A 144,179-nucleotide genomic window follows, 5' to 3' on the forward strand; every position below is an offset into this window, starting at 1 on the left:
TCGTTCGTAACAGCCGTAATGATGATGTCACGCTTTCAAGACAAGTCATGGCTTCTGCTTAGATTTTGCACAATGCTACAGAGATGAAAAATTCATATTAAATAAAAATAGGTGCATTATACATTTGCAAATGCATGAAGTGTGCCATGTTCATAATTAAGGTCATGTGCCCGAGTAAGGCACAGACCTTTCCTCAGGTTCCAACCTCAGACCAGAACAAAATTCATGTACACGCACATGCGCCATGCGCACCATGCGTGATATGACCACGTGACCTGAATTCATTTCTAGGAAATGACGTCATTGTAAAAGTAGATGCTAGATCACTGATAATTACCTCACGCCTAATCATGCACGAAAGTCAAACGATTGCTTATTGATTACGCCACGTATATACACGTATAAGCGCGTTGTTGACACACGACTGCTTCGAGTGTACGTGTGCCTCACCGGGTTCAATATTGTTCGTCTCAGGAAAGAATGAAAAGAAAGCCGCCATTGTCTTTCCCTGATCATCATCATCATCACATGCATTGTGCCCTTTGTCTGCTTTGTCCTTGAACTTGACCAACGTTGACTTGACCATATGATGCGATTACGAGGTTGATGACGTTTCGCGCACGAATGGGACGTTAGGACAGGTAGCTAGGCCTATGGATAGACCACTTCGATAGCTTGAAAAGTATAGTACGGCTTCCAATGAGCGATGGCGGCTGCAACCACGAAAGGTGTGCGTAAGCTTGAGAGGCCGCGGCCTTTGCGTTCATTACTGTCTCCAGTAGGCGACCCGAACAGCTGTGGGACGCCCTTGTTCACTCCTTCCGGAGGCGTCGGTGTTGTGCGTGCTTCGACAGACATGCTCGTTCCAGTGGAGACGCTTTGTGCTTCTCTCGGCGATGGGAACCGCGATGCTCAGACACTGTCCCAAATTGCCGGCGTCTGTAAGCTCTTGAAGGTCAAGGGCGCCGACATGGACCGCGATTTCGAGGGAATGCTGGATCGTTGCTTCTCAATCTTTCGCAACGCGTCTCGGGACGACGAACTGAGTGCCCTCGATCGGTTGAGACTCCTCGAAGTGATAGAACTGCGCGCCATGGCCTGGAAGGGCGACGAAGAGCTTGTCGAGTACTACACTCGCAAATACACAGAGTTCAACGCCGAGTGCGACGCGCTCGACGACGCTTCGTCGATGGAACAGGCGCGCGCGTTCCAACAGGTGCAGTCGAGTGAGCAGCGTCCACAAATGGAAACTGGCAAGCCGGGGACAACCACATGCCTAGGTGGTGGACAACCCAAGGCGCCTTCGACTGCGGCTGATGACGAGACCGGGAAATGGGAAAGGAGCCTCCCCGTTGGCACGCAGTCGCTTCACATCAGCGGAATGAACGAGGCCATCGTGAATGTGGCCACATCGGTATTGCAGACCTTCTTTTCCAACGTGAATGCAGACGCGTTTTGCCACACGAACCAAACGCCGTCTTGCGTGCCCTCTAAGCCAGCTGAGGCACTCGCGGGACAAGCGGTGGCTAAGCCAGTAAATGGCACATCTGGCATCGCCAATGGATCTGAGAATAAGCGATTTGTTCGACTTGAAAGCCGAACAGAATGCACCAGCACTGGCAAACAAGTGCCCCCAAAGGACCTCAAGTCAGCTTGGGCCAGTAATGAAAGACATAGCCAAGACAGGTGCTCTGACGGACTCGGAAGCTCGGCGCAGATACCAGGACGTGTTGACAAGGAGCATGCGCCTTCGACTGGCTTCAAGACATTGGACACTGCCAGCAAACTTGGCCCGCTCGAGCACTTAAAGGGTCTTGGGAATCCTGCACAGTTTTCAAGCGGTGATGACGGCCGACAATTCTCAGCTGGCTTCGTTGCATTGGGTAGTACCGGGACACACACTCAATTGGGACAGTGTGGTAGACTTACAGGTTCGGCGCAGTTTTCAAGCGACACAGAAAACCAGAAGTTGGATCCCTCGGGAGACTTCAAGGGATTGGCCAGTGGCGATGCAACTGACAAAAGCAAGCAACTCTCTAATCTGTGGGGTCCAGCAGAGCATTTCAGCACTTCTGATAAGCGAATGCTTCCAACCAAGGCTTTGGGAAACACCGATGTACCTGACCAGTCTAAGCAGTTAAAGGGCCTCGGAGGACCGGCTCAGTTTTCAAGCAAGGCTGACGACAAGTGGCAGCCACTTTCGAATACCTTCACTGCCACATCGAGTGGTGCCAGTGGACAGAACCAGACCATGAAGTACGAGCGACTTGGAGCCTCGGTGCAGTCCCCAAGCAGCACCGAATACCAGACTGTGCCTTTCAGTAACAAGTCATTGGGCGGTGCAGAAGGGGCCAGCAAAGCTCAGAAGCACTCGACACCGCTTTCAAGCAATGCTGTTGAGCATGGAAGACAAGCTGGTGTCAAGGCACTGAGCGTCAATGGCCTGCCAGCAGAGAAGGAGCAGCCCAAAGTGCTTGAAAGTTCGGCTAAGTCGGGAAACAGCGCTTCTGACGACCAAGTGCCTAAGCGTACTTTGTCACCAAACCACAAGGTATACAGTCGAGAATTTCTCATGCAGTGTTCGCGCTCGTCGTTGGCCACTCAGATGCCACCGGACTTTCCGCTTCTGGATCCAGAGGTTGCAAGTGCGATGGTCAGGAAGGATCGCAAGTAATACACGCTGTAAGCAGAAACTACTCGGAGTGCTGTTTTCTTTGCTGGTATTCTCAGCTGGTCACCTTCGACGATATTTTCACTTTCACTCGATACGAGACTAGCACCAGACCTGTTCATTGGCTACGGGCTGTCTGGCATGCTGCCAGGTGTGCTAAAACAATGTGCTAGAAATGTCGCTTGTAGACACTGAAAAACCAGGTGCTGATCTTGTGGTATCTTGCAAAAGTGAAAGTATCACCAGAAAAACACCAGGCCTGCGCTGAAACCACAGCACAGCCACAGCGAAAGCTGGAAGAGCGGCGTTTCTAGAGCCCGTTGTAAGCTCTCTTGGGGCTATAATACAAGTAGTACACTAGAAAGGTACCCACTATGCCATAAATCACAATTTTTGCGAAGTTGGGAAGCACCTTCTAAGCCATTATTTGTCATTCTGTGGAGAAGCGAGGTCTGTAAGGCATTATGTGAACTTTTTTGACGCAACGACTAATGACGAAGAATTATAGCTCAGCTCTTTGTAATGGGTTGGAAGCTTTAAACGGCCCACCAGTTATGTAATTTGCATTTGGTGACGCCCAGTCGCTATTTCCCTCTCCCGTCATGCTGTATAACATACGTTGATGTGGGAGAGAGAGACGGAGGGGGGGGGGAGTGATGAACTTTACTGAGACCCCGAGGAAATGGATCATGCGCTTATGGGCTTCCTTGGCAACCAATACAAGTGCACTTGTGAGGAACCCACTACGCTATAAATCATTGTAATTTTTGAGAAGTAGGGCAGCAGGCACTGTGCCATTTTTCGTCATTCTACGGCGTTGGTACCTGCTTCGGCGTTGGTTCGAGCGTTGGTACCTGCTAAACGCATGTAAGGCATTATGCACACTTTATTGATGCTGTGCCTGATGACGATGAAGAATTATGGCAGAGCCCTTTGTAATGGGTTGGAAGCATTCAACAACCTACTCGTTGCGCAATTCGCGTTGTGTGATGCCTGGTTACAGAATTCGCGTTGTACGACGCTTGGTGCTTATTTTACTCTTCTACCACGCTATATTGCATTTGCTAATGTGGTTCCTTCCTGACATGAAGCCTGTATAGGACCTTTTTGCAAAGCAGTTTCAAGTACCGGCATGGCTCAGTGGTTGAACACTGGGCTCCCACGCAGAGGGCCCAGGTTCGAGCCTCGTTCCATCCTGGAATTTTTTTCTTATTTCGAGCGATACTGCTTACGGACACCGGCGGCGGCAGACAACTACGGCGCCAAAAACGGCCGGTGAAATGATCTCATAACAGCTTTCGCTGTAAAATGACTGCCCATGAATATCACCCTGGTTTGTTACATCTCGGTCGGCCTCAAAACATGCGGCCTGCATAGTGATTTTGTTTAGTTCGTAAGTCTTAAATTCCTGCAATATGAGTGATTTTCTGAATTAATTTGGATGCATTAGCTTGCACGGTTGTATTATTGCCTAAAAGCTGGCTTCTATATGTGATATTGTACAGTTCTGACAGGTTTCAGCAGTTTGTCGCAGCCCCAAATCTTGCAAATTTACTCCAAACTTGCTCATTTTGTCATGGTAAGGGGACAGTGACGTGGATTAGTCCTTGCATTTCAGGCACATTTCTCTTCAGTACTTTTGCAGAGCCACCTGTCAAATATATCAGCTCTCTGTCAGATTTTCGCAGTGTTATTGACAATTTTCGAGGCATTTCTTTGACAGAAAAGGTAATGTGACATAGATTCATGCGTGCCAATTTGTCATGTAGGCAAAAGTAACAAAAAAAAAAAACTTAGGGCACAAGGTTGTCTTTAGAAGGCGGAAGATCAACCCAGCACTGTGTAATGAAAGCCAAGCATGCCAGCTCTACAATTAAGTTTGGACCATTTTTATTACACATGCTTGACAATCAAGTCTTTTGCCAGGATATGTGACGTATATGGTCTGAATAAAAAAAAATGTTGGGGCTTAAAGGGGTACTGACACGAATATTTTCAGTTGTCGTTTTTTTGCGTCAAATGAAAGGTCAGGCCCTCAAGAGCCTAGAAAAGGTAGTGCTAAGCGCGAGTGCGACCTGAAAACGTAATTACAGTATGTTTTTAAAAGCTAGTTTCGGTTCCTACTGTACCCTGACGTCACAACACGGTAAGAGCTTCTCGTCACGTGCTCGCACAATATACAGTGACATTTCCACGGCCGCTCCGCACTTACCTTACAAAAATATATTTAGACAGTCTATAGACTGCCTAAAAATGGGTTTAGACAGGCTATAGACTGTCTAAACACATTTTTATAAGAGACCGTGGCTCCGTTGGTGACGCACAAGCGGCCATTTTGGAAGTTTTGATGGCGCACAAGCAGCCATCTTGGAAGTTTTGGTACCTAACGTCATCACAACTAGCCAGACTGCTGCGTGAAGTCACCAGAATTTGTACTGTAGCCTGACGTCAAGCTAGTGTCGATGTCAGTAGCTGCGCCATGAAAAAATTGGCTTTAATATCAAAATAAAATATCTTATCAGCATTTGCTGAGCTTCCCACTTGCTCAGAGCCGTCTCTGCATACTGCAGATCTGTGTGGCAGAGTAAACTCGCCTTCTAAAAAAGGTGTCAGTACCCCTTTAACGTCCCAAACCACAATATGATTGCAAGAGATGCCATAGTGGAGGGCTCCAGAAATTTCGACGATCTGGCGTTCTTTAATGTGCACCTAAATCAAAGCACATAGGCCTCAAGGATTTTTGTCTCCATTGAAAATGTGGCTGGGATTTGCTCCCGAGACCTGCGGGTTAGCAGTCGAGTGCCATGACCACTAGACCACCGTGATATGGTCTGAATGAGCTGAATTTTAAACTAATTGCATTTAAAGAGAAGTTTGGGTCTGTTTTAAAAGAATTCACTCCTTAGCGTGCTATTCTTCTTCGATTTCATATTAGCCCTTGTGGCCATTTTGAACATTGCTGTTTCAAGAAATTGCAAGCACAAAATCGCTATCTTGCAATTTTGTGTTGTGGCATCTCATGCATGGAAATAACTAGACAAGCAATGCTGAGCTGCATATCAGTGAAATGGAGAGGTCTGTAAGCCTTGCGCCAAGCACTGCTAGACGAGTGCCACGACATCTGAAAAGGTTTATAATACGTCGTTTGATTCGCTCTAGGCCAGCACCATCTCTTCAATAAATCTGAGTTGCCAACACAGCCAGAAAATGAGCCTAACGTAGCTCACTGCCAACCAATCGTGCCATGCACAGTAACGCTGCAGAGAAGTTGCTAGCGGTGTGATACATTACTGCTCGGACAGACTGTGGTCACTTAGAAACCGTTGAGTCATTTATCCGTGCAATTATGTAAATCTAGTGGTTGTCAAACTCTGCACAGGTGGCTAAAATGTGCTCTTAAAAGTCACAAAAGCTAGGTTCCTTGCAAGAAGGCATTCTGCACGATAGGAAACTGGTCCAAAACGTTCTAAAAAAAAATTTCATTTCAACCTGTTCGGCTGTAATGAATATTAAAACGCCACAAATGGGGACCAAAGTCTGTGCACCTTGGTGTCCTTTTTTTTTTTTCATGCATATCTGGTGCCCCCACCCAACTTTTTATATGTGCATACACTGAGATTCTTAAAAAAAAAAAAAAGAGATTGCTAGTCTGTCATCTGTTATGTTGTTTCTCCATAAATTATGCACATCAAATAGCACACGCCTGTATGCTTTCACCCTTTCCTTTACAGTCGTCATGGTATAATGCCATTCACAGGCATCTTTAATTTACCTGTTTGGCAACGCAACAGCAACATTTCCCAAGTTGCAAGCTAACTTAAAGGCCAACTGGCGATTTTTCGAGGTCGATGGATCTCAGTGAAATTCGCTGGGTACGTTCCTTTGCACGTTTCCGTCATTTATGTCAAATTACAGGCTTGAGACATGCGCAGATTGTTTGCAAATGAATTTTAAAGATTGTCTGCAAACGCCCTCCTGGCTTCCCACAATTATTGGCAACATTGCGTCTGTGACGTCAGTATTGGGAAGGCGGCGGAAGTGACGCAGCCGAGGGCACCGCTAACTCTCGCTTCGGCTGCTACAGCGAGCGTCTGCTGTGCACAAGGCGACAGACAGCGTTGGTTTGGCCGGCGCTTCGCTGGTCGTGCCGGCTGTCACAGTTTTCATACTCCGCGCAGGCGTGCCTTGCACGACTTCCGGTTCGTTCGTAACAACGTCTACGTCATACGTAGACAGTACACTCGGTTGGGTTTCGATGTTGTGCTTTTTTGCTTATTTAAAATGATTCTCCAATTTGCCGAGTATTTCTGCTATCGGGCCCGTAACAGGAGCGTCTCAGGAACATAAAAGCACCTTTACTTTGACATGGCCAAAAAATCGCCGGAGTTGGCCTTTAACTTAGATCAGTAGCTATAGCTTTAGCATGCAATTTTCAGTGGCTAAATCGACTTTGAGGTGCATGCCACTAATCTAATTGATGCTTGGAAATATGTGTAGTGCCTTCCTTTGTGTCAACAGTTATGATTTTCTATAAACCATTAGGAGGTAAAAATTAAGAGGCTAGAATAAACATTGCTGTGCAAGAAACTTGCAGTAAATATAAACAGGCTTCAATATTTTTCAACACGAAGAACAGCTGGCATGTTTGAACACAGTGCAGTGTTTGAACAAAGAGCAACCAGTTGTGTTTTAAACTTCACTGCCCTGAACAGCAGTTCTTGCAAAGTAACCTTTGCAAATTTACCTACTCAGATTATGTGCACTAGACAATGTGTTGTTTCTTGCTCTTTTTTTTGCCAGCGCTAAGTGCGATGCAGTACCACAAGTTTGAGATGTCACACTTGCTTGTTTTGTCTAGAGGAACTCTGAAAGTAATTCACACGTGCACATCAGGCTGCAGCATGCTGCACTTTTGTGGATGAAATCTCTTTATTTTCTTTAGCTTATTGGTTTTCAACAATTCCGGGTAAAAAGAAGGATTAAGCGATACGGAACAAGAGAGATTAGGAAGAACCAACCCTGCAATTGAACTGGTCCAAGGCCAAGGAAAAACAGCCTTAAAAAAAAGAAAAGAAAAAAATGAGCACCTCTTCCCAGAACAGTTTGGGGATGTCTAAATTTTTCTTTGGTAACAGACTTATTCACCCGTTTTCACCGGTGGCTGAAAAGGAGACTTTTTCCATGCGTATTGGAAGTATTTTGCAAAGGCTAACACTACCAGTAGACACGTGGTAATGCACCCAAATAACGACTCCTGTATTAAACACAGACATGGAAACAGAGCCCGTAAAGGGTTTAGGACATGAAAAAAGTTTCTGCTTTGGCATGCACAAAAATGAGAACGTAAACCACCGAGGTAAACTGAGGCATGTTGTGACCGAGAATTCACACATGCCCTAGAGGTAGGCTAGTTGTGGAAGTAATCGAGGTTACGTAAACAAGCATCTCACATCCCTAGGTATACATGATGAACTAGAACTCGAGCCATGTTGTGTGCGTTGTGGAAACCAGTCAAAACGTGCAAAGTCTTTATACAACTTGAAGCTAGAACTGCAAGTCTAGTTTGAGTTGTATGAACACTTGGCTGCTTTGTCTGAAAATTGCTTTTTTAACTTGTTCCCTTTTGTACAAAAAATGTGGCCATACAGCACCATCTCAAAGCCCTTGATATTTACAAGTTGTACCCCACAAAAAAGGTAAATGAACAATTAATAGTTAACCCAGTTAGCAGATGCAACACTCAGACTAGGTCATGCGAAATTAAAGCACTGGCTGAGTGCAGTAGAAAGAAATACAAAGAGAAAAAAAAAAGAACAAAGATGACAATCTACCTTTTTTTTTTCCAACGAAAGTTACTGTGTTGCATTTCCTAGGCACTGACAAACAGTACAGTGCAATAATTTGTGTGTCTTAAAGGGACCGTCGTCGTTACTGACAAGCTGAGATGCAGGCAACGTCGAACTTGTCATGCAGTGTGTGTAATGTCATCTTTGAAGCCTTGAACGAAATGTTCCAAAGAAGCTTTGAAACTCCCTAATCATTAACTTCGTGGGAATGAGTTCGAAATTTTTGAACAGTGAGCATAGTGCAATTTTCAAGATTTGATACTTAACATTGGGCAACAGCTAATGATCATGACTAGTTACAGTGTACAAATTATGCTGTCATGTGTAAAACCTTGCCTTTAACATTCTATGCACATTCTGTGCAGTGAAATACAAAATAAACGCCCACTTTACACTCTTGTGAACAGAAAACAGAGAAGCATCAATTACTCAACAAGCATGCACATCTGTCTAGTTTGTAAAAAAGAAAACTCCTTTTAAAGCTTTCTATCAAATCCACAAGGAACACTTTACAAATCCACGGGAAAGTGTTTCACCCTTTCACATGGGAGATATTAGTGACCGTCACAAGAACCAAAGTATTAGCATCAGAGACACAAATATTGTTACGACCTTCTCAGTGTCAACCACCCATTTTAGATACCAACACTATCTACCCTTGTTTGTAGGTGGCCATAGTTGATACAAATTGCCACGAGTCTCCTAGTGCTATTTACCCACTCTGCGAAGGTACACAGGGAAGCGTTGCCCAGTAAGTGACGATTTCCAACCACCAAGAGTTGCTGCCCGTCACAAGTCACATAGTGTCACAACTGCGTCACCATCGGAATTCCAACGTGCCACAACTGTCTCGGTGTCAATCCCTCTACTTGCAAATCCACTCCGAGGAGCTCTACTGTTCACTGTGCGTCACTGTTGCCTGACTACAAGTTACCGTCCGTCACAAAACCCTAAATGTGTTACAAGTGAATCACCGTCACAGTCCCCAAAAGGTCACAGTTAAGCTTCCCCAAATGTCACAGAATGTTCCTAACGTCACGAAGTCGTTCCAACCGTCATCCATTCCCAGCCGTCACGAGTTAGCTTCCCTTCTTGCTGCCTTCGCGGTTTGCTGCGCAGCGTGCGACGAGCCTGTAGAAGTGCCACACGTACAGGCATCCGATGACACGCAGGATGCCCATGGTGAGTGCCTGCACTACCGCCTCGAGTAGTGAGCTGGGTGGCATCATGCCCGCGCACAGTGCCACCGTTATGTGACCGTCCAGTCCCAGGGCCGAAGTCGTGTTGCCCTCGAGGATGTCCTGCAGCAGGGAGGTGGCCACCACGTCGGCCGAATACAGGCCGGCCATAGCCGAGATGAGCTTCGTCTCGGTCGGCTTGGTGCGTTCCTCCTCCGCGAAGCCCGGCGTGTCTGTGTCTGGCGGGAAGGCCACCGTCACCTGGATGCCACGATGCTTAACCTGCGCCAGAATGAAAAGTGTACATAAGTAGACCTGTAAAAGCTGTCACGACAGTTCACATTCTGAAAGCTTACCACTCGGCCAGCGGTGCTTCTACCGTTACAAAAAAAAAAAAAAAAAAGGCGTGGTTGAACGCGGTTAAACCAAGCTGGTCGAGCAATAGCAGCAACTACCACGGAAAGCACGCCGCGGTGGTGTCCTGTGCAGCAAGCAGTGGCACGCTGTCCACATATCCCTGCATGTTCCCAGTGCGGGAGTCATGCGACTGGAGTTCAGGTCTTGAGGCACGTGCACTTGCAGCTATCGCAAACTGACAGACAGAGGTGCGCGGGAGAGGAGAACAAACTGGCACTGCGCGTGTTCGTTGCTATTACGATGCACGTGCAAGGGGTAAGAGAAAGAAATCGACTTTGGCTGAACTTCAAGGTCAAATTCATGCACAGCCATTTTCTGGATTTGTGCTGGAAGGAACGGAGCTATCACTCTAAAAAGAACTTGCAAAAAAGACTCTGCCCGCCATCATTGTGCAAAGCACTCCTTGTCTATATGTTTGAGTTGAAACTTATGATGCTCCAATTTGCCTAGCTCGCAGTCTTATTTATCTCATTTCTAAAAGTACATAATGCATGCACTAGGTACACTCAGAAAAAAAAAAAATCAGTTTTGGCCAATATGCAGAGAAGTCAGAATGACAGCTCCCATGTTTCTGTCGACACATCACTAGTGAATATTCCATTCTTTTCCTTGGTAAGATATTGCATTTCGACAGTTCTTGCTATTCTTAACGTCCTGTCCAGTTTTATATAAAATTTTAAACATTTTCTAGAGTACCTCTAGGCACCATATTTGCTGCACAGTTTTGCAGTAGCCGACCACTGTCGCAAAGCTTGTGAACCAGTAAGATGCGCAGGAACGGGATGCCTGCTTGTTTTACGAGATGACGGAGGTGAGAGCTGACATCAACAGAACAAATTGCAATGCATTCCAGTGTGCCGACAGTTGGTGACACCACACTGGAATGCAACAGTCGGTGTGAATGCTTTCTGGTCACCGGTAACGTGACCTCTGTTGACCTTCGGTGCAAACGAGGCCTGACAGAATGAGGCTCGCACTCACCTCCATGCGGAGCGACTGTGCCAGACCCACGAGAGCGAACTTGGATGGGCTGTAGGCCGTGTAGCCGTACAGGCCCATCAGGCCAGCAATGGACGACACGAAAGTGATGCTGCCCGAGCCTCGCTGCTTCATGCCTGGCAGCACTGCCATGGTCGTGTGCACCGCACTCAGGTAGTTGACCTGCAAGATGAACGGCAAGGATGCTCACCGCAGTGAAACACATCACAGCTTGATGTTTGCAACTACTATCTACAGTATCAATAAAACTTGTAATTGGCCAAGTTGGTTCATACTTGAAGGTAAAACTGGTAAGCGCAAATAAACAAGACAGGGACACAGGAAGAATGAACATGGACAGGTGCTAACTTTCAACTATCTTTTATTTATCATCAAACTTCAATATATACTCATGATACAGAGATGTGCATGGGCACGTTGTCACATGGTCACAATCTAACCGGTTGACAAGAAAGTACGAAAAAAAAGCGCGTTCATTATCAAATAATGATACAGACATGTCGCTAACACAAGCACTCCCTCTAACCGATACGTAGAACGCCTCCATCATTTCACGGGCGGTAGTATCTTTGCTCCTGCATAATACCTTAATGTTCACGAAGATCGGTGCACACGTGCAAGCCTACAGTGTAACCTTGTTCATACGTAAAAAAAAGAAATGCTTAAAAAAAAATGTTCTATTTGGAAAAATATACAATCCAAATTCACTAAAACATCACGTAGTTTTGCTTGATAACGATATCAGAAACGTAGGCACCGGGGAACTGGAACATATCAACAAGGTTGTACTTTATTTTGCAGGATTGCTTATTGCCTTCTGCTTATCTGTTTATCTGCTTCCAGCATTGCAGATTTTATGTGTCTGAATGTACAGCCAAACATAGATGTGGAGAACACGGGCATAAAGTTCCATGTAATGTTCTAGCGGTGGCAAGAACGACTACATAATAATAATTCTTGGAGTTTAACGTCCCAAAATCGGGATATGATTATGGCGGATGCCATAGTGGAGGGCTCCGGAAATTTTGACCGCCTGGGGTTCTTTAACGTGCACCTAAATCTAAGTACACGAGCCTCAAGCGTTTTCGCCTCCATCGAAAATGTGGCCGCCGCAGCCGGGATTCGATCCTGCGGCCTCTGGTTCAGCGGTCGAGCACCTTAGCCACTAGACCACCCATGGCGGGTGAGAACAACTACGCTCAAACCTCGTCAGAACGAACACGGATATAACGAATTATCGGTTATAACGAAGTAAATGAAGAATAGTCTTGTCATAGCTACAGTGTTACAAATAAACGTTTTTAACGAATTTTTGGATATAACGAAGTTATTTTCTTGGCAGATGCAACTTTGTTATAACGAGGTACGTCACGTTTTGCTTCGCAGAAAATTGATACCTAGCTGCAATTCTTTACCTGGTATCACTATATCACCAATGAATTGGCTAACATTTACTTGGCTAACAGCCACGGGTACTCAGCTGCTGCACTTACAAGTATCAACGTAGTAGCGCGTTAGTAAGGATAATCATCACGTTGTCATGCTAACAGTTACTAAACCAAATAACAAAAAACTGGAGCAGAATCTCAACGGAAATCTCAAACGGAGTTGCTGCTTTTCCATCTGGACGCTGTACGCACCTAACATCTCACTTAACAAACGAAACGCCTGCCAAAAGGACAAACTTCCCGTCTTTCTGGGTTCTATCTAAAGAGATTCTACTGTGCATGGTGAAATTCAGCAGCTTGCACAACGAACAGAAAAGCAACAAGATGCCTAGAGACCGCTATCGTTGGGACCTGTGTGCATCGCGTTAGCGGCTGGGTTTATCCACTTGACATGCCAACTGCAGCAAGATTTGAAACTGCATGAAAAGTATCGTTTCTGTAGATATAAAGCATTGTTTAAATCCGTGCAGGTCGCCCAGTTGAACACTGCCCCATACGTCTATTAGGGCCTTCAAGCAAAACTTGACATTTGAAACACGAGTGGAAGCATCACGAAAAGCTTGCAAAAGTAGCCAATGTCGATATCGAGCCTTTAAAAAAAAGAAAGAAAAAAAAAAACGCCACCATTGCCGTTTGTTAGAAGTGATGCATGACAAGGGCACGACCTAGAATATGTATCCCCTTTCTGTGACCTCAGAGATAAGAGGGCGGGGAATCATTTCCGAGGCGGCGTACCTGGATCTACAGCATAGCGACGGTCGTTAGGGGTACACATTATTCGCTTGGGTGCAGTTTGCTCTGTGGCCTTGCCAGAATTTTTTCAGTGGTACATTAGCCACTCCTTCATAATGAATTCAGTAAAAGCAGAATTTCATACAGCAGGCCTGTAACAACCCACTGGCTGGCCTGGCCGTTGGATCCGTCAACGTAAGGGTCAATGGCAGGCTGAAGAGAAGACAACCCGTGGGGCACTCACCTCCATCATGTGCTGGAACTCAACCAGAGGAGTCTCGTCGAAACGCAGGCTGATCGCGGAGCCTGCGCAGTTCACCAGGTAGTCCACCGGTCCGCAGACCTGCTCCGCCTCCTCGATGCCCCTGGCGAGCACTGCTTCGCCAGCCTCGCCCTTCGTCAGGTCGGCCGACAGCGTGTGGACGGCCTGCTCGGGCGAGCTTGTTTTTTCCAGAAGCTCAATCTTTGCCTCCTCAAGGCGGTCCAGGTTTCGTGCAATCTACACAAACCCACCATTCAAGACTGTACAGTCCTGCAGGTCCACAATCTGGACGGCAACACTCCTGAAACATCTATAACATGCAATACGGTTGAACCCTTTTATAGTTGCATCCATATAAGAGACAAATGGATATAAGCGACACCAGCGTGTTTGCATCAAAATAAGGGTTGATCAATAAATGAGAACATGGTACCCTGCTTATAAGAGACACCTCATACAAGAGTCAAGAACTGCTCCCCAGTGTGTGTCTTATAAAGGGTGAGTAGAGAAAATTGGGCGAGTTGCATTACGATCATGGCTAACAGCACAAAAGAACACGGACAAAAAGAGACCACATGACACGAGCGCTGGAGGGCTTCAACTCAACTAAGCACAAGTACCACACACTGCCTCACTTGTAGCATGCGACACTGTACAAGATATACCAATGTTTTACACTACTACATACTATATGAGCCAGCTAAAAATACAATAAATAGTACCATGCTAGATAATTAGATGCAAGGTTGACTATATATTTTGGTTGGCCTACACTTGCATGACTACAGTTAGTACTGCTCTGCTTTCACAAGGCAGTACTCATTTATATGTAAAACATGGTCCATTACATACTATAATCTCAAGGCATCTGAGGATAATATGTGATTTAATGTAAGGTTTGTAAATTATGGTCCTAATTTAGTGTGTAAAAGCCACTGTAGATGAAATGACAGTTTTGCATACATTTATGTGGCTGCTCTATACCTACGTAGCTTCTGCAGTGTTGCCTACTTAATTCAAAAAAGGCAGTACAGTATTGCCAGCAAAAACACAGTTTGGTGCCTTGACAGAGCGTGTGAGGCCACTCATGTAAAGCTATTCATACAGTCATGCAGAGGCTGCAAGTTCATTCTTATTAAATTTAGATACTCCTCAGGCAGAGTCAGTACTCCCTATGTAGGATTCAGCACTTCCAGACTAAGCTGAGAAAGGTAGAAAAAAATTTACAGCAAAGCTGCTAAAGGTGGTTTGGCAAGAGCACACATAATGCAACAATTGATCACAATAGCTGACTCAAATTTAGGTTACAGTAACTGTACTCATGACAATAAATTAATGCACGTTATACATACCCTCAAAACAGCAAAAGGCAATAATAACAATAATGAAATGTTCTGAACAACGGTTTTTAAGAAGTCGTTTGTTTTTTTGCCATTTCTAAGCAATGTGATGCCAGCATTTGCAAGCCTTTAGCGTGCCTTCGAGACGAGTATGTGAGAGCAACTTACTAATGTCACATTTGCGCCTCGTTGTACAGCAGCCCGTGCGAGCGCACGTCCGATACCGCTGGAGCCGCCGGTGATGATGAAGTGCCGGTGCCGCAGACACGCGTTCCGAGCCTGGTACCGGCGCCACAGCTTTGACACCACGAGCAGCGCCACGGGAGATGCGAGCAGCAAGGGCACGTAATACTGCCATGGTGTGGAGAGCAACGATGAAGGCTGTGCCATCGTCCAGCCTTCCAAGAGAGACTCTAAACTGGGGAAAAAAAAAAAATTTTTAGGCGCTCACTATGTGGTCGCCTAACGAGATGTGAAGACAAAAGCCACGGGCAGCTTATATGCTGGTACTCCAATGAACTTCATCCACTACTGAGGCATTCCCATGCAGCTGGTAACAGTGCGATCTCGCTGAAACGAAGTGGGGGACATTGCAGGAGTTTTTCCAAAGAGAACCGTGGTGGTGGCACCTGTCCACCGGTTTTCCGTGCCACGTGGGTCAAGTGATATTTTTGGTACCATACATCCTGTTGCCCACAGCGACAAAACATATGGTACCAAAAAATGTCCAAAAATAGCATATGGTACCAAAAACGCAGCAAAACGGTCACATTGCACGTCTCGCGAGCCACTTAAGGCTTTCGCCTTAAAAAAAGAATGGGAAATTAAAAGAAAAACACAGACGCGAGAAAAGCAAAGCTCGCGGCAAACTGTTGGAACACGTGAAAGTTCCATCAGTGCCAAGAGCCTACCAAACACTGCTCTTACAGCTGGGCTGGCTCATGATAAAACATTGCACAGACGCAGCAGCGAGTACAGTTATAACTTATGGGGGTGTTGCTACTTGACGTTAAAGTTTAAAATATATTGTACATCTAAACACTGTAGCTGGAAACACGGATTCGCTGGGTTATCGGTTAGCTCAGACCAGTGCCCAAATGTCATAATTTGTATATTTCAATAAACTTCACCTCTAATGCACTTGGATTCACAATGGATATATCCTCCCGAGATCTGAAGAGAGCACAGAGAGACAATGATAGACTTGAAGCAGCACACACAGGATGAAGAATAAACACACAATGGGAATGCTGACTCACAACTGAATTTCTATTCGGAAAGCATCCAATATATATAGAAGAACAATAAAGCACCTACCGGGCAATGCGAAGAACAAGTAAATAAACCGCAGATATTAATTATCTGGCAAGGTACAAAAGCTCAGCATCATGCAACATGATTGACAACCCACTTGTACACCTCTCTGCATTCCTTTTTATATTGGGCAGCCGCCGGGCATTGAGGCATACCAGATAAAAAAGAATTCAGACACAGGTAAGTAGAAAGCAAACCATTTTGTACGACGTTGAGGCTTCGTATCTTGATGGATAATTAATAGACTGTGTTTTGCTGACTCACTTTTTAACATTGGCTGACAGGTTTCCATGTATAATTTTTTATTTTTATATTAGAGGATGCTTTGTCAATATAAATCTACTTGCGAGCCAATGCTCTTGTGTTTTTATTGTCCTTTAGAGCACAGTTTTTAGCTTTTTTTTTTTTCGACCATGCACCAATGCGCAATCCCACCTATAGATTTTTACTCAGGGACATAATCGCATTTCAAGTTTGTCCTTATTGCTGACTTGTGTGTTTTAGGAACGTGAAGAACCCGCTTTCATCTAAATACGGGACCTGGATGCTGGAAACTCAGTCTCTAAGTATGTAGATCAAATTACAATTTCATCACGTTTTTTACGCTAAAAACAGTTTTTCTTTGCCCAAACGTGGAGATGAACATGTAATATTAGCGTTATAGTGACAAGCAGCAATGGGCTTGTATACATCTTGGTGAGATATGCATGTTTCAATGAACCTGGTCATTCTTGTCAAATGAAGGGCTCTAGGTGGCACAAGTGTAACCTGGCCTTAAATATAAAATAGGCTTCCTGGCACTCGCGAAGAATAAATCAGTTGGTAGTCCATGCTCTTTCCTATCGTCTCCTTTTCACTGCACCTTTCTAAATATTGACCGTGTCACGCAGCACATTTAAAAAGTCTCAGGAGGATAGAATTCCTCCCAATCAAACGCTGCAGACTTCACTTGCAGCAATGCACGACTAAGAGGGGCCTAGCACAATAGTTGTGCAAACAAATACCTACCTATATGGATTCACAACAGAGTTGCCAGATGCAACCGAGCCAACAAGCAAATAATCAACACGAAAGAAGCCCAAAAAGAAGCGGCGCTACTATCGCGAAGAAGCCAAAAGAAGTGGAACTTTAGTGATTTTTCCCGTTCTTGAAATTATTTTTAATTATAATAATAAATTGTCACTCAAATACGAAGCGGCCTTGAAGAAATCACTTGAATTATTTTGTATGGCGAAAATATGGGCAACTATGAACGAAAGAAGATGTTTACTTTTTAACACTGTGTCCAGGGTAGTCTCCGTTCGGTTGAAGGCACGTTTGCCAGTGCATGATCAACCTTACTTGTCGATTCCCTCAACGTATCTTTGACTTCAGCACTCAACTACTCAAGGTCATCGACAAACACACTACTGGTGAATGCAATGATTACTAATATAACTGTATTTGCTGGAAAAATACAAATAGGGCCAGAGATTGCGACAAGCGACTGTAAAATTCAACAAGCGACTCGGCGAAAAAAGAAGCCCAAATCGGCTTATTATAAGCGGAACTGGTGACTCTGATTCACAAGGATGCACGCTCGTGACACACGAGTGCCGCCTAGATGCAAGGACACAAGGGAGCCTTGTGGCCGATTGTCCTTTCCAAGTCAAAGTTGCATGGAAGTTACCCAGAACTGAGAAGGGGGTGGTTTCCAGAAATTTTTAAGGCTTTCTCTCGGACCCCTTGCAGCTTAGTTCACGTGCCATGAAATGGGCAGCGGACATCAGAAACTTTTATCTACCGAGTAAACATCAAAGGTTGACTTGGCGGACCATTTCAGAGTTGTGGTTACGTACAGACAAGTCGTTGGCGACTCCCAACGATACCACGAGTGTATGATTGCAAGTGAGACTTCTTTGATACGAGGTCTGCGAGCTCCTCCAGACAGTTTCCTGTGGCCTCAAAGATACCATCTTGTACACGGCTGGCCTCGTTTTCTTTTACCTTGCACTTTGGCTAACGTTTAATTCTACTCCATCAAACTGGTGGTTCACATAACCTGACCAAAACAAGAAAGCTTTAGTTTCATTATCATTGCTTTGAAAGAACATTCAGGATTCATTTCTTTTATGAAATCAGTTTGTTTGGCAGTCTGTGGGATTCTCAAAACTGTACACCAGAAGTATAGCTCAAAATAACCTTGCTTCTTTTTCTTACATATTTCTACAAGGTCTGCGACTTACACCCATACATTACCACAGGAAAGACCAGGGAATTTACCAGACGAATTCTGGTTCTGAGGATGACATCTTTGCCTTTCATAATCTCTAAATGTCCCTTCCATTGAATTCTTCCCTAATACCATTATTTGCTGCATTTTCTTTTGTAGTGTTCTACAACACCTATTACTTTGTTATTTATCGGATCGTTCTGACCTTCACCTGTTCTCATAACATTACTCTTCTTTTTGTGTTTAGAAAATCACAGCCTTCTCCTTCTACCTTCAAAATGAGAGTCTTCAAGTCTTGTATGCTATCTGCTACTAACGTAATGTCGTCCACATATCGTAAGTCCCCCTTCCAATGTTCACTCCCATATCCCGGTTATCCATGTCACAGTATCGGATTACACATTCCGTTCACAAGTTAAATAAGTATGGTGAAGGAATGCAACCTTGCCCCAAATCTTTCTCAACCTAAAACCAACCTGTTGCCAACATATGCACTTCTTGTGCTGTGCATAGTTTCCTTAGCAGAATTACTATAGGAAGTTCGGGAAGACCAATTTTTGTAATATATGTCCAGAGCTTGAGTAGGCTTTTCCTGACCCTTACATGTTTCCACCAACCATTTCATATTTGATATGTGGTATCTCATACTGCACCCCTTTCTGAAACCTGCTTGCTATACTGGAATTTCTATCTTTGCATGCAATGTCCAAGACTCTTTTGCAGTACTCTGAGTTGTAGTACACTGATATGAGTCAATAAGGTGATGGTTCGACTGTTTGAGAAGGCGCTACGTACAACCGACTGGTGGGCTAGTTGTTATGGCATATCTTATGTTTCAGGGCAAACGAAGACACGAGGACACAGCACTGTGTTTTCGTGTCTTCTTTTGCGTCCTCGTGTTTTCTTACGCTAAAACATAAAATATGCGTTACATACACAGAGGTTGTTGGCAGAAAAAAAGTTCATCATGTCGTGACTGCCTCATTAATATGTTGACACCCAATCTAAATTTTACACGCAGCCAACAAAGAATGTATAAAAAAGCACAGGGGTCATTTAATTGACTGTTATGAAATTAATGAAATAATAATAATATCTGGGGTTTAACATTCCAAAACCACGACATGATTATGAGAGACGCTGCAGTGGAGGGCTCCGGAAACTTCGACCACCTGGGGTTCTTTAACGTGCACCTAAATCTAAGTACACGGGCCTCAAACATTTTCGCCTCCATAGAAAATGCAGCCACCGCAGCCGGGACTCAATCCCGCAACATTCAGGAAATTAATGAAAGAACAGTAATGGATTGTGAAGCCCACTTTCTGTTAGAGACACGTCTGTTTGTTAAGTTAGAAAACTTCATAACCAGTATTCGGGAACACTTGACCCTGCGTCTTCCGGTGCAGTAGACTCTCGGCGCTCAACTTATGGCATTTCAAGCTGTTAGCTTTCTTTTATACAGCTAGTTTTACAATTATTTATTCACAGTTGTGTGTCAATAAAGTGTATAAAATAAACCTTCACTCAAAAGACAAAACACACTATAATAAGTGCGGTATACACACACTTCCAGAAATATTGCATGAAGGAGCTGGCCTCATTGCTCACTCTGGACAGCTCCAGGGCCTTTATTGTTTTGTAGATATGGCCGCTGTTATGCACGTTTGACTTCGACCTACCTATACATACATGCACACAAATACATCATTCTCAAATGTTCACTGTCTACCATCGAGCGGGCAGCACTGGGGAATTACAACCACGAGTAAGCACGGTAACTTTGAACTCTCTACACCTTAACATTACGTCCTCTAACGGTCGGTAGGCATGGAGTTCGATTTTCGACGCACGCTCCATTGTGCTTTGTGACAGCTATCTTATTCATTCGTCGTGCAGCGATCTAAATCACACAGTACAAAAGCGATCGACTCCAACGAGGGCAGCAACTGTCGCACGGCTCAATCAGACATGTTGCATTGACTTCCGTGTACTACGGCGGGGGCGTAGCTACATATTTTTTTTTTTATTTCGAGGGGTGTCCTACACCGCCTCGTGCACGTTCGCGCGTGTATTTGTACAAAGTGCAAGTGTAAACACTTTGCGGCGAACTCGAACAACCTTGTTTTGACACCGTCCGTAGCTACGCGTCAGTCAAATAACGAAACCGGTTAGATAAGCCGGTGAAATGAATACGACGAGCGATACGGTAACACAACGCCGTCATCGACAGCGCAAGTAATGCGTCCACTTAATCATTACACGGATCGAACTAAGGACCCGCACATACGCTTAATCGCGGGGGCCGAAACTGTTGCTTCCCTGAAATCACGCCACCCGAAACACGTCGTGTGCGGTCAGTCGTCTCGAAATGGTCTCCAATACACAGCCTTTGTTGGACTTACCCTGATAGCAGCGTTAACGGATCAGTCGAGTGGCAACGCAGCGGAAACAAAATAAAAAGTTCCCGCCTTTTAACGAGGACGCAGGAGAACGCGGACTTCGACGTTTCGCCGACGTCGCGAAACCACGCGAAACTACTGATGGCGATGTAGATAGCACTGGCTAGGCACGACTCTGACGAGTCAGCTCACGTAGCAGCTGTCGTTTCAACAAAGTTCCAAAGACAAAGTGTAGCGGGCGGTCCAATGTTTTATCGCGCCCGTCAACGTTCATCATACGATGAGTTCACCGAAGCACGTGAACGAAGTTCGAAGGAATTTGTCGCTTTTTTGCCCTTCGAAACTGAGGCGAACGGTTCGCAACGCTAACATCTACACGCGGGTTCTTCTTCTGTTTTTTTTTTCCTTCATATTTTTTGCCGTTTCTCCTCTCATTTATTACATGACTGGCGTAAAGCGTAAAGTTTGCCACTCGCTGTAGGCGCAGTTGCTGCAGCTTGCGAGGGTCGTCGTCGTAGTAGCGCCGATAGCATCGTACAATTTCTTTTTTTTTTTCCGGGAACCGCAGCGTTCGTTTTCCCGCCGCCCGCTGTGTGATTGCAGCGAGGCGTCTACGTATACAAGAACTGACCAGTGAAAAAACCCGCACTACCTTGAGTGGAAACAAAACAAATCTGGCTCGCAGCCAGTTGCATCGGTCTCCGTTGGCGTTTGTTTACCGCAGGAACTCAGTGTCCGCTTGTCGTCTCGTAGAACTGTGCGTCGTTTTAGAGCAACATGACATCGATCTGGAAATCGGTGTGGTCTTCACCCATGGGACTGCTGGGTCGTCTTCGGCATAAAAGTGAGTCGCGACATCGTTCCTGCCTTGTTGAACCTGCCGCGAGCGTCTCTCGAAACAGCATGCTTCCTACGCGCACTTCCTTTCCTCAGAGCGAGCCGGAAAACCGGCAACTCTGTTCTTTTTTATACGGAGAAAACTCCGCACGTTTCCGCCGCGTGTTTCCCTTCGTCGAAAACCTCCGCCTTTAATTCGATTGAATGGGCGGGACCCTGTTGTCACTTGCGCCGAAAAGAAGCTCGTTCCATTTGTATGTGTCGATCGAGCCTGAGCGATCAGTCAACGATCGTTTTATCGTGAAAACAGAGGGTAAAACAAAACAAAGAAAACGCTATCTTTTGCGTTTGCGGTAAACCGCAGTCAACCGCGCGGCGCAGGTGCAGCGACCGGTGCTCCTCTAGCGCGTGACTAATCTTCGGTTGCGCTTTGCAAACCGCCGTGGCGCACTGCGGGTGTCACGCGAGCATTTATGCAAATACATCGCCCTATTGTCGTTGCAGTTTCCGCTGCCAGGAATAGCGTTTTCGTGGAGCGGTCTCTCCCGTCTCGCATTCCTTCGTGGGGCGTGACAGCGCAACATGCGCGTGCAAATTGCGTCATGCTCGCCTGTTCATTCCGTCTCCTAGTACACGGTTAATTTGTGCGTTTTCGATGAGCGGAGATCACAAACCATTGGATTTGCGCTCCTAGGAAATGAAGAACAAAAAAAAAAAAATTCTGCGGTTAATGTCGCGCTAGTGTAGTTCTAAATCCTGCGCTAATGTCGTCCTTGTGTAGGCTCTAAGTTCTAAATTCTGCGCTTAGTGCAGCTCCACTACCATGAAACCTGAGGAAGTGCGTAGCACGGGCAACCCAGTGCTTGCCACCGTCTTGACAATGAATAGATCAAGAAAAGTAAGTTCTACAAGTCAGCGCGGCAGCAGCCGCGCTTGCGCCCGCTGAGAACGCGACGTTTGTCGCAGGCACCCCGCCGTCAAAGGCCCCTTTGAAGAGCTGTTTTGTATCCACTGTGTCTTGTGTGTGTCGCGTCGTGTGTACGAGGCGCGCGTTGCCTCGCGAACGGGACGAGGTCACCGTTAGCCCGCACAGCTTAGGAGACCGTCCAAGCGCGCGGGGGACGAAGCGAAAAAAGAAACTAAATTTCGCTAAGGCCGTCGGTGAGGAACTGGCTGCAGTAGTACACAGTGACGCAACGCTGCAAGGGAGGCTGGTTGCGCAGCAGCCGCGAGCGGGTTCCTCAATGTACGGGCCGCACGCGAAAAAGAGCTTAGTGGACGCGCTTCTAGGACGCACCATCTCGCGAAGGACGGCTGCGCAACGAGCCAGCCCAAAAATTCCGAAACACGACGAAAAATAAAGGCCAAAATATGAGCGCCCTGCGAAGCGGGGAAAGTTGGCAGAGGGGCCTGTATAATATCTGGTTGGGTGCCATATACATATTATACGATCGAGTGTCTGCATCGGTACGACGGGATGCGTGTAGAGGTACTACTGGCAAATATGGGTGTTTGAGCTGCTTCTGATGACGACATCTTGCTAACCCGTTTGCGGTCGTGACTGTACGTCGGGAACACCTGTGAAACATTCCCGTCTTTGGATGTCAACACGTACGCGTACATTTGTAGGACACCACAGTAGCGATATGTGTCCTTCTTAGTCTTTTCACTTGGAAGACTGATTTGATCGTACTAAAAGTACAGTTAATCGAGAAACATTTCACAGTGTACTAGTTTTTTACGTGCCATATCATACACAGTCTTCCACAGTGACGCAGTTGTGTGCCATGTCAAAAATACATTCGCAACTTGTATCTAGCTAGATCACAAAATTGTGCACATAGCACTGTCTGATTTATTAGTAAATGGGTTCAGCATCCAAAGAAATACGGCATACAGCAGTTGTGACAGTGGAGGACACTGGTTTAATTTAATGTTGCCCCGAAAGTACAGCATGCGAGTCTTTTTTTCGTGCTTGGAACGTGATGGCCAGAACGGTTCCACATACCGGGCTCAGAGCTGTGGCAAGAAACTCAGTAATGAAGAAATGCAGACAATATAAGGAATTCCGCTAATTGGGGCATGTGCATTTGTGTACATCATTTGTCCTCTGTGTACAGCATACCTGTCATATTGCACAGTGGAGCAGTGCACAATACCAACATCTGCGAGCAAAGTCAACGTGACAGCTTCCGTTTCTTGTTGGTTGGCAAGCGTAGTTTTTGTTGGCAGCAGCCTGAAAAGTTTCTTTGACCTTTTGCTGCATTGCTTATCTCGTATGTCAACGCAACTTCCAGGCACGGCTCTGCATTATACTTCCACATAGGGGAGGGTCTGTCCTTAATGCGAGCAACACTTGCAAGGAACTTTGAAATTCTTTATTTTTCTGTTATTTATGTTGCGAATGTCTGCTTCTCAAATTGTTTTTAGAGGTTTTGTATAAAGACGGTCGGTCGGACGCTTGGGTTTCTTTCGGCATTAGGGATTGTGCATAAATGCGTTGAACTTCAGAAATTTGCTGGGGACAGTAGGAAGGACGTGTTTTGTTTGCAGTCTAAACAGACAGCCTGTGTTGTTTTCAATTTGCTTTAGTTTAATTTCATTCTACCCCAAAAGCATGTGGTTCAGAGGGACTGTTTCGTATTAAGACGATTATCCAGATGCTTGGTTTCTTTCGGCGTTTGGGAAAGTGCAAAGATACACTGATCTTCACAAATTTAGAAGGAGGTGGTAGGAGGGGCTTATTTTTCATTGCAGTCTAATCGAACTACCTGCATTGTTGTTAATTTGCTTTAGCTTGATTTCATTGTACCCTAAAGGCATCTGCTCTAGAGGGACTGCATATAAGAAAGTTATAAAGCATAAAATGAACAACAATTAAAACAGCTTCTCTTGTTAGGGTGATCAACCTGTCCTATAACAACATGGAAGGGGAAGTGTATTGTGCCTGACGCTGAGCGGCCATGGTGAGGCTTTGCCACAAAGTGACCTCGTTTACAGTTTCAGCTTTTGCCTTCATAAAGAAAAAAAAACACACACACACGTCTGATGGAAATCGATTTTAAGAGGACGAGAAAAGGCAGATGCCGACTATGATCTTTCATATAGTGTTGTAGGCTTAAACCCAGAGGTATTATTGAGCACCGACTTTGCCATGCTACATATGGTATGAACCTCCAACTCCCCCTACAAAATTTTTTTTTTGTGAGCACAATGCCACAGTGTACAGTACTGGTGTACATTGCAGTGAATGTTTTTCAGGTGTACTGATCTTGTTTCGTGAGCATGTACAGTCACGCTCAATATGACTTGCAATACGGGAGCACATGTGGCCTCATGAGTTCAAAGATTATGCATGGCTTCAACTTGTTCTCATTTCAGCAACTACAGGATATCTTCTTATTTGGGATGATCTCTAAGTGGCAGAACAGCGTTTAGTTATGGTAATAAGGGCCAGCAGAAGCTCCAATGCTGCAAGTCATATTGAGTGTGACTGTGCTAAGTTGGCCCTTGTATTCGCTTATTCTGCGTGTGCGTGCACTGTCCAGAGCTGTCTGAGGAATGGGTGAACATCCAGCAGCCTGTGGTAGAGGGCATCACCTTCTATGCCAAGTACCTGGGCAGCACCTTGGTCGAGGAGCCCAGCGGGGATAAGGCTACCGCAGATGCTATCAAGGCCATCATTGCCATGGTGAGCAGTTCAGTGCCTTTTCTCAACCAATTCGGTGCACTGCCATGCTTTCCTTACCATTTGCCTTTGTGCGAGGCTTGCGTTACATTGACTATGAAAGTCTGTTAGTTACACCATGCACAGGCTGTTTCATGCTGAGGGGAAAACTTGGAGCGCATTGCAATGTGCTCAGAGTTTGTACTAAAAGCCTGCCATGAAATCAAAGGGACTTGTATAATGGGAGAACATCTGGGGATGACTCACATTCTTTGGCACATTGTTTTCATTGAATGGCTCGGGCGGGTCCTGTAAGCGTGTTTCATGAAACACAGGCCAAGCCGAGGTCGACGTAGTTGAGCTGCAGTGCGAGAGATGGCACCAGTATTCCACGAGTGTGAGAGACCCCACAAAGCAAGACTAAAAATTAAATTTAGACACCAGCCATTACTTTTATTGTATGCATATGTATATATATATATATTTCATTTTCTTCTGTCCTCCTCCTTCTTTCGGCATTTCTTGCCTCTAATCTCCACCTTCCTTGCAGAGTGGCATGTAGGTGAATCCTACACTGTCAAACCTCTCTGTGTTCATATAGAGAGTCCCTTCCTCTTGCGCAGGCTTGTACAAAGGTGATAGAGAATAAGATGGCTCAGGATATAGAGAAAGGAAATGACTTGACCGAAATTCCACTACTGGCATTGCCCTCTTCTGCCTGATTTCCAACTTTGTTCTAGAATGTGGGGTTCAGGAAATCGGCAGCACATGCACGAGCAGCACATCTGGTAGGACACCAATGTGTCATTACCTTTTCAGCTGCCAGATGATATTATGCAGTGAGCTCCAATTTAATCGTGTCCTGTTTGATGTTATACCAGCGTCACACGGTGCACTGCTGATCACAGTCGAGTCCAATCAAGATCAAATTTCTCAACAGTGATTGGCTCCCTTCTGCAGCTTGCATAAGAGAGCCAACCGCAATGGTGAAATTCGATCGGGATCAGGCACGATCATGATCAAGAGTGGCCGTGTGACACCGGTATTAGTGTGATTGCTCTTCGTATCGGAATGTTTCTTCCTTAACCGTGCACTGCATTCCTGATAGGACATGGTTCATTCTAATTACTGTATAGTATACTGAGTGACTGCTCACTCCTGAACAGGTCCTGGAGACTTTATCTACTAATGTCGTGCTACAACTGAACTATGCACATTACAGGTGCCTTTCATTGGTTATGGGTGGAATGCTGTTGTTTACAGGGCATTCTTTTCCCAAATTCACTACTGCATTCTGTGTTTGCCCACAAGCTCACGGACTTTAAGGGGCCCTGCAACACTTCAGCACGGTCAGAAAACACTGCCAATCGGTAGTTGAGGCTCCTGAGAACACGCGAGACGGGACATTACAGCGCTGCCCGAGGCCTGGAATTTAAAATTAATTCTCAAAGTCAGCTAGAAGTCGTTCCCTCTTCTCTCGACAAATGACTCCATAAACCCAAATGACCGCACCATAAACCCAAAGTTCACGGTCATTGGCTGATTTGAGCATTGTGAGCTGCATAGTTTCTGTGGCCGCCGCTGGATGCCGCCACAAGCCCTCGCGCACGCTCGCAATCACACGGAAAGTAAGCCATGCGTTATTAAAAAAAAAAAGCAAAAAAAGTGCTCGAGGTCAGGAAGCACGCTGACGAAGGGACACATCTTTTCGCCCCCTTTGTCAACCCCCTCCCTGCATAGCTTTCAGCGTGTTTGCTAGCACGAAAGGAGAGAGAACGCACTTGAAGTGTGAGACAAATCACTGTAATTTCGCTCGTACTTGACAGATCCTAAAAAATTTTCTGGCAGTGGATTCGTGAGACAATAAGCTGTTTTAATGAATCCATTCAACGATCACTTGGAAAAAAATGTTGCAGGGCCTCTTCAATGAAAAAGATTCACAATTTCAGTACTGTAACGATACCACAGTGCTGGAGCCGTATCCTTCTGGTATGAAAAACAAATGTTAAGCAAAGCTTGTCATCTTAATTTCAGTAAAGTGGCTTCTCTTTCAATAGGGACATTGACTGTGTACAGCCTATCTTCTGTGACGTAGTTGGCAAGTATCCGCAGGAAACGCTTTGTGGTCACTTGTGGCAGTCATTCTTTTTTGCGTGGCAAATTTTGCTTGTACTCCAAGTCCACATTGTCTGCTCACATTGTTTGGCAGTCGTATTGGACAGACAGCACCAGATTTTCATCCACCCCAAGGTGAGAAGGCGAAGGTAAGGGGTGACTTAGCATGTAATGATACCGCCAGTCACATTATCGTGATCACTGTAAAGTTTTATGCAGTTTTATGACTGCATCAGTTTATTATTACATTCTTTTCCTGTTCCCCTTCTTCTAGGACCGCTAGCGATGTGGCTCAGCACAATCATGAAAGGTGCAAGTGCGCATAAATTAAGGGGACACTGTGTTGTTTGTGCATGTGCAGGCCAAGGCTAGTGGCAAGAAGCTGCCCAAGGTGGCCATCACAGTGTCGCCCAAAGGCATCTCCACCCGCGACCTAGCCACGGGGGAGTTGCAACTGGACGTCTCCATCTACAGGTCAGTGCAGGAAACTCGCCCCTTACTCCTTGACAGCGACATAATGCCCGTGTTGTGTTGGGATGGCTAAGAAGGCAGGCCTGCATGGCTGCACACAGAGTTCGACCACAGGAACATACACGGAGACAGTTGGCGGAGAAGAGTGCACGCCTGTTTTATCCTACTTTGTTTTGTAGAATGGTCGGCCAATAAGAGTTCTAGCAGGCGATGGCATGCCATAATGCGCAACACTTGTATGTGTGTGAAGTGTGTTGCATCATTTTCACATCTCCAAAAATCTGTGTTGGTATTCTCTACGCAGCTACATGATCTGCTACATGAATGGGTTCTCCAAGTCTTTTTTTTAATAACTTGCCACACACTGCGTTTATTCAGAAGACCAACGTCAATTACATGTCACTTGAGCAACTACTGCACAGAACTGTTATCATTCTCTCAGCAATGTTTAGGTTAGGTAAGCTCGATATCTACTGCAGGGAGTGTTTTGATGATATGTGACAGGTGAGGCCATTGCTTACATATATTGCAAGGTTAGGCCTTCTTCTCTCCTTTTGATGTGATAGCCCTTAAGGAGACATTAGATATTGCTGAAGTGTGGCTGCAGCTGTGCTTCGTAGCCAACAGTCTCCCATAGGTGTGAGAATACGTTTAGTTTGCAACGGTTTTAAGATCAACAAGGAGAAATCGGAAGTACTACTATAAGACAGGCCTACGTAATGGGCCGTTGCTCAAAGCATCACTGTTTTTTTAGGAGGCTGGCTGTTCAGCTGGCAGCTGGGATTGTGCAGTACTTGTGTGCAGTTATAGCAAACGTAGCTATTCCGATTGGATGATTGCAAATTCTCATGTGTAGGCAACGTTAAGCAGCAAATGCTGGCTAATGGTTTTCGGGACTCGCACATTGCCGGGCATAGATTACTTATCGTGTTGCACAGATTGTTCGTTGGATGTTATAACCAAGGGTTTTCTTTGCATTCGGAAAGCATATTCCTTGTAGACTCACATTTTAAGCGTTGTCTCGGTGGTGTCAGGCGAAGCCACGGAGCAAGAATTCTTGAGGAGGCAAAACGGCGCTCGCTTGGGCATCCTAATAAAGTCACGAAATCGGGCACAGCGCTCACATGCCCTCTGTCGTGAGAGTCCGCTAGCAGAGAAGGAAAAATGCGCGTCCCTCTCACCGCGCTCTCCGACGAAGCTCATCGGTTCAAGGCCATTGGTCGCCGTTCGCGCTTCACGCCTGAATGGATGTGTTTTGTGTGTCCTCGCCGGCTCCATATTTTAACGTGATAGCGTTAAAGAGCCCATTTCGCAGAAATACCGGTGTCGGTGTCCGTGTCGGTGAGGCTAGCAACTGAGAAGGCGATGCGCACGGGGCCCGATTACGCTGTCGCGTTCTGCTCTTAAAGGCGAAGCTCAAGCGCACTCCAAGTTTTTTCGGTAAATTAACGAGAAAAATGGCGTCACATACAGGAAAATTACCAGCGTGATATATTTTGTACAACGTGAAATCTATAATTTTTGATAACGTCAACTCAATGAGTTAGGTATAATTTATTTCAACAAATGATGGGACTTATCCTATATAATATGCCATCAATTCAGATTTAGGTTGTTGCGGCGGCCGCATTTAGATAGAAGCGAAATGCTAAAGGCCCGTGTGCTTACATTTAGGTGCACGTTACAAAACCTCAGGTGGTTGAAATTTCACATTGTCTTTTTTTGAGAACAGCAGACAAGTATCTGGGACAGCGCGCGGAAAGATTGAAGGCCACCAAGTTCGCCACCAAGTTCGCCATAATAGCGCTGCCTGTCTATGTCACTATCCGAGAAGTGCTTCTCGCAAACGTAGTCACGAGGCGTCAGCTCTCGGTCTTTTCTTGGTATGGCGTGAGCCCACGATTCCAACCTCACTGGGTCACTAGGAACTTTGAAGGTCCTTGCAGGAGGCGTACCCACTGCTGCAGTTTGGCACGACACATTTTCGCCCCACGCTGAAGAAGCACTGGTCGAAATCTGCAAAGCACTCTCCTTTGTCACGGCGTGAAAAGCGCATGCAAACATCGAGCAGTCGGCGCCGCCTGCGCAATGCGCGGAAGCCACTGAGAGCGCTAAAGAGAAAGAAACCAGTGAATTGCGAAGGGAACTTTCCCTCCCAAGGCCACCTACACATGGGCGCGCACAACATGCGAGCGAGGGGCGCGTGCATGCGGCAGCAGACGTCGTCTGCTCAGGGGCCACTACTAGCAGTTCGTTCAAGCGCTTGTACGGCCTATAATTCTGGCAGTGTCGATTAGGAACTGCAACTAAAATATCTGCCATATCTACCGATTGATGTTACAGACAGAAATCTATTGGTAACCAAACGAGCTTTGAAAAGATTTTTGAGGCATTACATAAACTCAAGCAAGTGTAGTGAGCCATTTCAAGCTTCCGTTTGGCTTTCGCAAGCCTTGCTATGTGAATTGTTTCTGTGACAAAAAATATTGCGGTATTATTATTATTTATATGATTATTAAGATGTTTAATGAGATCAGATAATTATGGCGTTAAGCGAAATTTCCAGTTGCTTTCTCACAAAGGAACAGTTTTCCAACAGCCGCGACATACTGATGGAAGATAACAATCATGTGTTCTCAAAATGTCGTGGCTGCTAATTAGAAATATTAAGTGTGGAGGAAATGGACAAATGTACACTGGATGATGTGCACAAGGCTGGCAGTGGTGGTGGACTTCACGCAATGCCGTGAGAGGAATACTATTAGTGTCGTGTTCCAAATCTCTTCCTTTAAGAAAAGGATGCAAAGTTCTTGTCATGGTCATGTTGCTGCCATGTTTAATTTAGTGATTCGATGCTGAAAGTTGGGCTAATTTGTACTGCGTTAGGAATATTATGAGGGTGAAGGATTCTTTTTTGCTGGGAGTCCTTGTAATATTCCCAATGAATATAGCCAACCATCCTCTCTGCTGCTCACATCTGCAGCTGCCAATGCCCTGGTGTAGCGCTTCAGCGCTGGTAAGCCTCTGCTGTTCGCACTGTGCAGTTAAACCTTGGTGTAACGGTAAAATCTGCAATTTACTTTTGTTATATGAAAACATTGTTGCGTTGAAATTTGACCTTTTATGCAGAACAAGGGGAATTTTTTCGAGGGGCTCTTTTCGTTGTCAGGCACAACCGAATGAATTCGACGGACAATTAGGCGAAGGAAGGCATAGGGGACATTAATTGTTGTCTTTAACTGTAGTTTAATTTTTAAATTGTTTCGTGCACTTTACCATAATTTGCCGTAATTTGTTTCCATTTACAGCATAATCACTACACTACAGTTAAAAACAACAATCAATGCCCCCTATGCATTTCTTGGCCTAATTGTCCATTGAATTCATTCGGTTGTGCCATAATTGTTGAGTGATTCTTTTTTTACGCTGGTAATGGCGTCCGCAAAAATGTTCGAATAATAGAGCATTACAAAAAAAAAGTAGGAGTAATTTCAGTAATGTAAAAACAATATTTTGTTGAAACTGATAAGCAGCAACCACAACTTGATGCTGCAGCTTTGCGCATTGCATAAAGCCGGAAGGGACGCAGGTTCAGCGACTGTGGGCGCCGCAAAGGTAGAGTGACCTACATGGCTTGTTCGTGCTGCCAGGAACTGGACGATTTTGAAACGGAAAAAGACACACACAGGGTGAAGTGCGCTTCACCCTGTGCGTGTCTTTTTCCGTTTCAAAATCGTCCAGTTCCGGGCAGCGCGAACAAGCCATGTATTCACACGAAATAGCCCCCACAGCAGCTTTACTTAGAGTGACCTGGCAAAGCGCTGAAATCTTTTCTGTAAAGCTTTTCGGAAATCTTTTCTGTGCAATGTGTGAAGTGTGTGCTTCACATCCCGTGCATTCTGGGACGCCGTGCAGGATCTCGTTCTGCTCGGCCGATGCCAGCTTCGACCGAGTCGTGGCCTTCATTGGGACGCACAGCAACGAGGTGATGGAATGTCACGCGTTCCTCTGTGCCAAGCGAAGAGTCGCCCAGGCGGCCGCTCTCACCATCTCACAGGCCTTTCAGGTGGGTGCTCTATCGCGAATGAAAGAATGTCTTCGCGCATGTGTGCTAATCTTAGAACCTCTTAAATTGGAGGCTCTCGGGTCGTACAGAGGAGTTCTCAGTCCTTTCGGAACTGTTGTGGGTCTGTTTCGCCATAGTTTCCTAAAATTAACTAGAGGGGACTCTGGTGCTGCGATCGTTCAGCTACCATGGGAATGATGGGTAGTACACAAATTTGCCTAGTCTTCGTGCTTGCGGCTTCAAACGTACTTGTGGCTTTGTTTATTGCTGTGTTTTGGCGTTCATTTCGGATAAAAAAAATAGACCGTTGTCAACTTCGTGACCAGGTGAGCCTAAAAAAGTTAAAGTGGTCAAGTGGAACAGCTGACTTTTGCTGAACTTCGTTTTGCGTCAAAGCGGATGTAGGCGACGCGCAGCCAAACGGAGCCGAAAGAATGAAGACAAATTTATGTACTACCCATCATTCCCATGTTGGCTGAAGCGTCACGCATTGCAGCTCCCATAGACACTAGCGCCAGAGTTCCCTCTAGTAAGTATTGCAGGAAACTCATGTGTTTTGCCACTGCGTAAAGCAGGGGTCTCAAACACGCGGCCCAGCCTGCGCGTGACTGTCTTCATCCTACATATTTCTTTTTAAAGGGAGACGCAGGTCTTCTTTTTTATTTCTTTTACTATTTGGGTGAACTGAATGAAATTTAACAAACTTGTTCAATTTTTTCTGCACATTCCAAATCTTTTTGGTAGCTGGATTAGAACAAAAGATGTGCAATTTCTAAAAGCATATTTCTTACGGGGATGTCAAACACAAAAACAGAGTATGTCGCAAGACTGCCAGACAGCTGGTCTAGCCGGTGATGCTAATCTGGTTGTTTTCCACGAGCTTTGAATGCAAAATAAATAGACAAAAATATTAGTGAAATTTTTTTTTGCTGCATGCTATTTCTGATTATCGAGAATTATAATTTGGAGAACAACATTACACGAAAATAAATAGCATCACTGGTTGGACCACCTTCCTGGCAATCTTGCCACATACTTTGTTTCTGTGTTTGACAAAGCAAAGTTGCCAAAAATCCTCGTAAGAAATGTGCCTAAATATGTGTTAGAAATTGCATATCTTTTGTTCTAAAGCAGCTATTAAAAATCTACTTATAGAGATTTTGAATCTGCGGAAAAAACTGAATAAGTGTACTGTTCAATTTCATGCTTTTCACCCAATTTAAAAAAAAAAACATTTTTAAGAGCCACGTCTCCCCTGAATAAACATGTTCACGAGCTACACAGACGTGACTGGTTCCAAGCATTCTTTTTTCGTGAGGTGCCTCCATGCCGTTGCAGTCACCATGTGTTAAAACGTAACGATGGAGCAAAAACTATTATTTCAAGATCAGCGTCCAGATTTGGAGATTTCAATCATTCTAGAGAACAGTATTGATGTGGTTCTCGAAACCTGACGTCAAATACCCTTCAGAAATGGCCCGTATACGATGTCATTCTGTTCAAACTTGCTCCCCCACCTCTCTAACCCCGTCTATCTCCCCCTACTCTAGCCCAACGGGAGACTAAATTTTGTGACTGCGGCCCGCTAGCTTAGGCGATTTTGAAACCCCTGGTGTAGAGCCTGTGAGACATTGTCAATGTTTCACTGCACCTGGTGTAGTTCCTTCTCTATACCTGAATGTTTTGAAGTGTAATGTTGTTGCCGCATAGTCTTAGTCGCTTCTTCACTGTAACACCTTATTTAAGTAACTAACATTTCAGATGCCTCACTATGTTTGAGCTTATGGATTTTCACTCCCTATTATATTTGGCGCATTTTCCTGTAGGCTGGCCCAGTTATGTCAACACTTGTCTCTGCCTATTGGTGCCAGTGCGTCACTGAAGTCATTATCCGGTCACGTGTTTTTGTCGACACCCTGGACATATGGCCACTTTGGGGTGTCGGCACTATCTTCCTTGCTATAGGTGTAGTCTTTCTGTGTCGACCTGCCACCACTGCACCAGAATTATATTGAAACAATAATTACCAGGTTCACTGTAAAAGAAAATCAAGGCCAATTTCTATCGTTGTGCAGTTAGGGTAAAGGCTCACTACAACTAGGTTGAATGGGGAGCTGAAATTACTTTGTTATAACTGCTGCTTTGGTTCAACTACCGTCTACTTTCGTGGCCATCGTGGTTTGCCGGGGGTAGGTGGGAGGGTCAAGGGGCCTCCACTTTGTAGTCGATTCAGACACAACAAAGTTCCATCATCTATTGATGGTGTGACTGGAGAAGCCTGTCGCATGCATCAATTCGCTTACCACAGAAAACTTGTGATATTCATTGTTCACACAAGTGCATTTTCTACACAATGCTTTGGAAGCACTTGCTGTGATCACTTAATGGCAGTGACATTCTGCACCTGAGCTAGAGTTTGTGGGTTGGATTCCCCGCTTCCACGGCTGCATTACAGTGCAAGACAATATGCAAATGAGCTTGTGTGTCTTGATCAGATGCAGAAGATGGAAAACTCTCGGTTGTTCTCAGTTATTCTGGAGCCCTCCACAGTTGTCCTTGATAGCCTACTACGCTGTTTTGGGTTGGCTAAGCTCACAGTTTTCAATTTTCATGTGTATCTGTCCTTACGGCATTACGCATGTATTAAATTCGCTCTATTGTATAACAAGGTTCGACAGCATTACATATGAAAGCTTTTGCTTGTCTTTGTCATGTTTTCTCTTTGTGTACGTCTTATTGCTGTAGGACATTTGACATGATTAGTCTTTTTTTCCCCCCCCACAAATTAGGTGGCCTACCAAGCCTGGCAAGGTTCGCGACAAGCTGCGGCAGCCTCACAGGTACTGTGTAACGTTGCGGAGACAGACATTTGCATTTTCCATAAGTCTGCAAGATGCTTTCTGTTACGTAACAAAACAGTGCGAACTAATTTGATGCAAGGAGCAAGAAGTGAAAATGGGCGCATGCTGTGCCATGTTATTTCTTGCTCCCTTGTGTCCCACCAGTTTGTGCTGTTTCTTAGTTCATCGGCTCGCCCAAATTTTTATCCTGCTGCAGTTTGTATCTTTTGGTGGGCATTTATGAATGTCTCATCATTATTTTACTACATTTAAACCTACCTCTAACGAACCTCCATACAATGAATTTCTCAATATTACGAAGTTTTTCTATTCTCCATCATTACTCTATAGAAGCACATGTATTTGCAACCTCTATGTAACAAAGTGGCAACGGGAAACACCCTTGATATAATGAATTTTCGCTGCCGACAACCTAGGGATTTTGACCCGAATTTTGTCATTTTGGCACGAGCAGGAGCCGCATGCATCTTCTGCGGCTGCCCCATCAATGACGGAGCGCGAAGCGGCGGTGTCACGCGTGGCGCACTCAAAGCCCCGGCAAGTGAGAGTGCTCATTTGTGTGTGTGGGTGTGCGCGAGAGGGGCAAGCTTTAGGGCTTTAGGGCAGGCGGGCCTGCGCCCCTCGAGTCGGCGGTCTTGCTGCCGCGGGCACCTGCGCGGGCATTCCCTTCCCCCCTCCCTTCAAACCTCACCCAGCTCAACATCCAGCTGCTCACGGGTGCCACCACATTAACTGCGCCGACATTCTTAAAAAAAAAAAAACAACTTTTGGATTGGCAGCGCCACTCTTTGGTTGTTGCAGAAGTCCCTGAACTGCACTTCGTTAACGTGACACGAGGTGACGCCACTAAAATAAAAAGGAAAAAGAAAAAATCTTTGCTTCGCTTCTATTTCGTGCCGCATATGGAGAACGCTTTTCCCAATATTCCATGGTATTCGTGTCGTTCACTCTTCGTTTTTGATGCCATGCGTGCGTGGTTTCACTGAGCACGCATGGAGCAGCCCCTGACAACGTGCAGCTCTGCGTTTTTTTTCTTTTATGCATACAACTGTGTCGTCACTACCGAGGAGATGTCATGTTAGGCGCTGGTGGAAACTGTCTGACACTGCGATGACGACAGATCTTCGGATGTCGACTTGTCACGCGCTTTGCCATCTTGCGCTGCGCCGCGGGTTCACCGGACTGCGGCTTCCGCGATTAGCACCGGCATGGCGTCGGCTCGTTGCCAGACCCAATCTCGGAGGTCCCCGGCTGGACGATGACGGAGCAGCGTTGTATTGATGTCCTACAAACATTTGTTATTGAAAAATAATGCAGTTTTTTGCCGCGAAATAAATGTTTTGGGTGAGCACTGCCTTCAGTTTCCCTTTTGTTTAATTTGTGTGTTTCATTTCCGAGTTTTCGTCTGAAACTGCATGTTACGAAAACCTGTTTCTAATGAATTTTTCCGTGCATTTGTCAATTTCGTTATATTCAGGTTTAACTGGTACATCATTAGCGCAACTGTAAGTCAGACTTACAGGATTTGGATAGATGGAAAGTAGTGGGTGTAATGTACTACTCACCTAATTCTTGAATGTCCCTTCTCCTATAAGTACTTCAAGGGGCCCTCTAACACTTTCAAACCTTTATTTTTTTATTTGTGCATTGCGTCGACTGAAGGATCGAGAGATAGATAAAGCAATAATGGCACTCACAGGGACGCACAGTTCAGTTATTGGGTGTTCCTTATGTCAATAAAAGCTGGTGGTTCTAGACATGCTCCCGCTCATTTCATGAACATCTGTAGCCTTTTGTTTATCGCCTTCATTGCCTTGAATTTCATGTAGTACCGTATTTACTCGAATCTAAGCCGATGTAATTTTTTTTTCGAAGGAACGATGTGCGAAAGTGGGGGGGGGGGGGGGGTCGGCTTAGATTCGAGTACAATGATTAAGTTTTTTTTTCTGGCCTTGCTAATTTCGGGGGTCGGCTTAGAATCGGGGCCGACCTAGGTTCGAGTAAATATGGTAATTCAAGCTCGACGGGCATTCCTTTAAATTCAGTATAATGAGCTTGTACACTGCATCAGACTATTTTATGATGTGGTGATTCAGTACACTCATGTTCAACCACGTAGACAGCGGGACAACCGGGTTAAAGGAGCACTGACACAAAAATTTTGCACCTTGTTTTTTTTGTTGCAATAGATAGCTTATGATCCACTTATCACGGCTGCAAACCTCGTTTGCGCGAGTGCGCGACGGTTATTTATTTAGAGACGTTTTTAGAGCGCCCAGTCGCAGTTTCGGTTTCAAAGCACCGAGCTGGGCAGCACTACTTCCGGAGGACGGGTAGCCACAGCTGGCCACGTGAACACGCAAAATTGTGACGTAGGCGACGCGCGAGCGTGAGTGCGGTGGGCACCGAACCAGGTGAAGTGGCGCCAGCTATGGAGGATTAGAAACAACTAACAAACGCGTAATCTATGTCCTCCGAGCATTCGGAAGCGCCCATCTCGACTCGCTAAGCTTACAGCATCGATTATTTGACTATGGCTCTCAAAAACGGCGCCGAATCGGGACGAATACATTGCTGTCGAAGCTTAAGGACATGAATCTAAAGCAAATGGAAGCATCAGTTCGGAACTTACACGTTACAGAGCGCACGGCGGCCACTTGATAGATTCGAAGTGGACGACAACCGCTTTTGGCAGTGCTGCCATGTTTTTTTGGAGACGCGAATGCCTCGCTGGCAAAGCTTGCCGTGCAAGTTGGACAGCTCTCGCGCGTGCGGCACCGCGCCGTTGCGGCAGGCTTGCCGCTAGCGTGAGCGGGCCATAATATCTGCCAACGGGCACGACGAGCGAACAGCGGAAGAGAACACAACTAGAACACGCCAAGCCGCAGGCACGGAGGAAGAAATGGCAGGTAGCACGGCACAAGCGCAAGGGCACAACCAGCCACCAGCCAACACAAACTCGTGACGTAGGTTTGTTTACACAACCCCCGCGTTGATGTCGGCGTCGCGAAGCGCTCGCATGTCGCTCAGTCGCGCGGCATGCACTTTAAAATTGATTTTAAATATGTTCTAGGCTATATTGGCCCTTGATATTTCGTAGACGTTGTGTACGGCTCCGCATACATCTATTTAACTCATTATCTCGCCTTCGAAATTTTGTGTCAGTGCTCCTTTAAGAAATGAGCAAGTCACCAGAAAACTGAAAAACAGGTTCAGTATCTTTATCATAAAACAGTGCACACACATGAAGATTAAAAAGGAAGAAACTGACGACACGAGTGCTCGTGTCACTGCTCATGTCATCGGTTTCTTTCTTTTTCATCTTCGTGTGTGTGTGCGCTGTTTTATGATGTTCTACGAACTCGTCCAAATCGCAACTTTGCTCAGGTTCAGGGTCACAGTAGAGACCTTGATACAGCCAGTGTTGCCTACATATGTTCTGTGTGGCTATCTAACTTTGCTTAAACAGCTAGGACACCGCACTTTCATCCTTGCAGGATGCGGACAGCCAGCAGGACAACCAGCTGGAGGCCAATGGCAACAAGGAGGCCGAAAGGAAGGAGGAAGGGCGCGTGACACCGCTCATCGACCTCTCCTCAGACACGGTGCGTAGATCGTGTTGCTATGCCCTTTCCACCCACCTTCTGTCTACAAGAGAAAGGGATTGGCCTGCCCTGCATGGCATGTTGCCAACCATCGTAATTAACCGACAGTGCAACATGCGTGCAGTAACGGAGATGGGACGTAATCACGTGTTTGTCCTTCTTTGGTGTTTGCATTGCTTGTAACGCGTGCATACTCAAACGCAAAAGAAATGTTGGAGCATGCTTTGCATGTTGAAATAAATAAATAAATGTTAAATTTAATTTCTCATTTTCACTGCTTACTCGGTTATTGGCCACATGCATTAGCATGTTGCGTTTTCATAATTTTGTGGGACATTGCAATGTGCAATAACTGCATCTTAAGCAAAATGATGGAAAAGTCTGTTTTTTTTCTTCAATGATGCATCTTAATTTGATCTAAGTAAGATGAATGTTCAGGGGCAGATGAAACCTCGAAGTGATGAGAAATATTTCAACAGGCAACATCACTGGAGCAAGTATTTTGATGAGAGTACTTCTCTTTGATGAAGACATGTCCTCTTGTCAAAAACATTGCCTCCAGTGACATTTCCTGCTCTACGATTTTTCATCATTGTAAGTTAATGTGTCTTAGGATGTGAGTTTTACACTGTGTGCCTGCGGGAAATGTACTGAATGCGTGTTTCACGTTGCGCACCAATACTAGGTGTAATGCAGCTGCGAAAGGCTTTTGGGTCATACACATTCTCCACATCATGAAATGCTGATAACAAAAACTTCTTGCATGTTGTGTACGGAGGTAATAAGCTGTCTCTGGCATCTTTTTCATCTGGAAGGCTCATAACTTGCTCAAAAAAAAAAAATTGCAGATGATCCAACGTGCCTTGCATACAGCGAAACTTTGTTTCGCACCAAATCAAAGTCGTTCTTGCTCGACATGATACTTCTCTTGCTCCACTTATTATTTGTTCCTCTCTCAGGTTTTGTTGACGGCCCATCTTTGCGATGCCCGTAATGCACATTTAAACGAAACTAGCTTTATAGGGAATTCAAAGAGACAAGCTTGCTTTCTGCATCATTGCTTGGGAGTACCCTGCTGCCCCATAGAGGTGCACATGAGAAACAACACAGTTGGTATGCCAAGACAGACAGCAAAATGCATGCGCAGTGTGACGCCGCCTCCTCTAGTGATAGAGGTGGTGTGTAAGAAGCATGCGTGCAGTGCTGGTTAGTGCATCGGGCTGCTGTGTGCGTTGAAAGTTTGATTCCTCGATCAGTCTGCGACCTTTTTGGCAAAGAAGCAGCAACGGCCACTGTTGGGAAAACCTTGGGATGTCTGCAAGAAAGGCTTCACTTCAAAGTCAAAAGTTTTTTTCTGTATTGTGTTAAACACCAGCCTTCTCAAGTCAGCTGCCCGACTAAGCCACATTGACAACCTCGCAAAGCTGTTTTGTATTCGGAATGTTTCGTGCTTTTTTTTATAGTTGATGGGAGTAGGTGCTCACCCATTCCCTCTTAACAGTATGCACAGTCAAACACTTGTTGGCACTATGCATATGTAAGAGGAGCACGATGTCTAGCAGTGCTTGACACTTTGGTGGTCACGTGCTTCAAGGTTAAGGTTAAAACATGCACAATTTGACTACATTCACAATTTTAGGTGCAGCATTGCAGCTTAATGTTTCAGTGATCACAGAATAGCTAGGAGCAGCGCGCACCGGTGATGCCATTGCACGGCCAGTGTGGAAAACCATAAAAGGGGAATGATGTTGGGCTAGTTGGTGTTGCATGGTCTGAAGTGAACGACAGCGCCTACAACACGGACGAAGAGAGCACGGCAGCACGTTAGTCAACGACAAGAGGTTAGTCAGCGCTCGTGTTGTCATTCTCTCTTTGTCCGTGTCGTACGCGCTGTCGTTCACTTCAGACTATTGAAAACCACCTTGTAAACAACAGCTGGTAGGGTTGCATGGCTGCTCTTGGCCAGATTGCGTGAATGCTAGTGCCTCAAGGAAGGAGCAATTGGAGGCTAGTGTTCAACTTCAACCATCCGGCATGTCAGGTATACGTCAACTGCCGATTTTTCGGACTCCCTAGGGACCGCGAAATCGTCCGAAAAATCGGGCAGTCCGAAAAAACAAATTCATGCTTTTTTATTCCGTTTAAGTGGTCAAATCGCCACAGCCACGTCCGAAATAGCTTTAATGCCTCCCAGTACAATTATCAGGCATTTCAGTGCGCGCCCAGGCTCTCGCAAATACATTCGGTACCTGCCGCGAACCCCGCTTAACTACGTACAGTCAACCACAAAAGTTTACGGACCACGCGAGCGCGTGCCAAACTGCCTGTCAGCGCCACCTAGCGGTGCGCCATCTACCGTCGACCGCAGCGCTGGGCCGGAAATGGGTCTTATTGTTATTCACTGGCCTTACAATCTTCTAGTGCCTCGCGTCGCATTGTTAGTTCGCAGTTTTCACGCAAAGCGCTTATGTGCAGTATGACCGTCACACTTTGATAGCAGGGTCAAAGCTATCACGGCGTGCCTCGAACGGCGTGCCGTTGGGTAGGTATCACTGTGAGAGATTGCGACTGATAACAGTTATGCGGATAGACCGCGGCCGCCAAAGAGCGCGTCTCGTGAAAAAGTGAAAGGCGAAGAATATTTCTGCCCAGTCGGAAAACAGACAGGCCATCGATTAAGGAAGGGATGCGTCTCGGGCGCTGCGCTGCTGTCGATCGCCGCTGACGTAGCGGAAGTGTCGCGAAGAGGCTCTTGGCCACACGCTCGCGTGGTCCGCAAACTTTTGTGGTTGACTGTACGTGCCAACCGCCACTTTTACATCTCGTGATGAGCGCCGCTGATAACAGCAAAGCGCGGAATAGATTACGGCTATCTCGCATGAAGCGTTTCTAAACGATGACGCGGAACACAAAGACTGTGGCGGAGGAGCGGACGACTCGTCCGGCATTCCCCGATGCGTGTGCGCATATGCGCACACACATCGCCGCTGATACGCAGCATTTGCTGCCGTATCAAGCCGATCGTTTCTAGTTGTGTGCAGTACATCGCCAACTAAACTGACACCGTCACTTTACTGTTGCTGTATCGTACGCACGCATTTATCATGAAAGGGTTCGTGATGCGCACTTAGTTCTTGACCGCACACGGGCGCGGCAATGGCGAGCTGGTTTCGTCCGCGAAGGCAACGCGTCTATGCGGCGCACTTAGCGGTCTCGCACAAAGAGGCAGCAGGAATGGCGGCGCGGCGCATTTGGGCTCTCGCCTATTAAATGCGTGCAGTACGCATGCAACTGCGCTAGGCCACGTGCACTACCGAGCAGTTAACTGAAGATGCTTATCGTAAGGGTTGTCAGCGATTAAGTCGTACCGGCGCGTTTGCCAGCTGCCGCCATCACGCCTCCGTGCATTTCCGCTGCTTATCCGTAACATCGCCGCACGGCGCCGCGATAGCGGCCCCTTTGAATTTCTGGTCTGCTTCACCCCATAACGCTCCGGCATTGCGGCAAAGCTGACTTTCGGACTCTGCTACTGTCTCAAACAGATCGACTCGCAATAGCGCTGATTCGAACCTACGAGATGATAGACGCGGCAGAGGTGGGGGCTTCAAATAATGCCTTGCGGACCTGCAATTCGGGCAGAAAGTCCGAAAAATCGGACACCGAAGAGTTTCAGCGGCCGAAATTTAGGACGTTCTTATACATTGACGTCTATGGGGCTGGTGACGGTGCCGCGATAGTGTCCGAATTTTCGAGCATGTCCGGAAAATCGGGCGTCCGAAAAATCGGCAGTTGACTGTACTTAACGTGAAAGAGGTGGTTGCTTTTTGCTTAGAAGGAAAAACGATTTTTGTATGTCAGTTGTCATGATGCTCACATTTGTGAAGTTAAGAAAGTGTTCATATTTCAGTTTGGCCATGAAAGGAAGCCTTACTTTGTTCTTTATTTTCCATTTTATTAAATATATTGAGGTTCAGTTATGCATTCTGAAAAAATCGAAATTCGTGCAGTTCTGATTAGAATTGCAAAGTCAGGCTACCTTCTGTCTGCGATATTAAACGCAGTCTTGTAGTTGGGCTTCAGAATCTTAACTCTCTTGTTGCGATAGCAATTACCATATGGACAACCTCGGCAGGTTTTTCCCATCGCTTTCGCCATCAGCACCGCCATAATGTTCCATATAAAGTCCAAATCAATAACATCACTTCACACATTGTATGTTCTATGTGCAAAAGCATGCGAAGGCTTCCGTCGACCGCTACTCCAGCAGAAAGGAAATACCCCACCCATCCTTTTACTAAAGGTGCACGGAGAGGGAGAAGCCAGAGGAAGGGTCACATACCTCCGGGACGAAATGCGTACTTTGACATACAGGGCATGGTCGTGTGCATCTGTAACGAGGATCAGCAGATGACTCGTAGCTTTGTACATGTTGTGCTCTTATCGCAGAATTTACATTGAAGGCCGTGGATAGCACGAAGGTCACTTTGCTCACTGCAGCGGCCGCATTTCCTAAAGGAGGAAGCTGCTAGTCTTTTTTTCGTATATATAACATTACAATTTGTTGCTATCGAATTGATTACTTGACCTTTGCAGCGAAACTCTGACGTTTTTTCTTTTGCTCTTGCAGGAAATGGAGGCTGCCTTTGGACGCCTAGGTGCCAGCCCGCCCCTCTTCTCGAGTGGCCTGAAGCCTCAGGAGGAGGAAGAGCTGAGGCAGTTTGTGGCTTCAGGCGCTTGCAGTCGCGAAGCAGGTCTGCTCGACCGCGAGGACGACCTCTTGTCACTCTGAACGAGAGCCACGCAACGGCGGTGCGACCCCTGTGCAACTCTGGTGCAACACTAGCATGCAGCGGGTTTACCACGTGCATTTGCAAATGCCTGCCACGGTGGATTTGGTGTCTGGATCAATCGACAGCGAGTGGCAGAATCTTCGATAGGGACTGCAGTGTTGTGAAATGTTGCGTGTATAAGTTGTGAAGTGTGTCGGCCTTATTCTGGTCTGTGACAAGGTGGTACAAGGCTGAAAAAAAGAAGTGCAGCGTCCTGCTAGAGGGCGCTAGTGTGCGTGTGAACACCACGCCATTGTGCGTAGTGAGAAATGTGCCACAGCTGACCAGTTCACTGGAGCTCTATTTCTGTGAGTACAACCCTACATTAATGGCTGCCAAGCTTCTGGCCATCATAATTGCCTTGACATGTTCTCAAGTCTCTTTGGCGACCGTAATGAAGACCAGCAGTAACCTTGCAGAGTGAAGGATTGCGCAAACGAAATGCAACAGCCACGTAGATGTGCTGTCGACGTCTACTGTTTCTCCTGTTGTGCCATTTACAATGTAGGCTATTGATAACATCACTGAACCTTGTATGAACCAATGGAATTACTGATTGTTCATTTGGCACTAGGATAGAAGTTTAAGCACTAAGGCGGTGGGAACAATGGCTCTTGTTTTGCGAACGAAACGTTCGTGCTGCTTCAAGTGCAGAGCGTTGAGGGGCAGGGTATTCACACTGACAAAGACAACGTCGTAGCCTTTGCTTGCCGTGTCGCCAATCTCTACCAGCGGTGCTCAAATTGGCAGCAGCGATTCAAGTGATGCAGAGCAAGCAAAACTGATGTTGTGATTGGACTTTGCAATGTGGAAAACAGACGGGAGTAGGAAAGGAGACGGGGACAGTGATTGTAATATCACTCTGCTCCAACATGGGATGAAAAAAAAAGGATTGCTTGTTGCACACTCTGGTTGAGGCAGTCTCTCTACAGCATTTTTTCTAAGACTGTCTGCTGTGTGAAGCGTAGGTAACTTCCTTGCACACCATTTGCTTTCAACATTTCAACAAGACTGTTTGTTGGCCGAGTTGGTACTTGCTTAGTGACATATTTTAGCCGCGAGAGAGCACATACACAAAGCAAAGAAACACACGACGGACGCCCGTCCTGTCGTTGTGTGTTTCTTTGCTTTGTGTATGTGCTCTTTCGCGGCTAAAATATGTCATTCAACATTTCAGTTCCTTCTATCCCTGCCATTTCTCAACCATTAAAAAAAAATAAAATCTCTCAGAATGTTCTCAGGACAGTACTTTATAAATTTCAGTGCAGAACGAATGTTTCTTTTCTAGCTTTGTTTGTGTATAATGTTTCTGCAAATAGCCAATTTTTTAAAGAGATGTGCAAATTCCTTTTCTCGAGGTCAAATATTTACGGAATAGTGCCAGAAGCAGTTCAAACGGTGTCGTATATCAAATACTTTGTAAATAGACTTTGAATAATGAAAGGCCATTTTTACAATGAATAAAAAGTGTTCACGCCATAGTATTAATAATCTTAACGTTAACACCATGAATGGAGCATCAGGAACTTATTCGAATAAGTAGGTATTTTGCCATACAAAACCATTCAAAGCACACATTGCTGTTTATTTTCGTGCACTTGTCATTCTGAGATATTCTTAGAACTACGAGAAAAATATTCATACTTGCGTGTAGCGGATATTCAAAATTATTCACACCCTCCCACACTTTTTTTGTTTTCATAACTCAAGTTTCTCACTTGTCCCATAGCTAATGGCACCTAAGCTTGATTGCTGTAAAACACTGTAACCCCTCTGTAGAGAACAATTGGTTTGAGCTTGCCGACGAGCATCAGAGGTAAATTCGGGCGGCTGGTCAGTTTGGCACATTTCAGGCATGTGTGCGTTGCTGTTTGGTGTTTAAGCCAAGATTTGGTGTTTAAGCCAAGGATGTGGTACTACCGCTAGTTGGCCTTTTCTACAGGCCGTGCCACCATTGCCACGTGTGCACAGTGAACGGTGTCTCAAAGTGCCTCATTTTTTTCTGACGGCTCGGCGTAGCAGGCCCTGGGCTTCACGTGCATTGTACATAGCACTTGCATTTGAAAAAGTCTGAAGGTGTTTCCATGTTTGCTACTTTAGGTAGCAGTCATCCAACACGTGAGTTAGTGTCGAGTGCAAGTGATGCTGTTGTTGAAGAAAGACGGAGGATTCAATCCTCCTTTGTTGTTAAGCATCGGAAATGCTGAGGTATCGTACTTTCTCTTTTTTTCTTAACTCTGCGAAATCTCTTTGTATACTTCACATGCACCAATCTTTTTGCCCTCTAGAAGACGGTTGTTCTCACTGACAGCAGAGGCCGTACAGGAAGGCCCGATCTTAAAGGGAACACCTGCTGATTGTTCGGCGATCGGTTAAAGCTAAAAGATAAGACGTGAATGGCTGTGAACAATTGTTTTATACAGAAATACCAGCCTCGTGGATCATGTCAGCTATTTTATTTATAAGGTCAAAAAGGTGTTGTGGTTATCCTGGCATCATTGCCCGCTAGTGTTCTTTGTAAGAGCGGGCTATGCTGTGCATGCATTCACACATTATGGCAGAGCCTTGTTAGTGCTAACAGTTTGGCAGTGTGAGCACTAGCTTCACTACGTCTCCTCTATTGTGCATATCACTGTTGGTGACGATTGATGCGAGGCTTACCGAGTGTTCCTTGTCGCTTCGGTAAGGTGCCTCGGGTTTCCTGGGACAAATTTCGACGCTCAACTGAACGAGGGCCGTGCAAAGAGTGAAGGTAGTAGTTGATCCAGCCAAGTCTGTAGTATCTAATAGAGGCCATACATGGTGCCCAAGTAGTACTTAATGTGGATAGGCCTCGTAGTGGTACCAGTGGTATCAGTACTGCCAAACTGTAGCTTCTCTCGGCACAGCCTAGCCTGCTAAGCCCTTACTGTAAGCAGCACACTGGCTGTTGTGAAAGCACTCTAAGATCCTGGAAGCATTGTCACCATGGATGGCATCGGTTGGCATCTGTCGTACATTCCGTCTTGTCAGGCTAAAGCCCAATGTCCGCCAAAGGGCGACAGTCAAAACATTATCCTAAACAAAGTGTCTTTTGCTTTACCGCACGTTTGTGCTCGTGCGTGCCTAAGAGGCAGTTTTTGTTTTTCTCCCTGTGTTTTCTTACTTTGTATTCGAGACATGTGGTTGTGTTGTTATTGGCACATCCACTGCTAGCCCATGTGTTTTTCTCTCCCGGTTGTTTTTAAGGTTGTGTTGTTGGCGCTGTTGTTTTTTCTACCAAGTCGTATAAGCATTTCGTAACTGTGAACATTGTATAGTGGCGCGTAACTGTTTGTGTGTTTGTGTTGATCATTGATATTGATTGTTCTTACCCTGCAATGGCCAAGATGTTTCTTGCGATGTTGAGGCAAAGTTTAAGAGTGTTCATCCTTCTGGAATGCCAACGCGCAAACGTGCGACATCCATTGATGGCCACTACTAGTGCTGAGGTTCATTCTTGGCATAGTGCTGATAACACTGAGGGGTGCAAGCCCATGCTAGAAATTCTGGGTTATTCTTGTTTGGACAGTATCCACGTTATGAAGAAAAAGGACCGTGACTTCCGAGCAACCACTGAATCCTGGGACGTAGAAGCGCTACGTCATTGGCGTTTGCTCACGAGCTGGAATCGAGGTGCAATCCTCAAAGCCACTACGCCTTGTCCTCAAGTGTTTTGAAGGTCACGTGTGTGTCCTTGAGGATAGCACTAACTGTTATCAGCAGGTGGCCTGGATGATAGTGGCCCACCCCTGCGTGTTGGTGTTTAACCACAGACCTGAGCTTTCTGCGTGCTGTCTCTACCACGTCACCTACGACGAGCGGCAAGCCAGTTCGTCTCCCTAACAACGTTCATTGCGCATCTTGCATTTGATTCTGCTGCTGAATGCTCTTTGTATTCGTTGTTGATGGCATCGGGGGAACAAGAGTACTAGAACGTGGCGCTGCTCACAGTGATGCCTGTATTTTGAATATGTATAACACTTAGTTTTGATATCGAGATTTCACGCAATGCAAGTGCAGAGCCAGAGATTTTTACCTTGTTCTAGCATCAGAGCTGTTTGGAAGTGTCCCTCGCGTGAAGAGGCTTTCAAAGTCTGGGACCCTTGAGGGCACTACATGTTTGAGCAAGAGAGCGTTTATTCACCGTTGGATGGTCTGTACATTGCTCAGAAGAATATTGTCTCGTGGCTGCCTGTAAAAGTATTGTAGTGCATGCGCTGAACAGTATATGGTTTATTTCCTGCTATGACTATTACCTTCGTCTACATGCGCGACTGATATCACTTTTGCAGTCTGGCTGTAATGTCCTATTAGTGTTTGGTCGGTTCGCGATGAAAGTTGTGGTGTGGAGCAGGAAGATGCTGTTTTGTTTGGTTAGGTACAGAGTTTAGTGGTTATGCTTGCAGGCTGTAAAATTTAATAGAATTTTATGCAATGTTTGCTCTGTATATGACTTTCTTTTGATGATAACAAATGTTACCAGCATCTGAACATCGTAGTCTTCTTACCATGATTCACCTTCACATTTCAGAGTAAGCATCTTGTCTACAAAGTCCTTACCACTCAACTGCCCTATTAACTTTTGCAAAAGACCGTACGTCACATGTAGGCTACTGCAAATGTAGAGCTCTGTCATCTTAATGCTGCATCAGCCTGGCATAATTGCCATTTTCACGTGACAAACGAAAGCCAGTGATTGCAGCATTTTCGCTGATGGTCATGCATGGACGTTAACATTAATTCAGTTTTCCAAAACGAGAATCAGTTGTACAGACCATGTGTTCAGGATTTTAGAAGCGAAAATGTGTCAAGTTTGATGACGTGAGGCATCGTTAGCTCGTTTTATTTTGCCAAGATATACAAAGTATTTTGCGTTAGTTTACACTCAACACGGGTTGAGTCAAAGTGAGGCTAGGTGCAAAGTTAGGTGTCTAATGTCGTCTACGGCGAGTGCAATGCTGTTGCATGTCACGATATATGCATGCATGCCTTGAAATTTTTTTATGCACAGTTCTATAAGAAAGGTATCATGCACATTTTTTTTTGTAGTAAAGGAGTAAAAACATGGCACCGATGCATGCGTTTGCTCATTTATCAGGACACTGAATATGACACAGAGTTACGCGTAAGCGCTAATTCACTTTTTTGTTTCACTTGGCGATGTCAGACTCGTGAGTGAGCGGTGATAAACTATAAATGTTGAATTATAGAAATACAGGTAATGTAGGACCACTTTAATGTTGCCTCGCAAGTCTTCGGCGACACGATAGATTTTGATTAGATCTTCCTGCTACTAGTTGATAGTTATTGATTATCGTGGGCAACATGTCGTAAATTCTAAAGGAGCCAAAGATGGGCTCAGTGAGCTTTGACGACTTTTTTTTGTACAAATGTTAATGTCAGCTGGAAAGAACACTTTAGAATTATAACGTACCGGAATTTTGATTCTTCATTTTATTCATTAATTCAAGGAAGACTTGCAGGAAAAGCCTGGGTGACAGGCTCGAAGAAAAATTCAAATTTTTCTCCTCCCCATTAGCAACACTCTCCTTTTTTTTTTGTCCACCTAATAACTACACTATTAGATACTATTAAGAAAAGACACGCACACAGTGCATTTTTTAGCGTACATTTGAGCGTGACCAATCTCCAAAGTAATCTTAATTTATTGGTTTTATTCCTCCATTTTGGAAAAAAGGAAAAGTAGGTTGAAGCGATCTAGATAGAAATGAGCATAGCGCATGTTGATACCTGCGATGTTGATGTCTGCGATGTTGATACCAGTGTATCCTGGGAATATTTTAATGCAGATTGATGTCTGCGTGCTTCGTGTTTTAAGTGTGCAGTGCTGTTGGTAACACAGTGGCCAAACCGTTTATAACATGAAATATGCATATGACTTCTCTGGAGCAGGCCTGTGTTGGGGAAGCTCATTCGATGAGGTGGAAATGAATGCGCAAGAAGAGGGGTCGTCAAGAGACTAACAACGGCTTCTTGGTCATTGTGCAATCCAATCCAGTCGTTAATCCAGCGCAAGAAGCTCTTGTAGTGTTCTTTTCTTTGTCCCAGTCGTCCTTGTGTTGCAAGCAGTGTGCAAAAAGGAGGGAAAGAGAGGGTGCTTATACAGGAAAAAAAGGAAGGGAAAGTTGAGGAAGGAAGAATGATAGTTACTAAATAGACTATTAAACGTGATGATGTTAACAAATGTGCAGTTACCTTGCATACAGGGGTGCGGTCACGCGAGCATCTTGCCTTACAAACATTTGCCTGCGCTCTTGTTATTGGCCAGTGCTAGGAAAAAAACCAAATTGAACACTGCCTACCCAGTGACACAGTAGTGAAAGAGAACATTTGGAAAGTGAGTTGCTTGTGTGATCTCTCCCCACATCTCCAGTCTGGCCTATCCTCGGCAGCACTCAAGGCCAGCCGTTCAAGTAGCCCAAGGGCATAAACATTGACGTATATTCTGTGTGCTGACGGTCCAAATGGAATTGCTTAAAAGGTTATGTAGGTTGAAAGTGTTGCTGTTAGTCAAGCAAACGTATAATTTTCCATACAGTTGTGTGCGGCTTGTTGCAATTATCAAAATGAAGACCATTTATTCTATTGTTGCGGGGAGTGCGCAATTGGTTTCAGCTTTAATAGCACTAGATATATAATGACCTTCAGAGTATCACTAATGCATAGATTGTTTACCTAGCATGCCATGTCAGGCACTTTTGGCTAAAGACATCCTGGAGTAGCATTGGTTTATTTTCACATTCATGTTTACTGAGAGTGGACCACTACTATACCATTTTTGATGACATTCTTTCCCATTGCTTAATGAGCTGTGAAAGTATTTGCACGTGCAATGAAGAGTTTCCATTATACTGAATACTTTATCTGGATCTGATGTGGCTGTTCTTTGTTTTCACTAGTGACGAAAATTTTCATTCTACGCATTTAACATTTCTGTAGCATTACTGTTGTGTGTGTCTGGATGTTTACTCGTGTGTGAGGAGCTGCGCTGATGTGATAAAAAAAAAAAACATCTTTATCCGTATTCGTGTTGCGAAGACCAGCCTAATGAGCTTCGTAGTCCGGTTGGCATTTTAACTGGTCTGTAAACTATGTTTTCAATCTTTTTCTTTCTTCTATGGGTAAACGTGCACCTTTCTGACGCATTTTCTTTAGTTAAAAGAGCTTCATTATACATAAAGTATGGATTCGCATGTATGAGGGCATAATGTTGCATTTATTAATACTGCGGTCAAGAAGCAGTGATATGCATGTCTACTGTTTTTCTTTTTTTTCAACTGGGCCTGCCTTCATTATTGTACTCATCGGCCATTGGCACCAAAAGGATACGGTCGTAAAAAAACACGACAGTGCTAGCAATGCGGTTAACACTTGATGCAGCCAGTTTTTGTGGATTCCTAATCTTTGAAATCCCCAATCGTACACAAATAACCCTTTCCAGGAAACAAGGTGCTTCACAAATCGGAACTTAACCGCATAGACCATAAGGCAGTCTGCATGCCTATGTGCTGTGAAATATGGTGCCCATATTGCTTTCCATAGTCAGACTGACCCATAAACGGAACAGTGAGTTCACAACTAAGAACTTGTTTATAGTATTGTAACACGCTTGTTCTTGTTACGTTCAGCACAGTTAAGTGCACGCTACAGCCCTCTGAATCTCGCTTTGTACTTGCTCCTTATAAAATGCTGTCTTCTGTTGGTGATCTGAAAATGAAGTGCATCTCTTACTTGGTTGTGAAAATAGGATGAGTTCTTCATAGTAAGAGGAGGTGAGGTCAGCCGTAGTTTGAATAAAGGACAGATGTTTGGCACACGCTGAATGTGAACAATTCTCATTCACTTTGCTGCCGAACAATGTTACAAATGATCTTTTCTACTCAAACATACCGAACATCATGTGTTTGCATAACCCTGTGAGCCCATTTCCACAGCTTCGAGTTTCATCGCTACCCCTGCCGTTTGTTGCACATTGTTTAATGCCTCATTCACACAGCTGTCAAATGTTCAGCCATGTAGCCATCACCATGCTGGCATGTATCAACAAGAAAACGTTTTCTCATCAGTTTCTACCCAGAAATGACATGCCGGTAGTGTTGCCTGGCACTATTAACTTAGCCGGCATCCCAATTCTAAAGAGAAAGCAGCAAGACGCTGTTTCATGACCGACGTTGACATTGTGATATTGACGTGACTGAGCATTTGATGGCTGTGTGAATGAGGACTGAGAGAGATGTATAGTGCATTTTAACGTTGGTGGCTGCATTTGAACCGAGCGATAATGCGCAGAACTACCATGGTAGCTTTGGGAAACAGTGGTCCCCAGTGATGTGCATGCAGTCTGCCCTGTTACAAATGAACACTGCATGCAAAAGCTGCTGTAATCTTGATGGTATTCAGGGAGTAGCGTCACGAACTCTGCTCTCCCGTTAAAGTAAGTTGCTCACATTTACCACATCTAAAATTCTTTATTGCTGTGCTCTGTTCAAGTGATAGATTCACCTGCTCCTTAATGTAATTGCTTTTTTTTTCATGCTGCTGTGTAAAAGAACATTTGCCAGAACTCTATCAGTTCTTTGCATTTAGTACTTTCTTTTACCGATGTTTGTTTGTCCTTGTTATTATGCTTTATGCCCGAGTGATTTGAGTGCTAATTGTAAAAGCACTGCGGGTGGTGCACCCTGGTTACTGGCGGTTTTTCCGCGTGATTTGTTTTGCCATCGAGGTCTGAAAGGCTGAAGATCTGTCTTTTTTTTTAAATAAAGGCTGAAAAATCTCATGCCAACTGTGTACTGTCTGCGTATTGCTTCAGAACATAATTTGCCTGTGTGGTTATTTAATTTACTCATACCAGAGTATAGCCTTTACAAAATAAAACTGTTTTACCTGTTATGACACGTGGAGGAGCCCAGGAACGTAGGAAATTCTGAGGAAACTGGAGGCTCGAAGTGAGAAATAGTCGTTGAGCAAAGAAGATTACTGGAGCTAATGATCCACTTATGACAGTTGTAGATACGAAGACTCGTTAAGGAATGTCACTAAAGCCAACAACTCTGGGCAGACTCCTTGTTGACACGTTTGCCCCTAACAGCATGCTTTGTTCATAAGTGGAGGAGGCCACCCGGGTTTAAAGCAAACAAGCAAGATTTCGAAGTGTATAAGTGAGAAAACATTGAATCTGCTGATTTGTAATGGCGTGTAAACCACTCTACTGTTTGTACTATGGTCAGGATCTCACTTTTATCCCAGCTCATACTGGCTATCACTAGTTGAAGTGGTCAAAGTTCCAATTGTAAACCAAATGGGAATTACTCCAGTTTTGTACGAAAAAATGGGAAAGCTTATAAAGCCAACGAAAGCACAAGGGAAGTTGCTTGTTGTCTTAATCATATTGAACTGTAAAAACTATCAGATAAAACAAAGTGGACGAAACAACTTAGCCCCGGTGAAGCCGAACCCACACTCTCCACATTATGCATGTGGTGCACAACAGGTTGTGCTAAAGCTGCTCCTCCATCCGCTTAAGTATTTGTGTATGTGCAGAAAATTCAACCCTGGGTTTCTGGTCACTTCCATCTTCCATTATCTTGCAAGAGCTGCGCCTCGAAACCACAAATACCCCCTATGCTCTCCTTAGCTTCATCATCTCTTGGCTTTACGTGGTTGGTTGCCATTTGGTATGTTGCAGCAAGTGAGTTGACTGTCGCATTGCATCAGAGGAATGCACATATGTGACTTGTCTTTGATCTTTGGCTTAACCCTGCACATTCACAGGAGAGGATGCGTAGTTGAAATGATGCTTTATTCATGTTGTCTGTAAGTAGAGAGCACAAACAGAAATGTTCTTCTTTTATGTTTCACTTAGATTATAATTCTTAAAGTATGAGGTCTATACATGCATCTTGTTGCATAGTATGAATGAGAAATAAGGGAAACCAAGGGGCTACGACTTAAAAATTTTTTTCAGTATAAGTAATATTTACTGTTTATTGTGGCTCCATCTATTTCATACAGTATATGTTATGTAACTGCCTAACTGCACTCTGGGACAGAAAAGAACGCCTGTTTCCATGTGATCAGCATTTATAGATGGCTTGCACTGACGTCACGGAAACCACCATGGTGGAGCACCAGCATGTGGAGACACGACATTTGCGATGCCACTTTAATGCTATCAAAACATCACATGCAGGTTATTTCATTATGCACGCACAGAGATGCTCCTGCCACGTCGTTTTCACATTGATGCAATTTGTTTGTCATCAAAACCACCACCGTGGAGTACCAGTACGTTCAGAAGCTGTGTCCACTACAATGCGGTGAACATTTTTAGATATGTTAATGACAATCAAGTGTTTAAATGGGGGCTCTTGAGGAGGTTCGGAAATTTTTCAATGTTTGTAAGGTGTTCGAAGGGTCTGCACCAGTTCACGACTTTACATATGAGGCGCCTGTCAACGGGGATGTGCCTGCATTCCATTGACATCAGTCTTTTCCATGCAGGTAATGTGTGCTGGAAGTACCAACCGCAAATATAAACGGGTATTCTAAATAGTAATTTTGCTTTCTCAAAGGTGGTCAACCTGCCAACAGCTTGCACTCGGTCGACAATGAGTCGTGCGAAGATTGGTTGGCGATGGAATGGCTATAGCAAGCAAATCACCTCACACAATCATGTTTTTGGCATGTGAAAGCCTAGCATTTAATTTAGAGATTAACAAGTTTGCGGGATGGCTTTAGCACTTGATTTCACACCACACTCGCGCAAAAAGAAAGAAGAAAAAAGAAGAAAAAGGTATTTGCACCGTACATGCTGAACTCTGAAGGTAATGACAATTCAATGAATCAGTACAGTTGGAATGGCCACAGGAGAGCATGCTGGAATGGTACACATCCCTCGACCGTGATTGGCTCCTTTCAGGAAAAGCATATCCCCCTCGCGCGACAGAGAAATTCGATCACCATCTAATATCGGTGTCACACCGGCGCTTTTGATCGCGATTCAACAATTGCGCATACGACAGTCAACACGCGATGTGGCAGCCAGATCACGATGCGCAGATCCAGATCGGGCCTGATCGCGATCAAGATTACCCGTGTCCGTGATGTGCTGCCCACCCATCACACGAGACTACAGGGCTACAGGCACTACAGGATGCTACAGGCACGGGGCACATTCGATCGCGGTCGAGCCCAATCGGGATGAAATTTCTCATTCGTGATTGCCTCTTTTGTGAGAGCGCGTGAGACGCGGACAAAAGCCAATCACCAGAAGGTAGGAGCCAATCACAGTCAAGCGCCGCCATCTTGGACTGATAACGTCGCAGTTTTATGTCCGTATCAAATAAACAAACAGTGCTACGGTGAACTCACACGCATGAAAACGCTTGGGACGGTAGATTCAACGTTTCATGACCGTGATCATTTCATATTACGACACAGAAAATAGGTAGAACAATCGCTTATTAGTCCAAGATGGCGGCGCCCATGAATCGAAAATAAAATCGTGTTCTATCAGAACAAAAAACAAAACTACATTGAGCAAAAACTTTTGTTAGTATCTATGTTATTTTTAAAATTAAGATTATTATAATAGTTTATATTGCTCCTAGTTGCCAATAAATACTGTAAGAAACTCTGCGCTTGACGGTACCGATTTAACGGGTGCCGATTGGCGCGTACCCAAACGTCGGCTCCGATTCACGAGCGCGGGTGCAGCGGAGACAGCGGCAGCCGGAAAATTCAAATGAATTTGTGGCTTTGCGGCGCCTAACAGTTCTGCCTTACTCACCTTGCTTACTCGTGGGACTCGCTCTTGCATCTCGGTGTCGCCCTCCGTGTCGTTCTTGTGCCGGGAAACGTTCTTACCGTCATGTGAGTATCACTTTGAAGTACTCGGTGAGCTCGCTCGCCTTTCCTTGTCCGATGCCATCGTGAGTTCCGTCCTGAGGAGAATGCCGTCCTCGTTGAAAGTATTTCCAAAGCCCAGTTGCCCTTCAGAGAGAGCCACAACATTGCGTTGTCAGGAGAGTGACAAGAGAAGTGTGTTACATCTAAAAAAAAAACATTGAACAACGTTTCTAGGACAGTGTGGGCTTTCGCGTCGCTGGTGAAGTGTGAAGTTCGCTTAGTGGCTCTCGGAACACTCTAAAATGTTGAACTCGCATTTTCGCGAGCGACGTACCCTTACGACAACGACACGGAAGGGGCAGCTGCAACGGCTGCGAGTTCGGACGAGTATTTGCTTTTCAATTTCGACGCGATTCGGAAGTCTTATTTGCTTCGACGCCGCCTAAGCTTCTGTCTAGGCTCGTAGCAAGCAAACGCATAGGTTTCCCATTTCACCAAGGGGCCAGGAATGGGCGTTGTCGACCTCTCCACCTTTCCTACTATAGCGGATCGCCTCTGATTCAGTTACTTCATTGCGCCATTTCCAAGGCCTTTTAATTGATGGGAAGGAAAAGCCCACTTCAAAAGTTGTACGTTGAGACAACCTTGTCAAGGTTGTATGTTCAACCTGGGAAAAAGCATAATAGTTCAGAAGCGTGGACTTGAAGCCTAGAATTCAGGTTTGCTACCTGCCAAGTCTCCATGATTAACACAGTGTTCTACTGTTTTGCAAGATGGAGGTAAAAGCTATGCTAACTTGGTCACTCTTGCACAAATTGAACATTTGAAGCTTTTGACATCAACCATTTGGAGCTGAAAAAAAAAAATGGTCAAGCGGCGCCTGTGATCGGTATAGCCTAGTAGATTCACCTTCATCTCAAAAGTTCAGATTAAAGGGGTTCTGCAACATCTCTTTGCCACTTTTAGAAAACACTGCCTATCGTAGTCAAGGCTCCAGTGAACATGCGAGCAAAATACAGCACTGCACTCAGCAGAGAATTGGCAAGTTTCATTTCACAGGCAGCCAAAAAATCTCTTGCTCTCCTCCTGGCAAACTGCATAGTTTAAGGGGCGGACATGGCCAGCGGCCGATTTCATGATCATGAAAGCATCCTCGGCAAAATTTATAATGATTTTGTCGAGTTCGCGAAAAAATATTGACGTATCTCTTTTTGGAAACATAAAGAAGTAACTCGTCTTAGTGCTTAGTCTTGATCACCGGTTGTCTGTTGTTTTGTTTCCGCCTACATTCGTGTGATGCAACACGCCTGTACTATTTCGGACACTATGTGGCTTAGTGGATAAGTTATCTTGTACTAAACCCGCTACGACAGTACTTATTCATTCATATTGTCATTTTCAAAACCAGTGGTATGTTTGCCGGCGCACGCTTTCTCTTATGCGCGCTTTGCAAGGTAGACACCTTGGTAGACATTGCTTGGTATTTTGCTAGTTGACACCACTGCAACAAATGCCATCTCAGTTTGGCTACTCTCCATCAGTTAGCCTGATGCAGGAAAAAAGCGGCGAGTACCAGGTATTCAGAGCTCAGCCAGACTTTAGCATAACAGTAGCATGGTAGTGTAGCTTTTTAAGCCTGCACTCGAGCGACTTGGATTCATATCAGACTTGCGCTAGCTGCCTAGCTCGTTATAGCCATTGCAATGTGGCTATGCAGTATGGCTTGAATTGGTTCACATTTCTTTATCGACATTGGGTTGAGGCAGTTGATCGGGAGATTTATGGCTGCGCTCATAAAATCGGGAAGACGGGTGAGGAACCTGGAGAGTTGGCAGGTATGCATAACCCACCATGTCACTTTTGGAATGTCAAACCTGATCATCAATGTCATTGGGCATTGTTAGTCATTGTCCTGTCCCTTTCAACTGCAGTCGCTTTTCTGTAATCACTGCAGGTCGGTCAAGCACTGGTCTCTCCAGGACTTTGAGATTGGTCGGCCACTTGGCAAGGGCAAGTTTGGCAATGTGTACCTTGCGCGTGAAAAGAAGACCAAGTACGTCGTGGCACTTAAGGTACGTTTTCAAAATTGTCTGCAGCCGTGTGTTCCAGATGCAAAGGTCAGTGTTCTGGCACTGACTAGCATGCCAGCTTTTGCAGGTAATTCTTTTTGCACTTGAAACATCCACCTTCTAAAGAGCATGGCTGTCCAGTTTATTAGTGCTTTGCTGATAAAATATCAGTTCAAAGCGAAAATTATTAACAAAGATTTATTTACTAGACAGGTTTTGAATGGCACGTGTTTATTCTTAAAACGCACCTTGCCAGGTTAGTGCATTACAAGTGAACTGGCATGGTGCGTAGATAATGCAGTAGCGACAGTGTTTGTAAAAGTGACATTAAAGAAATTGTGCGATGAAAACACGGACAGAAGACAAGTACAAACACAGCGCAAACTTTCAACTGAATTTATTGTGCCACTGGATCTGCTTATATATTGCCACAGTATACGTCGCGCATGCGCGCAAATGGACGCGACGTGGAAAAGACAGTGCATGCATGAAAATTGACTAAAACAAACATTTGCGCGCATGTGCGATGTATACTGTGGCAGTATATAAGCAGATCCAGTGGTACAATATATTCAGCTGAAAGTTTGTGCTGTGTTTGTACTTGTCGTCTTTTGTCCGTGTCTTCGTTGCACAATTTCTTTAATGTCCTGGAACACCAACTAGCCCAAAATGCTGCTCTCATTTTGTAAAAGTATTAAGTGCACAGCTGCGTGGCATAGAAACTGTTGAAATTTCAAAGAGAATTACATGCACCCTTCCTGAGGAAGCCACACTTCAAACGAGAGTCGAGGTCACATTCTCAATTTCCCTATGCAACACTCACTGCTTCCAACATCACACAGGCCACGATACGGTTTTGGTTCATCTCATGTGGAACACATGCTGCCACTGCAAACATGCCACAAAGCAAAATATGAAAGGAAATTGGGGGTTGGCCGTGGTGGTGTAGTGGTTAAGGTGCTCGGCTGCTAACTCACAGGTCATGGGTTTGGGCCCGATCATGGCGGTTGCATTTTGATGGAGGTGAAATGCTAGAGGCCCGTGTACTGTGTGATGTCAGTGCACATCAAAGAACACAAGATTGTCAAAATTTCCGGAGCCCTCCAGTAAGGCCACAGCCTCCTAGATTTCCCTTGCCTGCCGGATTATCGGCGGTCACGTGGGAAGCGGCCGTCGTCCGAACTGCGGTGGTGGCGCCACTTATGTAGGGTTGTCTTCAAATAAGTTTTTACATTTTTGGATCTTATACGCAACAAAAATAACCTTAAAAGTTTTAAAAAGGCATAAACGCAATTATAATTTACTGTATTATTAATTCAGGGAAAACAGTAAAACATTCACAACGTCGTTTCATCGCTTCTGCGGTTTTCAAAAAAGTTGTCTGCTACTTCAGTCGTCTGCTGCGGCTGAACTGCTCCGTGGCATGGCTGCCGTAGCGCCAGGCGGCGATTGTCGCTTCCCTTCAATACAAGGCATGGCCTCCGAGATTAGCAAGCGCCGCGGTTGCCAATCTCAAAGGCCAAGTACAAGGGCCCTAACCCTATGTAAGTGGCGCCACCATAGATGATGGGCGTTTCGCGCTCATCCGGCAGGCAAGGAAAATATAGGAGGCTGTGGTAAGCCGTGCCTCATAGTCATATCTTGGTTTAAAACTAGGGGTGTGCGAATATTCGAAATGTCGAGTATTTTTCGAGTAGGGTTTGCTATTCGATTCGCACTGGAATTTTACTATTCGAACTTCCCAAAAACACAGTCAATGTCCGATTAAAAGTGACCCCTTCAGATTTTATTGCGATAGCAATTATATGGACAGTCTCGGCTGAATTTTGCCGTCGCCGTCATGCACCGTATATGTATAAGTATTTATATATATATAAAAGGCCCAAAGAAAAATAATTCAGAAAAATGCTTCCGAAGCGCGGAATCGAACCAGGGACCTCTTGCTCCGCAGCGAGTGGCGCTAACCACTACGCCACGAAACGCAGATCCTCCGCGTAGCTAACGGCGAGCGTTATATACACACCCTTTACCGCTGGACGGACTCGGACAGCCGGCGCTTATAAGCGTTTCTTCATTACCAGCGAGATGGCGCTAGGAGCACGACGGGCGCATTTAAAAGTCGTCGGCGAGCTCGCTCGCTTCTTATATTTGCGCAAGGAGAACCTTGCCCTTCCGCTGTCTGCTCGCGCGGTTTTCTGGTGATGAGGGGAAGAGGGTTGTTTCAAGGTTTCACCGTGGTGTCCGCGCTCATGTTACGGAGCGTACGAAAGTCACTCGAGCAAGGGACGCCGCTAAACGAACAAACAGACGATGAGCGCGAACTATCAAGTGTCACAGCTCGACACTTGAAGCACGCTAGTTTCGTTCGCTGCTTCGGCCGCCTTTGCAACAGGAGCGCTGTTCAAACTGAGAGTATCTATTGGCGGGCCTCACTTCGTATAGCATTAGTTTCTTGCTATCGCATTCATTGCTTCGCCCTTGCGACGAAACTGTGACTTTTTCAATATACTTCACCTCATTACACTTACGTATTGCGGCAAAGCTGCCTTTCAAGCTCAGTTACGGTTGAACTTTGCCAAGACACAGTCAACGTCCGATGGGAAGTGGTCCCTAGATTTTCAATATGCTTCAGCTCATCACACCCCGGTATTGCGGCAAAGCTGCCTTTCAGGCTCTGCTACGGTCGCCAAATGTATTAACTCAAGAAAACGCTGGTTCCAACATGGAGATGAAAGATTTGGCAGAGGTGGAGGCTCAATTAATGCTGTTTTGGGCAGGAAGTCCGAAAAATTGGTAGCCAAAGCTTTTTAGCATCCAAAATTTCAGATGTTCTTATATATCGACGTCTAACGAGGCAGATTTGGAACTCCGGACTTGAAGGGAGCACACCCTTCTCCGCCACATCAGTTGGGCTTCCACAGAAGTTGAAAGGGGAGGAGAGGCTGAGGAAATGGCACCTTTGCCTATCACGTGTAAAGTGTTGTCGGCAACACTTTGGTTGCACCAAATCATGTACATAAATGGAATTCAGCCTCTACATTGCCTCATTCTTGATAAGAAAACTATGAAACACTACCCCGCCAGTGCTTCATCAACCTAGCGAAAAGAAACTTTCATGTTGCTATCTCATAAGAATATGCTTAGGAATCTTTTCTAACTGCAATTTCGCTTCGAAGTATTTGAAAAATATTCTAGAAATATTCGAGAAATATTCGAAAAATATTCGATTCGCACTCACACTTCAATATTCGAATTCCCTTCGCACCCAAAATTTTGCTATTCGCACAGCTCTATTTAAAACACCACTAATTATTACAAAAAAAATTGTGGGGGTTTGTCCGTGAATGTGACATGGTCACTGGACTCTGGCACATGAGAGAATGCAGGGAATGACCACGTGGACTGAGGTAAAGGTCCATCATGAGTTCATTGCAAAGTGTGTAGATGGCAAGACCAGTTTCCATGTGAAGTGCCTACATTTGATACATTGTCATTTGCACTGAAGAAACAGTTATATTGCAAAGAAAGAGCTGAAGGTCAGTGACGGCGACCTGGACAGGCATTAACCATGGCCATGCTACTGTGTTAAAGCAGGCAGCAGGACCGGTATTAAACCACTCATGCACACACGTTGTTGTCTTGTGTAAAAACAGCAGTACAAGCTAAATCAGAACTCACCTGTGCGTTTTGTAATGCAGCAGTGACTGTGACAACCATTGAAACGAAGAATGCATTGTCAAGCATCGTTAACCTTGGACAATATTTGTTTTCACCTAATGATAATTTTTATCCAAGTTTTCTGTTAGTGGCTATACAGTCAAACTCGCGAAAAAACGGCAATTAGTTCAATGTATTGTACAATATTGTATACAGAATTAGCTCTATTTTCGGTGCAAATTTTGGTGCGCAAGTTGACTTCGTGGTTATGCTTCACGATAATGCAAGGAAGGCGGCTTCATGCAATATGCGAGGATATATATATTTTTTATTTTTTACTTTACACGATTTGGAGGGGGGGGGGCATTATATTCAGGGCTGGGTTATAAGCAAGAAAATACGGTACCAATATAAACAGCACTTCAACATCTTCATAGGCAGCTGTGTGTACTCGTTGGGTGCCAGAAGCCTATAGTCTACCTTGGCCCTAATGTTGGTCTTTTTAGATGCGAAGCATCTTATGGCGGAGTTCAATCCAGTGTGCGGCGTGACCACCCTTACTGCGCATGTGCAAGCCCTCTCCACACACCCCCTCTCCACTACCCCTGTCGCGCGCCTCATTCTCTCCTGTGATGAGTAGGCAGCAGCAACGCCTCCTGCATCTTGACGTGGCACGAGCGGCCGATGGCCGCCTCTGCTTCTGTGGCTCTAGACGCGGGGCGCTCGTGCTCTCCTTCCCTCGTTGAAGAATTCCACGACGACACCAATGGCATGCACTGCAGAGAGGCAGACGCACATGATCTTGCGACTTTGCGGGAGTCGAATAACTCGGACGCCGGCAGTTCCGTGCAGCGGGAGCTGGATGGAGACTGGAAGACAGTGCTGATTTTACGCCAGAGGAAGGCACAGGCTTGAGGATGCAAGAAAAAAAATTTACGCCATCTCCCACTCAAGCTAACGATCTCCCCGCTGCTTCGCATCCACACGTGGTTCCCTTTAGCGGGAGATGGTGTAATTTATTAACACGAAAGTGTTTTATGCCAGGGTCCACCAAGACTTCAATGACGTATTTCCGTCACGGAAATGATGTAGAAAAAATATACACGATCAGATGGCAAAGAAAAAAAGTTCCGTCAACGGGCATTGAACCCACAATTGCACGGTCAGCAACAACAGATGCCGGGCACGCTATCCACTGCGCCACGGTCACAGACTCTAGAGGCTTTACAAGCGCGTCTTTTATATCTACCACTCTCCCGGTCGGCGGGGTGGTGTTGCCCTCTTGGAGCAGTAAAATAAATTCGTCATTACTGTGGCCTCCGCGATTAGCACCTGCAACGCGTTGCACGTCCCTCCAATTCGATGCGTTTTCAATTGAAGTTCAATTTTCTCAGTGCCTTAACACACCGCGAGGTGGCGACCTTAGCCAAGCATCGTAAAAGCATCGGCCTCGCTCATAGCTCTGCGACGTGCGCCTGCCTCACCTGGCTGTTACACCGCGTTCCTCGCTCACGTGCTCGCCCCTAGAAAAATCGCGGCCGGGCTACCGGGCAGCACGACGCGCTTTGCGTTTCCCTCTTGTCTGGCCGTGGTGTTCAATCACGTTTTAACATGCCGCGGGATGGCGACCAAGTTCTGCGTCCAATATGCGACGCTCTTCTGGCTATCACACCTAGTTCTCCGATTACGCTTTCGCCGTTAACTACTACAGCTACCACAAGGGTTTGTTTAATCATTTAGCAGGGACGTTAGTCGTCGGGATGGAGATGTACCACCAATCATCAAAGTGGGCACATCCACGTTAAACGGTGTTATAGCTGCCAGACATCAATATACATTGTGCAAACTCTCTTATATCAATGTACAGTAAACATTCACTTACTTTTGTGAGGGCACGCTTTACTTTCGTGTTATTCGGATTCCTGTGACGGAGGGATCAACCATGTTTTTTTTTTTTTTTTAATATCATACTCAGCGTGCTTCTTGGGATGCTGTATGCAGTGGTGCCGTCAAACTTGTTTACTCTACGTTTGACTGTGTTATCGCCTGCCTTGTTAGAACAGCCAGGTTCCTCCATTTTACGGCAGCCATTGCGTTAACAAAGGTAGTGTGGAGAAGCGGCCCCGCACTACAGGTGCAACAACGAGCAAGCATGGGAGAAAGAACCTGATGGCAAGTGGTAGTTTCTACGCGCTCTGCGCGGCACCCTCGAAGCACACTGCTCACTCTCAAAAATACATGCTGGAAAGTCCCCTTCTGTGACGAAAAGCTAACTTCTTGGGGCATTTTGCACTGCCCAATGTGCGATATGTCGAGCATTCCAGCTATTTTTGTTCGATGTAGCCGCAAATTTTACTATGCTTTGATGTTTAAGCATTGTCGTGTTCAAAAATAGTTTGATGTAAAGGGTTTTTAACAGAGTTTAATATAGTCGGGTTTGACAGTATATAAAATTTCTTGTATGTTTTCACCTACTCTGTAGTGAACAAGGCATGTTTAATCGCATAAAATGAACATCGTGGATAGTATTGTACGCTCTGAACATACGGCAGAAGTGATTGCTGGTGCCTCAGTACATTCTCAGTGGCACACAAGCAATGGAAATCATTATGGAATATACCACTTGATGTAAATAGCAGGTAAACACATGTCGGGGTGTACAGTTTGTGCATTCGTACTATGCTCTTGCGTACATATGATCGGTATCGTTTGTAGAAGCTTGTGAATGAGAACTCTGGTGAACACGATGTTGTTCCCGCAGGTCATGTTCAAGTCTCAGCTCCAGAAGAACAGCGTGGAGCATCAGCTTCGGCGAGAGATCGAGATCCAGTCTCATCTCAGGTGAGCCCGACTGGCTTACTTATCCATGCTGAATCAAGTGGGTGCTTTCATATGGAATGACATAGTGGCAGACTTGCTGCGCGACACAATGTACGCTTTTCCATAACAATAACACCACTGTAACACCTGTGTCGGCCGTTTCCGTAGGCGACTTATCCTTCCAACCTGTCTGAGACTAGAGGCAGGTATTGCCATACAAAGGTAGCACAGCAGAACCTCATTGATATTGCGGTTTATTGCATTTTCCTGGCTCCGGTGTTCCGAAGCACCTGTCTCTATTAATTCCCACTGAGGCGTGTGTATGTTAGCCTGCAAATTATTTGAAGTTTCGCTTCCCAGCTGTTACTCCCACTGTAGCAGCTTAACAGCTAAGAGGTCATGCTGCTGAGCTTGAGAATGTGGACATGGTGTCCGGCCATGGCAGTCACTTTTCAAAAATGGTGGAAGTTGGGAGGGTAGGGGATATGCAAAAGCACGCATGTAAACTTGAGGGATTACTGACACGAATTTTAAATATTTTCGGATTGTTGCTTTAAATAAAAACACCGATGTCGAGGACCCTAGAAAGAGTATTGTTGCACTTGGGAATGCGTCGAATATATTAATACCACTCCCTTTAAAAAAAAACACTTTTGGTTTCGATGTTGAGGGGGCGGCTTCTCGGTGACCCGTCATTGCAGTGCGACACCGCGAGGAGGCGGCAACTCGCGACTTAATAGCGGCAGATCTGTCATCTGTTTGTGGTGCACGCAAGCAACGATGGAGTTGTCCAGCGAAGCCGACAGTGATTTCTGCGAGTTAGGCTGCATACAGGACGCAGAGTTCGCAAACTCAGTGGAACTGTGTTGACTTGTTGGGATAATGTCCATTGCAATAGGGCTGGCTTGCAGATGCTGAGTGACAAAAATTTCAAAATCAAACTATAAAATATTTTATAGGCATTGTCTGACTACGGCGTGTGGAGAGCGTTAAAGGGACACTAAAGGCAAATAACAATTTATGTCAGAGTGAAAGCCCAATGTATGACAACTTCTAAAACGGCAATATTATCAACAGCAGTGGCCTACTTACCGAGAAATTAAGCTAAATGTATCACATGATGAGCGCCACGAGTGGGACATTTTCGAAGTGATCCCGATGACGTAGGGAAGTCGGCCTACAATAAATCACTAGTAATCAAACTAGCAGCAGTAAAAAAAGAACGTTCCGAGCATCAAAAGACGTAATAAAATGCTGTTTGTTCGTTTCCGCTTGATTCATGGAAAACAAAACCTCCGTGGCGTTGCCATGGGGAACGGCGCGCGTGGTTCAAAGGTTCCGTTTTCGCCGAACTGTGCCTCGCCCGTCTCAGTGGTAGTTTCGGGATCGCGTACTGCCGTGCGTGTTTTGCGCGCTCGTGAAAGTCGCTCTGACAGAAAGTTCGACAAAATGCCGCATGCGTGTGATATTGCCGGATGCCCGAATGGTGCACAACGCCAGTGCTGCAGCAAGGAAACCGGTGTGTCTTTTCACTGGGTGCCGCGGAATGAACCCTTACGCTCGAAGTGGCTTAGTGTCATGCCATTGCGCCAGTGTGCTAAACAGTCTGCGTGTGTGCTCGCTGCACTTTCGTACTGAGGATTACGAGACCAACCGCAACTTGGTGACGGCTTTCAATGTGCCCATCCGAGCAAGTCTTTGTTGTTGCTACTGTGGGTCCCGCTACATCCGCTCGGCTGCTACTAGTGTCGGCGGCCGCGCAGTAAAAGCAGGCAACGTTGGGCACGGCAGCAGTGACGTATGAGAGTCGCATTTTCAGGCGGGAGATTTGAAGCGCGCTAACGCGATGCAGACCACTAAAAACGTGATTTTATTTCAAAATAAGCACTTCCTTGGCACAAAAGCAGCGCTACGAGGTTTCTGGACCGCTATTTCAGCAATCAACGTCGACTTAATATTTGCCTTTAGTGTCCCTTTAACACTGCATACCAAGGAAACAAAAAATGTCCCTTTTGCGATGTCTCAATATCGCCTCAGTACTCCTTTAAATTTGGGTGCATTTTGGAGAATCTCGGGTGTTGGAGGGCCTTAGGAAATTAATCTGGGGTCCCTGCCACGGCATATCTTGGTTTTGGCACGTAAGATCCCACAGTCGATTTTTCCCTAGCTATTACATCCAAAGGCTGCGACGGTGCCTGCGCTATCTAGTAGGTCGCTGAAAACTGTCATAGTGCCTGCCGTGTGGCGGCATCTTTACATAGACCAGTGAAATCACTCCTCATGCCTTACTGGAACTTAGCCACGTGGCTTATAGCTGGCAAAGATTATTGTTGTTTGACTTCTGCTTGTGCTTTTTTATGTATGTCAAAACAATTTACCTGCTGGTTTATCGGCGTTTGCTCTTCACTTTTGCTGCCATATGCTTGTGCTCCAACTAATAAATAAAGTGATTGTAACAGTGTGTGTTCTAATCTATAGCCGCCGTTTTCCTTAGTTTTCTCACTATGGTAGCTTAGCAGGCTAAGGCACCTTGCTGCTGAGCTCAACAATGGGAGTTTCATTGCTAGGCCTAGCCACTGTGGCTACATTTCAGCGGAGGCGATATGAAAGAACATCGGTGTACATACTTAGATATTGGTGTGCATATAAGAAACCTAGATGGTCGAAATTAGCCCGTAGTCCCTTGCTACTGTATGCCCCTAATTGTATCTTGGTTCTGGCTCATAAAACCCCAGCAATTAAATAATTCCTTAGATTTGCACACTTAAAAAGATTTCTGTTGAAAAAAAAAAAAAACTGTCAGACCTCACGTTTTCCTAGATCGTGTTTGTTTTTGCTTCCCATGGTACCTTTTATGAAATGCTACAGTGGCATTGTACTAAAGAATTGTGCTGTGAAATGTTGCACCTGCGATGTTAAACGGCTTGAACTGATGAAGCTATTTATTCGTGGGCTCTCCCCATTTAAGCAGTATGTTGTGTCCGTTGTTGCATAATGTTCTTCAGGCACCCCAACATCCTGTGCCTGTTCAACTGGTTCCATGACAAGACGAGGGTCTACCTGATCCTGGAGTATGCGCCTCAGGGCGAACTCTACCGCCAACTCACTGCGGCCAGGCGTTTCACCGACAGGAGAGCTGCCACCGTAAGAGCACAGTCGAGCCTTTTGGTGGTGAAGTTGCTGGCGGCCGTGTCACTTGTCATTTTGTGATGGGAGTCCTGTGGTAGGCAGAAATTTTGGGAAGGTCATGTGCCTGGGCATGCCACCGCCTGGGGGATATTGCAGCAGCATAATGTTTCATTCCTTATGGCACGCTGGGCCTTGGTTTCATTAAAAAGTGCACTTTCAGTGACACTCAAGTGCATGTGGTCCTACGGTGCTCCACCACAATGGTGTACCAGTTTGTTGTCATTTTGGGTGGGTGTTTTTAGGTGCTGCCACAATTGTCATAATTAGTGATCACATTGACTGCGCATCAAATCTGTGCATTTACATTTTAATTTCTTGATTATCAGACGCTCACTCATTAAAGCATAAAAGTATTGCACAAGCATCTGGCTGTTAATGGTACTAAGGGATGCTGAAGTGCAACACTAAATCAGTTCATACTGATTTCAAAGTGTATATACGTGTGCTTTGGCCAGGTTGGCTTGTAGGAGTTTCTAGAACTTGCCTTGTTACAGCTTTGATGCCTTCAAAACTTGCTGTACTCCTTTTTCTTGCTTCTAAAAAATTGTGTAGCCCTTATCAGCTGCCAGCAGAATATTATATAGCATCACCATGTCCTTTCTTTCTGTGCCTTGGATGGATGGATGCTATGAGCGTCCCTTTTATAACGGGGCGGCGACATGTGTGCCACCAGGCTCGACAAAAAAGAGATATGCCCCCCCTTTATGTTGGCCTAATGCTTTGTCGGCTTCGATTAAATCAATCTTACTATAGAAGAAAAAACATAAATTCTAAGCCCAGTTCTCTGCCCCTTACAGTAGAATTTCCTTATTTTTGCCACTATTTATTTTTGTCCTTTCTCTCTAGTTTCCTGCCACATATAACTGTCTCTTACTTACTTCTATCACAGACGTGTTCAGCTTTCCATTGTTGTCCCTAAATACCCAGGCTTCATGTAGGCTCGGCCCCAACCATACACCTGGGTGGATATCTCCACATTAGTCAGAGAATTCTCTGTCGTTTCCCTATCTCCCCCCAGCATGTGCATTGTTCTTCTTCATTAATGAATCTCACTTCATAACTACGCGTTCTAAGGCAACCCGATCTCACTTCAAACAGTAAAGCGCTTCCCCTCGAATTATCGTAAAATGCCTCCCTCCTTATTTCCTTTTTGCCCTTTCGGTAGTTACTCAGAGCCGGTTTTTTTTTCTATTGCTGCCGTCCAATTAATCCTCTCCGCCTCTCTGACTTTTACAGCGAAAGCTGTTATGAGATCATTTCACCGGCCGTTTTTGGCGCCGTAGTTGTCCGCCGCCACCGGTGTCCGTAACCAGTATCTCTCGAAATAAAAAAAAAACGAAAGAAGAAAAAAATTCCAGGATGGAACGAGGTTCGAACCTACGCCATCTGCGTGGGAGCCCAGTATTCAACCTCTGAGCCATGCCGGTGCTTGAAACTGCTTTGCAAAAAGGTCCTATACAGGCTTCATGTCGGGAAGGAACCACATTAGCATATGCAATATAGCGTGGTAGAAGAGTAAAATAAGCACCAAGCGTCGCACAACGCGAATTCTGTAACCAGGCGTCACACAATGCGAATTGCGCAACGAGTAGGTTGTTGAATGCTTCCAAACAAGGAGGTTTAAACCTCCTTGCTTCCAACCCATTACAGGGCTCTGCCATAATTCTTCGTCGTCATCAGGCACAGCATCAACAAAGCGCGCATTATGCCTTACATGCGTTTAGCAGGTACCACGGCTCTCCGTAGATTGACGAAAAATGGCACAGTGCCTGCTGCCCTACTTCTAAAAAATTACAATGATTTATAGCGTAGTGGGTTCCTCGCAAGTGCACTTGTATTGGCTGCCAAGGAAGCCCATAAGCGCATGATCCATTTCCTCGGGGTCTCAGTAATGTTCTTCGCCCCCCCCCCCCCCCCGTCCCTCTCCCACGTCAACATATGTTATACAGCATGACGGGAGAGGGAAATAGTGACCGGGCGTCACCCAATGCAAATTACATAATTGGTGGGCCTTTAAAGCTTCCAACCCATTACAAAGGGCTGAGCCATAATTCTTCATTGTCATCAGTCGTCACTTCAACAAAGTACACATAATGCCTTACAGATGTGTAGCTGGTGCCTCGCTTCTCCCAGAATGACAAATAATGGCTTAGTAGGTGCTTCCCAACTTCACAAAAATTGTGATTTATGGCGTAGTGGGTACCTTTCTAGTGTACTTGTATTGTAGCCCCAAGAGAGCTTACAACGGGCTCTAGAAACGCCGCTGTTCCAGCTTTCGCTGTGACTGTGCTGCGGTTTCAGCGCAGGCCTGGCGTCTTTTTGCTTAACGCACTTTGTTGACATATTGCTTACACTGCCAGCCGTATATTTACTAGTGAGTCTCCTGGTTCTTTTTCTCCCCTGTGTCAACATTCTCCCTATACAAATACCGGAACACCTTCTCTGCCCATCTACTCTCTTTCATATTCCTTAGGCTCCTTTCAAGCCTCATTTTGCTCCGAGCTTCCCTCACCTTAAAACTTTTCCATCCCATATTGCCTTTTACAGCCTCATTTGTCGTCTTCCTGTGAGCGCACAACGCGAGGCGTCCTACAGTCCTTTGATTCACACCCATTACTGAACGCACTTCTGGGGTGCTATGGCGGAGCGATGCCTTATGCCATATTCTATGCGATTCTTATCATTCACCACTCGCGGCCAGCTGATCGCGTTACGCGGACGGACAGTCACTCTGACCACTCGCCAAGCGCGAAGAGCACGGAAAGCATTGGAATCAGAACTAGCATCATTCCGCGATTGCACCCATGACCTCATGCACATCACTGAGTTCCCGAATGTAAGCCTCGGAACCATTACACCTTTCCGCAGACCTCCTTTCCTGGATTAGCAAGCGCCGTCTTGTGGCAAACAAAAGCAGTGTTTCGGGTTTTGCAGAGGTGTGGATCACTAACACGCAAAAGGACATTTCTCTTTACCGTTCATAGAATTATGAATTTCTGACAACTCAGGGGTCTGCTTTGCATAAACACCCAACATGTAATGCTTGTGAATGGGATGAAGCTGATTATGCGCCAGCTTAGAGAGAACCAGGAAACCAACAAATTGGGTGCCAGTTAAACTGGTAGGTGGTGCCATGAAGGAGAAGAAAAAAACTGAATGTGGCGGTAGAAATCTGGCCAGGTGGCGGCTCTAGATGACGGTGATCATGTTCATGACAAGTAGGGCCCGAATGATATACTACGCAAGATCGTGAGATACTGAAGGTTCCAAACCAGTTTGTATGTGTGTCCAAGTTTTAGCGTATCTACAGTTGTCAAGTTGAAAATGACATAAGAACTACTTGCCTGAAGTGTGCATATTGTAGTGATGTGGTTTCTTTTTTCTTGTGTGCAGTACATCTACCAGCTCTGCAATGCACTCAAGGTTTGCCACAGCCAAAAGGTCATCCACCGCGACATCAAGCCGGAAAATCTTCTCGTCGGTTTTAATGGCGAGATTAAGATCGCAGACTTTGGCTGGTCCGTGCACGCACCGTCGTCTAGGTGCGTTTGTCGGAATCTTCCTCCTTTTCAGAAATTGTTTTATGTAGGTGTTCACCAAGGACTGGCTGACACCACTTCCATCACGGAAATGATGTCAGCATGAATGCGCGTGAAATAGTAAAAAAAAAGACTTGTACTGAGGTGCTTGATCAGGGAATTGGGCCTACAGCGCCTTGGTTTGTGGAGACAGATGCCGCCTGCTCTAACCACTGTGCTGCCAACACAAACACCCAATGTGGCATAAATGTGTGTTACCTATGTTCCTTTAGTGCCTCCTTAAACTGGACTTTCTCTCCGCTTTTGATAGGGGTGGTGCCGCCATCTAGGAGCAGCTAAGTGTAGTACTGCATCATGACACTCTTATTAAAAGTGCCAAAAGTGAGCACTTCGGTATTGTCAACGCAGTGGAGGCTTCAATGTAGTGGAGGCCTTCTGCTTCAGTGATGACAGTTTCCACACCTGGTTTCTTTTTCATGACGAATTGGCCTGTGACGCCTTGTCGCCAACAGTGTGGCTTCAACACACACCAGCAGTGTTTACATACCACTTAGTGCTTCACTTGTGATGGCACCAGGTGAGGTTGACGGGCGAATCTCATGAAAGTGAATGCTTTTTGGTTCAGTGAGAGACGCCAGCAGGAAGCAAAATGCCTTTGCACAATCACGGTGCACGCTATAGTCGCGGACAATTTTTCTTGGCAAGGAAGGGAAGGCTGCGGAGCCAAACTACGTGTGTACTACAGCTGCGGAATATAGTCCCACAATTTCATCCATGTTTTCTGCACGAGAAATAAAAAAAACATTGCTTTATTTTCTACTGGATGCTGTTTGAAAAGGCCGTCGCACACACCGAGGAGATATTTATAATTGTTTCATTTTATGCAATGTCATTTCGTGTTTTTGCACGTGTGAGAACATTGCACATTTTACGTGCACCTCGCAGTCGAAATGGCGTCTTCGTCTTCAGGCGAGTGCTAGTCTCTATCCAGCTTTTTCAACGAGTCACCGAAGGAACTTGTGACGAATTTGACCAACAGATGGCTCTGTAAGCAGTCAAAACAAATGGTGTGTGATGTTTACACTGCCACCACACGTGCCCACCCGGAGCTCAGCACCGTCGCCGTGCACAAGAAAATGAGGGAACTGACCGTTGCGAGTGTGTGTGCCGTGAGCCGGATAAAAGCTGAAGCTTTTTGAGGTCCGCTGCTATCCCCAAAGCGGAGAAGACCCCTCTTCAAGTGGGGAAGAAGTTCTGAAAAAACTGGAAGGACATGAATGCAGCTGTATGACAGTAACGAGCTGCCTACATCGGCGAAAATCGCTAAGGATGTATCCACTGACCCCGACATGCAGATGCCTGGTGTTAGTGAAAGGACTGTGCGCCGACTGCTGAATGACATTGGCTTCGCTTCTCGCAAAAGAAAACGGAACTCTGCGCTCTTAGAGAGGCAGGACATTGCCGTGTGGCGCAGAAAGTACCTGCGGACCGTGCGAAAGATGCGAAGGCAACACTGTTATACAGGTATGTTTACCAAACGCTCATTCCTTGTGCATCGCTGTGTGTAATATGGCAGTCCTGAAGCAGTGTGTTAGAACGACAGCTCTTTGAGGTGCCTTCAGCGGAACGCTAGAAAGCTTACTGCTTTAAGTTTGTGTGTTGTTTTTTTCTTGCAACGCTGTCCAATTTTCGTCGATTAGGAGGTTCAGCAGTGAAAAGTAATATGAAACGTGTGTTCCTTTTCATTGCAGGACTGTGTGCTTTTTAGACGAGACATGGGTGACCGCAGGACACATGAAAGAAACTGTGTGGGAAGATACACGTTCTGACAAGAGAAGACTCATTCTGGCAAGGCATGATGACTGATCTGCAAGCACCATCTGGCAGGGGTGATCGCCTGATTGTGCTCCACGCAGGGATTGAGAAGGGATTCGTGGAAGGAGCGCGACTCGTCTTTCGCGTGAAGAAGACATCGGGCGACTGCCATTCAAAAATGGATGGTAACCATTTTGAGAAGTGGTTCGTGGAGCAGCTATTGCCGAACATTGAGCCGGGCAGTGTTATTGTAATGGACAATGCCAGCTATCAGTGTTCACCTTGAAAAGGTGCCCTCTTCGTCAGCTAAAAAAGGCGACATTCAGTCGTGGTTGCGACGCAAGGGCATTCCTTTTTACACTGACCAGCTAAAGGCCGAGCTGCTGGAGCTTGTGAACGAGCACAAGCACAAGTGTGCTGGGTACAAAATTGACACCCTCGCTAAAGCAGCTGGTCATGATGTCTTGCGGTTGCTGCCTTATCACAGCGAATTAAATCCCATCAAGCTAGTGCTGAGCCAAGTGAAAGGGTACGTGGCCACGAATAACACAATGTTTAAGCTTGATGAGGTAGAAAAGCTCTTGCACGCAGGCATTGACTTGGTGAGCGAAGAAAACTAGAGGTGGGACTGCACTCATGTGAAAAAAATCGAAAACGAATCGTGGGAGAGAGGTCGACGAATGTTGTTGTCGACAAATCGACAACAATATTCAGAGGCTGGTAATAGAGCTTGGCTCGCACGCAAGTACAAGCTCCCAAGGCAGTGCAAGTGAGACGAGCGCTTGGGAAGAAATGCTCCGAGTGTCTTGTGCTTCTTGCTGGAGGCGTCAAGAAAAATATAAAATAAATGTGTATTGAAGCTTCTGAACCATTATTTCAATGTGAAACTTTTCATTTTGTCATCAGTTTGTTTTCAACTGCAGGCTATTATTTGAAATAACGTGACTCTATCAACTGCATATCTGACAAAACAGACATACATTTACTAAGACAATCGGTAACATAAAGCCATGGCATGTGCCACATAATAGTGAACATCGCTACGACACGAGTATATTTTACGCTAAAATGTACCTCATAAATTAATGTACGCGAGCTCGAAACAAGGAACAAGTCAAACATAGTTGATTCGTCATTAGAAATTCTTATTCAATTAGTATTTTTCCTTTTAAACATGCACAGGAGCGCACGCTCAAATAATCGAACGGCCGTCGCAGGAGATACGGAACGTTCACAAGCGAAACTAAATTCGAAACGCGCGCCGTACTGGACTACTTCTCGGAGGAGTACATGTACAGTAGCTCCGCCCCCGTAGCTTTCCCTTCATAGCCAAAAAAAGTTGTCCTCTCTGCCTCTTGCATTCGTGAACTTGAGCATCTTGTAACTCAACCGGCTGCAAAAGACACTACGCAGCCAGAGCACAGTGCTCGCACCTTTGCCAAAGGAACTCCCCAGCGGGACGGCGGTTGCCGACGGCATTGTGCGCACCTACAGTATGGCCGCCAACTCTCAAATTGTGTGCCTTTCACTGGAGCTGGTTGAGAGTTCACGAAGCGATTGTCTAACAAAGCATTGGTCTTGCTTGCATGGCTTGCGAGTGCCTGCGGTTTCTGGTAGATTTGTGCAGTGTGTGCATGCAGTGTCTCTGGGAAATGCATCCTGGTAATGAGTTGTTAGACAACTTTTGCTTGTGTACCGACTGTCGAGGATCTCTGTACTGTGGTAGGGTGCCCCTGTTGTCTAATTGAAATGGCTTTACATACCTAAAGCACCATACCTGCCGTTTCATTGTATTGCCGAATGCCTTGTATCACCCAGAATGCCGTTTATACAGATTAGGTGCCTGTGAGATGCTGTTTTTGACTTCACTGTTTTGGGCTGGGCTGTCAGTGTGTACCGGCTGACAATAACAGAATGCTGAACTCGGCACAGGGGCGCACTTGCATTGCGACGTTGTCGGTGTGCACATGAAACGGCACATAACACAATTCATCATACTTGACAGGGATCGTGAAAAAAATGCTCCATGAAGGCTTGGGCGATACCTGCACACATCTCTATAAGAAATAAGACATGGTCATTGACCCAGGATAATGACCCGGCTTACTTTCAGTGTGACCACACGCGCGGGCATGTGGCGGCAACAGGTTTCTCGAATGATAATTCATGTGCAACTACTTATGTGAGGACTTTTCACTTTTGTGTTATATGGATTCCTATGAAAGAGGTGCCAAAAATAACATTTTTCTTTTTCTTGATTAACGTTGGGAGTTCACCACAGCCAGCTTTATTTGCTCCGTAGCCTAGATTATGCATTCGATTGGTGAGCCTACTGATCTGAAATACAGAAAACACTACAGTCAAATGAAAAAAGAAACGCAAAGATTTTCTGGAAAATACTAGGCATCGTTTGAATCAAAGAAAATTAATCGATTGAGGGGCCTGTTTCTTTATTAGACAGAACCTGTTGGCAATCTCTTAGCTTCATAAAAATTGTTTTATCACTCCAGATGTTTACTGTTCATTAGAAATTTGCAGAGTTCCATAGGAGTGTAGTCCACAGTCACTATGGGCGATGGTTGCAGCAAAAATGCGTCACAGATGAAACATGTATGTTTATGAAGCTAGTTAAATAAGCATTCATGTGGCAAATCACCTCTGCGGAGATCCGCTTGGTGGAAAAAAAGTTCACAAAAAAGGGAAAAAGAATTTCATCCGTCCAGTAGTAACATGATGTGACAAAGGAAATCCGTGTGAGTTTCTCAGAAACCATTAGACTTCCTGCATTGGGGAGGGGGTGGGTCTGGGTGGTCGTGTGTGCCACCAAAATTGTTTGATTTCCTGATATTTCTAATATGTCTAATGCTCTAAGTAGCTTTATACCATAGCTATGATAAGAAGCAAGAAGTGTATAGTTTTTTTTTAACATTGTTAAGTGTGTGAATAATAAATATATCACCAACACAGTGCATCATACTATATACCAGTAATTAATGGCGGCTTGAAAAAATTGGCGTTTGCGCAGCTTATATTTCGGTGGTTATGTATATTTTTGTGCATTTGTAATGTAGTGCTTTGCCAGAATACTGAAAAATAGGTCTAGAAGAAATGCGAGAAGAAAGGAAGGTACATACCTGCATGAGATTTGCAAGAAATTCACAAGAAAACCTGTAAACTTACTGGCACTCACAGTAGAGCTATCATGAGGAAGGACCTGCCATATTGAATCATCCTATAGTTGTATACAACTGACGTCATCAGCCGGACTGCCGGTGACCCCGCCTTCTGATCACATTGCAGAGTGCATGAGCGGGACTATTTCTTTAGTCGCGGAGACGATCGGCTGCCGCGCTTCGGTGGTCCACGCAGAGCATCTCCTGACTTAAGTTGTATCCGAATATAAGATGAAAATGGAAAGAGATACAGTAGCTGCACTTGCATCTGTGTCATATGTTTGCAAAGTATCTTTGTCCAGTCCTGAGTTGATTGCATTACGCCACTTTTTGTCACTTGTCAACTTGCATGGGCACTCTATGTGGTGATTGATCAATGTTTACCATGGCATGAATCCGTACCATTATCGCGATTTGTCCGTTACAATGGTTCATTGTTATCGGCCTACTTTATGTAGATATGTACTGATTGATCGATCTCCGAATCACCCATATGTTGCACTTATGGGTGCATAAGTGGTTATGCATTTATGCATTTATGCAATGGTTATGCATTTATGGCATGCATAACTCTTTTTTCTGTAATTGGAATATTGGCCAACTTGAGGCTTGTGTCAACCTACATATCTTCATACTGAAACGTAGTGCGTAGAAAACTGCACACAGTGAAGATGGGCGCTGACTGCAAACTGAAGTTTATTTAAGGAAACCTCTCATCGCACATTTGGCACGCATGCCACCACAAATCAAGAAAGAAAAGTGCATGGGTACCTCATGAACATAACAAAACGTTTATTTGCGTGAAAAATGGTACGAACATACATGCAGTGATGGAAGTGCTGCTCCAATTGCTCCAAACTGCTCCAAAAGAGAAATGCTGCTCCAAAGTGTAATATTTGTTAGTAACTGCTCCAAACCTGCTCCAAGATGGCACTGGGCAACTGAAAACGGTGAACTTTTACTGTGTGACTATTCAGCGAGCCTAAATGAAACCAAAAACAAGCTGTATACTATCATCTAGGATGCAGCTTGTATACTAGCTGTATACTAGTATATTGACGATGCTACATGTATTGGCATTGTTGATATATATCTGATTTAGCTGTACATTTGGACCTGACAGGCAGACTGTTTTGGTGAAATTTGTGTAAGATTAGTTCGTTTGACGACTTTGGTATGTGACTATCACATTTGCCACTTTATCAGCTTTGACCCCATTTAAAGTGTTTAGCTCATTTAGCTTATTGTATTCTTGAAATTTTCAGTGCTGGCTATTTTGGTGAAGGATGCACATTCGGGCGAGTTGGTGATTGTACATCTTGTGAAGGAACCGCACGAAAGCGAAACATTCACTGCTCCTTTTGTCGTTTCGCTTCCGTGCTGTTACTTCAAAAGATGTATTTTCGTGAAATACAAAAATAACATACTGAACTCGTACCGATTATAAGCTGCTTCTTTGGCAATAGTTGCATGTGACTGTGGTTACTTTTGTAATTTGGTGCTCAGCTTTATCGCTTTTATATCATTTCTGCTACAAGTATGGTATTTTAAATGTATGTTGCTCATATTAATTTCTGTTCAGTGACCATCCATCTGTTTAATTATTTGTTTTTTGCAATTTCAAGTGATTATTGTATGTGCAATATGTTTAGTAATAGATGTTAATATATGAGATGCTTAAATGATGCTTTAAACTCCAGGAGTTGTTTGGGATATTTTGCAATATGCTCCGAGAACATCAATAGCTGCTCCAAACTAGCATTTTTTTCTGCTCCAAAAACACTTCTGGCCACTCCAAAGCACTATTTTTTCGCTCCAAGATCTTCTCCAAAAATCAAAATGTTGTTTCCATCACTGTACTTGCCAACTCGCCCAGTACACCACGTTACTTCAGTTCATTTCAACACATCTTGCAATGCACTCCATGATGCCGGGCCCTCTTGTTTGCTGTGTGTGATGGTTTCATTAGTGTGTGTGTTGGCTTGTCCTCTTTGATATTAGAAAGGAACTCGTGCTTTATTTGGGGGGGGGGGGGGGGCATTGCTGCATTCACCTAAACGAGAAAGCATGCCTTTGTGTCACAGGCGGGCCACCATGTGTGGCACGCTGGACTACCTGCCACCCGAGATGATTGAGGGCGCCGCCTACGACGAGAAGGTGGACCACTGGGCCCTCGGCATTCTCATCTACGAGTTCTTGGTGGGGAAGCCACCCTTTGAGTCACCCACGACGCAGGAGACATACAGGCGCATACGCGAGTGCAGAGTGCAGTACCCTCCGCATGTAAGCGCTGAGGCACGCGACCTTATTGGCAAGGTGAGCACCAAAAATCCGTCAAGTACGAGCGGAGTTACAGGGATTTGTTGCACGCTTCGAGTGCTTTCTCTCTCCTTTCGTACCAGTGAGCGCGCTGAAAATTATGCAGGGGGGGGGGGTGGGGGGTAACAAGGGGTGCAAGAAGATGCGTCCATTCTTCAGCGCGCATCATGACCTTGAGCACTTCCTTTTCTTTTTTTTCTTAGACCGCGTGGCTTACTTTCAGTGTGATCACACGTGCGGGCACGTGGCGGCGTCATGCGGCGGCCGCAGTAGCTATGCAGCTCATGATACTCAAATCAGCCGGTGGTCATGGACTTTGGGTTTGTGGCGCGGTCATTTAGGTTTCTGGCATCATTTGTCAAGAGAAGACCGAGCGATTTCTAGCTGACTTGGAGAAAATTATAATTGTAAATTCCAGACTGCGTGCTCTGGCTCGCGTGTTCTCAGGAGCCTCGACTATCAATCGGCACCATGCTGAAAAAGTGTTGGAGTGCCCCTTTAAGCAAGAGCGTTGTATGGCCGATCGGTTTGAAAAAATAAAGCGGCTTGGCGTCATGAACATGAATGTTGGGGTACGTTAACAGGGTACACAGCACTTAAAAGCCGGAAATCTGCCCCAAAATTGCATTTTCAACCTCGCTTTTCAGCACCGGTCCGCAAATTGTCACTTTGGCTATTTTATGCATTGTAACATGTAAAAACTGCAACCACATGCACTCCTTCAACATTATGATTTTGCGACATGGGCAGTGCGACCGGTACTGACTGAAGACTAAAAGGAACGGACACACACAAGTGCTGACTGACTACTGGTTTTATTTTTTTGACACATGTGGTTAATAAGCACAAAAAAGGATCACATGGCGTGTGCATGTCGTGACAGGGTGTCATTTGATACTCAATTAAAAAATTGTACTTCCTTATCATGCAAAGCAGTAGAGATCTGGCTAATGCATGCACTTTGATTCACATGCATGTGGTAAGCTTTTACAGTCTCGTGATTGATTTGGTTATTACTTGTACATAATCCTTGTTTTATGAAACATTGATTCGCAGTGGCACGTTTTGCAGTGCGCAGCCATGTTCACGGTAGCGGAGTTCTTGACAGCTCCCTAAGACGGACACTAAAGGGACACTGACACAAAATTTTAGGCCTCGCGTTTTTTTGCTGCAATGTGCTGCAGGGGGCCTATTAGTCATAACATGGCACATCGTTTGTTGCAGCGCGTGACAGATAATTACAGGCTCCTCATTACCGACCAGTGTGTTTCAGTTTCAAAAATGAGAAGCCTCCAGGTGCAACTATCACCGTCTAGCGGGTGCAGCGAACGATCACGTCAGCACACAGAACTGTGACGCATTTCCGCGCGGTTCGCGTTGTCTACTCGCATTCTCACGCTTGCTGCGCGTGCTGTGCGATGTCGCCGTCATCATTGCGAGGCATCTGCGGATGTGACGAATGCTTGGTACAGCACCAGACATGAGCAATGCATGAGGTCATGTCGGAAGACGCATGTGTGCCAAGTCCGGCGTCTTTACCATGAAGCAATACGCCTCAAAATTGAGCCCGGAAACACGACTCTTCTGCACGGGGGACTAGTCCGTACATCCACAAGCGCGCACAAACTCGATCCACTTCTGCCGCCGAGGTTCGTTGCGGGGAAAGGCATGCAGTGATACGCCTATTCCAGCCTTCGATGGGCCTGTCACTGCAGCCCAGACAGCACAAGGAAATAAAGAAATCCTTTCGAACAGGAAACGGGAAAGCAGTGTCGCCAAACACAAAACTTTCAACGCGTGCGCTGTGGCCGCGGACTCGCGAGCAGCCGCCAAGAAGTAGGCTGCTGGAGCGAACGCGGCAAAAAGAGAGAAAAAAGGCGGCTATGACGTCATCTTGACTTGCTGCAGCGTGGTCATGTGGGGGACGTGGGGGGTCACCGAGGGTCATCTTTGAGGGTGTCAACAGCGCGTGGGTGTCGATCGCTCACGCAAACTTCAAAATTCACTTAAAATACCTTCCAAGCTATCGATATTTTGCCGATGATATAGTATGCATGTTCACGGGAATCGATCCCGCAGGCTATCTCGGCCGCAGAATTTTGTGTCAGTACCCCTTTAATGCAGCGCCTTGTCTGCCTGAAGTACTTTTTATCACATGACAGTGGCATAAACTACTCCTGTTGAGCATGGCACAAACTGCTTCTTGTGCGTTATAGTGCAGGTAGCCTTAGACGCTGGTCTAGGTCTATTGACAAGATTACACATCTTGCTTAACGGGTTACTTGCGGGAAAAACCACTCGCACGCCATATCGCTCGGCTGTCTCTTTTAAACCGTGCCCAATCTGATGAATGTAATGGATTACTGCATACTTTTTCTCTGTTTGATTCTGTGGCTAATATAGTACCCCTTTCTTTATCTTCTTCACAAGCCCTTCACATGCTGAGACCAGCGTGGTTTGCGGAAAGCCGGCCTTATTTAGAGGGCTAGCTGTTGTGAAAAGCTCAAATTGACAATGTGGTGGCAAGACTTTCTGATAGCGAATCCTAAACACGTTGTAGCTACGAGTCTTTTTACTAGCTTCGAATGTGCCGACACATAGTTTCAAATTGGCTTACTTGATCTGGGATAATACTGCCAGCAAATGTGATGGCCTATTCATAATTCAGATCTTATTCATAAAGAAGTTGTCTTTCGAGTGTAGCCTCCCCCTTTAAAGGGACCGACAACTGGTCGCAACGTGGGATTAGATCCTGGTAAAAATGAAGAGACTGTAAAATATAGTGACAGATTCCAGCATCCTTTTCGCGTTGTCTGTGGGATTTATATTTTAAATCATGTTTAAAAGTAACAAAAACTGATATGTTGCGCAGCCTAGCGGAAGAGCCTTGAAGCTGGATTATGGAGTCGGTCACTTTTTGCTGTACGTAGTCACATAGTCTCATGCTGTCATGCGCGCCATAATAAGTCCTGAAAATTAGAGTATGTATAGTATTGTCTATCCCTGCTCTATTTTGTGCTGCTTACGAGGTAAAAGCAGTTGCACGGTGAGAAGCGGCGCTGCCTTCGCAGTAACCAGTGGAACATGTCGAGCCTTGGCGCATGCGTGCACTCAGCAAACTGCCGCGCTCGGACTTGAACCCCTCTTGCGCTCACTGTTTGCAGCATGCGTTGTCACTTGTATTTACGACTTCATATTCACCGCATATTGAAAAATTCTGATCACAAATGTTTCACGGCGTTTTCCACATTACCGTTCCGTGATTAGACGCTCTCACCGGTAAGCTTTCCGTTGCGCTAAAGAAAATGGGCACCATAAAAATTGGTGGTCAGTCCCTTTAGTTATATATATAAATATAATAAATATTATATAAATATTGTAATGATGGTGTCGAACGGTAAGGAGTACTAATTTGAGTGAATTGAAAGTCAATTTGAAGTGAGCCGATATACGTTGAAGTATAAATCAAGTGCACAAAATTTGAATTAACGTATGTTGAAGTGGATGAAGTGCCTGAAATTCGAATTGACTTACGTTAAAGCGATTCAAGTGTGTTAAAATTGAATTAACGTACACTGAGGTAAATCAAGCGCATTAAATTTTAATTAATGCTCGTTAAACTGCATCAAGAGAAGTAAGAGTGCTTCGCACAGCAGTGGCTTTTGCCTGTGATTTCCTTGTCATTAGCTAAAGGGACCCGGTCACGGGGAGGGGAGGCTGAGGAGATGGCGAGTGGTACAGTTTTAATGGCCGCCTTTCATGTAGTGGCCTTACCAAGTGAACCTTGACGGGACAATAAACATCACAGTTCAAGTATCAAATGCAGTAACTCTTTGGCTATGGCACTTCACTACTGAGCTCAGTTTTGGGTTTAATACCAGATGTCGTGGCTATATTCTCATGTGCTCTGGTTAAATTTGCACCCCCCTTCCCCTACCCCCCTAAAAAGGAGAACCCTGTGCACGCCTCGCCTATGCTAGAAGGTGAGCAGTTAAACCTGCCTATAACGAACCTCCGTACAACGAATTCCTTGATATTACAAAGTTTTTCTATTTCCTGCCGTTAGTCTATAGCAGGCCTGGGCAGTATCGTGATACAAGAGTATTGCGATAGTATTTCAGAGATACTTTCGAGTATCTGTATTTCTGTTTCTGAAAAGTGTATTTGTGTCTCAGTAGTGAAATACTTTTAAGTTGTATCGTTTGTATCGTGATACTATGCAGGACGCGAGTATCTCGTTACATTTTTTTGTTGGAAATGAGTTGAGGCGTGTTTCCAAGGGGGAATGACTGTTTTTTTTGTTTGTTTTTGTGCCAAGACAAGCAAAGGCGCCCCGCCGGTCGCCGACAAAAAGGGTGGCGATGGTTTCCCCTCATGCACAGAATGGTCCATACGGTGAAGCGCGCGACGCCACAGACGGCAGAATCGTGGAAGCCTTGTTGTTGGTCTCTGCCGACGAAAGTCGCTGTCTCTCAAGGCCAGTGCAGCACACCTAATTTTTTTCGGGTGGCAAGCCATTTCTTCGTGACCCCCGTGTGGATACCGCCTTCGAGCAGAGGCTTGGCAATGCTTTGCGTGCATTCAGTTGTCAAAGCGGCGACACTTCGAAAAGCAGTTCCCGTTGTCGCTCATCAGCAACCATGGCGCAATAAAGAACACGGGACAAAGAAGTGACCAGGACAAGTGCTCACTATCAACAAAGGAGGTTTTTATTGCAGAAACAGAGCATATATAAGCACCCTTTGAAGCTGCAACAATGAAATGAAAGGTGATAGACACGTGTCTTTGCCAAGAATTCATGCTCTTTCACAGATAAAAGGACAGACGGAATGCTGACACATCTGTTACCTGCCCTGGCTATCTCTGACGCCTCTACGATTTCTCTGGTCATTTTGTCACGGTGCCGATAGAGAACAACTGTCTGATTGAACAGTGGAGCGCACTGTGGCTTCGCGTCACACTTCTTACAATGGGCGGCAAGGTGTCCGTCAATGGCAGTGTTCCTGATTTTGTTGTTGTGCTCGAGCAAGCGAACGTTGAAGCATCTGCCAGTCTGGCCTATGTAATGCCTTCCACATGAAAGAGGAATGTTCTAAACAACGCCTCTTGTGCATGAGACGTAAGCGTTTTTGTGTCTGATGGAGCAAACAGCTTTCCGCTTCCTTGTCGGACAACTCAACTTACACAAACTCAGAAGCTTGTTAGGTGCCGAAAACACAACCTTTACCCCAGAACGCTGCCCGACCTTCTTTAAATTGTGAGACAATTTGTGAAGGTACGAGATTACAGCCACCTTTTCTTTGGCTCGATTTTCTTTTGCGGTTCTCTCAAGTTCCGCTCTTCACTCAGACATGAGACGGACTTCCTTTTTCGATGCAGGCCCTCAGCGACTGAGACAATGAGATGCCTCGGATAGCCTGCTGCCTCCAAACGTGCCACTTGTTTTTGAAGGCTTTCATCCACCAAGTGAAATCACGACTTGCGGAGAGCGTTTGACAAAAAAGAAAGCACGATGTTTCTTTTTATAAGCTTTGAGTGCGCAGATGAGTACTTTAAAGGCGGTGTTGGGTCTATGAACCAAGGTTCGCGCATGCGCAGATTCCATCCGGTATCCGGTAACACGGCAACGTAAAGAAGTACTGTACGTTACAAGCAAAAACTCCCTATTGAAGACTGACCCTTTTGGCTAAGGCGACGAGTGCTTGCTGTTGTTTCTGATGGGGCGGTCTGAGCAGCTGTTCCTGTTTCCACATCTGTTTAGAGAGCTGGCAGGAGCGACTTGGGAGGGCTTAAAGCTTCTCAGCTCCAAACAACCTGATTTTAGGAAGCCAATGTTTGAATTGTGCAGTCTTGACTTATTTGGTTCCACTGCGTGTAGGTAATTATGGCCGGCCTATATGGGCAGCGGAATCCTCAGCCGTCTGGCCCACTCGGCACCGGGTCAGACGGCTGAGGATTCCGAAGATGGGGCCGACTTCGGCTTCTGAACGGTCAGAATAAACGACGTGAGGGGGGAAGTGTTTCAGCATGTAGATTACCCGAGAAGAGATATCGCCACACTGCAGGGCTATTCGGCTAGGAAGGCGGTATTTATTCACTACAACACGAATTTGTGCTCTTCTACAGCAGTAGAGAGTTTTCTTCCTTCCCGAATCTTGTGCTGAGTCCGAACTGACGCTGCCTAGAAGACAACCTATTTGAAATTCTCACACAGCAACCTTCTGAGCAAAGCTTATCTTATGCTCAAAATAAATGTTTACTTTTTCTCAATTCACTGATGTTCATTAGTGATCCGAGTGATTTGCTTAACCTGTGCTATTTCTAGCACAGCACATTTTGTTGTCACTAAGTATGTTGATTTCGGTGTCCAAGGCCTGTTACTCTTGCTGTGAAAGTGTACTTTTTATTGTAATAATACGTGTAATTATGACATTATTACTAATTATGTACTTTGTAACCCCCCCCCCCCTCTGTAATGTCTTAATGGCGCTTAGAGTACTGTAATAGAATTAGAGACGTGAGTTGGGCTGGTGGTGCGTATTAACTGCAGACATAACTGATCAGCGCAAAAAAAAAAAAAAAGGATAAGGAAATAACAGTCGTGTCGGTCGTCTCTACCTTGTCTGTTGTTTTTTGCATTAATCAGTTATGTCTGCAGTTGGTACTGTAATAAATAAATTAATGAACTGAAAGTATCAATGCACTGAAACTTTACTTACAACATTGTGCTGCACTTACAAATGTTTTTGCAGAATATGAGCGCCCTTGAAATAAAAAAAGGTATTCCATTATCTGTATTGCTGTATCTGTACTCCGGAATACTTTTTCGTCTTCTCCGAAATATCCCGTTACGTCAAAGGCAAATGTATTTCAGTATCTGTATTTTAGGTTTCCAGTCCATGTATTTTGATATCTGTATTCCGGAATACTTTTCCGAGTATCTCTGCCCAGCCCTGGTCTATAGAAGCACATGTATTTGCGACCTCTATGCAACAAAGTGGCAGCGGGAGACACCCTTCATATAACGAATTTTCGCCACCGACAACCTAGGAATTTTGCCCCGAATTTCGTCATTTTGGCACAAGCAGGAGGTGCATGAATCTTTTGCAGTTGCCCCACCAACGAGAGCGCTATGATTGACCATGGTTGACCATGATTGTGATGAGCAGTTTAGCATCAGTCTTTGCTGTTAGTATTGTTGGCTGGTTGAGTGCTTGTCTAAAGACAAATCGTTGTTAATTACATAAGTGTGCGTGGATCCCACAAAAGGCTTGTTAACTGGGACGTAAAAAAATATTTCGTTTCTTCTAATACAGCACCGTGGAAAACAACCACTTTTCATGCTTTTTTTTATGGTGTTTAGAGGTGCTGGACTACCTTATAACACAGCAGATGGACAGTAAAAAGGTATTGTTAGTATGTGTAGTCGTTACAGATTGAAACGCAACATTAATTTTTTAGTATAACGACTACTGTGAGCAATTGCTTGAGATCACAGCATCGTAATGCTACTAATTCGGCCGCTAAAGGTAATGTGCGCTCTTATGTAGGTGTTTGAGTCAAAATTGCACCGAAATGGCGCAAACTAAAGACTGGAAGCGAAAGTATGTGCATTACTTAGTCCTGAACTTTCGCAGTTCAATCCTTGAGTACTCTGTTCCTTTTAGGAAAGACTTCCAGCCCCCTACCCAAGAATGTCATGTTCACTCTATTTTAAAAATTTTTTTCTTATGTAGGCCATTAATATTTAATGAATTTCAATATGATTTTATCTTCTTCTATGAACTGCCTTTAAACTCTGCTTGTTTTTGCTCACAACAGCTTCTGAAGAGACGTCCTGCTGACCGCATATCCCTGGATGAAGTCAAGGCGCACCCGTGGGTTGTGAACAATGCGGACACTCAGATTGAGTGTAAAACCTTGTAAAAACATGAGTCCGGCTGATGTGTGTATATAATGGCAACATGTACAGGCACATTGAGGGCCTCTCACCATACTACTCATGGAAGTGTGCTTGCAGGTCCCCGCTTCAGACATGAGGTCCTTGTCACCATGTACGACTTGTTCCTCATCAATGTGTAGTAACACTTCAAGCATGAGGTGCACCACTCTTCACAGTGTGTGTCTCATTTTTTAGCCTCTTTTATTCTGCATGTTTTGACCATGTGAAGTATACACGCTTTTATCTGACGTACGATCAGGGATGCAACAGCTGCGCCAATTGCGCCATTTTGATACAATTTCGTTTTTCTGCGCCGAGCTGCGCCAAAACCGCGATATTTCTCGAAATTGCACCACGCTGCGCCAAAACGCCCCCGGTAACCGCAAAATTTTTCGGTTGCTCTAGTTTTAGCCTTGTTTTAACGCAAAACGAAGCCCGTATTGGCAACCTAATGTTGGGAGAAGCACTGTAGGCACCGTCATCCAATCCAATTCGACCCAGTGGCGCTTGACTCGAACAGGACGTTAATCTGTTCCGGTGTGTTTGCTGGTGGGCCGGTGGGCCTAAATGAAGTTTTTACTGCTGGTTCAAACGCTGCTTTACAGGGTCATTCAGCATGAGCAAAGGTGAACGCCCATTTAATGTGGAAGCACCGCATAAAGAAACGAGCCGTTTGACACGTGCTGCAAATCTTAGTGGGGATGTCGTTATTGTTTGGTGGATTCCGGTTCAACGCTGCCTTTGTTCAAATAGCAGTACTTACGTGCACGAATTCGCGGGTTGTATACAGTAAAGTCTTTTTAAATCTACTGACGAGTAAAGTTTTGTTTAGAGAAGTACTACACGCGAAAACCCTGACCGCCTAAGCCGAAAGAGTTCATCAAGGTACTTGCTCCCCCCCAGTCGCGGTGAGGCCGACACCACAATGTGCCGAAAAAGGCCTTCCGTTTTTTTTGGAAATGTGCAGCAGCACATGCGGCATAGCGCTATTGGTACTATACTGTTAATATATTGCACGCATAATAAAGGCGACGAACCCTAGTATGCCGTTGGCTGACGCCACCTGAGCGGAAACACAGATTGCGTGTCGCTTGCAGAAATGAAAGCAGCTCACCATTGTTAACCCAACGAAATCTTTGCCGTATCCCTACATGCGGTCACGAGCGGAGCGGGTAGGAATACTCCTCGGGAAAAGCTGTCGTACGGTAGAGCACGCGACCGACCCGGGAGTGATGGCGTCCGCTTTGTTGGAGATGCGCTGCACGAAGCTAGGAAAGGTTCGGCTCTACGCGGCGACAGGCACTGCGTTCAATGAAACGATGCCGACTTTCGCTGTGCATAGCTCCCTCCCTTTCTCTCTCTCTCTCTCTCTGTATATATATATATATATATATATATATATATATATATATATAAGATAAGGGGGAGGACGCACTTATGAAGATTGTACTTATTGGCTGGTTTGTCTTAGACGTTGCATGACATATAAACACCAGACTTAGACTTTTCTCTTGAACATATACACCTATGGCGGCTCTCTTTAAAATGGACTTTCTCCTTAAGACCTTCTTAGCAGGGCGGAATACAAAATTCAGCGCATCGGTGCTGAATGAAGTGGATTGCAACAGTGACGTGATCAGCCAGTGGCGTAGGCCAGGTGTAAAGGACCTTGGTGCAAATTCACCAATGCACAAGGCCTTACTGGTTTCCGGAGAATTCACTGGCATTATTCTGCATGTTATGCACTGAAAACAGGATTGTGGTGATGACATCGAAATGTTTGCATATATTTTTAATACTGTTCCAAAAGCAAGCTTTGTTTGTGAAGCTGCTTCAAATTTGGAATTTTGAGCTCCAAAAGAGTTTTTTTTTCCCGTAACCTGCTCCAAATTTAAATTTTTCTGCTCCAAAAGAGAGATTTTCCTGCTCCAAAAATTGCTCCAATTCCTATTTTGGCTGTTGCATCCCTGTACGATGGTAAGACTTGTAATAAATGTTTTGAGAGTTCTTAAATTTTCTTTGTTTGTTCATTGACATGTGCATAGCACAGGAGGTATAAATGTGAAATAGGACTCGTACGTTGACATAGAGTTATACTTTGGGTGTGGAAGTGCTACACTGAAACCTCAATATAACGAACATGGATATAACGAAATATCGGTTATAACGAAGTAAGTGAAATAGTCTTGCAATACATAGTGTTAGGAAGATACGTTTATAACGAATTTTCGGTTGTAACGAAGTCATTTTTGTGCAATATGTAACTTCGTTATAATGAGGTTTGAGTGTATAACCATGGGGCCAGTAACAACCCTGCGGTCCAAAGTTTGTGATGCGCACTTGTACAATTTGAACATGCTGTCGAAAGAATTTTGTGAATCGGTGCTTTAATAAGGAAGTTACAGGGTATAGAACAACCTATATCAGCTGGTTTTGCTTTCTCGCTCGGCCTTCACATCCTTCTCTGCCACGAAGAGAGGTAGGTGTCGCCCGTTGTTGTGGCTACGCCTACGTCGGATACGTAACATGAGGTTGACAATTACGTCATCAGCGCACAATCAACAACCGAACAAGGCTTCCTCCACGTGCCGCGCGTGTCAGAGCAACGCGGTGAGGAAGTACGGTGTGAGGCTCTGGTGGCGAGGTAAACAAGTATGGGACAGGTGCAAAAAAATGCGCGCCCAAAACCACATCACCACAGGGCCAAGGCACCGTTTTGTAGTGCAGAGGACCAATCAACGAAGTTGGTGCTATGTAGGACTGAAGAGGCGCTGGAGAGGGACGCAGGAATTGCTTTTCGAAATGAAGTGTGTGCGCAGCGCTGCAATATTCGCAAAGTGGGATTGTGGTGGCCTTCTTCGCGCATTGGCAATTTTGTTTGGGAGGTGTAAAAAAAAATGTGAGCCTGTTTACTGACCCTTTAATTAATATAGGGTTGAATAGTGTTGTGTTCGGTTTGTTCTTTGAATCAAAAAGGCTGCAGTTTGTAAGTATGAATACTCTAAATAGTTTACAATACTTCAACTTGTCAAGCTTAAATAAGCACAAAATTGGTGCTAAGTGCTACGAATTTCATGCCTGAGTGCACCAAAAAAGCATAAAACATCAATGGGCAATGTCCCAGTCATCAGGTCTGATCATCGGAATAGATGAATGCATTGACAAGCTATCTATGTCGGTCAGGGTGTCTGCCGCGGTGGTAACGATGCTCGGCTGCTGACACGACCCTGCCACAGCGGTCGCATTTAGATGGAGGAGAAATGGTAGAGACACGCGTACTCCACTATGTTAGTGTCTGTTCAGAAACCCAGGGGGCCAGAATTAATCCGGAATCCCACACCACGGTGTTAGAAGTACAGGTGGAACGACGCAGCACCGGCGCCATGCGCTCGCTGCGTCGAACTTCGGTTCCTCCGCGCCGTCACGCCGCGAGATGGCAGGAGCAGTCAAGAGGCTCACAGCGGCGCGCGCCGGCCTCTCTTCCGACAAAGCCACGGTGACGAAGCAGTTGTCGCCACATTGCTTCCTCGTTTAATTCTTTTTGTGCGATGGCAGGTCACGCTATTCGAGTGAGAAAGCCGTGAAATGGGCAAAAAGTGTTTTGTGCCGCAGTGCAACTCTGTGTACAAGACCTGCACTGAAAAGTCGATTTTTCTGCACCCTGAGATGCGGAACGCCTGAATGTTTGGCGCCATGCGATTCCGCGCAATGACCGCGTGCTGCAGTCGACTGATTGCGTGTGCGAGAAGCACTTCAAGCCGAGGTACATAACAAAGACGTAGGAAGCTGTGTACAAAGGGCACGTTCTTGTGAGCACATCACAAAAGGCGGCTCTGGCTAATGACGCCGTGCCGACGAAGTATTGAGTTCGTTTTGAGTTCATCGTCTTGAGTTCATCCACGCCGTGAGTTGGCCCGTTTTTTTTTTAACACCTACGTGCGTTTGCAGTCTTTCTCTCTCCGTGCGAAAGCTACGCTTGTTAACAATGAGAATATCTGGGGTTTTACGTGCTGAAACCACGTTATGATTATGAGGCACGCCGTAGCAGAGCTCCACAAATTTCGGCAATGTGGTGTTATTTACCATGCACTGACATCGTAGAGTACACGGGTCTCTAGCATGCTGCCTCCATCAAAATGCGACCGCCGCGGCTGGGATCGAACTAGGGAACTTCGGTCAGCAGCCGAGTACCGTAACCGGTGTACCATCGCGGTTGACTGGCTACGCTCGTAAAGACTCCGCACACCGCGATCGACGTGTTCCTTGAAAGACGAAGTAGTAACGCTGTCTTCGGGTGACTATGCGAGACATAAACAGTGAGATATATTCCTCAGTTGGCAACAGAGAAGAATCGGAAACACATATCCACCATTCATAATGTCTCCCCTTCTCGCAGTGCCAAACCAGGATGCTTTTTCATATCCTTCGTCGGTGCCTCAAACTTAGCTGCTGGCATTCGCTAAAATTCAGTATTTTATTTACGACCAACTAAAAAGTCGTATTCGTGACACATATTTCTTTATCCGCGATCAGCGACCGCAAATTACTTCGAATGTTCGCGACAGCAAAGACAATGTGCATTTTCTGTTGTAATACTACGGGTAATGCGGTATTTTTTCTATCTAAACTATACTTCTACAAGTAGAACTAATTTTTGTCATATTTCAGCGTGACGTCACTGTCATATCTTTAATTGTCCGAATGAGGAAAGCATATATGTTGAATTTGCCACCGCCAACCTTCGCGGTGGCAAATTCAACATATTCAACAGGTAGCGGCTGTATCGTCCAAATTTCGATTTATTCGAAGCTATTATTTATTTATTTTTGCGCTCGCTATAGCGCGAACGCACAGTTTTTTTTTTATTCATTTCGAGGGGCGGTCGCGGCTCCGAAGCGACCACGCCTGATACCGCTCTTGAGCCACCAGTAGTGTAGCGCCATCTAGGGCCCTGTGAACAAGACGCCACAAACCGCGGACAGAAGTTCGCCGCTTCCGGAGGCGCCGTCGGTCCACCTATAATACTTCTAACACCGTGTCCCACACTATGGCACGCCTGATAATCTGATTTGGCACGTAAAACCACAAAAATGAATTGTGTTGCTTGGGGGAGCCAAGCTTTTCCTGCTATATAGAATGATTGTTCGCGCTCCCTGAAAAGTTAAGTGCATGCGACAAATTGCTTATTTCTTTCTAATGCCCCGTTGTTTTATAGTGTAACAGGTGTTGTGTGAAGGTAGCATCTCTGCACGATAATACCCGTGCCACATGGTCTTTAATGCATCAAGTTCCTAAATGTAACTTTTCCGGCAGGGTTTGGCAGGGTTTGCTTCACTGGCAGAAGATGATCTCCAGCTGTTCATATGAAGATCAACTACGGGCTGTCCAGAGGGTTCACGATGGCGCCCTAAGGCTCGGCCTAACGGTGCCGACGTGGACGCGGCCCGCCTCGGTCTGAAAAGACCGGGCTTGAGGACTCTTAATAAAGTTTTGTGAATGAATGAATGAATGGCGCTGTGCTGAGGTTTCAGGTTTGTGGCATTGAATCACTCAATCTTGTCAAAGACAAAAGGGTGCGTGTTTCGGAACACCTCATATCAATCTATTTCACTGATGAAACAGCTACGCTGTGAGTGCAAACAGCCAGCCTATTGATGAGCCGCATCTGGTTTTTTCAAACGCAAAAGCATTACTTGACTAGGTTGGCAAAAACGCGCACCCGGCAGATGTCCTCAAGAGCAGTGTCTGGAAGGCACGTGACCTCTCGCACCGGAAGTCGGCTCTGGCTACAACCACTTGCAGCTCCGGAGTAGAAGAGAATTAAAGCACTATAACAAGTCTTGAACCTAAGGGCGTGCGCCTTTGTCCAGTGCATCAGTTGGCCTTCAACTTTTTTGGAGGCTGTGTAGCAGCAGCATGGATAGTAGCTGTGGCAGTCGTACATCTTCAATAGTCAAGCCCGCATATGTCGAATCCGTAAGAAAACCAAACCAAGAAAAAAAAAACTGGAATTACTTTGATATATAGTATAATTCGACATACACCTCTCAAGAATTTACCGCATTTGTATTTCCGGTGAGCAGAGCTGATGCTCGAGCTTTGCTGTGTGTCGTAGATAGAAAATTATCATGAACTGGCACACGCTCGATGACCACCCGAGCATTCCGTACAAAAGGTTAACAGGAGAAGCTAAAACGTAGTGGGATTTGGCCAATTTTTGTGGCGCATACGCGCTATAGAAATTTTCTGGTAAACCGTGCATTTCACTTCACTTTTCCCTCTCTCACAGCAGAGCAGACACGCCTCAGGATTCTAATAAAGTTCTTTGTATGTATGCCGTGTGTCGTAGATAGAAAATTATCATCAGGGGCGTAGGCAAAATTTTTTTTTTGGGGGGGGGGAGGCATCAACTACACTTCACGCATGTTCATGTGTGCGTTTGTATGTGTACGTGCATATATACTCAAGCAAAATTGAAAATTTTCGGAGGGGAGGGAGGTTTGGACCTCCCTGGTACACGCTCAATGATAGCCCAAGCATTCTGTACAGATGGTTAACTAGAGAAGCTGAAACGTAGTGGGATTTGCCCATTTTCAGTGGCATATATGCACTATACGAATTTTACAGCAGAGCTGTTATGTTTGCGGTTTGCCGTGTGTCATAGAGAATTATCATCATCAAGAACCGGCACGCGCTGAATGACCGCCCAAGCATTCTGTACAGATGGTTAACTAGAGAAGCTGAAACGTAGTGGGATTTGCCCGTTTTCAGTGGCATATATGCACTATACGAATTTTACAGCAGAGCTGTTATGTTTGCGGTTTGCCGTGTGTCATAGAGAATTATCATCATCAAGAACCGGCACGCGCTGAATGACCGCCCAAGCAGTCTGTACAGATGGTTAACTAGAGAAGCTGAAACGTAGTGGGATTTGCCCGTTTTCAGTGGCATATATGCACTATACGAATTTTACAGCAGAGCTGTTATGTTTGCGGTTTGCCGTGTGTCATAGAGAATTATCATCAAGAACCGGCACGCGCTGAATGACCGCCCAAGCATTCTGTACAGATGGTTAACTAGAGAAGCTGAAACGTAGTGGGATTTGCCCGTTTTCAGTGGCATATATGCACTATACGAATTTTACAGCAGAGCTATTATGTTTGCGGTTTGCCGTGTGTCATAGAGAATTATCATCATCAAGAACCGGCACGCGCTGAATGACCGCCCAAGCATTCTGTACAGATGGTTAACTAGAGAAGCTGAAACGTAGTGGGATTTGCCCGTTTTCAGTGGCATATATGCACTATACGAATTTTACAGCAGAGCTGTTATGTTTGCGGTTTGCCGTGTGTCATAGAGAATTATCATCATCAAGAACCGGCACGCGCTGAATGACCGCCCAAGCAGTCTGTACAGATGGTTAACTAGAGAAGTTGAAACGTAGTGGGATTTGCCCGTTTTCAGTGGCATATATGCACTATACGAATTTTACAGGAGAGCTGTTATGTTTGCGGTTTGCCGTGTGTCATAGAGAATTATCATCATCAAGAACCGGCACGCGCTGAATGACCGCCCAAGCAGTCTGTACAGATGGTTAACTAGAGAAGCTGAAACGTAGTGGGATTTGCCCGTTTTCAGTGGCATATATGCACTATACGAATTTTACAGCAGAGCTTTTATGTTTGCAGTTTGCCGTGTGTCATAGAGAATTATCATCATCAAGAACCGGCACGCGCTGAATGACCGCCCAAGCAGTCTGTACAGATGGTTAACTAGAGAAGCTGAAACGTAGTGGGATTTGCCCGTTTTCAGTGGCATATATGCACTATACGAATTTTACAGCAGAGCTGTTATGTTTGCGGTTTGCCGTGTGTCATAGAGAATTATCATCATCAAGAACCGGCACGCGCTGAATGACCGCCCAAGCATTCTGTACAGATGGTTAACTAGAGAAGCTGAAACGTAGTGGGATTTGCCCGTTTTCAGTGGCATATATGCACTATACGAATTTTACAGCAGAGCTGTTATGTTTGCGGTTTGCCGTGTGTCATAGAGAATTATCATCATCAAGAACCGGCACGCGCTGAATGACCGCCCAAGCAGTCTGTACAGATGGTTAACTAGAGAAGCTGAAACGTAGTGGGATTTGCCCGTTTTCAGTGGCATATATGCACTATACGAATTTTACAGCAGAGCTGTTATGTTTGCGGTTTGCCGTGTGTCATAGAGAATTATCATCATCAAGAACCGGCACGCGCTGAATGACCGCCCAAGCAGTCTGTACAGATGGTTAACTAGAGAAGCTGAAACGTAGTGGGATTTGCCCGTTTTCAGTGGCATATATGCACTATACGAATTTTACAGCAGAGCTGTTATGTTTGCGGTTTGCCGTGTGTCATAGAGAATTATCATCATCAAGAACCGGCACGCGCTGAATGACCGCCCAAGCAGTCTGTACAGATGGTTAACTAGAGAAGCTGAAACGTAGTGGGATTTGCCCGTTTTCAGTGGCATATATGCACTATACGAATTTTACAGCAGAGCTGTTATGTTTGCGGTTTGCCGTGTGTCATAGAGAATTATCATCATCAAGAACCGGCACGCGCTGAATGACCGCCCAAGCAGTCTGTACAGATGGTTAACTAGAGAAGCTGAAACGTAGTGGGATTTGCCCGTTTTCAGTGGCATATATGCACTATACGAATTTTACAGCAGAGCTGTTATGTTTGCGGTTTGCCGTGTGTCATAGAGAATTATCATCAAGAACCGGCACGCGCTGAATGACCGCCCAAGCATTCTGTACAGATGGTTAACTAGAGAAGCTGAAACGTAGTGGGATTTGCCCGTTTTCAGTGGCATATATGCACTATACGAATTTTACAGCAGAGCTATTATGTTTGCGGTTTGCCGTGTGTCATAGAGAATTATCATCATCAAGAACCGGCACGCGCTGAATGACCGCCCAAGCATTCTGTACAGATGGTTAACTAGAGAAGCTGAAACGTAGTGGGATTTGCCCGTTTTCAGTGGCATATATGCACTATACGAATTTTACAGCAGAGCTGTTATGTTTGCGGTTTGCCGTGTGTCATAGAGAATTATCATCATCAAGAACCGGCACGCGCTGAATGACCGCCCAAGCATTCTGTACAGATGGTTAACTAGAGAAGCTGAAACGTAGTGGGATTTGCCCGTTTTCAGTGGCATATATGCACTATACGAATTTTACAGCAGAGCTGTTATGTTTGCGGTTTGCCGTGTGTCATAGAGAATTATCATCATCAAGAACCGGCACGCGCTGAATGACCGCCCAAGCAGTCTGTACAGATGGTTAACTAGAGAAGCTGAAACGTAGTGGGATTTGCCCGTTTTCAGTGGCATATATGCACTATACGAATTTTACAGCAGAGCTGTTATGTTTGCGGTTTGCCGTGTGTCATAGAGAATTATCATCATCAAGAACCGGCACGCGCTGAATGACCGCCCAAGCAGTCTGTACAGATGGTTAACTAGAGAAGCTGAAACGTAGTGGGATTTGCCCGTTTTCAGTGGCATATATGCACTATACGAATTTTACAGCAGAGCTTGTATGTTTGCAGTTTGCCGTGTGTCATAGAGAATTATCATCATCAAGAACCGGCACGCGCTGAATGACCGCCCAAGCAGTCTGTACAGATGGTTAACTAGAGAAGCTGAAACGTAGTGGGATTTGCCCGTTTTCAGTGGCATATGTGCACTATACGAATTTTACAGCAGAGCTGTTATGTTTGCGGTTTGCCGTGTGTCATAGAGAATTATCATCATCAAGAACCGGCACGCGCTGAATGACCGCCCAAGCATTCTGTACAGATGGTTAACTAGAGAAGCTGAAACGTAGTGGGATTTGCCCGTTTTCAGTGGCATATATGCACTATACGAATTTTACAGCAGAGCTGTTATGTTTGCGGTTTGCCGTGTGTCATAGAGAATTATCATCATCGAGAACCGGCACGCGCTGAATGACCGCCCAAGCAGTCTGTACAGATGGTTAACTAGAGAAGCTGAAACGTAGTGGGATTTGCCAGTTTTCAGTGGCATATATGCACTATACGAATTTTACAGCAGAGCTGTTATGTTTGCGGTTTGCCGTGTGTCATAGAGAATTATCATCATCAAGAACCGGCACGCGCTGAATGACCGCCCAAGCATTCTGTACAGATGGTTAACTAGAGAAGCTGAAACGTAGTGGGATTTGCCCGTTTTCAGTGGCATATATGCACTATACGAATTTTACAGCAGAGCTGTTATGTTTGCGGTTTGCCGTGTGTCATAGACAATTATCATCATCAAGAACCGGCACGCGCTGAATGACCGCCCAAGCAGTCTGTACAGATGGTTAACTAGAGAAGCTGAAACGTAGTGGGATTTGCCCGTTTTCAGTGGCATATATGCACTATACGAATTTTACAGCAGAGCTGTTATGTTTGCGGTTTGCCGTGTGTCATAGAGAATTATCATCATCAAGAACCGGCACGCGCTGAATGACCGCCCAAGCATTCTGTACAGATGGTTAACTAGAGAAGCTGAAACGTAGTGGGATTCGCCCGTTTTCAGTGGCATATATGCACTATACGAATTTTACAGCAGAGCTGTTATGTTTGCGGTTTGCCGTGTGTCATAGAGAATTATCATCATCAAGAACCGGCACGCGCTGAATGACCGCCCAAGCAGTCTGTACAGATGGTTAACTAGAGAAGCTGAAACGTAGTGGGATTTGCCCGTTTTCAGTGGCATATATGCACTATACGAATTTTACAGCAGAGCTGTTATGTTTGCGGTTTGCCGTGTGTCATAGAGAATTATCATCATCAAGAACCGGCACGCGCTGAATGACCGCCCAAGCAGTCTGTACAGATGGTTAACTAGAGAAGCTGAAACGTAGTGGGATTTGCCCGTTTTCAGTGGCATATATGCACTATACGAATTTTACAGCAGAGCTGTTATGTTTGCGGTTTGCCGTGTGTCATAGAGAATTATCATCATCAAGAACCGGCACGCGCTGAATGACCGCCCAAGCAGTCTGTACAGATGGTTAACTAGAGAAGCTGAAACGTAGTGGGATTTGCCCGTTTTCAGTGGCATATATGCACTATACGAATTTTACAGCAGAGCTGTTATGTTTGCGGTTTGCCGTGTGTCATAGAGAATTATCATCATCAAGAACCGGCACGCGCTGAATGACCGCCCAAGCAGTCTGTACAGATGGTTAACTAGAGAAGCTGAAACGTAGTGGGATTTGCCCGTTTTCAGTGGCATATATGCACTATACGAATTTTACAGCAGAGCTGTTATGTTTGCGGTTTGCCGTGTGTCATAGAGAATTATCATCAAGAACCGGCACGCGCTGAATGACCGCCCAAGCATTCTGTACAGATGGTTAACTAGAGAAGCTGAAACGTAGTGGGATTTGCCCGTTTTCAGTGGCATATATGCACTATACGAATTTTACAGCAGAGCTATTATGTTTGCGGTTTGCCGTGTGTCATAGAGAATTATCATCATCAAGAACCGGCACGCGCTGAATGACCGCCCAAGCATTCTGTACAGATGGTTAACTAGAGAAGCTGAAACGTAGTGGGATTTGCCCGTTTTCAGTGGCATATATGCACTATACGAATTTTACAGCAGAGCTGTTATGTTTGCGGTTTGCCGTGTGTCATAGAGAATTATCATCATCAAGAACCGGCACGCGCTGAATGACCGCCCAAGCATTCTGTACAGATGGTTAACTAGAGAAGCTGAAACGTAGTGGGATTTGCCCGTTTTCAGTGGCATATATGCACTATACGAATTTTACAGCAGAGCTGTTATGTTTGCGGTTTGCCGTGTGTCATAGAGAATTATCATCATCAAGAACCGGCACGCGCTGAATGACCGCCCAAGCAGTCTGTACAGATGGTTAACTAGAGAAGCTGAAACGTAGTGGGATTTGCCCGTTTTCAGTGGCATATATGCACTATACGAATTTTACAGCAGAGCTGTTATGTTTGCGGTTTGCCGTGTGTCATAGAGAATTATCATCATCAAGAACCGGCACGCGCTGAATGACCGCCCAAGCAGTCTGTACAGATGGTTAACTAGAGAAGCTGAAACGTAGTGGGATTTGCCCGTTTTCAGTGGCATATATGCACTATACGAATTTTACAGCAGAGCTTGTATGTTTGCAGTTTGCCGTGTGTCATAGAGAATTATCATCATCAAGAACCGGCACGCGCTGAATGACCGCCCAAGCAGTCTGTACAGATGGTTAACTAGAGAAGCTGAAACGTAGTGGGATTTGCCCGTTTTCAGTGGCATATGTGCACTATACGAATTTTACAGCAGAGCTGTTATGTTTGCGGTTTGCCGTGTGTCATAGAGAATTATCATCATCAAGAACCGGCACGCGCTGAATGACCGCCCAAGCATTCTGTACAGATGGTTAACTAGAGAAGCTGAAACGTAGTGGGATTTGCCCGTTTTCAGTGGCATATATGCACTATACGAATTTTACAGCAGAGCTGTTATGTTTGCGGTTTGCCGTGTGTCATAGAGAATTATCATCATCGAGAACCGGCACGCGCTGAATGACCGCCCAAGCAGTCTGTACAGATGGTTAACTAGAGAAGCTGAAACGTAGTGGGATTTGCCAGTTTTCAGTGGCATATATGCACTATACGAATTTTACAGCAGAGCTGTTATGTTTGCGGTTTGCCGTGTGTCATAGAGAATTATCATCATCAAGAACCGGCACGCGCTGAATGACCGCCCAAGCATTCTGTACAGATGGTTAACTAGAGAAGCTGAAACGTAGTGGGATTTGCCCGTTTTCAGTGGCATATATGCACTATACGAATTTTACAGCAGAGCTGTTATGTTTGCGGTTTGCCGTGTGTCATAGACAATTATCATCATCAAGAACCGGCACGCGCTGAATGACCGCCCAAGCAGTCTGTACAGATGGTTAACTAGAGAAGCTGAAACGTAGTGGGATTTGCCCGTTTTCAGTGGCATATATGCACTATACGAATTTTACAGCAGAGCTGTTATGTTTGCGGTTTGCCGTGTGTCATAGAGAATTATCATCATCAAGAACCGGCACGCGCTGAATGACCGCCCAAGCATTCTGTACAGATGGTTAACTAGAGAAGCTGAAACGTAGTGGGATTCGCCCGTTTTCAGTGGCATATATGCACTATACGAATTTTACAGCAGACCTGTTATGTTTGCGGTTTGCCGTGTGTCATAGAGAATTATCATCATCAAGAACCGGCACGCGCTGAATGACCGCCTAAGCATTCTGTACAGATGGTTAACTAGAGAAGCTGAAACGTAGTGGGATTTGCCCGTTTTCAGTGGCATATATGCACTATACGAATTTTACAGCAGAGCTGTTATGTTTGCGGTTTGCCGTGTGTCATAGAGAATTATCATCATCAAGAACCGGCACGCGCTGAATGACCGCCCAAGCATTCTGTACAGATGGTTAACTAGAGAAGCTGAAACGTAGTGGGATTTGCCCGTTTTCAGTGGCATATATGCACTATACGAATTTTACAGCAGAGCTGTTATGTTTGCGGTTTGCCGTGTGTCATAGAGAATTATCATCATCAAGAACCGGCACGCGCTGAATGACCGCCCAAGCATTCTGTACAGATGGTTAACTAGAGAAGCTGAAACGTAGTGGGATTTGCCCGTTTTCAGTGGCATATATGCACTATACGAATTTTACAGCAGAGCTGTTATGTTTGCGGTTTGCCGTGTGTCATAGAGAATTATCATCATCAAGAACGGGCACGCGCTGAATGACCGCCCAAGCAGTCTGTAAGATGGTTAACTAGAGAAGCTGAAACGTAGTGGGATTTGCCCGTTTTCAGTGGCATATATGCACTATACGAATTTTACAGCAGAGCTGTTATGTTTGCGGTTTGCCGTGTGTCATAGAGAATTATCATCATCAAGAACCGGCACGCGCTGAATGACCGCCCAAGCATTCTGTACAGATGGTTAACTAGAGAAGCTGAAACGTAGTGGGATTTGCCCGTTTTCAGTGGCATATATGCACTATACGAATTTTACAGCAGAGCTGTTATGTTTGTGGTTTGCCGTGTGTCATAGAGAATTATCATCATCAAGAACCGGCACGCGCTGAATGACCGCCCAAGCATTCTGTACAGATGGTTAACTAGAGAAGCTGAAACGTAGTGGGATTTGCCCGTTTTCAGTGGCATATATGCACTATACGAATTTTACAGCAGAGCTGTTATGTTTTCGGTTTGCCGTGTGTCATAGAGAATTATCATTAAGAACCGGCACGCGCTGAATGACCGCCCAAGCAATCTGTACAGATGGTTAACTAGAGAAGCTGAAACGTAGTGGGATTTGCCCGTTTTCAGTGGCATATATGCACTATACGAATTTTACAGCAGAGCTGTTATGTTTGCGGTTTGCCGTGTGTCATAGAGAATTATCATCATCAAGAACCGGCACGCGCTGAATGACTGCCCAAGCATTCTGTACAGATGGTTAACTAGAGAAGCTGAAACGTAGTGGGATTTGCCCGTTTTCAGTGGCATATATGCACTATACGAATTTTACAGCAGAGCTGTTATGTTTGCGGTTTGCCGTGTGTCATAGAGAATTATCATCATCAAGAACCGGCACGCGCTGAATGACCGCCCAAGGAGTCTGTACAGATGGTTAACTAGAGAAGCTGAAACGCAGTGGGTTTTGACAATTCTCTATGGTACCTACGCACAATAAAAATTTTACAGCCTAGGCGGGATCCAGGCCCTCCCCACCAATTCGCAGGGCAATCAATAAAGTTAAATGATCTGAGAGAGCTGTTATGGTCGAGGTTTGCCGTGTGTCATAGAGAATTATCATCATCAAGAACCGGCACGCGCTGAATGACCGCCCAAGCAGTCTGTACAGATGGTTAACTAGAGAAGCTGAAACGTAGTGGGATTTGCCAATTCTCTATGGCACCTACGCACAATAAAAATATTACAGCCTAGGCGGGATCCAGGCCCCCCCCCACCAATTCGCAGGGCAATCAATAAAGTTAAATGATCTGAGAGAGCTGTTATGGTCGAGGTTTGCCGTGTGTCATAGAGAATTATCATCATCAAGAACCGGCACGCGCTGAATGACCGCCCAAGCAGTCTGTACAGATGGTTAACTAGAGAAGCTGAAACGCAGTGGGTTTTGCCAATTCTCTATGGTACCTACGCACAATAAAAATTTTACAGCCTAGGCGGGATCCAGGCCCATCCCACCAATTCGCAGGGCAATCAATAAAGTTAAATGATCTGAGCAGAGCTGTTATGGTCGAGGTTTGCCGTGTGTCGTAGACAGAACATTATCACCATCGTAAACCGGCACGCGATCAATGACCACCCGCGCATTCTGTACAGATGGTTAACGAGAGAAGCTGAAACATATATAGTGGTGTTTGCACATTTTCTGTGACACATACGCACAATAGCAATTTCACACCAGAGCTGTTAAGGTCGAAGTTTGCCGTGTGTCGTAGACAGAACATTATCACCATCGTAAACCGGCACGCGATCAATGACCACCCACGAATTCTGTACAGATGGTTAACAAGAGAAGCTGAAACATATATAGTGGGGTTTGCACATTTTCTGTGACACATACGCACAATAGCAATTTCAGAGCAGAGCTGCTATGGTCGAGGTTTGCCGTGTGTCGTAGATAGAACATTATCACCATCGTAAACCGGCACGCGATCAATGACCACCCACGCATTCTGTACAGATGGTTAACAAGAGAAGCTGAAACATATTAGTGGGGTTTTTACATTTTTTGTGACATACACACAATAGCAATTTCAGAGCAGAGCTGCTTTGGTCGAGGTTTGCCGTGTGTCGTAGATAGAACATTATCACCATCATAAACCGGCACGCGATCAATGACTACCCACGCATTCTGTACAGATGGCTAACAAGAGAAGCAGGAAACATATATAGTGGGGTTTGCACATTTTCTGTGACACATACGCACAATAGCAATTTCACAGCAGAGCTGCTGTGGTCGAGGTTTGCCGTGTGTCGTAGATAGAACATTATCACCATCGTAAACCGGCACGCGATCAATGACCACCCACGCATTCTGTACAGATGGTTAACAAGAGAAGCTGAAACATATATAGTGGGGTTTGCACATTTTCTGTGACACATACGCACAATAGTAATTTCAGAGCAGAGCTGCTATGGTCGAGGTTTGCCGTGTGTCGTAGATAGGACATTATCACCATCGTAAACCGGCACGCGATCAATGACCACCAACGCATTCTGTACAGATGGTTAACAAGAGAAGCTGAAACATATTAGTGGGGTTTTTACATTTTTTGTGACATACGCACAATAGCAATTTCACAGCAGAGCTCCTATGGTCGAGGTTTGCCGTGTGTCGTAGATAGAACATTATCACCATCATAAACCGGCACGCGATCAATGACCGCCCACGCATTCTGTACAGATGGTTAACAAGAGAAGCTGAAACATATATAGTGGGGTTTGCACATTTTCTGTGACACATACGCACAATAGTAATTTCAGAGCAGAGCTGCTATGGTCGAGGTTTGCCGTGTGTCGTAGATAGAACATTATCACCATCGTAAACCGGCACGCGATCAATGACCACCCACGCATTCTGTACAGATGGTTAACAAGAGAAGCTGAAACATATATAGTGGGGTTTGCACATTTTCTGTGACACATACGCACAATAGCAATTTCACAGCAGAGCTCCTGTGGTCGAGGTTTGCCGTGTGTCGTAGATAGAACATTATCACCATCGTAAACCGGCACGCGATCAATGACCACCCACGCATTCTGTACAGATGGTTAACAAGAGAAGCTGAAACATATATAGTGGGGTTTGCACATTTTCTGTGACACATACGCACAATAGTAATTTCAGAGCAGAGCTGCTATGGTCGAGGTTTGCCGTGTGTCGTAGATAGAATCTTATCACCATCATAAACCGGCACGCGATCAATGACCACCCACGCATTCTGTACAGATGGCTAACAAGAGAAGCTGAAACATATATAGTGGGGTTTACACATCTTCTGTGACACATACGCACAATAGCAATTTCACAGCAGAGCTCCTATGGTCGAGGTTTGCCGTGTGTCGTAGATAGAACATTATCACCATCGTAAACCGGCACGCGATCAATGACCACCCACGCATTCTGTATAGATGGTTAACAAGAGAAGCTGAAACATATATAGTGGGGTTTGCACATTTTCTGTGACACATACGCACAATAGCAATTTCAGAGCAGAGCTGCTATGGTCGAGGTTTGCCGTGTGTCGTAGATAGAACATTATCACCCTCGTAAACCGGCACGCGATCAATGACCACCCACGCATTCTGTACAGATGGTTAACAAGAGAAGCTGAAACATATATAGTGGGGACTGCACATTTTCTGTGACACATACGCACAATAGCAATTTCACAGCAGAGCTCCTATGGTCGAGGTTTGCCGTGTGTCGTAGACAGAACATTATCACCATCGTAAACCAGCACGCGATCAATGACCACCCACGCATTCTGTACAGATGGTTAACAAGAGAAGCTGAAACATATATAGTGGGGTTTGCACATTTTCTGTGACACATACGCACAATAGCAATTTCACAGCAGAGCTGCTGTGGTCGAGGTTTGCCGTGTGTCGTAGATAGAACATTATCACCATCGTAAACCGGCACGCGATCAATGACCACCCACGCATTCTGTACAGATGGTTAACAAGAGAAGCTGAAACATATTAGTGGGGTTTGCACATTTTCTGTGACACATACGCACAATAGCAATTTCACAGCAGAGCTGCTGTGGTCGTGGTTTGCCGTGTGTCGTAGATAGAACATTATCACGATCGTAAACCGGCACGCGATCAATGACCACCCACGCATTCTGTACAGATGGTTAACAAGAGAAGCTGAAACATATATAGTGGGGTTTGCACATTTTCTGTGACACATACGCACAATAGCAATTTCAGAGCAGAGCTGCTATGGTCGAGGTTTGCCGTGTGTCGTAGATAGAACATTATCACCCTCGTAAACCGGCACGCGATCAATGACCACCCACGCATTCTGTACAGATGGTAACAAGAGAAGCTGAAACATATATAGTGGGGACTGCACATTTTCTGTGACACATACGCACAATAGCAATTTCACAGCAGAGCTCCTATGGTCGAGGTTTGCCGTGTGTCGTAGACAGAACATTATCACCATCGTAAACCAGCACGCGATCAATGACCACCCACGCATTCTGTACAGATGGTTAACAAGAGAAGCTGAAACATATATAGTGGGGTTTGCACATTTTCTGTGACACATACGCACAATAGCAATTTCAGAGCAGAGCTGCTATGGTCGAGGTTTGCCGTGTGTCGTAGATAGAACATTATCACCATCGTAAACCGGCACGCGATCAATGACCACCCACACATTCTGTACAGATGGTTAACAAGAGAAGCTGAAACATATATAGTGGGGTTTGTACATTTTCTGTGACACATACGCACAATAGCAATTTCATAGCAGAGCTGCTGTGGTCGAGGTTTGCCGTGTGTCGTAGATAGAACATTATCACCATCGTAAACCGGCACGCGATCAATGACCACCCACGCATTCTGTACAGATGGTTAACAAGAGAAGCTGAAACATATATAGTGGGGTTTGCACATTTTCTGTGACACATACGCACAATAGCAATTTCAGAGCAGAGCTGCTATGGTCGAGGTTTGCCGTGTGTCGTAGATAGAACATTATCACGATCGTAAATTGGCACGCGATCAATGACCACCCACGCATTCTGTACAGATGGTTAACAAGAGAAGCTGAAACATATATAGTGGGGTTTGCACATTTTCTGCAACACATACGCACAATAGCAATTTCAGAGCAGAGCTGCTATGGTCGAGGTTTGCCGTGTGTCGTAGATAGAACATTATCACCATCGTAAACCGGCACGCGATCAATGACCACCCACGCATTCTGTACAGATGGTTAACAAGAGAAGCTGAAACATATATAGTGGGGTTTGCACATTTTCTGTGACACATACGCACAATAGCAATTTCAGAGCAGAGCTGCTATGGTCGAGGTTTGCCGTGTGTCGTAGATAGAATATTATCACCATCGTAAACCGGAACGCGATCAATGACCACCCACGCATTCTGTACAGATGGCTAACAAGAGAAGCTGAAACATATATAGTGGGATTTGCACATTTTCTGTGACACATACGCACAATAGCAATTTCACAGCAGAGCTGTTATGGTCGAGGTTTGCCGTGTGTCGTAGATAGAACATTATCACCATCGTAAACCGGCACGCGATCAATGACCACCCACGCATTCTGTACAGATGGCTAACAAGAGAAGCTGAAACATATATAGTGGGGTTTGCACATTTTCTGTGACACATACGCACAATAGCAATTTCACAGCAGAGCTGTTATGGTCGAGGTTTGCCGTGTGTCGTAGATAGAACATTATCACCATCGTAAACCGGCACGCGATCAATGACCACCCACGCATTCTGTACAGATGGTTAACAAGAGAAGCTGAAACATATTAGTGGGGTTTGCACATTTTCTGTGACACATACGCACAATAGCAATTTCACAGCAGAGCTGCTGTGGTCGTGGTTTGCCGTGTGTCGTAGATAGAACATTATCACGATCGTAAACCGGCACGCGATCAATGACCACCCACGCATTCTGTACAGATGGTTAACAAGAGAAGCTGAAACATATATAGTGGGGTTTGCACATTTTCTGCAACACATACGCACAATAGCAATTTCAGAGCAGAGCTGCTATGGTCGAGGTTTGCCGTGTGTCGTAGATAGAACATTATCACCATCGTAAACCGGCACGCGATCAATGACCACCCACGCATTCTGTACAGATGGTTAACAAGAGAAGCTGAAACATATATAGTGGGGTTTGCACATTTTCTGTGACACATACGCACAATAGCAATTTCAGAGCAGAGCTGCTATGGTCGAGGTTTGCCGTGTGTCGTAGATAGAATATTATCACCATCGTAAACCGGAACGCGATCAATGACCACCCACGCATTCTGTACAGATGGCTAACAAGAGAAGCTGAAACATATATAGTGGGGTTTGCACATTTTCTGTGACACATACGCACAATAGCAATTTCACAGCAGAGCTGCTGTGGTCGTGGTTTGCCGTGTGTCGTAGATAGAACATTATCACGATCGTAAACCGGCACGCGATCAATGACCACCCACGCATTCTGTACAGATGGTTAACAAGAGAAGCTGAAACATATATAGTGGGGTTTGCACATTTTCTGTGACACATACGCACAATAGCAATTTCACAGCAGAGCTGTTATGGTCGAGGTTTGCCGTGTGTCGTAGATAGAACATTATCACCATCGTAAACCGGCACGCGATCAATGACCACCCACGCATTCTGTACAGATGGTTAACAAGAGAAGCTGAAACATATATAGTGGGGTTTGCACATTTTCTGTGACACATACGCACAATAGCAATTTCACAGCAGAGCTGCTGTGGTCGAGGTTTGCCGTGTGTCGTAGATAGAACATTATCATCATCGTAAACCGGCACGCGATCAATGACCACCCACGCATTCTGTACAGATGGTTAACAAGAGAAGCTGAAACATGGTGGGATTTGCCCATTTTCTGTGACACATACGCACAATAGCAATTTCACAGCAGAGCTGTTATGGTCGAGGTTTGCCGTGTGTCGTAGATAGAACATTATCACCATCGTAAACCGGCACGCGATCAATGACCACCCACGCATTCTGTACAGATGGTTAACAAGAGAAGTTGAAACGTTGTGGGATTTGCCCATTTTCTGTGGCACATACGCACAATAGCAATATCACAGGAGAGCTGTTATGGTGGAGGTTTGTCATGTGTCGTAGATAGAAGGTTATCATCAGCAAACCCCCCCCCCTCAGACATTATTCATCACATAGACTACTGCCGGGTCACCTGAACCCAAACGAGATAGCCCACGACCGTGCGCGAGGCTTCACATGCCGCGATGGCGTGGTCTCTCGCGTCAGTTCAGTGGAGCTTGTCCACAGTGATCCTCTCGTTACTTTCCAGGAAATAACATCTCATTACAGAGGAGAGCGACAGGTGTTTCCCTTTCCCCATTATAAGCTTCACAGATCGCAAGCAAGCACGCTCCACTTGCTCCAGTCGGGGTCTTAACCCTCTATGGGCTTTCTGAGCATGCTTCATCCGGATATTGATCCACTAGCTTTGCCCAGATTGAGGTGAATTTTGCTCTTTGAGTCACAAGCTCTGGTAGTGCCCTGCGTTACAGGATTTTAAAAGAGAAGAAGGCTGGACGACGGCAATCACCAGATCCCAGACAAGACGTCCTGCTTCAGGCTGTCCAGAGGCCCGTGAACGAGCGGAGAGGCATGGCCTCTCTGTTCCGACATGGTACTAGCCAACGGCTAGGTGGGAACCTACCAAGTTGGCCCGCTGCCTCGCCTCTCCGGACCACAATAAAATTGTAAATTTGTCATGTCATCTCATCATGAACCGGCACGCACTCTTTTCATCTTCGTCCTCTTCTGCTTCGCTCCTAATACACGTGAGCCTATTCTTCCGGTGTGGGATGCAATAACTCTGATGGGCGAGAGAACGAATACAGAGAGAGAGTAAGAAAGAGATGGAAAGAGAAAGAGAGGAGTTCTTGGGGAAGAAATAATTTTCGCGAGGTGAGATTCGAACCCGCGTATTCACGATCTGAAGGCTAGCGTCGTAACCACTCGGCTATCCAGGCACACTAGCAGAGCATAGCATAGCCTTGTATAGTATCGTAAAGCAAGGGGTGGGAAAGGGAAGTGAGATCGAGGAGGAGGGGAGAGAGCAATGCATAAGAGCGAAAGGTAAGGAAGACAGAAAGAGAAAGAGAGGGAATCAAAGGAAGAAAGAAGTTGAAAGAGAAAGAAAGTGGAAGTGGGAAATAGATGGAAAGGGAGGAAATAGAAATGAACAGAGTCAAAACAGACATAGTAAAAAAGAAAGAGAAAGAGAGCAAGAAAGAAAGAGAGAAACGGAGAAGGCTACCCAGCTCCGCACTTCCTTCATTCTTGCGACCACTAGTGCGAAGCTGCATTGACTTTTTTTTTCGAGCAGTTACTGTCGGTATACTTGTCACAGTAACAGTCACACACAGTATTGTTCGCTGCCTATACGTACAGCACAGCAGTGTCACGTACTAAAGCGCGGGGTACCCCCAGGCGTCTTTTCGCCGCAGTACGTGGTTGTATCTTACGCAGGGGCCGAACTTGCCTGCAGGTTTTCTCCTTTTTCATTCCTCTGCTGAGGACGAGGTGCGGTGACATTGCTCCGCTTGCAGCGTGAGATATAGTCTAGACTGGCTCGCGTTACCAGGTCTTTTTAAGCGCGCAGCACGTTAAGGGCGCGGGCTGTCATACGCTTTCATTGTCTCATGTAGCTTGGCGTAACGCTGGCAAAACCACGTATAACATAGCCATCCATAGCATTTTGAACGCGCGCTCACTCTAAGGAGAAGTCTTCTTCCTCTTGTTCTTCGAGCGCCTTGATGATGATATCAAGTCCGGAGCAGTTTAGGGGCCCGGGCTGTCGTATGCTGTCGTCGCATGGCGTAACGCAGGAAAAACCACGTATAAAAATAGACAAAAAAGAGGAAGCAAGCGAGAAATAGAAAGAGAGAGAAAGAAAGGGGGGAAAAGGAAGAAATAAAGAGATAAAGAAAAGACAGAAAAACTGGAAAAGAAAATAGAATGAAAGAGAGGGGGAAAGAAAGAGAAAACCAAAGATAAACAAAGAAGGCTGCCCAGCTCCGCACTTCCTTCAGGTTTGTCACCACTGGTGCGAAGCTACCATAATTTTTTTTCTGCCTGTACTGGGTTGCGTGGGTAGCGTCTCATGGACATGACGGAATGACCGCTAGTTCATAATGAAACGTGATGTCCTTTGGTTAGACGCGACGGACGCGCGCTCTTATCATTTGTACCTTCCGTCTTCACATGCGTAAAAGTAGGCGCCTTGTATGATCATACGTGAACATACGTCGGCAAAAAATGTGGATTTCACTTAGACTCACTCATGAAATATATTTTGCCTTAGAGCTCACAGCTCGGACTCAGACTCGCCAAACTTTTCCTCGACCAGACTCTTTCGGACTCACACTGAAATTTTCTTAGCCGGACTCGAACTCGAACTCGCCAATTGGACTAACCAAGGCTCAGACTCGCTGCTCTATCTGAGTCAGTCGGTGTGAGTCGACTCATCAGTCCGTTAGCGTATAATTGGCTTTTTCGACCGTGGTGTCCTTAACACCAATATCTCGCATAATTGGTGCTCTACTTGGCGCCTTTTGATCTCGTACCTCTAAATATGAGTTATTAGGGGCGAAGCTCCTTAAGGCGGCACCCGTTCGTCCCTCGTAGTCGTAGTAGTGCGTAACCAGTCGTAACGCTAGTACCAGATCTTGACCTCCAAGGTGGTGCCGGTGGGAGATTTTTCCTGTGCGTTGTTGGACAATAAAAAAATTCGCAGCGTGCGCGTTAACTAAAAGCTGAATTCTTCTGTCTCTCATTCCCCATTAGCAGCCATTGGCATGTTCCAGTAGGAAACGTTAGTAGAAGTAGAAGTGTAAGTGTTAGCTAAAAGCCGACTTCTTCTGTCTCTCATTCCCATTAGCAGCCATTGTTTACCTCCAAGGTAGTGCCTGGTGAGATTTCTCCTGTGCGTGATTAAACAATAAAAATTTTGTTCAAAACGCCGTTGATTGATGAAATAAACCAACGAAAGACGCCAGATGTTTTCTAAAAGCAAAACGAAAGAACGCCAGATGTTTCTAAAGCAAAACGAAAAGACGCCAGCTGCTTAACGAAAGACGCCAGATGTTTTCTAAAGCAATGGTTTTCTAAACAATGAAAATTAACAGCGTACATGTAAAATTAAAGTGAGCTGCAAGTGGTCATAACTCATCGAACCTTTAGTATAAACGCGCCCGATCTCACGTCGGTGATGATGTACTGGGCAGAATTCACGGAAGATTCACGGTTTACCGATGAACCTCCGCAGCTTCGCCCACTCATCATCATTCACTCCGTGGATATGCTGTGATTTTTATTGGTTGCAATCCAGTGAGGACATTTTTAGGTGCGAAGCATCTTATGGCGGAGTTGAAACCGGTGGTGTGCGGCGTGACCACCCTTACTGCGCATGCGCAAACCCTCTCCGCACACCTCCTCTCCACTTCCTTTCCTCTCTCCACTACCCCTATCCCCTCTCCTCTCCCCCTTTCCTCTACTCTACCCCCTCTCCCATCCCTACTTCCCCTCTCCTCTCCCTCTTTCCCCTCTCCTCTACCCCTCTCCACTCCCCCTCTGAAACGCGGGCTCGACATGCCGAAACGCTGCTTCGCATCGCCTCATGGTCCCCTTTAGCGGGAGATGGCGTGATTTTTTATTATTCTGACAGCAATTATATGGACAGTCTCGGCTGGAAAATGTCCGTCCCCGTCGCCGTCATTCACCGTATATGTGTAAGTATGTATATATATAGAAAAGCCACAAATAAAAATAATTGAGAAATTCTTTCCGACGCGCGGAATCGAACGGGCGACGTCTCGCTTTGCAGCCCGCCGCGTTACACGGGAAGTGGAGGGGAAGTGGAGAAGGGGAGGGGAGAGAGGGAAAGGGGGAGGCAAAGGGGAGAGGGGAGGGTAGCGATGCGGGCTTGTTGGTCTGTCATGGTTCTTGGATGTGGGCGCGAAAAGACAAGGACGAAGGGAAGAAGACACACACACTGGCGCTCAGTGCCAGTGTGTGTCTTCTTCCCTTCGTCCTTGTCTTTTCGCGCCCGCATCCAAGAACCATGGGAGAGGGGAAGTGGAGAAGGGGAAGGGAGAGGGGGAGGGGAGAGAGGGAAATGGGAGAGGGAGAGGAGGTGTGTGGAAAGGAATTGCGCATGCGCAGTAAGGGTGGTCACGCCGCACACCACCACCACCGGATTGAACTCCGCTATAAGATGCTTCACATCTAATAAATAATGAGCTGGCGTATGAACGCTAGTGCTTTGAAGTATGTGTGAGTCAATGGGAATATAGCGTGAGCCGACATAAGGCTGATGGTAATGCTGTAGCTGTGTAGATAGAACCATACTTCGGCAAAAAAGTGTTGAGCTCACTCAGACCCACTTAAATATATTTTGCGCTTAGGGCTCACTCAGGCTCTGACTCACTAAAAATTTTCTCAACCGGACGCATTCAGACTCAAGCTCACCAAAATTTTCCTCAACCGGACTCACTCGGACTCAGTCTCGCTAAAAGTTTTCTCAACCGAGCTCATTCGGACTCAAGCTCACCAAAATATTACTCACCGGGACTCACTCAGACTCAGACTGAGATTCTGACACTGACACTAGACTCAGACTCAGACAATGGGATCGCGCATGTTCATGATTACGCCGAGATTTGTCCCCGATTATAACCGCGCCTAATTTCGCGAAGCCATCGAAATTTTTATTTGCGCCTTGCTTCTTTTTTCAGCTCGTTTCCGAAGCCGCAGCTGTATATCGCCCGCGGCTCACGCGCATGCAAGGCTCTAATATTTCTCTAGCCGAAACCACGATATCATTATGAGGCACGCCGTGGTGCGCGGCCTCGGATTAATTTCGGCCACCTGGGGTTCTTTAACGTGACCTAAATATAAGTTCGCCGGTATATTTCATTTCGCATCCATCGAAAAACAGCCGCCGTATGCGGGAATCGAACCTACGACCTCGATTTTAGCAGCGCAGCACCTCAGCCTTACACGGCGTGATGCATGCAAGGCCAATATAAACGCTCAGTTTAAACATGCAGCTTAATAATTCTGTTTACATTGAGCCGCGACTGGAAATGTGCCGCCATCAGCTGAATAAAGCACTTGTAGTACTCACGGCGCGGTATTTAAGCTGTGGTGTATTAAGCTAACATCCTCCGCCGCTGTCACATTACAAATGGTTTACACCGCCGCTGTCACATTACAAATGAGCCAGCGCGCAATCTCGAAATGAGCAGCGGCTGTCTATATGTTGTAGCTTCGCTTCGCAAACGCACTTCCCTTTCAAGTGAGCACGACCATCGCGTTTCTCCCCGTTAATAGTTGGTAATACTGTGTGCGACAAAAATCGCTTCAAGGTGACAAGACCGTGAAAGCATCGCTTAGTGCGGCGAACTGCCACAATCCACTCTGGACACTTCTGCTCCTCGCACTGCCTCCATTGGAAACGGTGGAACTTGACGGGCAGTTTCCGGCTCTTCGATATTTTAAAACTTTTGTGACAGAGCGTGAAACAGCGCGTCGAGACGGGACAGAGTATGAAAGGAAGCACATATACATAGCGCTGAATAACAAATGAGTTTATTATCACTAGACAAGCAATAAATACGAAAAACATATGTAGCATCACAGCACCCGCAAAGCGAAACAGCCCCACTATTAAATTTTTCACAGTACACTTGCACTCAACCCTCGAGGAAACAGATTTCTTTTTGTGAAATGGCTACGGAAAGGGCTATGCTCAGTATGTACTAACTGGCCGCCAACAATCAGTGTTGCTTTTGTGACAGTTCACAATGCAGCAGGAATGCGTGCCTGCGCTTTCCAAGACGACGAAGGAGCGACAGCCATAGCAAAAACCAGCTGAATTCCACATAAGGATGCATCCATGAAAGACATCCAGAAGAAATCCTCACGAGTAGGGGCCCACCGCTATCGATGAGAGAGGAACCGGTTAAAACAACTCCCTCGAAATCGGCCCCTAACAAAAATCCCACTGGCTATACACCCACACTTTGTGGCATGTTCCTCCTCTGGAGAAGCTATTAATAATTAGAAAAAAACATTTTTTTTGACTAACGTATATTCATCTGCCATATCCTCTTTTAAACGAAACGTGAAAAAGGGTTCTTTACCTAGAGAAAAAGACGATGTCAGCAAATATAGTTTCACTTCATATCTCCCTTATAATCTCGGGGAAAAAAAAAGAGGGAGAGAAAAAGAAAAAAAGAAAAAAAAAGATGTTTAAAAATAATAACAATAATAACAAGACACGAAAAGAGAGAGAACAAAAAATAATACAAAAGAAAAAAAAGAGAAAATGAAAAGAAAAAAAAAGAAAGAGAAAGAGGGAAGAAAAAGAGAAGGAAAACGAAGAAAGAAGGGAGAAAAACATGAAAATGAAAAAGAAGATAAGAAAAACAAACGGACCAAATATGTACTGGACATATTGTTATCAATCCTTGCCATCAACGCGGCCTGGCTAATTTGGCAATTATTACATGATTGACTTTGTGTGATTATACTACATGTGCTTGTATAGATGTGATTTGAAGCCGATACAGTGCATCTCTCTTGTGATCTGTTAATAATATATTACATTCTTGAACTTGTGTAATTATACTACATGTACTTGTATTGAAGTTATTTGAAGCCGATACAGTACATCTTTATATCGTTATGATATTAATATCATCTCTCAATACCTTTGTAAGAGCCGGTGGAGTTAGGGAGGAGCCGGGGTAGTAAATAAAAGTCATAAAAAAAAAGAAAAAGAAAACCATAACAACTAACCTGTATTCAAATAAATCCTGTTCAGTCACTTATCAGTTTGACGAGTTTTACAGTAGGCCTCAAAAGGACATACTGGAGGACAAGCTCAACACGGACCCATCTCTCCAGCAGAGTGACCCAACAAAGAGAGGAATGGAAAGCCTACACAAGAGAGACAAGAGTAAAAGAAAAGAATGGAAGACTTGTTAGTCAAGACGAGCTCATCGGAGATCCATTGTGTCAAAACAGTTGTAAGTCAAGATGAAGAGAAACCGTAGTATGTAATCTAGAGAATTATGCCCTTGGAGGTGGCTTCGGTGGGTGGTGGGATCAAACTGTTACTTTTTATTTTGTATTTTTTCTTTTAATAGAAATTTTAGTACATTTTGTTCTTTTATCTAATTTATCGATTTTGGCCTGCGATACTTAGGTGGTGCAGGCAGGGCACAGTTTTTTTTAATTTATATTTCATTTATTTTTGCCCAACTCCACTTTAAAGTAAAGTAAAGCCATAGCAAAAAAAAAAAAAAAAAACGCGAGAGAAAAGCGTGGAGAACCCCGTTTGCCGCGAGCGCAATTGGAAGTCCGAGCGACCGGAGATTTCCCATCTCTCCGCTGGGGCGGCGGATGGCGCTGCGCAAGCTTGAGCGTGGGAAGCCTATAGTCGGATACAACTTTAGAAGACCGGAGAGGCCCCGCCCTGACGACCAAAGCGCTACAGCCAATTGCTTCCTTGACTAAAGGAGTAGTTCGGCAATGCTCTCCAAAGGCCGGGTCACCGGCCGTCCGGCTCATGACGTCAATCTGGAGTGCACGCCTATTGGTGCAGACATGTGTGCATCCGCCTTTGAGGAGGAAATGCCGCGGACTTCTAAAGTTGTATCCTATACTAACCATACAATATACGTATTTTCTATCACTGTATGGAAACACTGGCTTAGGAGAGTTTTAATTTTTGTTGCTGGATGAAATCACAAAGTAGCCGGACTATTGGTAGCGCATTTACTGTAAGAATTTGCGAACAGTTTTTGAAAAGGGCCCACTTGTCTACTTCGATATATAGTGCCACACGCAGGCAACCAAAGCTTGCGCTGCTGAATTAGTGAAACAGATAGAGGAAGCCATTTTTCACGAATGAATTTCGTGATTTTCGAGGGACAATGTTGTCTATTGAAACAAGGGTAAACTGCGCTAAATGTTAAAGCGAATGGAAGAAACACACATGACACTTAGACTGCATTTCTAGTGTCGTATGTATTTCTTCATTTCGTCTTAACTTCTCGCACACTTTGCCCTTCCTTCAGTATGAACCAACTAGCCCGAGAAATCTTACTGCTGTCTATGCCTCTTCGTCTCCTTGTAAAGTTCAATTCCGATGACAATCTCTCCACGTGCTCTGCGAGAAAGTAGATGCCCAGGCGATGTTCACGAACACTCCGGAGATTCTTCGAGTAAATACGCATGTGATCTTTGCAGCGAATTGTCAAAAGCGTCAAGTCTTTAAAGGGGTGGTGCCACCAAATTTGTGGCTTGCGCGTTCTTTGCTGTAAGCGTTTCCTATATCTCCAGGAAGCATGATGCGCACACCAAGATTCATGTATTCTCGCTGAATAATTTAATATCGCCTTTTGATGTGGACAACTTACGGTTTCGGTTTCTGGACGCCGAGGTTGGGCAGTGACGTAGAAGTGTAGGGGGCTTGGTCACGTGACCACACAAGGCTGTGCGCACTTAGCCAGGAAGCGATCGAAACTCAGCAAGTGATGTAGCAACCGATGCTTTGCCGGTACTATAGTGAACTAGAATATATTCCAGTCACTACAGCCGGTACGTACGTTGCGGAGGTCCGAAGTTCACTCACGTCACTCCCGCCGCAGCTCGGCAGCATGCGAAACGCGCTACACAAAGCGCTTGCGGTGCGCGGATACGTCCGGAAATAAGTACACGCTAGTGAGCTTTCTCTTTTTCTTTTCTTTTTTTGAAGCTTGGGCAGCTTCTATTGCTGTTGTTGCCTAAATGTTTATTAAGGAAGCATGTAATTCATGTAAGCTGACGGCCTGTGCATGTGTTATGCGCTAGAGGTAGACGTAGACTCTGTTATGTTGAAAACCAATCCTCTTCCTTACGCCGAAAGCGACAAAGTCTAAAGCCTTACTTTTCTCGTAAGCTCTGCATTCCAAATACACAAATAATCGTTTAAAGTATTTGTATACATGTCAGCAGCAGCAGTATATGATCTGAACGCACACAATTAGTGTTGCGAGGCTGCCTTAGCGCGATTAAGGTTGCTCATTTTGCTAAGTTTGCAAACAATTTACTCGTTTATTATAAATGGCATCATACATATTGTACACAGAATAAAGGGCCGAGGGGCAGTATGGTGCGAATATCCTGCTAAAATGAAACGAAAGCTTTTTATCGCTATTATTGCCGACATTTCTTGCTCATAATCTCTAGCCGCTACTGTATCGGCACTCGAGTTGCACCTTGAGTCCTTATCAAAACGATGAATACGTTGTTGAGTAGTATGCCGTAAAACTTTGCATGCGCGCAGTATCAGTGCGTTTTTCCTTCTTCTTTTTGTATCTGTAGTTTCTTTTTGTGTATCTGCAGGTTTTCCCGCATGCCCAATTACATGCACATATTAATGAGTGTTTCCAATACTGTTTTACACTTTGTGCGGTAGATGCACGGCGTCGTTTATTTGTCTCATTTATTAATAATAATATCTGGGGTTTTACTGGCCATAACCGTGATATGATTATGAGGCACGCCGTAGTGGAGGGCTCCATGAATTTTGACCAGGACATCGCACAGTACACGGGCCTCTAGCATTTCGCCTCCACCTAAATACGACCGCCGCTGGGATCGAACCCGTGACTTTCGGGTCAGCAGCCGAGCTCCGTCACCACTATACCACCGTCGCGGACGTATTTTTTAAGGCGAAAGCCTTAAATGCCTCATCAAAGGCGAAATTTGACTGTCGGCGTCCCGCGTCTACGGCGTCAGCGTACCACGACGTTGGGACGAGGGATGCAAAAAATCATCGTCACGTGATGACGTCACCATGGCTTCACAAATTTTGGCGTGATGTCATATGACGCCTTTATCACATGACAACGTAGCTCGGTCAAAAGTGGACAGATCACGGAGGCAGTGCAAAACCAGGTGAGGTGCCTCCGATCTTGGAGGCAATGCAAAACCGCGCCTTGTGCGCAAAAAACGGAGAAGATGGCTTTCACTTTCGAGCGGTCTTAAGCGAACGCATAAGGGAGCCTGTGAGTTTTAGATGCGAAGGCATCTCTTGCTCGGGGGTATGTCCCGCGGCGTGCTAGTCCGCACTCACACTACGCATGCGTAACTCTCCTCCTTCCCTCTCTGCAACAACTGCGCGTTACTCTCTCCACTTCTCTCCCAGCGCTTGCTTGCGCTTCTCCAGAATTCTCGCTTCTGCTCTCGCGGCGCATGCGGTAATCTCCTCCTCTAGTCTCCCCTCCTTCAAGTGGTAGACCGCTGCGCGCGTTCAGTCCAGCGCTTGCTTCGGTTGACTCCTCTTAAAGGGGCCCTGCAACACCTTTCTTAGTTATATTAGAATAGTCTCATTATTGACGTATGACTCTTCACGAGTCATATTCCGCAAAAATTTTTCGAATCCGTCAAGTCTAAGTGGTGTTACCAAATTATAGAGATCACGTTCCGCAGCTTTCTCCCTCAACTCAACGTAGCGAGCTCGCGGAAAGCTGCGCGCGGCGTGAAGGGAGGGAGAGAGGGAGGGAGGGCGGGCGGAGGTGCGAGGAGGCGACGTCAGCGCCGGCGGCATTTTTTTCTCTCTGGCGTCTCGGCGCAACCACGTGGTCTGTGGCGCCACTTCCGGTCGGCTCGCGCGGTCGTCGTCGAGCGGCGAAGCCCATGGCACCGTGTATCGCGCGTGCTTGAAAACTGCGAGTCGGTTTGGTAATGTTGGGTGTGCACCTCGAACTGCCGTAGTGTTTTCATCGCTCTGCCAACCATGGATGCAAACTTGCGTGCGCGTTTGGAACGAATGACAGGTGAGATGGGTTTCGACCCACACTCCGATACACCGCCTCGTCGCACTGCTCGCGCTTGAATCGTATTCAACACGGCAAAGCTGCGTGCACCCTTCTCCCAGTGGCGGTACTTCGATGCTGTTTGCTCTTCGAATGCGGGCGCACAGCGAGTGCGGGCTGACAACAAAGAACTTAAGACTAGAAGAAAGGATCGTGGGGCATCGGGCCGGCGCGGACCCATCCCCCGCCTGTCTGCAGCTACCGTGAAAATGCGAGTCTGCTTGGTTGCTGTGTCGCGGTTTCTCGGGAACCTGAGACTACGGGGAGGATACGCCGAGGTACGGCTCGATGACATACTGAACAGACAGCGAACGGCGGAGCCGATCGCACTGTGTATCGCGCGTGCTTGAAAACTGCGCGTCGGTTTGGTAATGTTGGGTGTGCACCTCGAACGCCGTAGTGTTTTCATCGCTTTGCCAACCATGGAAGCAAACCTGCGCGCTCGTTTGGAACGAATGACAGCTGAGATCGGTTTCGGCCCATACTCCGATACACCGCCTCGTAAGACGGCACTGGCAGACGACCCCGAAGCGCCGCCATTACCGGACGCCAACACTGTTATCGGAGACATGCTGCACGGCTGCCTCGGTCGGTCGTGAGAACGTGCCGACGATGTCCCAGCTGACGAGGCAACACTCGAACGGCTGCCACTCTCAACGGCAACCGGCGATGGTCAAAAGCACAGAAATATTCACGTTTTCGGCACTGCGCATGGCGAAGAAAACGGAACCACGCAACTACGAGCAGACGAGCTGTCGGTGAAACCGGAAGTGCTAATATTAATGTTTGTTCGGTGTTTTTAACGCGATAACAGAATATAAACATACATATTATACTTCTTATTGAACTCAAAATTAACAACGAAAGTAATCATGAGGGTGTTATCGTGATTATAACATCAGCCAATGGTGGAACTGCCGACAATCGCGTCATATTTTGCGGACTAATACATCATTTGTCGAGAGAAGAGGGAGCGATTTTCAGCTGACTTTGAGAATTTATTGTAAATTCCAGGCCGTGCGCATCGCTATAATATTTGGCTCGCGTGTTCTCGGGAGCCTCGACTACCGATCGGCAGCGCTTTTTGAGCATGCTCGAAAAGTGTTGCAGGGCCCCTTTAAATGCGGGCTCGACATGCCGAAATTCTCTCCTGCGCAGCGATGAGCGCCAGCGCATGCGCGTCCCCTCCCCCTCTCTCCTCTCCTATGCCGCTCCCCTCTCGCGCGCCTGTAGACCGCGTTCCCCACTCGCCCTGTGAGAATTACCGGCCAGGCTAGAGGGAAGACACGACGTGCGTAGTGTTCCTCTTCGCGTTCCACGACGCGAGGTCGGTAGCACGCCCGAGGCACTGACCCGAGGTCGGTAGCATGCCCAACGAACTCCAACGGAACGCGGTCGTGCAAGTGCTCCGGCTTCGCATCGCGTCATGGTCCCCTTTAGCGGGAGATGGTGTAATTTTTTTATTTCATTAACTGGTTTTCCATGACGTACTCATTGTACAACTTGACTGTTTCTTGTATTTTTTTACTGACATAGCGTGTCTACTGTGCACAATGCTTCCCCGTCTTCTTCTTGTTTTCATGCGTCTTCTTTGTATAGACGCTTCGCGAGAACTGTTTGTATGTGCATTCCTGTATGAGCCTTCGGGGCTTACATTATCTAAGAAAAAATTTCCAGGATGGAACGGGGTTCGAACCTGGGCCCTCTGCGTTGGAGCCCAGTATTCTACCTCAGAGCCATGCCGATTTTTTTTTCTTTATTGCCTGCTTATGACATGTAACAAACAAACACAAGAGGAAACGCTATTTACAATACAAACACTGGTTGCGTAAAAAGGGAGGGAGATCGAGAGGAAAAAAAAAGGGAAGGGCCATGCTGGGACTAATGAGGACACTCTAAAGCTTCTTTATTTGTGAAAGAAGCTCTACACGATCTAACCAATCGGGCACATCTTCAAGAAGTTTTTCTTCAACAAAACGGGATATGCTTTCTTTGAAGTATTGACGCGCCGGACAGGCGTCCGCATCAGCGTGCCGTATGACCATCGTGCACTTCCATATGGTGTGGAGTGTAATCAAGATTATTAGATCAAACGGTGTCCCGTCATCACTTTCAACAGAGAGATACCGAATTCTAGAGGGTCTAAGGAGAAATCTTTTTTGATGGTACGCTGCAGTACGCCCCATAAAAACGCGGCGTCTCAGCAGTCCAGGAACATATAGTCTGTCGTTTCTACTTTTCTGCATATTAAGCAATCGGTTCCCTATGGCACAATCATGCTCTTTCCTTCTAGCCAGGGTTTGACTGGAAGTGTACGTGAATGTAGTTGAACGAAGAATGTCTTCATTCTTGTAGGTACCATGATTCTTTTGACTCTCTTTAGTACATTTCTCGATCGACCCCCAGGATACACGGTTCTATACAGAGGTACTGGTAGTACAGCGTCACAAATGTTTTATACAATTTATTCCGTGCCACAGTGGAAAGATAATCGAACGAAAAGCGAGTGGACAAAAAATTACTAGCTAAAACTACTCCTTTTAGAAATCCATGCCAGCTTCCACGCAAATATTTCGCAGATACAACAATGTTCGGCAACCGTTTGCACAGAGGAATCTGGCACACACTGCGCAGAAAAGGGTCCGGTACGTTGCGTAAGAACAGAAAGCGACTGACAATCTGGCGCAAAAAGAGGTGTGTCAATCCCAGCCCCCCATTTCTAACTCGCAAGAACAAATTTGTCCGGCTTGTCCTTTCCCATGTTGACCCCCATACGAACACTGCAAGAACATGGTGAAATTTCTGGATGTTAACTCTAAAACAGTGAAGAACCTGGAGCTCATAAGAAATGTTACTGACCAAAAATAAGTTACAGACAGTTGCTCTAGAAAATACTAACCATTTCCATACGTTCCATTTGTTCGTCGTATCACGCAACTTAGCAGCCTGTTCCTGTCCTTTTTTTCTCCTTTCTTGGACTTTTACGCCGACGTCAGGTTCTTCCTTGGTGTGCTAACAAGACGTCGGGTGAAGACTCCACGGGCTGGGCGCCTTACAGGTACGACATCCCTTTATCAAAGGCTCGGTTAATACGCTACTACTACGGTGGTTGGTAGCCACCGCCACGAGTCCTATGCTCGTCCAAGTGTGTCAAGCCATATGAGTGATAACAAAGGGCACAATGAAAAGCCTGGGGGCGTACATGCGCGACAAAACATCACAAAGCCAGCACGTTTACTTGTTCACAACCGTGTAACAGCTTCAACGAGTTCAGGAGCAATGATGACGATGAAGCGGAGAGCAAGAAGTCTCGCTTAGAAGAGAACAAGTTCGACGATAAAACGTCAAAATATGACTTCAGTGATGCAAAAGTCTACGAAAGCAGTGCGCCTTCGGTAGTTTATTGATGCTACATCATCGCCATCGTCTCTTCTTTCTTCTCTTCCCCCTTCCTGTTCACGGTCGCTTCACTTTGTCTTTGCCGCTCTGGTGCTGCGGTTATGCTAAGCTTGCAGAATATTATATCCTCCCAACCGTCTGTCTTCATCCCTCCTGGGATGATACGGGAGAACATTTCCTATCGAAGCTTCTTCTGTTTTTCCTCTCAGGCCTTGGTAGTACACAGTCTTCAAAATTCCTTGTTGTTTTGGCGTTTTGAGCACACTGAAAGGGCCGATGAACGGAAATTTTGCATCGAGACCTTTGCGCACCAGAATCATGTCTCCAGGCATAATATCCGGCATCTTTGCCATGTGTCGTTTGTCAAAGTTTCTCTTCATGTTACACCGGTACTTCTTCCCCTGTTGTGCTGACAATGGTGTTTCTCGGAGTGAAACTTTACCAACGATGTCCAGCCGCAAGCCATGCGCTTGTTCCAAAAGCCGCAAAATGTGGACTGCATCCTATTCCAGCTGTGTAAGAGCGATTATGATGTGAGACTGCTGCCTCGAGTGAGCATTTCCAACCTCCCTTAAATTGTGGGTAGAGTGCGATGAATGTCTTCAGGTCACGAATTACCCTTTCAGTGAGAGAATTGGCTTCGGGGTGATAAGGAGCAGGGAAACGAAGCTCGACACCTCTTTGCTGTGCCCAAACTCGGAGCTTGTCACTTCGAAAAGCTGGTCCGTTGTCAGCCACTACAACCTTCACGTTTTTGAAGATGCCTCTTTCAAGAAGCTGAATAACGGAGTTCGTGTCCTCTTTTCCGGGCTTGGCAGCAACGAACCGCGTACATTCATCCACTGCTACGAGAAAAGCTTGCGTTTTTCGGACGCCCTCGCCCTTCTTTTTTATCTCGGCGAAGTCGAGGTGCAACACTTCGAATGGAACGTCTGAGTATGTTGGCATGACCATCTGGTTCCCTCTTGGCTTGAACTTGGCTTTGTGCACCTGACATTCGTGGCATGTTTTGATGTAGCGTGCAACATCCGCTTTCATGTTTTTCCACGTGAATCTTTGCGTAAGCTTCCGGTATGTCCTCCAAAAGCCATCATGACCACCTGATTCCGGGCTATTATGGTACAGTCTAAGAATTAACGGCACACTTGTTTCAGGTATGTGTATGCGACCATTCCTAAATTGTAAATCCTGTGTGCCTTGCCTTCCCAAAGCGTTGCCATGTTTACGCTCTCGCAGTTGGCTTCCTTTGGCACGTGCAATCTGGAAAGTGCATCAGCGTCTCGATGCTTGAGTCCGGGGCGATGCAAAACTTCGAAACTATACTGCTGGATTTCACTTATCCACCGAGCCAGCCTTCCTTTAGGCTGCGCCAGCTGAAGGAGGTGCGTAAGGGCTTGATTATCAGTGAAAAGCTTGAAATTTCAGCCTTCTAGGTAACTCTTGAAGTATCTTAAGGCCATCACTACAGCAAGTGCCTCCTTTTCGGTAGTTGCATAGTTAACTTCTGCCTTTGAAAATGTATATGAGTAATATCCAATTACTTGTTGCCTTCCAGTGGGCTTCTGAACGTCGTGTTGATAGAGTACAGCTCCAGTTCCGTAGTGAGAAGCATCGGTACATAGTTCGAAGGGTAGTGAAAAATCCGGTAATGTCAGCACAGGGTCAGACGAAACAATCTTGACAAGTTCCAAGTAGCACCGTTCACACTCTTCGGTCCATATAAACGGAACCTCTTTTTGTGTCAGTGCGGTTAAGCATCTCGTTTTCATTGCGTAATTCTTGATAAATGTCCTGAAATGACCCGCCAGACCTGAAATGACCGCCAGACCATATTGCCACGCCCACTTCTTGTTTTATTTTGATGTATTAGGCTTTGACCAGCAAGGACGGTTATCAACGCTCGACGCTGTCCGCGAAGCAGGGTTCGAGAAGCTTCCTGATTGTAGTAGATCGTTTTGTTAGAATTGCGCGCCGCACGCGAATGTTCCAGCTTTGTCTAGAGATAACGCGGCCGCCAGCGATATCGCTGGAAAGTTCGATAGCACCTGTATAAAAACCGACGCACTTGACCGCTTGTCAGTTGATCGACGGACGACGCCCTGTTCGCCGCTATCATTGTACAGCGTGTATTGCTGTAGTTATAGTTCTCATTTTCCCGGCCACAAGTTCGGCCAAATAAACAGTTTCATTCTGCAAATGCCGACTGCTGTCTTCGTCGACGTCACGACCACGTGACATCTGGTGGAGGTGCTGCTTCATGATCCGGACGCCACCGCGGAGCGCTGACCCAAGCCCAAGCCGCGAAGAAGACGACTCTAAGGACAACCCGGAGCCTCGAACCAGCCGCCGGCAGAAAGGACTACCCCCCGAATACGAACCCCTACCGGACAAGACCAGGATCACAGCGAAGACAACAGCCACAATGACAACCGCTGGGGCGCCTACAACGGTCGTCATGCACCAACCGAGGGAGCCGCCGACATTCCGCGGATCACCATGCGAGGATCCAGAAAGCTGGCTGGAGGCATACGACCGGGTCTCCACGTTCAACAACTGGGACTGTGACGAGAAGCTACGCCATGTCTACTTCGCCCTTGAAGATGGCTCAAGGACCTGGGTCGAGAATCGAGAGTCCACGCTAACATCATGGGACCTTTTCCGCACCGGATTTCTCAACACCTTCGCGAGCGTCATCCGGAAAGAAAGGGCTGAAACCCTTCTCGAGACCCGTGTACAGCTCCCCAATGAGAACGTCGGACTGTACACCGAAGAAATGACTCGCCTATTCCGCCATGCCGATCCAGCCATGTCCGAAGAAAAGAAAGTTCGCTTCCTGATGCGGGGAGTGAAGGAAGAACTCTTCGCCGGACTTGTGCGCAACCCGCCGAAGACGGTCTCGGAATTCCTTTCGGAGGCCACCACAATCGAAAAGGCACTAGAAATCCGCACTAGGCAGTACAACCGCCGCATTCGTACGACGACCTACGGGGAGGTTCAGGCGCTGCAGTCTGATGACCTGCGTGACACCATCAGAGCGATTGTGCGGGAGGAGCTGCGCAAACTGTTACCTTCGCCGCAGCATCAAGTGGATTCAATCGCCGACGTTGTCCGCGAGGAAGTCCGGCAATCGCTTGGAATTCCCGAAGCACCGCAGGCTCAGCCGGAAGTCATGAGCTATGCTGCTGCAGCCCGACGCAACGCCCCCCCCCCTCCTCGCCCACGTCAATACGCCGCGCCGCCGCAGCAGTTCCGCCGCCAGGCACCGCCGCCACCACCACCGACGCCATACCGCCCGCCGACAGGACAACGCTGCGCCCCCCGAAAGACCGACGTTTGACGTGCCCCTGACAACCGACCGCTCTGCTATCACTGCGGGGAAGCCGGCCACACATACCGCCGATGCCAGTATCGACAGATGGGGCTACGCGGAATCGCCGTCAACGCGCCGCGCCCGCAGCCAGGCGAACGGCATCGCGACATCGACGACTACCTCACCGGAACACAGTGGGACGAACGACGACCTTCCCGCTCGCCGTCGCCCGGCCGCTACATGTCACCGCACCGCCGGCAGTACACTGGCCCAAACCGGGGCCGGTCGCCTAGCCCGTATCCGGGAAACTAAGGGCAGCAACCGATGGAGGTGCGGTTGCTGTACGACGAACTGCCGAAGATCCTCCGCGGCCGCCGACGACGACAACGCGACGAGACCTTCAGAACACGATGCAAACCGGACGGAGCCCTCACGACGAAACTTCGCGGCCCGAAGAAAACCTGACGACGCAACGTCAAAACAGCGGGAGAAATCGACGAAGCCGTGATCCGACGCCACGACCTAACCGCAACGCAAGACGACGAACAAGCGACCTCGATGTTCTTATCGACGGCCACAGCGTCACAGCTCTCGTCGACACCGGTGCCGACTATTCCGTCGTCAGTCGGCCATTCGCCACCAAGCTGAAGAAAGTAAAGACCGCTTGGAGTGGACCAGAAATCCGGACAGCTGGAGGCCACCTGATAACGCCGATTGGTGTCTGCACGGCGAGAGTCACCATCAATAACCGCACTTATCCTGCGAGCTTTGTAATCCTACAAAGCTGCTCCAGGGATGTGATACTCGGAATGGACTTCCTAAGTGACCACGGCGCCGTAATCGACCTGAGGTCTGAGTCGATAACACTAACCTCAGACAAAGCGCTCCCGCCCCACGCGACGCCAGGGAACCATGCACTGAATGTGATAGAAGAGCAGGTGACCGTTCCGCCGCGCTCCAGCGTCATTATTTCCGTCGGCACCGAAAAACCTGCGAACCTTGAATGCGTAATCGACGGCGATCAGCAACTACTCCTGAATCGTCAAATTTGCGTCGCAAGAGGTATCGCCGAGCTGCATGACGGTAAAGCAAAGGTACTGCTGACAAACTTCAGCCACGAATATAGGCACCTCAACATGGGTACGACGGTTGCCTACATCGACGAATGTGTAGCCGCCAGCGATGCTTTCGCCCTCTTCGATGCTGTCGAACCTGCTTCGACGAATAGAGGTCCCGTACGGAATTTTGACGTCAACCCGAGCCTTCCGAAGGTCAAGCAAGACAAGCTCAAAACCCTGCTCCTGAAATACAAGGAGTGTTTCTCGTCGTCATCGCGGGTCCGACAAACGCCCCTTGCTAAGCACCGCATTATAACAGAAGAAAATGCTCGACCACTCCGTCAGAGTCCCTACCGAGTTTCGACGCGAGAACGCGAGGCCGTGAAGAAACAGGTCGACGAAATGCTGCGCGACGACATCATCCAGCCGTCGAAGAGTCCGTGGGCATCCCCGGTGGTGCTAGTGAAGAAGAAGGATGGGACTCTACGTTTTTGCGTCGATTATCATCGCCTGAACAAAGTCACGAAGAAGGACGTGTATCCCCTTCCCCGGATAGACGACACCCTGGATCGATTACACAACGCAAAGTACTTTTCGTCGATGGACCTCAAGACCGGTTACTGGCAAATAGAAGTCGACGAGAGAGACCGAGAAAAGACTGCCTTTATAACGCCAGACGGCCTGTTTGAGTTCAAGGTCATGCCTTTTGGTCTTTGCTCGGCACCTGCGACTTTTCAACGGATTATGGATACAGTACTGGCCGGCTTGAAGTGGCAGACGTGCCTCGTGTACTTGGACGACGTCGTAGTGTTTTCCTCAAACTTCGACGAACACCTTCGGCGCCTTGAAGCTGTACTTCAAGCAATCAAGACCTCCGGACTCACTTTGAAGCCTGAAAAGTGCCGCTTCGCGTACGAGGAGCTCTTGTTCTTGGGTCATGTGATCAGCAAGGATGGTGTTCGCCCGGACCTGCAGAAAACAGCTGCCATCGCTGACTTCCCGACGCCCACCGACAAAAAGGCCGTACGCCGTTTTCTCGGCTTGTGCGCATATTACAGACGTTTCGTCAAAGAATTTTCATTGATCGCCGAGCCACTGACGCAACTCACGAAGGCCGACGTCGAATTCAGGTGGGAAACGTCGCAAGTTCAGGCATTTCAAGAAATGAAACGACGCCTGCAGACGCCTCCGATACTTGCGCATTTCGACGAGCACGCCGATACGGAAATCCACACCGACGCAAGCAGCGTAGGACTCGGCGCCGTCCTTGTGCAGAAGACCGACGGATTGGAAAGGGTCATCAGTTATGCTAGCCGGTCGCTATCAAAGGCAGAAATCAACTATTCCACAACAGAAAATGAGTGTCTGGCCATCATCTGGGCTACATCGAAGTTTCGCCCCTACATCTACGGCCGGCCCTTCAAAGTTGTGAGCGACCACCACGCCTTGTGTTGGCTAGCCAACTTGAAGGACCCTTCAGGTCGCCTCGCACGGTGGAGCCTAAGACTCCAAGAATTCGACATTACCGTCGTTTAGAAGTCCGGAAGAAAACACTCCGACGCCGACTGCTTGTCTCGTGCCCCCGTTGACGCACCGCCGCAGGACGGCCACGATGATGACTGCTTTTTGGGAAACATGAGTGCCGACGACTTCGCTGAACGACAGCAAGCCGACCCGGAACTCAGGGGCCTTGTGGAATACCTCAAGGGCAGGACCGCCGTTGTTCCAAAAGTATTCTGGAGGGGATTGGCGTCATTTCTCTTGAAAAACGACGTCCTCGTAAACAAGAACTTCTCTCCGGCCCGGGCCGACTACCTCATCGTTGTACCTTCGGCATTGCGACCAGAGGTTCTGCAGGCCCTGCACGACGACCCGACGGCTGGCCACCTCGGCTTTTCCCGCACGCTCGCGAGGATACAAGAAAAATACTACTGGCCACGCCTTCCTGCCGACGTCGCCCACTACGTTAAGACTTGCCGAGATTGCCAGCGACGGAAGACACCGCCGACTAAGCCAGCGGGACTTCTGCAGCCAATCGAACCACCGCACCGGCCGCTCCAGCAAATCGGGATGGACCTACTGGGGCCGTTCCCGACGTCGACTTCCGGCAACAAGTGGATTGTCGTAGCGACTGACTACCTCACCCGCTACGCCGAGACAAAGGCCTTGCCCAAAGGCAGTGCCTCCGAGGTAGCCAAGTTCTTCGTGGAGAACATCGTCTTGCGTCATGGCGCCCCAGAGGTCCTTATCACAGACAGAGGTACCGCCTTTACTGCGGACCTAACTCAGGCGATCTTGAAGTACAGCGAGACGAGCCACCGCCGCACCATCGCCTACCAGCCGCAGACCAATGGCCTCACCGAGCGTCTAAATAAGACCATCGCCGACATGCTCGCCATGTACGTCGACGTTGAGCACAAGACGTGGGACGCCGTCCTTCCGTACGTGACCTTCGCTTACAACACGGCCGTCCAAGAAACGACGCAGATGACGCCGTACAAGTTGGTCTACGGAAGGAGCCCGGCGACGACGCTCGACGCCGTGTTACCCAACGTCACCGACGAAGAAAATGTCGACGCCGCCGCTTACTTACAACGTGCCGAAGAAGCTCGACAGCTGGCCCGCCTGCGCATCAAGACCCAGCAGTACACCGACAGCCGTCGCTACAATCTTCGACGACGGTTCGTGGAATACCAGCCCGGCGACCGTGTCTGGGTTTGGACGCCGATTCGCCGACGTGGGCTTAGCGAAAAACTCCTTCGGCGATACCTCGGGCCATACAAGGTTCTTCGACGTCTCGGCGCTGTCGATTACGAGGTCATCCCGGACGGCATTACAAACTCCCAGCGACGCCGCGCGCGACCTGAAGTCGTCCATGTCGTGCGCCTTAAGCCGTTTTTGCGCGTTAGCGAACCTGGGGACTCTTTTTCCTTTGTTATTGTAATTTATTTATGTATACACTTGTTTTTTTTTTCTCTTTGTTCTTTCACAAGCATCGGGACGATGCTTTTTCAGAGGGGGGCAATGCCACGCCCACTTCTTGTTTTATTTTGATGTATTAGGCTTTGACCAGCAAGGACGGTTATCAACGCTCGACGCTGTCCGCGAAGCAGGGTTCGAGAAGCTTCCTGATTGTAGTACATCGTTTTGTTAGAATTGCGCGCCGCACGCGAATGTTCCAGCTTTGTCTAGAGATAACGCGGCCACCAGCGATATCGCTGGACAGTTCGATAGCACCTGTATAAAAACCGACGCACTTGACCGCTTGTCAGTTGATCGACGGACGACGCCCTGTTCGCCGCTATCATTGTACAGCGTGTATTGCTGTAGTTCTAGTTCTCATTTTCCCGGCCACAAGTTCGGCCAAATAAACAGTTTCATTCTGCAAACGCCGACTGCTGTCTTCGTCGACGTCACGACCACGTGACAATATGATCTGCAAGGAATGCAGACCATATGGCTTAACAAGGCTTGAAATTCTCTGCACACTTTCTTCTTTTGTGCTTTTTGTTTTCCCATTGAAGACTCGACCGAGGAACACCACAGTTTGACAAAAAAAATTCACTTTTCTTCACGTTTATCTTGAGTCTTGCTCGGCTCAAGGCCTCCAGTACGTCAGGTAAGTGCTGACTGCGGTCCTCCTTCGTCCTTGAGTAAACAATAATGTCATCGACATACACGTTGCAGAACTTGCCTATGTTATCTTTCAGGACACTATTCATCAGCTTTTGAAACCAGGCCCCGGAGTTCTTCCATCCGAACGGGAGACGGTTATACTCGTAGATATCAAATGGTGTGACAAATGCTGTAAATTTCTTTGTTTGTTCTTTTAGTGGCACTTGTCAGTATCCCTTGCACAAATCAATTCTTGAAAAACATTGACATCCGCCAGTTTCATCAATTATCTCATCTATCCGGGGCATTGGGAAAGGGAACAATTCAGTCTGCCTGTTGATTAGTCGATAATCCTTGCACAGTCGAAGGGAACCATCCTCCTTGGGTACAATAGTAATTGGTGACGCTAATGCGGATGTAGACGGCCTGATGGTGCCAGAGTCCAGCATACCTTGTAGTTCTTGTTTCAGCCAAACTTTCTTTTCATGACTCATGGCGTAAGGCTTTCTCCGGACTATTGTTGTATCGTTCAGCTCAAACGGTACCTCAATTGCTGTTGTCGGTGGTGGATGTGTTCCAACGCATATTAGTTCTGGGAACTTGGCTGCGATGTCATCAGGGCACATGGCTATTCTACTTGTCTTGGTCACAACATTATTCAGGGTTTCTATCGCATAGTTCGTCATTTTGCCTTCATCCGTTGTTATCACGTCGTCCCACAGTATGTTCATCTTTAGGCGCTTCATATCCGGCCGAGAGAGGATAAAGTCAAAGTCAACTCCGGATAGCACCAAACATTTGACTGTCACCTCCTGGCTGCTGAACTGAAGTTTAGCATTGGTCCACCTGGAGAAATCCCTGCGTGTGCCGTCGTAACCGTGCACATGTATAGACTTTCCCGTGCCTCGTTGGCCTTGGAAGCGATAGTCCGCAGTAGAGCCGGAGTCATTGCCTCCTCTGGTGCAGGCACGAAGTCTTCTCCGTCGAGCTTGTAGCCCGTGACGATAGGCTGGCCGTCTCGCTGTACCACGTTGAACGTCACCCACATCTTGTTCTTTACTCGGCTGCGCCAAATGTAAAAGTCTACGAAAGCAGTGCGCCTTCGGTAGTTTATTGATGCTACATCATCGCCATCGTCTCTTCTTTCTTCTCTTCCCACTTCCTGTTCACGGTCGCTTCACTTTGTCGCTCTGGTGCTGCGGTTATGCTAAGCTTGCAGAATATTATAAGTGATGAAGAAGACATGGACGAAGATGAGCCGTTTACGTTGGTATGGTATGGTATGGAAAAACTTTATTTAGGTCCGTCGGGCCGTGAACTAGCACGTAGCGGGCCGCTCCCACGTCGGGACAGATAGGCCTAACCTGTCCGCCACGTCGTGAGCCCGATTGGACTGCCCATAGCTGCGTCCTGAAATCCGTACTGCGTAGCGCAGGATCCCACTTTGACGATGTAACGTTTTGAACCCGTAACGCAGGGCACCGCCAGAGCATATGATCTAAGCTGGCAAAGTCTGAGCAAAGCGCGCACGTGTTTGACGTTTGAATTTCTGGGTAAATTTTGTGCAAGAGTGCGGGACTGGATATGCCCCGACCTGCAGGAGTCTGAGCGTCAATGCCTGAGGCCTGTTCAGTTTACTGTGCGGTGGCGCATACTTTCGCCTCCTCAGATAAAAGTTCTTGCAAAGTTCATTGTACGTCGTTGGAGGATCTTTGTTGTCAACAACCTCATCGTCATGCCGTTCAGTAGCTACGCGGTCGACGACTCCTCGCGCAGCTCTATGGGCCTTCTCGTTGAGGTTGGACGGAGCGCCCTTGATCTGTCCCATGTGAGCTGGGAACCAGACGATTGTGTGTTGTTGTACCTCCTTATTTCGCAGGATCCGCAAGGCTGATTCCGAGATGGTGCCCTTACCGAATGCTCGAACTGCTGATCTCGAGTCACTGTATATTGTTGTTCTCCCGTCGTCTAGCAGGGCCAAGGCTATTGCGACCTGTTCGGCAACCTCAGCCGTTGTGGTCCGGACCGACGAGGAGTTTGTAATAATGCCATCTGGATCAACAGTGACTGCAACGAATGCTTTTCCGTTTGGGTACCGTGCAGCGTCAACGAAACAGCAACTCCGGGCATGTGCATGGGCACTCTCCAGGAGGGCTTTAGCCCTAGCCCGTCGTCTGCCTACATTGTATTCAGGGTGAACATTCCGAGGTATGGGTGCCACGGTAATACGCTATCTTTGTTTTCGAGGAACGCTGCAGTAGCTGGTATCGATTTCTGTCGGGTGAACTCCAAGCTCTTTCAGGATGTTTCTCCCGGCACTGGTGGTAGAAAGTCTCGTGAACTGCGCCCTCTCTTGTGACTCAGCTATCTCTTCCAGCGTGTTGTGCACGCCGAGGTGAAGCAGCCTCTCCGAGCACGTATACATGGGAAGCCCGAGGGCTCTCTTCACCGCTTTTCTTATCAACGTGTTCAATTTGTCCCGGTCCGACCTCTGCCAGTTGTGCATTGCCGCTACGTAGGTGACGTGACACATCACGAAAGCATGCACCAACCTGATGAGGTTGTCCTCGCATAGTCCTTGCTGCCGGTTAGCAACCCTTCTTATCAACCTCAGGGCGTTGTCTGTTTTCCCTGTAAGCTTCAGTACAGTCTGGTTATTTGAACCGTTTGACTCAATCATCATACCCAGAACGCGGAGGTTGTCCACCCTGGGAATGATACCACCCTCACTTGTCCTTAGAGTGATGTCGATGTCCTCTACAGGCCTCCAACCTTTCGGTTTGGGGCCCCTGCGCTTGGGGCTGTAAAGTAGCAGCTCTGATTTCCGCGGTGAGCATCGGAGTCCAGTAGGTCTGAGGTAGCTTTCTGTGACCTCGATGACATCTTGAAGCGCAGTTTCCAAATGGCCATCGCTGCCCCCGGTGCACCATATGGTGACGTCGTCTGCATATATAGTATGATTAATGCCGTCGACCTCCGAGAGTTTTTTGGACAGACCAATCATGGCGAGGTTAAAGAGGGTCGGGGATATGACCGACCCCTGTGGCGTACCTTTAGAACCAAGTTTAACGGAGTCTGAAACGAGGTCTCCCACTTTGAGGGTGGCTTCTCTGCCCGCCAAAAAGGATCTCGTGTAGTCATAAAAGTTCTTGCCCAGACCAAGGCTCCAGATCGTTCCCAAAACATAGGAGTGTAGGATGATGTCGAAAGCTTTCTCTAAGTCAAGGCCAAGAGTGGCTCTCGTGTCCCTCGTGTTGCGATCAATGATATGATTCTTGATTAGCTTCATGGCATCTTGAGTAGAAAGCCCAGGTCTGAAGCCTATCATGTGGCGGGGATAGACGTCATTGTCTTCCAAGTATCGGGAGAGCCTGTTCAAGATTGCGTGCTCGGCTACCTTGCCCACACACGAAGTGAGCGAGATGGGCCTAAGATTGTCGAGGCTGGGTGGCTTTCCAGGCTTGGGAATAAGGATGACGGTGGCCTTTTTCCATAGTGCTGGAACATTTCCGTTGCTGCATGACATGTTGATGAACTCAGTGAGGTGCTCTATTGATTTGTCATCCAGGTTCCTTAGGGCCTTGTTAATGATCTTGTATGGACCGGGTGCCGATTTGCCATTTAGGTCGTGTAGGGCTTGCCTGACTTTTTCAACTCCAAACTCTGCGTCCAGCTCTGGGTTCTCAACGCCCTCATAATCCTTGAGGGGACGATCATCCATCAGGCTGGAATCCACCTGTAGGTACCTGCTCACAAGCGTCTGTATAACTTCATCGTCCGTGGATTCCTGTCTGGCTGCGTGCAAAATGCGTCCCAGCGTGCTTCGTTGATTCGACTTGGTATTTGTCTGATCTAGCAAGTGCTTGAGGAGGTTCCAGGGCCCGGCACGGCGCATTTGACCATCGATGGAATTACAGACATCGTCGCACTGCTGCTTGGAAAGGACCTTGCAATGCTCCTCTATTGTTTTGTTAACTTCGGCAATCTTTTTGCGAAGCCTTCTGTTGAGACGCTGCCCCTTCCATCTGGACAGGAGGGACCTCTTGGCTTCGATCAGATGTGCTAGTCTGCTATCCATCTTCTCGACCGGGAGGTCCGTGCTAACTTCCTTGGTGGCAGCCTTGCCATCTCGTGCAATCTGGTCGGTCCAGCGTTCGAGATCGGGCTTCTCCTCGTCTTCTACATAATCCTCCCTAATCTTGCGAAATTTGTCCCAATCGGTGACCATAAACTTGTGCAGTTTTCTCTGCTCTACCTGCATGGTCGTGGCCAGGATGTAGTGGTCACTACCCTGGTATATGTTGAGGTTGACCCACTTAGCTGCCGCCACTCCTCTGACGAAGGTCAAGTCAGGAGTAGTGTCCCTGCTAGCCGACGTACCACATCTAGTGGGGAATGACGGGTCGGTGACAAGCATCAGGTCCCGGTTGAGCGCCTCTCTCCAGAGATCCTCCCCCTTGCGTGTATCATATGGATAGCCCCAGGTGTGATACGGAGCATTAAAGTCGCCAGCAATGACCAGCGGGGAGTCTCTGGCGAGCTGTGATGCCCTGAAGACGTGGGTCTTAAAGCGCTGCCTCAAGTCAAGCAGAGGGCATCCCAGTTGTCTTACGTCCAACAGGCGAAGGTACTAGTTTCTGGCAAGTGAACCCCAATCGAGTGTCAGCAGAAATAGTTTCCGCTGCCAAATAAAAAGTGATGGAAGTTTCAGTGTCAGCGTTGCTTTCTTAGCATCAGCAAAACGCCTTCTGATGCTTTCGAATGTAGGCGGCCTAGAAGTCAGGCCTTTCATCCCACAGTCATACACGCGAACCGTTGAGAAAGTGAGAAATGCGCCTCTGAACTATTCGGACAAACAACTCTTAGGGCTAGTTCACACAGCCGTCAAACGCTCCGTCACGTCAACGTCACGGCGCCGATTTCCATCAGGGGAGAGGGTTTCCGAGACGTTTTCTCCGGAAAAAACGGTTGACGGTGTCGTAGAGCAGTGCTCTACGTTTCCGTCGCCGGCACGGGGACGGAGCCCGCCCCTAGAAAACGGACCAATCAGAAGTTTACGTTTGGAGTTCCGAGTACTGAGAAGAGCCACGCGTCTAGCATACGGCCCCCGGGTCCGTGGCCTTGAAACACTGAACGCGCGCCTGACTGAATGCGCCATAAAACGGGAGGACAAGTTGTTTTTGTGTGTGTGTGTTTGGGGTGCGAGGAGGAGCGCTCAGCGGAGTCGGGAGAGCGCCAGCGAAGCATTTGAGCTGCGTGGACAATTCCTATTTTGGTGCATCAGTCGGTCAACACTGCACGAAAACGTGCTGCTGTTGACGCTGCAACCGCCGTCGTCTGTTCGTACACTGCTACGTCGCGTCTGCTGTACGTTTTTTTGATGTGACGGTGACGCGACGTGTGGTTTGACGCCTGTGTGAACGACCACTTATTTCCCCGACCTACACTATCTTCCGCAGTGACCGAGATTTCAATGAAACCAAACAGAAAGGCGGTGGCGTGCTGATTGCCATTGACAATTCACTGAAATCTGTTAGACGGAAAGACCTAGAAACTATCGAAGAATCTATTTGGCTAGAAACCAACCTTGAGCGCAGTGAAAAATTGTTGATTGGATGTTTCTATTTACCGCCCAGCATGTCCCCTGCCTCGTTTCATGATGTCATGTCTTCCATTGAACTTGTGGTATCTTCTCATAGTGGGCACATAATTATTGTTCTTGGGGATTTCAATGCACCTGGAATTGACTGGAGCACGCTTACCTTTTCTGATTACAATCATTTCATAGAGAAAAAGTGCAGCCTGCTCTTGCACTTTCTGGCGTTTAATTCCCTACTGCAACATAACTCAGTCGTCAATTCCAGTGGCAACGTCTTAGACCTGTGTGTGTCAAACGATCAACACCTTGAAGTTTCCCGCTCCGACATCTCTCTTGTACGTCCTGACAAATTCTACCCACCACTTAACGTAAGATTATCCGCATCAGCCGAAACAACGAGCTTCAGCAGTTACGTAAACAAATCTCCAAGATTTGCCTTCAAGCGAGGTGATTACACGGGCCTCTATCATCACTTGTCCACCGTTGAGTGGTCACAGGTTAATGACAAACCAAATGTTGATGACCAGGTTGATCGGTTTACGGAGCTTGTACTGAGCAGCATGCGTAATTTTATTCCCCGATATACATCTAAACAACGTAAATATCCCCACTGGTTCTCATCTGAACTTATCAGTGCACTGAAGCACAAAGATCACGCACACAGGAAATCTAAATTTTCTCCATCCAGCGAGTGGAAGGAAGAGTTCAGCTTCTTTCGAAGTCTCTCTAAACGCCTATATAAACGGGATCATAGTTCGTATATTGAATTCTTAGAAAAAAGCGCCTCTGACAGGCCCGCTGAGCTTTGGAAGTATGTACGTAAACGGTCTAGCAAAAGCGGAGAGTCCTTCAGAGTACTGGACTCAAATGGGGCAGAAGTGCATGCCGTCGCTGAGTGTCTTGCCACGCATTTCTCATCTGTTTATAAGGCCTCAGACTCTAGCACTGATATCAGACAACAGCCCAAGGCAGTTAGCTCATCCAGTGTTTGTCGCTGGATGAAAATCTTATCAGCGAATGCATTAAGCGCTTAAAACCATTCTTATCATGTGGCCCAGATGGCATCCCCACCGCCATACTAAAAGCTTATGGTAGTATATTTGTCCCAGTACTGACTACGATATTTAATAACTGCCTGGACACTTCCACATTTCCTAGCATGTGGAAAACTGCTCGTGTTTTCCCAGTATTTAAGTCGGGCTCTAAAACAGATGTTTCTAATTATCGCCCGATTTCCCTACTATGTGCCACATCAAAGATCTTCGAACTGGCTCTTCACAAAATATTGTCTTTTAGTGTGAAAAACTCATTGATTCCAAATCAACATCGTTTTCTTGCTGGCCGCTCAACTACCACAAATCTTGCTAGTTTCATGACGCAGATCTCCACACCTATTTCTCAGAGAGGACAGGTTGACGTAATCTACTGTGACCTGAGCAAGGTTTTTGATGTAGTCAGCCACACACTGATTATGGTTAAACTTGCGAACTTTGACGTTGACTTGTCGATTGTGAATCTCTTGCACAGCTATCTGCTCAATAGATCTTGTCATGTTGCCGTAAATGGCCAAAGCTCTTCTGTGTATAAAGTGACTAGTGGGGTCCCTCAAGGGTCGGTATTAGGCCCACTCCTATTTTTAATTTACGTTAATGATGTTTCTTTTGCCATTCGTAATTCTTATTTCCTCTTGTATGCCGATGACATCAAGATATTTAAGGAAATTCATTCAGTTAACGACTGTCGCTTGCTGCAGTCAGATTTGTGTTCTTTTTCCGAATGGTGCAACGGCAATAATCTTTCTCTGAATACCTCAAAGACAAAATTCATGTCTATCACTCGCAAAACATCTAGCGTGTCATTTAATACTCTGTCAATTCTGTGCCGTTATGCAAGGTTTATGAAATCAGTGATCTTGGTGTTGTTGTTGACAGCGCGCTAAACTTTTCTTCTCACGTTAAGCGTGCTGCTATGCGGGGCCTTCGTTCTCTCGGATGTGTTTGTAGAATATCTCAAGAATTCAGGTCTCCCATCGCCCTACACAAATTGTACACGGCAATATGTCTTCCACATCTTGAGTATGCGTCCGTGATATGGAATGGCATTGCTCAATCCAGCGGTAACACCATTGAACGAGTCCAGAAAAAATTCCTCAGCATATATAACCATCGCTTTGCTAAAAATGACTCTGGATCTCGTTCAAATACTGCTGAATCATTATCACTGCCATCACTTTACTGCCGACGAAATCGTTCTGATCTCTTATTTTTATACAAGCTAGTCCACGGTATCATATCCTGCCCTGTACTTCTCAATTGTGTTAATTTTCGAATTCCGCTTAAGTTAACCAGAGAGAACAGACGGTTTCATGTACCTGCCTGCTTCTTCCAACACTCTACCGTTCACAGAATACAAAGTCTCTATAATGTTAATTTTCTCGATCTTGACGTTTTTCATAGCCTACAATCATTGTTTTTATCCGAGCTTTGCACTGTTTTGACAAAGTGTGGCACAATGTACAAAGTCTTCCCTTCTCCGTCTTTCCGCATAGTTGTATATATGCAATCTAATTTTTTTTCCCCTTCAATATTTCTCATATTGTTTTATTTTACTCCTCCCCTTTTGTGTTCATTTCTCTTTGTCTACGTGTTTTTTCTCTTTTTATTTCTGCAGACTGTCTGTATTGTATTGTTTATTTTTATTGTTTTTTTTGCGTGCGCCTGCACAAAGACCTCACGGTTGTTCCTGGGCACGTTAAATAAATGATTGATTATTATTATTATTATTATTATTATTATTATTATTATTATTATTATTATTATTATTATTATTATTATTATTATTATTATTATTATTATTATTATTATTGTTATTTGATTATTATTAAGGTTTGCTTAAGTATTAATCGACTGAACTTGGTCTTCTTCTTAGGAAGACTTTATATTAGAGGGCTCTAACAGTAAAGAAATTGGCACGCGGCCTATCCTGAAGTCTGCGCAGTACCTTGCTTTGTCAGCCACATGTTTTGTTTAAAAGTGAGAATTTAAGGTACTAGAGTCATAGCAGGTTCTTCATATTCATGGTATCTACAACGCCAAACTAAGACTGGGAAGTTTGCTGATGCAATACTCAGATGATCAGGTTAAATGTGGGTGTGCTTTTTAAACTTCACGGTAATATTTCCAAAATGTTATTAAACACTCCCGTGTTGTCGCAGTATAGGGCGGCCCAGCCTGCACAATATGTTTGCGCCAGCCCCCCCCCCCCCCCCCACTCGCGAACTAGTTGGTACGCCAATGCCTGCATTCACATTAAGCGAACTGCAATGTGCAATTGCTTGATGTCGTCAAAAGTCTGCTGCTGGGCCTGATGGCGTTACTTACAATATGCTAAGGAACCTCGGGCCGACAGACACAAACGCTCTTTTAGACATTTATAATAATCTATGGACAGAAGAAATTGTACCACAGCCTTGGAAAGTCGCTCGAGTTATTCCGATTCTAAAACCTGGAAAGACGCCCTTGTGCCTTGATTCTTTTCGTCCAGTCAGCTGGACAAGTTGTTTATGCAAGGTAATGGAGAAGATGATTGGCGCGAGACTTGAGTGGTGGTGCAACGAAACGGACGTGTTGTCCAACTACTTAACAGGTTTTAGAAAACAGAGATGCATAATTGATGCTATACTGGACATAGTAACATACGTGGAACACGAATGCGCCTGCGGTAACGTGACGGTCGCAGTATTCTTGGACATTAAGAGGGCATTCGACACCGTAAGTAACGTACATGTTCCACTAAGTATGCTGGAACTCGGAATGTCCGGCGGGTCCTTGTGATGGATTTCTGAATTTTTATCAGGTCGCAAAATATTTGTCCAGACGAGTGAAGGAAAGAGTGCAGAACACGATATCAAGCAGGGAGTGCCACAGGGAAGTGTGCTTGGTCCTTTTCTATTCAACTGCATCATGGCTGATTTAGGAAGACGACTGTCATCTCAGTTACGATTCTCGCTATATGCAGATGTGTGCATTTGGACATCTGGAACTAATGTTCAAGTGATTCAGACGGTACTACAAGAGGGCATAAATACCACCAACAACTTTTTAATAGAGAGAGGGATGGCTTTGTCACATGCGAAGACAGCTGTGTTGCCCTTCAGCCGTAGGAAGTTGAAGAATTTCAATCTTAGTCTGGAAGGACGACCTTTATCGATTGTGATAGAGCATCGACTTCTTGGAATAGTACTTGAACGGCAGCTATCCTGGACACCACACATAAAAAAAGTCGAAAGTGATTTAATGCGATAGTGAATATACTTCGCAGAATTGCTGGCACGTCATGGGGTGGATCAGTGTCGTCCTACTAACTGTTCACAATGCCTTAATAACACAAAGAATTGCGTACTCTGTGGCACTCTTACACGGCCTTTCACCCACGTCGGAACAGAGACTTCAAAGCATTTAGCTAGGAGATTACGCATATGTCTAGGAGCTCCACTAGCGACTTCCAGCTCTCTTGTAATAGCAGATACTCGCCAATCTCCCTTCACAGTCATGGGAAATATACAAACATGTCGGCATTTTTTTGTCATCTTCAGACGCAACGTAAAAACCACCCGTTGGCTGTGGAGATATCACAAAGGAATAGAAGCTGTGTTCATAAAGAAATTAGGGAAAAAGCCAGTATGTTGCCAAGGAATGAATTTTTTAGCTCAGACGTTGATTATCCTCTATGGCTGCTTACGCTACCGAAGGTCGAAATGTCAGTAGACGGCATAATCAGAAAAAATTGGCCGCGTATCTGCGTGCTTCGCTGCAAATGTCGTCTAAAGACGATAGAAGAGGCGCTGCGTGAGATATGGACGCCATCTGGCAATACGTCGGGAAACACGAGTGCTGTGTTGCGGGCTGGTAGTCCCGGCGCAGCGGCAGGCGAAGACCGGCGGTGACCAACGCGACCGGTGGGGACGCCGGCCAGCCCGAACACGCTGTTTGGCGCGATGCGCCGAAGGAGAAGAAACGTCCGCACTCAACGAGTACTCTCCACAAACTCTCTTACTTACACGTCGCCTGGGTAAAACAGGAATGCCAGAGCGGCGCCCCCTGTCATTCGTACAATGCAATACTGAACCGAAACCGAAACACAACATGAGCTTGTGCAGAGGGCACGGAGGATGACAAGTTTCAGCGCAGTCGCATTTCCAGCGCACCTTAAGAAACTAGGGTTGTAACATTGTAGGGCGAGTAGGGCCAGAAGGACCGTCACGACGAAAACCTGCCTCCTCAGTCGTATTCGCCTGGAACGTTGGTGTGGCTTCGCGTTCCCTCCTCCGCTCCTGGCCTTTCCACAAAGCTACTGCCTAAGTACGAAGGCCCCTACCGCGTCCTACGTCAAGCATCCCCAGTTAACTATATGATTGAGCCTGTTCAATCATCTACGGACCGCCGTTGTCGCGGCCGCCAGACTGTTCACGTCGATCGACTGAAGCCGCATTATGACCCGCCAGGTTGTACCTGTCTTAGGTCGCCAGGATGGCACCTTTTCCGCGGGGGAGTGATTTGTAACATGGTAGGGCGCAGACAAGAACGCCTGCGAAAGAAGAAGACGAAGACGGTTGTTGTTGGCGCTCGCGCTTGCTCGGCTTGGACCGCTGATCGCTTCAGCTGTGGCAATCTTTTAATAAACGCGTTACTGTCTCAACGTTAAACGCATACCATCAAGGTCTTTCAAATTGCGTATCTATGTATTTTCTGTTAAAGGAACACACCGCCTAATACTTACCTAGTGATGTTGCGCCTCAGATATGCGTAATGTTTGCTTTTTGATCAACAATGCACACAAGTATGAACCTAGTCAGCCGTTCACGATGGCTGGCCCTTCGGCAAGTGGTTCAACTTTCGCCGAGTGGCTGAATCGAGGGACGTGCCGACAAACAGAAAGACAGACAGAAGGACAGACAGAAAGACAGACCAAAATTTCCGCGTTTAAGTTCCCCAAGAAAGACTATCGTCTTTAAAAAGACATGTTCATTAGAGCCGCCCAACAATTAGCGCTTTACCAGATACATATGCGATATCCGGACTACATACATATCAATACAGATGGCTCCAGTGTACCAACATGTTCAACTTCAGCATTTATTGTACCGCACCTCAAGATACAAGATTCATTTAAATTATCTCACGTGACATCGTCTACAACAGCTGAACTATTCGCTATTCTAAGTGCTATAAAATTTATCAATTCTGTAAGGGATGCTCAGAAAGAGGTAATTTTCAGTGATTCGCAGGCGGCACTAACATCACTCTGTAGCACCAACGCAAGAACCATTAATAATAGTCTGATCTACGAGACACTTAAAGAGCTCACCAAGGCAAATCAAAAGGATCATGAAATAATGATCCGGTGGATACCGGGAGATTGCAACATTCCTGGCAACACAGCAGCTGATGAAGCAGCACAAAAAGCCCACCGCAAAAATGACATCGTTCCATTCCAATATCGAAAATGAATTGCGAAGCATTTTAAAGACAAAATATTTCAATATGTGTAGAAATACGTGGGTCGAAGAAAATTCTAAAAGCTGGTATTTATATCATCTAGATCCACTTATCGAATTTGAAATTTCGTTATCTTTAGACAGAAGTGTGGAAACCCTTATTCACCGATGAAGGCTCGGCACTGCCTATACCAAACATTTTTTACACAAAATTGGCCACGCTGAAACTCCTGAATGTGATTGTGGATTCGTAGATGAAGACATATATCACCTCCTTCTAGAATGCTCACAGCACGACGCACCAAGATGGCGACCTAAATCATCGTTAATCACATTAGACCGCAGACCACTAAGTTTAAGGAAACTTTTGGGCCCGTGGCCAACAAGAGGTTTGCAGAAGTGTGCTTTAAAATCATTGAAAATTTTTGTTGAGGACAGCGGCATTCTTGGCCATTACTAGCGCATTTAATATTTTTTTGTTTTAATGGCAGAGTGTATATATATGTGCGTGTTGACTATTTTTGTCTTGAATATGTTATGCAACGGTTGCTCTTAATTTTTTTTACCATCACTATGTGTACGCATATATGTGATTGTTGAATATGTTGTTTTGACTGTTATGTCTTGACTGTTACGCTAAGTTTTATATTGTATGCACTGTGGGTTAATTGTTATTAGAAATTTGGACCCTATGTACTTTATGTTTATGGACCCTATATACTTTATGTTATGGACCCTATGTACAGTGGTCAACTCTCATGTCTATAACGCCGGAGCGTCGTGCTCGGAACTGCATGAGCGACATCTACAGCTTTAAACGGGCCACATCAGAGCATGCGCAGTGTCACTGATGCACTCGACATGTAATTTCCGTCCTTGTTATCGCCGCGGCCGCGACAACTGATTTCGCCGTCAGAAGCGCTGTCAACCGTATAGCGCCTAAAAAAAGAGAGAGTGCAATCACCGGATCGACGTGTTTTATACTGCGCACTTATTCTCGGTTCGCAGTATCGTATCATACCGACAATGCGCCGGACAATGGATATTGCGCATCGCTCTGTGAAAACCGCAGAAAACTTATAAGTGGACGCAAATCTGCTGCTGCTGGGACAATGTGACCGCGAACGGCAAATCAACACGCAGCATAGCCTTTCATCGCGCGCTGACAACGCTTCGCTTCGTTTCCTTTTTTTTTTCTTTTTTTGTGATAAACTGTTGACAGCGATTCCAACGGCCGAAGCAGTTGTTGCATTCGCGGTGTGATAACCAACGATCGAAAATGCAAGGTAGGCGCATCAGTGGGGCTGTGCATGCTCAGAGGTGCCCCGTTTTCAACTGTAGATGTCGCTCGTGCAGTTCGGAGTACGACGTTCCTTCGTTATAGATATGAAAGTTGACCACTGTACTCCAAGAGCTAAGGAGTAGCCGGCGCCTTATTTGTGCGCCAACATCTCCTTACACCATGTCAATAAAAAAAAGTGCGCCCCGAGATATTTCACGGGTTTGTTAAGGAAGTGGATATTAGCAAAAATTTCAGGGTTTCTAGACTATTCACCATGCCAGAAGCCTATGCACTTTCCCCAATTCACCGTACTTCCGGCTGCAGAACAGTTAATTGCTTAACCTTTTCTACCACATGTGTAATGCTCTCATAGTCAGTGCAAAGAATGGCGGTGTCATCTGCATAAGCGAGAAGCCGCACTTCGACCTAATGCAGTTTAAATCCACGTATACATTCACTGTTTATAACGCTGAGACAAAACGGTTCAATGTATAAACAAAACAACAGCGGAGATAAGGGGCACCCCTGACGCACAGATCTCTGCACACTGATGGACACACCGGCAGCCTTATTGACAATCAGCTGTGTTGAGCAATCCCGGTACGCCATAGCCACTCCGTCTCTAATTACGCTTCGTAAGAGCCATGCCGGTGCTTAAGACTGCTTTGCCAAAAGACCCTATACAGGCTTCATGTCGGGGAGGAACCAGATTGACATAGTAATGTAGCGTGGTAGAAGAGTAAAATAACAACCAGGCGTCACACAATGCGAATTGCGCAACGAGTGGGTTGTTGAATGCTTCCAGCCTATTACAAAGGGCTCTGCCAGAATTCTTCGTCATCATCAGCCACAGCATCAAGAAAGTGCACATAATGCCTTACATGTGTTTAGCGCGTACCACGGTTCTCCGCGGAATGACGAAAAATGACATGTGGCTGCTTCCCTAATTCACAAAAATTATGATGATTCATATCGTAGTGGGTTCCTTGCAGGTGCACTTGAATTGGTTGTCAAGGAGGCCCATAAGGCCCCCATGATCCATTTCCTCAAGGTCTCAATAAAGTTCTTTCCCTCTCTCTCCCTCTCTTTCTCACATTAACGTGTGTTATATGGCGTGGTGGGAGAGTGAAATAACGACCGGGCGTCACACGAGAATTACGTAACTGGTGGGTCGTTTAAAGCTTCGAACTCATTACAAAGGGCTCAGCCATAATTCTTCATCGTCATCAGCCGTCGCATCATCAAAGTGCACATAATACCATACAGATGGTACCTCGCTTCTTCGCAGAATGACGAATGATGGCATATTGGGTGCTTTCCAACTTCACAAAAATTATGATTTGAGGAGTAGTGGGTATGTTGCTAGTGTACTTGCCCCAAGAGAGTTTATAACGGGCTCTAGAAATGACGCTCTTCCAGCTTTCGCTGTGACTGTGCTGCGCTTTCCCTGCAGGCCTGGCATTTTTAGGGGCGAAGCTCCTTATAGCGGCACCCGTTCGTCCCCTGTATGTAGTGTGTAACCAGTCTTAACGCTAGTACCAGATCTTGACCTCCAAGGTGGTGCCGGTGGGAGCTTTCTCCTGTGCGTTGTTGAACAATAAAAAATTCGCAGCGTGCGCGTTAACTAAAAGCCGACTTCTTCTGTCTCTCATTCCCCATTAGCAGCCATTGGCATGTTCCAGTAGGAAATGTTAGTAGAAGTAGAAGTGTAAGTGTTAGCTAAAAGCCAACTTCTCCTGTCTCTCATTTCCCATTAGCAGCCATTGTTTACCTCCAAGGTATTGCCTGGTGAGATTTCTCCTGTGCGTGATTAAACAATAAAAATTCACAGCGTACATGTAAAATTAAAGTGAGCTGCAAGTCGCCATGACTCTCATCGACCCTTTAGTATAAACCGGCCCGATCTCACGTCGTTCACGATGTACTGGGCGTGAAGCTGCGCGACGCCGCCGCCAAGATCC

The 144,179-nt window shown here is 46.2% G+C and overlaps 4 protein-coding genes across 6 annotated transcripts; 3 read left to right on the top strand and 1 right to left on the bottom strand.

Moving 5' to 3' along the window:
- Positions 1 to 573: 573 nt before the first annotated feature.
- On the top strand, positions 574 to 2,853 carry LOC119395823 (uncharacterized). The gene has a single exon (XM_037662830.2). The coding sequence runs from the start codon at positions 707 to 709 to the stop codon at positions 2,672 to 2,674; it is 1,968 nt and encodes a 655-aa protein (XP_037518758.1). The 5' UTR covers positions 574 to 706; the 3' UTR covers positions 2,675 to 2,853.
- Positions 2,854 to 7,595: 4,742 nt separating this feature from the next.
- Positions 7,596 to 21,515, bottom strand: LOC119395825 (3-ketodihydrosphingosine reductase). 2 transcript variants are annotated; one of them, XM_049416781.1, is made up of 5 exons: positions 21,471 to 21,515; positions 15,062 to 15,311; positions 13,536 to 13,790; positions 11,094 to 11,273; positions 7,596 to 9,977 (listed from the first exon to the last, which is right to left on the bottom strand). In XM_049416781.1, the coding sequence occupies exons 2-5, from the start codon at positions 15,281 to 15,283 to the stop codon at positions 9,597 to 9,599; spliced, it is 1,038 nt and encodes a 345-aa protein (XP_049272738.1). In that variant the 5' UTR covers positions 15,284 to 15,311; positions 21,471 to 21,515; the 3' UTR covers positions 7,596 to 9,596. The 2 variants fall into 2 exon arrangements, with proteins under 2 accessions (XP_049272738.1, XP_037518761.1); XM_037662833.2 differs by lacking the exon at positions 21,471 to 21,515 and adding an exon at positions 20,822 to 20,984.
- LOC119395826 (low density lipoprotein receptor adapter protein 1-B) lies at positions 21,446 to 52,092 on the top strand. 2 transcript variants are annotated; one of them, XR_007416522.1, is made up of 8 exons: positions 21,446 to 21,662; positions 25,204 to 25,346; positions 27,799 to 27,911; positions 31,824 to 31,974; positions 34,764 to 34,814; positions 38,333 to 38,440; positions 43,068 to 49,054; positions 49,101 to 49,113. XR_007416522.1 is itself a non-coding variant. In XM_037662835.2 (7 exons), the coding sequence occupies exons 1-7, from the start codon at positions 21,596 to 21,598 to the stop codon at positions 43,227 to 43,229; spliced, it is 795 nt and encodes a 264-aa protein (XP_037518763.1). In that variant the 5' UTR covers positions 21,446 to 21,595; the 3' UTR covers positions 43,230 to 52,092. The 2 variants fall into 2 exon arrangements, 1 of the variants encoding a protein (XP_037518763.1); XM_037662835.2 differs by having other exon boundaries at positions 43,068 to 52,092.
- A 2,915-nt stretch (positions 52,093 to 55,007) lies between these two features.
- LOC119395827 (aurora kinase A-B-like) lies at positions 55,008 to 85,940 on the top strand. Its single transcript, XM_037662836.2, has 7 exons — positions 55,008 to 55,185; positions 57,116 to 57,233; positions 63,649 to 63,728; positions 66,713 to 66,851; positions 70,290 to 70,438; positions 77,508 to 77,739; positions 85,564 to 85,940. Coding segments are annotated over exons 1-7 (825 nt in total). The 5' UTR covers positions 55,008 to 55,183; the 3' UTR covers positions 85,669 to 85,940.
- The last annotated feature ends 58,239 nt before the right edge of the window (positions 85,941 to 144,179 follow it).

This window comes from Rhipicephalus sanguineus, chromosome 6 (genome assembly GCF_013339695.2).
Source record: "Rhipicephalus sanguineus isolate Rsan-2018 chromosome 6, BIME_Rsan_1.4, whole genome shotgun sequence".
Classification (NCBI taxonomy): domain Eukaryota; kingdom Metazoa; phylum Arthropoda; class Arachnida; order Ixodida; family Ixodidae; genus Rhipicephalus; species Rhipicephalus sanguineus.

Excerpts from the sequence above, each read along its gene's own strand:
- LOC119395826 (XM_037662835.2), top strand. The coding sequence starts at position 21,596 with ATGACATCGATCTGGAAATCGGTGTGGTCTTCACCCATGGGACTGCTG. Across the intron at positions 31,975-34,763 it reads CCATCTCACAGGCCTTTCAG|GTGGCCTACCAAGCCTGGCA; the intron begins GTGGGTGCTCTA and ends CCCACAAATTAG. Across the intron at positions 38,441-43,067 it reads TCGACCTCTCCTCAGACACG|GAAATGGAGGCTGCCTTTGG; the intron begins GTGCGTAGATCG and ends TTGCTCTTGCAG.
- LOC119395827 (XM_037662836.2), top strand. Across the intron at positions 63,729-66,712 it reads GAGATCCAGTCTCATCTCAG|GCACCCCAACATCCTGTGCC; the intron begins GTGAGCCCGACT and ends AATGTTCTTCAG. Across the intron at positions 77,740-85,563 it reads CACGCGACCTTATTGGCAAG|CTTCTGAAGAGACGTCCTGC; the intron begins GTGAGCACCAAA and ends TGCTCACAACAG.
- LOC119395825 (XM_049416781.1), bottom strand. The coding sequence starts at position 15,283 with ATGGCACAGCCTTCATCGTTGCTCTCCACACCATGGCAGTATTACGTG. Across the intron at positions 13,791-15,061 it reads GAGGCGCAAATGTGACATTA|ATTGCACGAAACCTGGACCG; the intron begins GTAAGTTGCTCT and ends GGGTTTGTGTAG. Across the intron at positions 9,978-11,093 it reads CACAGTCGCTCCGCATGGAG|GTTAAGCATCGTGGCATCCA; the intron begins GTGAGTGCGAGC and ends ATTCTGGCGCAG.
- LOC119395823 (XM_037662830.2), top strand. The coding sequence starts at position 707 with ATGGCGGCTGCAACCACGAAAGGTGTGCGTAAGCTTGAGAGGCCGCGG.